The sequence below is a fragment of the Acinonyx jubatus genome, chromosome X, assembly GCF_027475565.1.
Source record: "Acinonyx jubatus isolate Ajub_Pintada_27869175 chromosome X, VMU_Ajub_asm_v1.0, whole genome shotgun sequence".
Classification (NCBI taxonomy): domain Eukaryota; kingdom Metazoa; phylum Chordata; class Mammalia; order Carnivora; family Felidae; genus Acinonyx; species Acinonyx jubatus.
Window position 1 is genome coordinate 84,584,023 of NC_069389.1, and position 123,379 is coordinate 84,707,401.

Below are 123,379 nucleotides of genomic sequence, written 5' to 3' on the forward strand. Positions count from 1 at the left end.
CTTTTAAAATTCTCTATCACTAGTTTTTGCCATTTTAATTACTATGTTACTCTCTGTGCCTCCTGGATCTGAATTTCTGTTTTCTTCCCCAGATTTAAGAAGTTTTCAGCTATAATCTCTTCAGATTTTCTGCCCCCTTATCTCTCTTCTTCTGGGATCCTTATAATGTGAATGTTATTATACTTTATACTGTGAGCTCCCTTGGTCTATTTTCATTTTTGTTATTGTATTTTCCTATCTCCTGTTCAGCTTGATTACTTTCCATTACTCTGTCCTCCAGGTCACTGATTTGCTCTTCTGCTTCCTCTGGTCTGCTATTTATTCCATGTACTGAAATTTTAATTCAGTTATTGAGTTCTTCATCTCCAATTGGTTCTTTTTTATGTTTACTATCTCTTTGTTGAGGGTCGCACTGAAGTCTCACTGTTTTCTCAAGTCCAGTGAGTATCATTATGACCATTACTTTAAATGTTGTATCAGTCATATTACTTATCTCCATTTTGCTTAGGTCTCTTGCTGTAGTTTTGTCCTATTCTTTCATTTGGAACATATTCTTCTGTCTCTTCATTTTGTATAATTATGTTTTAGGAAGGTTGACTACATATCCTGCTCTTTAAAGTAGTGGCCTTATGAAGAAGAGGTCTCATAGTACCCTGCAGTGCAATGTCCCCTGTTCGCCAGAACTTAGTGCTTTCAGGAGTGTCTCCTATGTGTGTTGCATGCACCCTACTGTTGTGGCTGAGCCACTTTTTCTTTCAGTCCAGTCATCTGCAATGACTCTCTTTGTTTGTTGTGGGCAGGATTTGGTATCTCTGTTGTTAGGGCATCAGTCTGGGGCCACCTTGGGCTGGTTGAGTCAGACTAGGTACTTGTCAGAGATGCAGTACCACTGAAATACAGAGAACTTTCTCTGTGTTGTCCCCTGAGAAGCTTTCATTGATGGATGGGACCTATAGTCAGACCCAATGTCTGCCCCCAGTCCACTGCTGGGGCCACAGTTGTACTGGTGTGTGCGTTATCTTCCCCTCTTTCTGGGGCAAGAGTCACTTTGGAGTGGTGCGGGCCCCTGCCAGGGTTGCTTGGTCACTGCCAGGCTTCTTGCACCACTTTGGATGGGATCCAGCCAAGGGTGTATTGGAGAAAGCAGGTCTGCAGGAGAAGCTGGAGGCAAGGTGTGTGGTGTCAGCAAGGTCTACATTGGTCCACTATGGGAAGGGATGTGCAGCTGCCTGGGAAACTTCTGCCAATGTGGGCCAAGTTGGAGGGGGCAGAGCCACAGAAATAGGCAGAGGTGGAGTGCACTGTTAGCAAGCTAGGTGGAGAGTGTTGAGTCGGGGGATGGAAACGTCACCCATCAGCTCTTTTGTTCCTGGAGAAGTCTTCCAAAGATCCCTCCTCCTTCAACACATGATCTGAGATCAGTAAATAAATCTCTGCCCCGTATACCCCAGGCATTTTTCAAACTGCTGCTTCTATGTTGTACCTTTGTGAGACTGTTTGTTGTGTTGTCTCTTTAAGGGTGGGGACATAGTTTTCTACCACATTCCAGGCTGTCCTAGGGCCCAGCCTGATGATTTTTTAAAGTTTCAGGTGTTAAGCCCCACTAATTATAAGAACTCACAAAGCCAGAACCCTCTGGTTTTCAAAGCCGAATGTTATGAAGATTTGTCTTCCCTGTGCAGGTCCTCCATGTCTGATGTGCCTGGTGTGGTGGTGTGTTCATTTCCCCTCTCTGTGCCTAACACATCCCTCCCTCCTGTGGACAGTCCCATGGGTACTTTTACCTCCCAATTGTTTCTTTGCCTTTCCTACATTCTTTAATGTGGCCTCTTCTCTACATTTATCTGTGGAGAGCCTGTTCTGCCAGTCTTTGGGTCATTTTCTGGGTTATTTACACTGATTTTGGTGTATATTTAGTTGTATCTATGGGGCAAACTGAACTTAGGATCCTCCTACTCCACTATCTTCTTCCTCACTGCAGAGTATGCACTCTAAATATCTACTTTTCAATCTTTCTAAATAGCTTCTTATGTGAGAAAATATTCCTGTAACTTTATCTTATGTTTATCACCTTGAGCACAGCCCACATCCCATTCACAGAGGGAGAACATTCTAGACTCAGAACTTCCTCCTCAATCTCACCATTCTCTCTTTAGATATTAGTAGGTCCTCTTAATTAAAATTCTGGATTTAAAATTGTGGAAAGAGTAAAAATGTCAATTGACTGATGAATGGATAAAGATGTGGTACACACACACACACACACACACACATACAATAGAATATTACTCAGCAATAAAAAAGAATGAAATCTTGCCATTTGCAATGGCATGGATGGAACAAAAAAATAGTATTATGTGAAGCAAAATAAGTCAGTCAGAGAAAGACAATCACCATGTGATTTCACTCATATGTAGAATTTAGGAAATAAAACAAATGATAATAGAGGAAAAAAGAGAGAGGCAAACCAAGAAACAGACTCTTAACTATAGAGAACAAACTGATGGTTACCAGAGGTGAGGTGGGGTGATAGGTTAAATAGGTGATGGGGATTAAGGAATGCATCTGTTGTGATGAGCACTAGGCTGGGTGTTGTATGGAAGTGTTGAATCATATACTAAATCATACACCTAAAACTAATATTACATTGTATGTTAACTAACTGGAGTTTAAATAAAAATTAAAAACCAAAAAAATAAAAATAATAAATAAAATTCTAGATTTAATTTAAAAGACCAGGGAGTATTCACCTCCAGGATAGAAACATGGTGTGGGGCAATGGGATAATGCCAGAAGAAGGTTGTGAAAACCATCACTATACTCAAGCCAAAATGGGAAAAGGTAATCTGCCCCCCATCAGTATAATAGCCAGTGGCATATAGGCTTTGTCAAGTCTACCACTACTGGCCATCTGGTTTATAAATTTGGTGTAACTGATAAAAGAGCCATTGATAATTTTGTGAAGGCAGTAGCTGAAATAGGAAAAATAAGTGTAGGTCCTGGATAACCCGAAGGCTAAAGCATGAAAGTGGTGGCATCACTAATATCCTTCTGTGGAAATTTGAGATAATAAAACCCTATGTGATCTTCATTGATATTTCAGAACAAAAATGTGTTTTTTTAAATACACACACACACACACACACACACACCCCTCAGCCTGATGGAACTGCCCAGTATGAAACAACTGGTTGTTAGTTTTAATAAAATGTATCTTACTAAGTCACTCTACAACCAAGAAATAGTTGAGGAAATTGTCAAAGGATCTAGCCTTTACTTTTCAAAAATTGGATACAACTTAGACACTGTAGCATTTGTTCTAATTTCTGGTTAAAATGGGGGAAATGTGTTGGAGTCGAGCTCTATCTAACATGATTTCATCAAATGGATGCACATTCATATATAAGGATAACATTCTGGTGGAAATACACTGCTTGAAGTTTTATACTGCATTTTAAAAAAGGAAATACCTCAAACTGTCTAATTTAGCCTACCATTGGAAGTTTCAGTATAAGACTTAGTGATAACAGTACATTATAAAAGCTTCAGATGGAAAGAAATGTTTTGTGGATCATTTGTTTTCTGCAAGTTTGTGTCAGACTATGTCAGCTTCCTATTCAACAACTACTACTTCCATCCTTTGGTGGCAGAAGTATCATCAACTATATGTAACTGTATATGTATAAGTGGTGTATATGTAAAACTCCAGATACCCATTTTTCTAGCTTCCTTTGCAGATAGGTAATGAGCATGTGATTCAGTTTTGATGAGGTTTTTAGTAAATATTCACTCCTATAAAAATTGGTGCTTTGGGGAAAACACTTTTCTTCTTTTTTGAAAGTGGTTATGTCTGCATATGATGGGTAGAACTGCTGTAACATTCTTGCAATCATGAAGGAAGATATCACTGATAAACTTGAGGATGGCAAAGCTTAAAGATGGAGAGAAACTGAATCCTTGATGAATCCATTGAAACAGTGCACCACCCCAGGGACCATCATATATCTGTACTTTCTGTTATGTGAGATAATAAATGCACTTATTGTTTATGACACTTTAGATGGGTCATTATGTTATTTCCTGTTATTGGATGAATTGTGTCTCCCCCACCTGAAATTTGTATATTGAATTCCTAACCCCCACTACCTCAGACTGAGACTGAATTTGGAGATAGGGTCTTTAAAGAGGTAATTAAGTGAAAATTAGATCTTTCACGTGGGCCCTAATCCAATATGATTCATGTCATTATAAGAAGAGGAAATTTTGACACACACATATACAGAGGGAAGACTACATGAAAACACAGGGAGAAGTTGGCTATCTACCAGCCAAGGAAAGAGGCCTCAGAAGAAACCAACCCTACCAACACCTTGGTCTTGGACTTCTAGCCTCCTAGACTGTGAGAAAACAAATTTTCATTGTTTAAGTCACCTAGTTTGTGGTACATTGATATGACAGCCCTAGGAAACTAATATATTGCCCTCTAAAGCACTCTAACTGATAAATAGTTCTTAATTAATAAGATTGACATTTTAAAAATGATGTTAATGATGTCAACACTGATGTTAAGATATTAACTTAACGTCACATGAAAAAATAACACTGGTAAAGGCAACTACTCAGGTAAATAGAAAAGCTATTATTACTGCATTTATAGTTTGTATCTCTTCTATTTTTTCCTGTGTCATTAAAAGACAAATGCATAAATCAATATTTAGAAATTTACATTAATAGGCACAGTGTATGAATATATGATTTGTGGCAACAATAATATAAAGGGATAAGGTAGAGACATATAGGAGTGGAGTGTTTTTATACTATTGAAACTAAATTTGTATTATTAAAACTGGGTTGTTATAACTTTAGGATGTTTACTGGAATCCCCAAGATAACTACTAAGAACATAACTAAAAAGTATACAGCAAAGCAAACAAGGGAATAAAAATGGTGCACTAGAAAACATTAACTAAATATGAAAAAAGGGCAGTGAAAGAATTAGAGAACAAAGAACATATAAGATATACAGAAAACAAATAGCTAGATAACAGAAGTTCTTCCTTATCAGTAATTACTTTAAATGTAAATAGATTAAATTCTTCAATTAGAAAGAAAATATTTTAAGATTGGGAAGAAATACATGATCCATCTAAATGCTGTTTAAAAGAGACTCACTTGAGATACAGAGACACAAAAATGATGTAAAAAGATATACAGATAGTAACCATAAGAGAGCCAGGATACCTATATCATCATCAGACAAAATAGCATTTAGGTAATAAAAGGTAATAAGACACAAAGAAGGAAATTATATATTGATAGAAGTTTTTATAATTCAAGAAAACACAATAATTATAAGCATATATGTACCTAAAAGCAGAGCCCCCCAAATATGAAGCATTGATAGACTGAAGAAAGAAATAGACAATCTACAATAATAGTTGGAAGCTTTAATACCCTACTTTCAATAGTGGATAGAACAATCAGACAGAATAAGAAAATAGAAGACTTGTACAACACTGTTAACCAATTAAACCTAACAAACATATACAGAACACTTTACTAATATAAAGACAGAATTTGCATTCTTCTCAACTGCAAATGAAACATTCTCCATAATAGACCATATATCAGGCCACAGAAAGTGTCTCAATAAATTTAAAAAATTGAGATCACAGAAAGTATATTTTCTAATTATAATGGAATAAAGCCAGAAAATTAGAAAACTCATAAATATGCATAAATTTAAAAACACACTCTTACAAACAATGAGTCAAAGGATAAATCACAAGGGAAATTAGGGAACAGCTTGAGGTGAGTAAACATGAAAACACAACATAATAAACTTGTGGGATGCAGTGAAAGTAGTACTTAGAAGAAAATTTATAACTGTAAACATCTACATCAAAAATTGAAGACAGACCTCAAATTAATAACCTAATTACACACCTTAAGTAACTAGAAAAAGAAGAGTAAACTAAATCCAAAACTAGCAGAAGGAAGGAAATAATAAATATTGGAGCAGAGATAAATGAAATTGAAATTAGAAAAACAATAGAGAAAATATGTACAGAAGCTATACGCTGAAAACTATAACACCTTTATTCACCTTATACAAAATATATCTCAAAATGTGTCATAGATCTTAATGTAAACTGTAAAAATATGAGACTTCTAGAAGAAAGTATGGTTGGATTTCATAACCTGGGTTGGGCAAAGAGTTCTTAGACATAACAAAAGTAAGATCCATATGAGAAAATACTGATATATTCAAGTTCATCAAAACTGAAAATTTTTCTGATAAAAGACAATGTAAAGAAAATCAAAAGGCAAGCTAAAGTTTGGAAGAAAATATTTGCAAATCACACATGTGGCAAAGGACTCATATAGAGTTGTTAAAACTCAATAGAAAGTGATCAAGACTAGCATCAACATTGATAAGCCCTGCTTATATTATGTACCCTTGATGTGATGTGATGAAATGGCACTTTACCTCTTTGGTCTTCCTCCCCAGATTCCATTCTAATTGTAAGAAGAATTAAAAAAAAATAAGTTGAAGGTTAATCTACAAAATACCTGACCAGTACACCTCAAAACTACTAAGGTCATTGAAAACAAGGAATGTGTAAGAAATTGTCACAGCCAAGAGGAATCTAAGGAGACATGATGATTAAATGTAAAGTGTATCCTGAATGGGATCCTGGAACAGGAAAAAGACATTAGGTAAAAACTAAAGGCATCTGAATGAAGTGTGAATTTAATATATCAACATCGTTCATTAATTGTAGCAAATGTAACAAACCAATCTAAGATGTTAATAATAGGGAAAATTAGGTGGGGTATTTGAAACCTTCCTATACTATATTTCCTTTTTTTTCTATATATATAAATGCAGTCTAAAAAAACACAACCGGAAGAAAATCAACAATCCAATTTTATAAATAAGCAAAAAACTTGAACTTCACCAAAGAGGATATATATGGAGGACAATCAAGTACATGAAAAGATGCTAAACACCGTTAGTTTACCTCTGGAAAATTTAAACAAATTATTTACTTTTTACATTTATTATTTAACGTTTCCTTCCTTCCCTCCTTGCTTCCATATCTTTATTTCCTGTCTTTATTCTTTCATTTCGTTTTTTTCTTTCCACCACAATTATGTATGACATTTTTAAAATAAGTCTTTTTAGGTCTGTGTTCTTCAGGCAATGCACTTGCTGGCAGCATCCCGAGATCGCATGGAATTCCTGAGTTTTTCAGAAAAATTTTCCCTGTGAGGGAAGATGGTGGCATAGGAGGACGCTGGGGTCACCGCGTCCTGCTGATCGCTCAGATTCCACCTACACCTGCCTAAATAACCCAGAAAACTGCCAGAAGCCTAGCAGAACAGATGCTCTGGAGCCAAGCACAGATGAGAGGCCCACGGAAGAGGGTAGGAAGGGCGGAGAGGGGGTGCACGCTACACAGGCTGGCGGGAGGGAGCCAGGGCGCAGGGGCGGCCGGTGGCCAAGCAGAGCCCCCGAGTCTGGCTTGCAAAAGCGGAGGGGCCAGCCAAGCAGAGCCCCCGAGTCTGGCTTGCAAAAGCGGAGGGGCCAGATGGAGTGTGTTCCGACAGAAAGTGGGACTTAACATCTGGAAAGTTATAAGTTAACAGCTCTGCTCAGAGAGCGGGAGGGCTGGAGAACAATGGGAGGGAGAGTTGTTGAGCCCCAGACGACAGAGCTCAGCTTGGCAGGGAACAAAGGCGCTCCCCAGCGCTATCTCCCTCGCCCATCCCCCAGCCAAAATCCCAAAGGGAACCAGTTCCCATCACCGAACTTGCTTGCACCACGCAAATACCCAATGCTGTGCTTCTGCGGATCCATCCCTCCAGCGGGTCTGACTCACTCCCGGTGCCACAGGGCCCCTCCCGAAGCGGGTCTCCAAAGGAAAAGCAAGCTGAGCCTGCCCCTCCCACCCCTGTGCACCTTGCTGATCCACCGAAGCTAATATGCCAGATCCTCAGCACCACAAGCCTGGCAGTGTGCAAGTAGCCCAGATGGGCCACACCACCCCACAGTGAATCCCACCCCTAGGAGAGGGGAAGAGAAGGTACACACCAATCTGACTGTGGCCCCAGTGGTGGGCTGGGGGCAGACATCAGGTCTGACTGCGGCCCCGCCCACCAACACAAGTTACTCAAGACAGCACAGGGGAAGTGCCCCGCTGTTCCGCACCACTCCGGGGACTATCCAAAATGACAAAACGGAAGAATTCCCCTCAAAAAACCCTCCAGGAAATAACGCAGCTAACGAATTGGTCAAAAACGATTTAAACAATATAACAGAAAGTGAATTTAGATTAATAGTCATAAAATTAATCACTGGGCTTGAAAACAGTATACAGGACAGCAGAGAATCTATTGCTACAGAGATCAAGGGACTAAGGAACAGCCAGGAGGAGCTAAAAAATGCTATTAATGAGCTGCAAAATAAAATGGAGACGACCACAGCTTGCATTGAAGAGGCAGAGGAGAGAACAGGTGAACTAGAAGATAAAATTATGGAAAAAGAAGAAGGTGAGAAAAAGAGAGATAAAAAAATCCAGGAGTATGAGAGGAAAATTAGAGAACTAAGGATGCACGAAAGAGAAATAATCTATGCACAATTGGTATTCCAGAGGAGGAAGAGAGAGGGAAAGGTGCTGAAGGTATACTTGAAGATATAATAGCTGAGAACTTCCCTGATCTGGGGAGGGAAAAAGGCATTGAAATCCAAGAGGCACAGAGAACTCCCTTCAGACGTAACTTGAAACGATCTTCTGCATGACATATCATAATGAAACTGGCAAAATACAAGGATAAAGAGAAAATTCTGAAAGCAGCGAGGGATAAACGTGCTCTAACATATAAAGGGAGACAGATAAGACTCGTGACGGATCTCTCTACTGAAACTTGGCAGTCCAGAAAGGAATAGCAGGAAATCTTCAATGTGATGAACAGAAAAAATATGCAGCCGAGAATCCTCTATCCAGCAAATCTGTCATTTAGAATAGAAGGAGAGATAAAGGTCTTCCCAAACAAACAAAAACTGAAGGAAGTCATCACCACTAAACCAGCCCTACAAGAGATCGTAAGGGGGACTCTGTGAGACAATGTACCAGAGACATCGCGACAAGCATGAAACCTACAAGCATCACAATGACTCTAAACCCATATCTTTCTATAATAACACTGAACGTAAATGGACTAAACGCGCCAACCAAAGGCATAGGGTATCAGAATGGATAAAAAAACAAGACCCATCTATTTGCTGTCTACAAGAGACTCATTTTAGACCTGAGGACACTTTCAGTTTGAAAGTGAGGGGGATGGAGAACTATTTATCATGCTACTGGAAGTCAAAAGAGAGCTGGAGTAGCCATACTTATATCAGACAAACTAAACTTTAAATTAAAGGCTGTAACAAGAGATAAAGAAGGGCATTATATAATAATTACAGGGTCTATCCATCAAGAAGAACTAACAATTATAAATGTCTATGCACCGAATATGGTAGCTCCCAAATATATAAAACAATTACCCATGAACATAAGCAACCTTTTTGACAAGAATGTGGTAATTTCAGGGGGCTTTAATACCCCACTTACAACAATGGATAGATCATCTAGACACATGGTCAATAAAGAAACAAGGGCCCTGAATGATACATTGGATCAGATGGACATGAAAAATATATTTAGAACTCTGCATCCCAAAGCAACAGAATATACTTTCTTCTCGAGTGCACATGGAACATTCTCCAAGATAGATCACATACTGGGTCACAAAACAGCCCTTCATAAGTATACAAGAATTGAGATCATACCATGCATACTTTCGGACCAAAATGCAATGAAGCTTGAAATCAACCACTGGAAAAAGTCTGGAAAACCTCCAAAAGCATGGAGGTTAAAGAACACCCTACCAAACAATGAAAGGGTCAACCAGGAAATTACAGAAGAAATTTAAAAATATATGGAAACAAATGAAAATGAAAATACAACAATCCAAACGCTTTGGGATGCAGTGAAGGCAGTCCTGAGAGGAAAATACATTGCAATCCAGGCCTATCTCAAGAAAGAAGAAAAATCCCAAATACAAAATCTAACAGCACACCTAAAGGAAATAGAAGCAGAAGAGCAAAGGCAGCCTAAACCCAGCAGAAGAAGAGAAATAATAAAGATCAGAGCAGAAATAAACAGTATAGAATCTAAAAAAAACTGGAGAGCAGATCGATGAAACCAAGAGTTGGTTTTTTGAAAAAATAAACAAAATTGACAAACCTCTAGCCAGGCTTCTCAAAAAGAAAAGGGAGATGACCCAAATAGATAAAATTGTGAATGAAAATGGAATTATTACAACCAATCTCTCAGAAATACAAGCAATGATCAGGGAATACTATGAAAAATTATATGCCAACAAACTGCACAACCTGGAAGAAATGGACAAATTCCTAAACACCCACACACTTCCAAAACTCAAACTGGAGGAAATAGAAAGCTTCAACAGACCCATAACCAGTGAAGAAATTGAATCAGTTATCAAAAATCTCCCAACAAATAAGAGTCCAGGACCAGATGGCTTCCCAGGGGAATTCTACCAGACATTTAAAGCAGAGATAATACGTATCCTTCTCAATCTATTCCAAAAAATAGAAAGGGAAGGAAAACTTCCAGACTCATTCTATGAAGCCAGTATTACTTTGGTTCCTAAACCAGACAGAGACCCAGCATAAAAAGAGAACTACAGGCCAATATCACTGATGAATATGGATGCAAAAATTCTCAATAAGATACTAGAAAATCGAATTCAACAGCATATAAAAAGAATTATTCACCATGATCAAGTGGGATTCATTCCTGGGATGCAGGGCTGGTTCAACATTCGCAAATCAATCAACGTGATACATCACATTAATAAAAGAAAAGATAAGAACCATATAATCCTGTCAATCGATGCAGAAAAGGCCTTTGACAAAATTCAGCACCCTTTTGTAATAAAAACCTTTGAGAAAGTTGGGATAGAAGGAACATACTTAAACATCATAAAAGCCATTTATGAAAAGCCCACAACTAATATCATCCTCAATGGGGAAAAACTGAGAGCTTTCCCCCTGAGATCAGGAACACGACAGGGATGTCCACTCTCACCTCTGTTGTCCAATATAGTGTTGGAATACTAGCATCAGCAATCAGACAACAAAAGGAAATCCAAGGCATCAAAATTGGCAAAGATGAAGTCAAGCTTTCACTTTTTGCAGATGACATGATACTATACATGGAAAATCCGACAGACTCCACCAAAAGTCTGCTAGAACTGATACATGAATTCAGTAAAGTCGCAGGATACAAAATCAATGTACAGAAATCAGTTGCATTCTTATCCACTAATAATGAAGCAACAGAAAGACAAATAAAGAAACTGATCCCATTCACAATTGCACCAAGAAGCATAAAATACCTAGGAATAAATCTAACCAAAGATGTAAAAGATCTGTATGCTGAAAACTATAGAAAACTTATGAAGGTAATTGAAGAAGATATAAAGAAATGGAAAAACATTCTGTGCTCATGGGTTGGAAGAATAAATATTGTTAAAATGTCAATACTACCCAAAGCTATCTACACATTCAATGCAATCCCAATCAAAATTGCACCAGCATTCTTCTCGAAGCTAGAACAAGCAATCCTAAAATTCATATGGAACCACAAAAGGCCCCAAATAGCCAAAGTCATTTTGAAGAAGAAGACCAAAGCAGGAGGCATCACAATCCCAGACTTTAGCCTCTACTACAAAGCTGTCATCATCAAGACAGCATGGTATTGGCACAAAAACAGATACAGAGACCAATGGAATAGAATAGAAACCCCAGAACTAGACCCACAAAAGTATGGCTAAATAATCTTTGACAAAGCAGGAAAGAACATCCAATGGAAAAAAGACAGTCTCTTTAACAAATGGTGCTGGGAGAACTGGACAGCAACATGCAGAAGAATGAAACTAGACCACTTTCTTACACCATTCACAAAAATAAACTCAAAATGGATAAAGGACCTGAATGTGAGACAGGAATCCATCAAAACACTAGAGAAGAAAGCAGGAAAAGACCTCTCTGACCTCAGCCGCAGCAATTTCTTAATTGACACATCCCCGAGGGCAAGGGAATTAAAAGCAAAAATGAACTACTGGGACCTCATGAAGATAAAAAGCTTCTGCACAGCAAAGGAAACAACCAACAAAACTAAAAGGCAACCAACGGAATGGGAAAAGGTATTTGCAAATGACATATCGGACAAAGGGCTAGTATCCAAAATCTATAAGGAGCTTACCAAACTCCACACCCAAAAAACAAATAATCCAGTGAAGGAATGGACAGAAAACATGAATAGACACTTCTCTAAAGAAGACATCCAGATGGCCAACAGGCACGTGAAAAGATGCTCAACGTCGCTCCTCATCAGGGAAATACAAATCAAAACCACACTCAGATATCACCTCATGCCAGTCAGAGTGGCCAAAATGAACAAATCAGGAGACTATTGATGCTGGCGAGGATGTGGAAAAACGGGAACCTTCTTGCACTTTTGGTGGGAATGCAAACTGGTACAGCCGCTCTGGAAAACAGTGTGGAGGTTCCTCAAACTATTAAAAATAGACCTACCCTATGACCCAGCAATAGCACGGCTAGGAATTTATCCAAGGGATACAGGAGTACTGATGCATAGGGGCACTTGTACCCCAATGTTTATAGCAGCACTCTCAACAATAGCCAAATCATGGAAAGAACCTAAATGTCCATCAACTGATGAACGGGTAAAGAAATTGTTTATATACACAATGGAGTACTACGTGGCAATGAGAAAGAATGAAATATGGCCCTTTGTAGCAACGTGGATGGAACTGGAGAGTGTGATGCTAAGTGAAATAAGCCATACAGAGAAAGACAGATACCATATGTTTTCACTCTTATGTGGATCCTGAGAAACTTAACAGAAACCCATGGGGGAGGGGAAGGAAAAAAAAAAGAGGTTAGAGTGGGAGAGAGCCAAAGCATAAGAGACTCTTAAAAACTGAGAACAAACTGAGGGTTGATGGGGGGTGGGAGGGAGGGAAGGGTAGGTGATGGGCATTAAAGAGGGCATATTTTGGGATGAGCACTGGGTGTTGTATGGAAACCAATTTGACAATAAATTTCATATATTAAAAACAATTAAAATGTTTAAAATGTTAAAAAAATAAAATTCAAAAATAAAATAAAATAAAATAAGTCTTTTTATTTTGGAATAGTTTTAGATTTATAGAAAAGTTGCAAAAATAGTCATAGCTTCAGTTTCTCTCAATGCTCTCATCTTACATTACTGTGGCATATTTGTCAAAACTAAGAAACCAACATTGGTAAAATATTAACTAAGTTGCAGACTTTAATCATGTTTTGCCACTTTCCCCCCATTCATTCAATTTTCATTTGCAGGGTCCAAGCCAGTACACCACACTGCATTTAGTTGTCATGTCTTCTTAGTCTCCTCTCGTCTGTGACAGTTTCTTTCCTTGTTTTTCATGACCTTGACAGTTTTGAGGAGTACTGGTCAGGTATTTTGTAGAATGTCCCTCAATTTGTATTTATCTGATATTTTACTCATGATTGCATTTAGGATTATGAGTTTTTGGGAAAAATACTAGAGAAGTGATGTGTTCTTTTTGCATCATATCAGGAGTACATAAATCAACATGACTTACCATTGCTGATGATAACCTTGATCACTTGGTTAAGGATGTGTTTCCCAAGGTTCTCCACATTAAAATTTACCATTTTTCCCTTTCCAGTATGTATTAGTTTTATAATAAGATAACTAATGACATATTTTTTAAAGTAGAAAAATTATGTCAAAGATCAAATGGCTCCTTGCAGACTAGTGGGATTACGGACCTGTCCAGAGCCGTTTTCAGGAGAATCAGACACTGAAAATGTTATTTCCCAGAGAATAGAGGAATATGACTTACTGGAAATTTTCTTTTTTATTTACTTTACTGACAAAATTAAATTTTACTCATATCCTTTCTATGCTTCCCCCAGGAATATAAGACTTGCTTTGTTGAAGCAGTTGAAGCAGTAATGGAAAAAGAAAATTTCCACTTTGTTTTATAGCAATCTAAAAAGAGGTGATTTGACTTGATTCTTGGAAGTAGCTTGAAATATTCTATGAGGATGCTATACCACAGCTGTGCTGAACGAAAGTTTACACTTAGGGTATGGTATCATAGAATGATTTTCTGTTACCTTCACGACTGAAAGGACATGAAAAGGCCTCATTCTAGTTGAAGATTACATTTAAATAATTAATGCTTTTGTGGAGAAATTGCCCTGCTTCCCTGAAGAAATATAGAAAAGGGTCATTGTTCCTTGTGTACTACAATCATTTAATTTCAATCATGAAGAGAAATGGTCTTTTTTCCCAAAGAATACTGTATAGTATTTAGAAGCATAAACTTGTTCTGGATCCATTATTTACTACTTGTGTAAGTCACATAATGTTACTGTGACTTGATTTCCTCATCTGTAACAATTGGAATTAAAAAATAGTATCTACCTCATAGTATAAGGACTATTGCTTTCCTTTTGAATTGACCTTTTTGTCATTATGAAATGTGCTTTACCTCCAGTAATACTTCTTGCCTTAAAGACTACTTAATCTGAGGACACCTGGGTGAGTCAGTTGGTTGAGCCTCCAACTCTTGATTTTGGCTCAGGTCATTATCCCAGGGTTGTGGGATTGTGCCCCACATTGAGCTCTGTGCTGAGTGTGGACCTTGCTTAAGAATCTTTCTCTCGTTCCCTCTGCCCCTCTCCCCCTCTCCCTCACCTCTGTGTGATCTCTTTCTCTCTCTCTCTCTGAAATAAAAAACAGACTACTTAATCTAATGTTAGTATAACCATGACAGCTTTGTTGTTGTTGTTAGTGTTTCCATGATATATTTTCCATTCTTTTACTCTTTTTTTTTATGATTCTTTGGCTCTATTTTTTTTAAGATTTTATTTTTTTAATTTTATTTTTTAAAATTTATATCCAAATTAGCATATAGTGCAACAATGATTTCACGAGTAGATTCCTTAGTACCCCTTACCTATTTAGCCCAACCCCACTCCCACAACCCGTCCAGTAACCCTTAGTTTGTTCTCCATATTTATGAGTCTCTTCTGTTTTGTCCCCCTCCCTGTTTTTATATTATTTTTGTTTCCTTTCCCTTATGTTTATCTGTTTTGTATCTTAAAGTCTTCATATGCGTGAAGTCATATGATTTTTGTCTTTCTCTGACTGACTAATTTCACTTAGCATAATACCCTCCAGTTCCATCCACGTAGTTGCAAATGGCAAGATTTCATTCTTTTTGATTGACGAGTAATACTCCATTGTGTGTGTGTGTGTGTGTGTGTGTGTGTGTGTGTGTGTGTGTGTGTATGCCACATCTTCTTTATCCATTCATCCATCAATGGACATTTGGGCTCTTTCCATACTTTGGCTATTGTTGATAGTGCTGTTATAAACATGGGGATGCATGTGTCCCTTTGAAACAGCACACCTGTATCCCTTGGATAAATGCCTAGTAGTGCAATTGCTGGGTCCTAGGGTAGTTTTATTTTTAGTTTTTTAAGAAACCTCCATACTTTTTTCTAGAGTGGCTGCACCAGCTTGCATTCCCACCAACAATGCAAAAGAGATCCTCTGTCTCTGCATCCTCGCCAACATCTGTTGTTGCCTGAGTTGTTAACGTTAGCCATTCTGACAGGTGTAAGGTGGTATCTCATTGCAGTTTTGATTTGTATTTCCCTGATGATCAGTGATGTTGAGCATTTTTTCATGTGTCAGTTGGCCATCTGGTTGTCTTCTTTGAAGAAGTGTCTATTCATGTCTTTTGCACATTTCTTCACTGGATTATTTGTTTTTTGGGTGTTGAGTTTGATAAGTTCTTTTTTTTTAATATGAAATTTATTGTCAAATTGGTTTCCATACAACACCCAGTGCTCATCCCAAAAGGTGCCCTCCTCAATACCCATCACCCACCCTCCCCTCTCTCTCACCCCCCATCAACCCTCAGTTTGTTCTCAGTTTTTAAGAGTCTCTTATGTTTTGGCTCCCTCCCTCTCTAACCATTTTTTTCCTTCCCCTTCCCCATGGTCTTCTGTTAAGTTTCTCAGGATCGACATAGGAGTGAAAACATATGGTATCTGTCTTTCTCTGTATGACTTATTTCACTTAGCATAACACTCTCCAGTTCCATCCACATTGCTCCAAAATGCCATATTTCATTCTTTCTCACTGAGTAATTTTGAAGAAGACCAAAGCGGGAGGCATCACAATCCCAGACTTTAGCCTCTACTACAAAGCTGTAATCATCAAGACAGTATGGTATTGGCGCAAAAACAGACACACAGACCAGTGAAATAGAATACAAACTGCAGAATTAGACCCACAAAAGTATGGCCAACTAATCTTTGACAAAGCAGGAAAGAATATCCAATGGAAAAAAAACCAGTCTCTTTAACAAATATTTGGTGCTGGGAGAGCTGGACAGCAACATGCAGAAGATTAAGTTCTTTACAGATTTTGAATACTAACCCTTTATCTGATATGTCATTTGCAAATATCTTCTCCCATTCTATGGGTTGCCTTTTAGTTTTGCTGATTGTTTCCTTTGCTGTGCAGAAGCTTTTTATTTTGATGAGGTCCCAGTAGTTCATTTACCATCCTTTTACTCTTGATCTATCTGTATCTTTAGATGTAAAATGTCTCTTGTAAATACCATTTAGTTCATTTATATTAATGTAATTAATGAAATATTTAAGCTGACCACCTTGCTATTGTTTTCTGTTTGTCTTATTTGTCCATTACTTCTTTGTTCCTCTTATTCTTCCTTACTTTGGATTAATCAAGCTTCTCATTATTATTATTTCATTTGAGTCCTCTATTAGCATTTTGTTTATATCATTTTCTATTATTTTTTGTCATTATTCTAGAGCAGTATTTCTCAACTAGGAGTGATTTTGCTACCCAGGGGACATTTGGCAATGTCTGGGGATATTTTTGGTTGTCACACAGGCAGGGAGAATGCTAGTGGCATCTAGGGAGTGAGTGAGCCCAGGGATACTGTTAAACATCTTGCAATACACAAGAGAATCCCCCACAACAAAGAGTTATCAAATGTAAAAAGTCAGCAGTGAAAAGGTTGAGAAAGAGCACTTCAGATAGCTAGAGATTACATCATGTATATTTAATTTATTACAGTCTACCTTATATTAGTACTTTACCACTTCATGATAAATGTAAAATTTATGTATCAGTAAAGGTCCATTTATCTGCTCCCATACTTTTAGCTATTATCATGTTTCACTTCTACTTACAACATAACTTTGCAAGGCACTGATATTATCATTAAATAATAAACAATATTTTATATTTACCCACATATATATCCCTTCTGGTGTTCTTCATTCATTCCTGCAGTTCTGTTATTCAAGGTAGTATCATTTTCTTCAGCCTGAAGGAATTAGTATTTCATACAGTTCATTTCTGATGCAATGAATTCTTACAACTTTTATTTGTCCAAAAACATCTTTATTTTGCCTTCGTTTTTGAAGTATATTTCCCTGAGCAGAGTGGCACTTTTCTCTTACAGTATTTTAAATATGTGACTATATTATATCTTGGCATAAAATATGTGACTATACTGTATCTTGGCATCCATGGATTGTGTTGTGTTGAAGGGTACGTTGTTATTTTCACTTCTTTGAAGGCAATTTGTCTTCTTCATTCTATGTCTGCTTTTAGGTTTTGCCCTATAGCCTTTGTTCAGAAGTTGGACTATGACATGCCTAGGTATGATTTTGTTGTTTATCCTGCTTGGGCTTTACTGGGATTCTTGGATCTATGGTTGTCTTTAACATTTTTGGGAAATCATCAGTCTCACGTAATATTTTTTTCTGGCTTATTCTTTTGCCCTTCTCATTCTGGGATTCTAATTACACATATATGAGACTGACCAACAATTTCCCACGTATTTCTTATGCTTTTTTCTCTTCATTCAATAATTTGCTCTATGTTTCAGTTGGATAGTTTCTATTGAACTGTCTTTGAATTCACTATTCCTCTCTTCTGCTGTGTTCAGCCTGCTAGTAAACCCATTCAAGGAATTACTTTCTAAATGGAGGTGAAATACACACACATAAAATTAATAATTTTGAAGTATCCAGTTCAGTAGCATTTAGTACACTTACAGTGTTGAGCAACCACCACTTCTAGTTTCAAAACATTTTCATCACCCCAAAATTAAACCCCATGCCCATTAATCAGTTACCCTCTATTCTTCCCTCCTCCTAGACTCTGGAAATCACCAGCTTGCTTTCTGTCTTTATGGATGTATCTATTCTGGTATTTCATACAATTTACTCAAACAATATGTGATATTTTGTGTTAGGCTTCTTTCACTTAGCATAATGTTTTGAGGTACAGCCACATGGATCACCAGTGGGTCTACTTCTACTGACTGTTTTCCTATTGATTAAGAGTCACATTTTCCTGTTTCTTCATGTCTCATCATTTTGTATGCTGAACATAGTGCATAAAGTGACCATAAATTCTAATGTCAATGTTTTTTCTTTTCTCCAAGAGAGGGTATGGTTATTGTCAGGAAAATGAGTAAGGAGCTAATCATCTCAAACCAAATAAGAATTGAGCTAAGTAACACTGGGTTGTGGCTTTAGTTCCACTCAGTTTTAACTAAAAGTCTCAAGGGCCAAATTTAAAAGCAGATCCTTCCCCTTTAATAGAGAACTTTTTAGTTACCTAAACTCTTGTCTCCTATAAATCATGAAACTGCAATGGATCTATCTCTGAATTCCCAGTCTAGTCTCTTAGCCTCCAATGTCATTCCAGCACTGAGCAAAAGTATATAGCAAGATGAGATCTGACTGTGGGTTTGAGGCTCCTCCAAATTCTGACCTGTCATGCCAACCCATTAGGCTGTAAAAGTTCTGCTGCTATTTTCCCCCTCAGCAGAGTGTCTCTGTCTACAACAAAAACAATCCTTACTTCATATCCAGACTTTCCTGATGTCCATAGAAGGAAATAGGTTGCTAAATTCCACACATATACAAAGGACTCTTCTCTTGTTAGGATATACAGATATGGATAGATATATAGATATCTCCTTTTTTCCTAGCTGTTACAGTGAAAAGGAGGTCTGTTCCTATATTCTATACTCTGCAGGGTTAAGCTCCATTACATCAGGTGAAAAAGAGTTTATAGGATTATATTAGTTAATTTTATTAATTTATTCAGCTAATATGTTTTGCTCCCCTTCTATGTGCTATGTATTATTCTATACTCTAGATGTATTTTAATGTACTTAGCTTTAGCAGTTGTGTAAGTGTTTATACCATTTAGGGGATAAACCGTTGGTAATGGAACCAGTTTTTAGATATGAAGTGTATCAAGAGCTCTATTTTGTATAAGCTTAGTTTGAGACTCCTATTAATCATCCAAGTGGAGATATCATGTAAACAGATGTATATACAAGTATAAAATTTGGGGCACCTGGGTAGCTCAGTTGGTTAAGCAACCGACTTTGGCTCAGGTCATGATCTCGCAGTTTGTGAGTTCGAGCCCTGGGTTGTGCTCTGTGCTGACAACTCAGAGCCTGGAGCCTACTTCAGATTCTGTGTCTCCCCCTCTCTCTACCCCTCCCTTGCTCCCACTCTGTGTCTCTCTGTCTCTCCATAATAAATAAATGTTTAAAAAAAATTTTAATTCAAGAGAGAGAGCCAACCTAGAGTTATACATTTGGGGGCCATCAGCATATAGGTGGGATTCAAAGCCATGGGTCCGAATGAGATCATCTAAGAATGAGTGCCTATTAAGAAGAGTTTTGTAGTACTTATACCTGGGGAAATCCAATATTTAGAGATGTTAGAAGAGGAATAAAAGTCAGTCAGCAAAGGAAACAGTGAAGGTGTAGCCAGTGAGGAAAGAAGGAAAGTAAGAGTATCACAGAAGGCAAGTGAAAATAATGTTTTAAGTGGAGAGAGTGATCAATTGTGTTGAATGATTTTGAGAAGTAAAGAACATGGGGGCCAAAATATAACTATAGCATTTGGCAACTGATGATCTTAAGATCTATTTCACTAGAGTGGTAGGGCCAAAGGCCTTGTTAAAATAGATTAAGGAGAACATTTGGAAATAAAAGTATAAATAACTTTGTGTGACTTTTATTGTTAAGGGGAGCATAGAAATGGGATCATAGCTGGGAGGGCATCAAGAGGTCTTTATTTTTAATGGATGGTTTATTTTTAAAGATGACATTATATAATTTATTTATATAAGATATTTAGCATGGTAATGGCAAGTAAATTGTTATATTTATGATGATGATAATGATGGTGATGATGATGTCAGCATGAGAATCCCTTGAATTTTTTTCTATACTAGTCTAGATAATTTTAGGACTTTTAGTATTCATGTTATGATCCTTTAAGTTTGGAACAAAAAGGCAAGTCAAATCCTCAAAATAAGAAACTCAGAATCTTGAGCGCATACTTGTCGTGACAGACCACCTTACTCACCATAGTTGCCCAGGTATTATAGGAGACATAGTTTTTGGTGTGTGAGTTTCTCACTAGAATCACTGTGATGAAGAGAAAAACTCTGAGAATTAGCTAATGTGTCAAGTATATCTTTTTATTCAATAATTATTTATTAAACAACTATGCACCAGACACTATTCTAGATTCTTGGAGTACTGCAATTTAAAAAGAAAACACATAAAATTTCTACTCTTTTGAAAGTTATATTGTAATGGGGGCAAATAAGTAAACAAGTATGCAAATAATTGGTAAGATAATTTCATATAATGTGTGATATGATGAATATACACAGGGTAAAGAGATAGGAAGTGACTAGGAGTAAAGTGGGTGAAATTCTATTTAAATAAGGTAACCAAAGAAACCTACTCTCAGGATGTGACATTTGGTCTGGTAAAGGAAGCAGTCATGTGTAAATATAGGGAGGGAGCAATTTTCTAGGCAAAGGAACAAAGATCCCAAGATAAGGAGAAGCCTCAATTGTTTGTAGAACAGAAAGAAGGCTGGTGTGTCTGATGTATAATGAGTAAGAGCAGAATGGTATGAAAAGAGTTTAGAGATGTGTTCAATAACCAGATATGGTATAGGGCTTTGTAGATAATGGTAAGGGAGTTTGCTTTTTCAAAAATTATGGAAAATACACATAACATAAAATTTGCCATTTTAAGAATTTTAAAGTGCACAATACAGTAGCATTTAGTACATTCACAATGTTATGCAATAATTACCTCTATGTAGTTCCAAAATATTTTAAATATGCCAAAAAGAAACTCTGTAACCATTAAGCAGGAACTCTGTATTCCATCTCCCTCCCAATTTCTGGAAACCACTAATCTTTTTATCACTATAGATTTGTCTATTCTGAATATTTCATATAAATGGAATCATGCAATTTGTGGCTTTTTGTATCTAGTTCATTTCACTTAGCATACTGTTTTCAAGGTTCATTTTATAGCATGTATCAGGATCTGGTTCCTTTTCATGGCTGGATAATATTCTATTGTATGGATATAGCATGTTTGTTTCTTTATTCACCAGCTGATGGATATGTGGGTTGTTCTCATCACTTGTTTATTATAATAGACTAATAGAAACAGCATAGTACAAATTTTGTTTGAACAAATCTTTTCATTTGGTGGAGCACATGGTAATTCTATGTTTGAACAATGGCCAAACTGTTTTTTTTACAGTAGCTGCACTATTTTATATTTCTTCTAGCCATGTATGAGGATTTCAATTCTCACACATTCTTGTTTTCTTTTAATTATTTCCCTTGGCTTATTTATTAATTACACTTACTTTCCTTTAATAATAACTATTATTACTTTTATATCCATCCTAATGGGTGTGATTTAGCATCTCATTGTATTTTTTTAATTATTTAAGTGTAATTGACATACATTATATTTGTTTTAGGTGTACAACATACTTATTTGACAATTCTATACATTACTCAGTGCTCACCACAATAAGTGTAATCATGGGGCACCTCGGTGGCTTAGTCATTTAAGTGTCTGACTCTTGAGTTCAGCTCAGGGTCGTGGGATTGAGCCACTCATCAGGCTGAGCATGATGAGCATGGAGCCTGCTTAAGATTCTCTCTCCCTCTCTAGAATTCTGCCCCTCTCCCCCACTCACATTCTCTTTCAAAATAAATAAACATTTTAAAAAAGTGTAGTCATTATCTGTCATCATACAACGTTATTATATTATTGACTATATTCCCTATGCTGTACTTTTCATCTCTGTGACTTATTTGTAACCGGATATTTGAACCTCTTAATCACTCTTATCCATCTCATCCATCCTCCAACACACTTCTCCTCTGACAACCACCAGTTTGTTCTCTGTTTTTAAGAGTCTGTTTGGTTTTTTGTTTGTCCATTCGTCTTGTTTTTTAGATTACACATATAAGTAAAATCATATGGTATTTGTCTTTGTCTGACTTATTTCACTTAGCACAATACCTTCTAGGTCCATTCATGTTGCAACACTCATGCACTGTTGCTGAGGGTGTGAATTAGTGCAACTGTTATGGAAAACAGTATGAAGTTTCCTCCACAAATTAAAAATAAAAATATCATATGATCCAGTAATTCCACTACTGGGCATTTACCCCCCCCAAAAAAAACCACTAATTTTTTTTAATGTTTATTTATTTTTGAGAGAGACAGAGATAGAATGCGAGTGGGTTGGGGCAGAGAGAGAGGGAGGCACAGAATCCGAAGCAGGCTCCAGGCTCCAAGCTGTCAGCACAGAGCCTGACGTGGGGCTCGAACTCACGGACTGTGAGGTCATGACCTGAGCCGAAGTCAGCCGCTCAACCGACTGAGCCACGCAGTCACCCCCAAAACTACTAATTTAAAAAGATATATACACCCCTGTGTTCATTGCAGCACTATTTATAATAGTCACGATATGGAAGCAACCCCAGTTTCCATCGATAAGTATATGTGTGTGTGTATATATATATATATATATATATATACACACACACACACCACATCTTTGTCCATATACATATATACATAAATATGTGTCATATATATTCATATATATCAAGATATATGTGTATCTTATCTTATATCATATACATGCATATATAAGTATGTATATGTATATGATGTAAGAGTTCAAATTTATTACTTTGCATGTAGATATTGAGTTGTCTCAGCACAATTTGTTGAAAATCATACCATACTGAATGGTCTTGGCACCCTTGTAAAAAAACTAGTTGACTATAGATGTATGCATTAATTTCTGGGGTCTCAATTCTAATCTATTTATCTATATTTCTATCCTTATGCCAGTGCAACACAGCTTTGATTATTGTAGCTGTTGGAAATTTTGAAATTGGAAAATAGGAGTCCTCCAAATTTATTACTCTTTTACAAGATTGTTTTGGTTATTCTGGGTGCCTTACAGTTCCATATAAATTTGAGCATCAGCTTTTACATTACTTCAGAAATGGCTGTTTGCATTTTGACATGGATTGCATTAAATCTGTAGATTGCTTTGGGGAGCATTGCTACCTTAATGATATTATGTCTTCCACTCCATAAACACAGAATCTCTTTCTATTTATTTAGGTCCTTTATTTATTTCAGCAATGTTTTATATTTTCAATTGTACAAGACTTACACCTTTTTGGGTAAATTTATTTCTAAGTATTTTATTCTTTTTTGTGCTATAATAAATGGAATTGTTTTTTTTTTAATTTCCTTGTTGGATTGTTTATTCCTAATATATGGAAATACAATGGATTTTTCTATGCATTGATTTCGTATTCAGCAAATTTGCTAAATTCATTTGATAGTTCTAACAGTTATTTTGTGTGTGGATTCTTTAGGGTTTTCTATATATAATTATCATACCCCATCTATGAATAGTGATAGTTTTACTTCTGTTTCACTTGAGAAGCCTTTTTGTTTCTTGTCCAATTGATTTAGCTAGAACCTCCAGTGCATTGTTAAATAGAAGTGGCAGAAACAGGCATCGTTGTCTTGTTCCTGATCTTAGAGAAAAAGCTTTCAGTCTTTCATCATTGAGCATGATGGCAGCTATGGGTTTTTCATAATGCCTTCTATTATGTTGAGGAAGTTCCCTTCCATTCCTATTTGTTGAATGTTTTCATCATGAAAGTGTATTGGACTTTGTCAAATGACTTTGTTATGTCAATTGAAACAATCATTCAGTCATTCCTTTATTCTATTATACTGGTGTATTACATTGATTTTCATATGTTGAATAAGCTTTTGCATTCCTGGGATTAATACCAGTTGGTTGTAGTGTATAATCCACTTAGTATGCTACTGGATTTAGTTTGCTAGCATTTTGTTGAAGACTTTAACATCTACATTAATAAGAGTTATTGGTCTATAGTTTTCATTTCTTGTGATGTATTTTTCTGGTTTTGGTGGCAGGATAATACTGGCTTAAAAGAATTAGTTAGGAAGTCTTATCCTCTTCCACTTTTTGGGTGTTTGAGAAGGATTGATTGGTGTTAATTTTCCTTAAATGTTTGGTAGCATACATCAGTGAAACCTGTTCCTGGGCTCTCTTTGTTGGGAGGATTTTATGTACTGATTCAGTCTCTTGGTATTAGTTCAAAGTTTCTATTTCTTTTAAAATCAATTCTGATAGTTTGTGTGTTCCTAGGAATTTGTTCATCTAGGTTTTCTGATTTGTGGTTTACAATTATTCATTGTATTCTCTTTTAATCCTTTCCATTTCTGTAAGGTCAGTGGTAATGATTCCACTTTAATTTCTGAATTTATGGGGCACCTGAGTGGCTCATACAGTTTAGCATCTGACTCTTGATTTCTGTTCAGGTCATGATCTCATGGTTCGTGGGTTCAAACCCTGTGTTGGGCTCTGCACTCACAGTATGGAGCCTACTTAAGATTTTCTCTCTCTCCCTCTCTCTGCCCCTCCCCAGCTTGCTCTCTCTCAAAATAAATAAATAAACTTAAATTTTTTTCTGATTTTTGCAATTTGAACCTTTTTTTTCCTTAGTCTAGGTAATGGCATGTCAGTGTTGTTTATCTTTTCAAAGAACCATCTTTTACTTTTGTTGATTCTATTGTTTTTCTGTTTCCTATTTTACCTTAACTCTAATATTTATATTTCCTTCCTTATGCTACACTTGGGTTTAGTTTTCTATTTCCAGTTCCTTAATTTCTAGTTCCTATTTCTAAGTTCTTCTAGTGTAAAGTTGGATTATTGATTTTAGATCACTTTTTTAAATGTAAGTGTCCATAGCTTATAAATATTCCTCTGAGCACTGCTTTTGATACATATTTAAAAATTTGGTATGTTGTGTGTTTGTTTTCATTTGTCTGCATGTATTTCTAAGATTTTTTTGACCCATTGGTTGTTTAAGAGTCTGTTTCATTTTCACATATTTGTGGATTTTCTAGTTTTACATCTGTGATTGATTTCTAGTTTCATTCCCTTGTAGTTGGAAAACATACTTGATATTATTTTAATAACTCTAAATTTATTGAGACTAGTTTGTGGCCCAATGTATGGTTTATCTTTGAAAATTTTCATGTGCAGTTGAGAAGAATGTGTATTCTGCTGTTGTTGGATGGTGTGTTCTATAAATATCTGTTAGGTTTGTTCAAGTCTTCTATTTTTTTTAACGATCTTGGTCTAGTTGCTATATACATATTGAAGGTGGGATATTGAAATATCCAACTATTATTGTAGAACTGTCTATATTTCCCTTTAATTCTGTCAATGTTTGCTTCATATATTTTGGAGCTCTGTTGTTAGATGTATATATGGTTATAATTTTTATATATTGATTAATTTATCTTTTAATCGATATATAATGTCCTTCTTCATATCTTTTAACAATGTTTTGACTTAAAGTCTATTTTGTCTGATATTAGTATAGCCATTCTAGTTCTCTTTTGTATATTATTAGCATGTAATTTCTTTTTCCATCTTTTACACTTAACGTATTAGATAGAGTCCTGGAGTCTAAAATGAGTCTCTTTTAGAATATAGTTGAATCATGTTTTATTATCCATTCTTCAAATCTCTGCCTTTTAATTGGAGAATGAAATCTATTTACATTTAATTTCTAATAAGTAAGGACTTATTGTTGCCATTTTGGTATTTGTTTTCTATATGTCATACCTTGTTTGTTTCTCAACCCTCCATTACTACTTTCTTTTGTGATTAACTGATTTTTTTATAGTGTACCATTTGATTCCTTTCTCAATAATTTTTTCTGTATATTTTTTAGTTATATCCTTAGTGGTTACTTTGGTAATATAATTAACACCTTAACTTTATAACAACCTAGTTTGAATTAATACCAACTTTGTTTCAATAGTATCCAAAACTCTGCTTCTATACATCTTCATCCCTCCACAAAGCAAATTTATAAGTACTGTTTAAGCATTTGTATTTTTAATAATATAGGAGAAAGGAGGAGCTACAAAACAAAAATACAACAGTACTAGATTTACATTTACCTATGTAATTATTTTTACCAGTGTGATTTATTTCTTCATATAACTTTGTGTTGCTGTCTAGTGTCTTTTCATTTCAGTCTGCAAAACTTCCTTTACACATTTTATAGAACAAGTCTATTAGCAAAAAAATCCCTCAGTGTTTGTTTATCTGGAAATGTCTACATTTCACCACCATTTTTGAAGGATTGTTTTGGTAGGTCTAGAATTCTTGACTGACAGTTTCCCTTTCAGTACTTTGAATAAGTCAACCCATAACTTTTGATCTACATGGTTTCTGATAAGTAATCAGCCATTGGTATTATTGAAAAAAATTGTACTTGATGAGTTGCTTCCCATGATGTTTATAAGATTCTCTGTTTTTGAAAAGTTCGATTATAATATGTCTCATTGTGGATCTCTTTGAGTTCATTCTACCTGATGTCTGTTGAGATTTCTGGATGTGTAGATTCATATTGTTTACCAAATGTGAGAAGTTCTCAGACGGAATTGATCTTCAAATATTCTTTCTGCCCCTTTCTCTCTTTACCTTGTAGGACCTCCATAATGCATATGTTATCCACTTTGTGGTATCCCACAGGTCATTTAGGCTGTGTGCATTTTTCTCCATTGTGTCTTTCTGCCCTCAGACTGTATAATTTCAAACATTTCGTTGTGAATTTCACTGACTCTTCTGCCTATTCATACATGCTGTTTAATCCTTCTAGTGATTGGACTTTCAGTTCCTGAATTTCTATTTAATTCCCGTTTATAATTTCTATTTATTGATATTCTCTATTTGACGATATTCTATTCTACCATACTTGTTTTCTTTGGTTCTTTTGGCTTGGTTTCCCTTAGCTCTTTGAGTATATTTAAGACACTTATTTTAAAGTCTTTGTCATAATTTTAATGCCTGGGTTTTCTCAGGGGCAGTTTGTATTATTTTTTTCCACACTTTCTTCTTTCTTTGAATATCTTATAATAAAAACTGGGTATTTTTAAAGTATAACATGACAACCTTGTAGAGGAGATTCCCCACCACCACAAGTTTGTTGATGATATTTGTTGTGTCTTCTTTATTTAGTGATTTTTTAAACTATTTTTATAATGAGTGTGTTATTTGTAATGTGTGATCACTGGAGTTTCTCTTCTGTTACCTTGGTGATTTCTTTAAATGTCCAGAGCCCCAAAAAAGCAAATAACAGAGTGTTTGTGAGGGTCAGAGTTAAGATGATGGAGAAGTAAGAGGATCCTGTGAGGGTCAGAGTTAAGATGATGGAGCAGTAAGAGGACCCTATGCTTGCCTTGCCCCCTTGAACACAGCTAGATAAATATCAAATCATTCTAAACACACAATAAATTGATCTGAATGCTGAGAGAACAAATTGCAGAATGAGAGAAAAGAGAGAAAAAAGCCACATTGTGGAAGATAGGAGGTATGGAGATGTGATTCTGGAGGAAAAGAATCACGGGTGCTGTGGAGGGGATGGAGCCTTGATCTCAGAAAAAGGAGAGGGAAACAGAAAGAAAGCAGCATGCAGCAGATTGCACAAGAGATATACTTCCCCAAAACCATTGACTGAGAAAACTAGAGTGACTGATTATCACAAGTTTTCTAAGCAGCAGAGCTCGAAGTCTGAAGTTTTAGAAGTCTGTGCCATCACTGGGTGAAGCCTGGTGGGCATAGAAGTGCTCCTGTGGTAAGGGAGGCAGAGGCCCAGGAGTGGATAGTGTGGTCTGAGGATTCCCTGGGTCACACTTGGAGAGACAGTTCCCCTTTTTGGAATGCATTTGGGAGAGATCACATGGCCTCTCAGGGGACAAAAGAGCTGGCAGGAGCAAGCATGGTGCCCCATTCATAAGTACAAAAACAAAGACACCTACTGAAAACAACAAACCAGCTTTTGGTGCCAGCTTTTTTCTGTACTTTGCCATAAACTCCAAGCCACTACAAAATCATGTGACTGCTTTTTTGGAATAAAATGGCACCAGCTGCAGAATGGTAAGACCCTCCACCAAAAGATCAGTGTAGGTCCACCCTGTGCTGGATCCCTAAAATTTAGAGTTTTGAAACCCAGCCATGTGCCTGAGATAAAATACAGGAGTAGTTTGCTGCCTAGTAGGCAAATAACTTGGACACAGACACGGTAAAGGTAGGGATCTGATGGAAGCCAGGGACACAAGGGGGGAGATTGTTCACTTTTCTCTGAGGGTTTCCTGAACAGCAGCGAGTACAAACGTCCAGCTCCAGGAATGAGTGAGCAGGGCAATGCCATTTCCCCCCATCCTTCCCCACCGGGAGCACTGATTAAATTCAGTGAGCAACACAGCATTCCCAGTGGGGGCTGGAGCCACTTACACCAAGCCCCGCCCCCCTGTGCCCTGCAGGTACATGTTTACTAGGGCAAGTTGTCCTGAGAACCAGCACATTAGGCCCCTCCCCCAGAAGACCAGCACAAACCACTTGCATGTACCATGTCTACTGATCATAGAGAGATGCAAAGCTTCAGGTCTAGTGGAAATAGGATCAGGCTTATTGTAACAAGCAGACAAAACCATATCTAGTGAAAATCGAACACACTGGACAAGGTCCAAACACTCCTTACTACAGGCAAGGAGAAACTCTACAGAGGAATGACCTGAGGGAAAGAGCAGCCAAAACATAATAGCAGAGTGCACATTCTGAAACACTTTTGAACCTCCAAGGCCTGGACAGTATAGGACCTCTTCTTAAAGTAGCCATAACTCTCAGGAGCAGGAAGCATAACAGGCTTTCTTAACAAAGAGAAAAACAGTGACCTAGACAAAATGCAAAGATGGAGGAATTCATCCCAAAAGAAAGAATAAGAAGAGGTCACAGCCAGGAATCTAATTAAAACAGATATAAGTAGGGGAGCCCTGGTGACTCAGTTGGTTAAGTGTCTGACTCTTGCTCTCAGCTCAGATCATGATCTCACAGTTCATGAGAATTCCCTCTCTCCTTCTCTCTATCTGCTCCTCCATTTCTTGCCCTCTGTAGTGTTCTCTTACAAAATAAATTTTTAAAAAACAGATATAAGTAATATGCCTAAACCAGAATTAAAAACAACAATCATAAGGATACCAGCTGGGTTTGAGAAAAGCAGTGAAGACACCAGAGAATCCCTGACTGCAGAGATAAAAGAACTAAAATCTATTCAGGCCAAAATATAAAATGCTATAGCCAAGGTGCAAAACTGAATAGATTCAATGACAACAAGGATGGTAGAAGCAGAAATGGGTCAGTGATACAGAAGATAAAATTATGGAAAATAATGAAGGTGAAAAAAAGAGGGAAAGAAAGAAAAGTATTGGATCATGAATGTAAACATAGGAAACTCAGCAACTCCATAAAGCATAATAACATTTGTATCATAGGAGTCCCAGAAGAAGAAGAGAGGGAAAAAGGGGCAGAAGGTTTATTTGAGCAAATTATAGCTGAAACATTTCCCTAACCTGGGGGAGGAAACAGACATCCAAATTGAAGAGGCACAGAGAATTCCCATCAAATTCAACAAAAGCCAGCCAACACCAAGACATACTGTAGTAAAATTTGCAAAATATAGAGATAAGAAAAGAATCCTGACAGCTGCAAGGGAAAAAAATCCTTAAACTATAAGAAAAGGCAAATCAGGTTAGCATCAGATCTCTCCACAGAAACCTGGAAATTCAGAAGGGAGTGGCATAATACATTGAATGTGCTAAATGGGAAAAATATGGGGGCACCTGAGTGGCTCAGTCAGTTAAGCATCTGACTTCAGCTCAGATCATGATCCCGCAGCTCATGAGTTTGAGCCCTGTGTTGGGTTCTGTGCTGACAGCTCAGAGCCTGGAATCTGCTTCAGATTCTGTGTCTCTGTCTCTCCCCCACTCATACTCTATCTCTTTCTTGTTCTCTCTCTCTCTCAAAAATAAACATTAAAAAAATGGAAAATATGCAGCCAAGAATACATTATCCAGCAAGTCTGTCATTCAGAATAGGAGAGAAAAAGAGTTTCCCAAACAAAAACTAAGGAAATTCATGACCAATAAACCAGCCCTGCAAGAACTATTAAAGGGGACCCTTTGAGTAGGAAATAAACACCAAACCAACAAAGACTACAAAAGAACAATCTCCAGAAATGGCTACTTTACAAATAATGCAATGGCACTAAATTCTTATCTATCAATAATTACTCTGAATATAAATGGACTAAATACTCCAATCAAAAAGAACAGGGTATCAGAATGGATAAAATAATCAAGACCCATATATATATGCTAAGCAACAAGAGACTCGTTTTAAACCCAAAGACACCTCCTGATTAAAAGTGAGGGGGTGGAGAACCAACTACCATACTAATGGATGCCAAAAGAAAACTGGAGTAGCCATAGTTATAATCAAACAATCTAGATTTTAAACCAAAGACTATGCTAAGAGATGAAGAAGGGCACTATATCATATTTAAGGGGTCTATCCAACACGAAGACCTAACAACTGTAAATATTTATGCCCCCAACTTGAAACACCCAAATATATAAAATAATTAATAACAAACTTAAAGAAACACATTGATAATAATACAATAATAGTAGGGGTTTTTAACACTCCACTTACAGCAAAGGACAGATCATCTAAGCACAAAATCAACACGGAAACAATGACTTTGAAAGACACACTGGACCAGATGGTCTTAACAGATATATTCAGAACATTCCATCCTAAACTGCAGAATACACATTCTCCTCAAGTGCACATGAAACATTCTCCAGAATAGATCACATGCAGGGTCACAAATGAGGCCTCAACCAGTACAAAAAGATTGAGATCATACCATGCATATTTTCAGACCACAATGCTATGAAACTTGAAATCAACCACAAGAAAAAAAATTGGAAAGACCATAAATACATGGAGGTTAAAGAACATCCTGCTAAAGAATGAATGGGTTAACCAAGAAACTAAAGAAGAAATTTAAAAAATACATGGAAGCAAATGAAAATGAAAACATGACAGTTTAAAACCTTTGGGATGCAGCAAAGGCAGTCCTAAGAGGGAAGTATATTGAAATTAAGACCTATCACAAGAAACAAAAAAGGTCCCAAATACACACCCTAATTTTACACTTAAAGGAGCTAGAAAAGGAACAGAAAACAAAGCCTAAAGCTAGCAGAAGGGAAATAATAAATATTAGAGCAGAAAGAAATGATATAAAAACAAACAAACAAACAAACAAAAAACAAAAAGTAGAACACATCAACAAAACTAAGAGCTGGTTCTTTGAAAGAATTAACCAAATTGATAACCCCTAGCCAGACTTATCAAAAAGGAAAGAGAAAGGACACAAATAAATAAAATCACAAATGAAAGAGGAGAAATCACAACCAACACCACAGAAATACAATTATAAGAGAGTATTATGAGGAATTATATGCTAACAATTTGGGCAATCTGAAAGAAATGGATAAATTCCTAGAAACATACAAACTGCCAAAACTGGAACAGGAAGAAAGAAAATTTGAACAGATCCATAAGCAGGAAGGAAATTGAATCAGTAATCAAAAATGTCCTGGGGCGAGGGGCCAACATGGCAGAGCAGCATGGAAATCTGTCTTCTGCTTCTCTCATCCCTGAAATGCAGCTAGATCAACACCAAACCATCTGCACACTTATATGATTGATCTGAGGATTAACACAACAATCTGCATAACTTGAGCCACAGAACTCTGCAGGTACACAGCGCAGAGAGGTGAACTGGGGGACAGAGAAGCCACGGAGTGTAGGGAGCTGTTTTTGTTTGCGGAGAGAGGACAGAGACAGAGGGGATAGCATAAGAAAAGCACACCCTGAAAGCAGTGGGAGGGAAAGTGAAAGAGTGGAAACACTCATTAGGGTCTGAACAAGAAAGGGAGAAAGGAGAAAGGACAGGGTTTAAATACCATTAGGACTCTATAAACAGAGGAGTGCAGAGTCTGAAACTCCACAGCTCCACACCTGGCAGAACTCTGGTGGGAAGGGAGAATCCCCAGGAGCAGACAGCAAGGTCAGAGGGGTCCTCGGGCCACATGGGGAGAGGCGGTTCCCCTGCTGAGAGGACATTTGGTAGAGGCTTGTGTGGCCTCCCCACAGGCAAAGGTTCCAGCAGACCCCAGAGAGTAGCCACGTTTGCTGGTGTTGGAATAAGGACGTTAGGGGGCTGTGAAGCCTGGCACCAGATGTGTGTTGTGATTTACCATAGTCCCCAAAACACTGCTGCTACGCAATCCCGCAAAATTTTTCTGGGGTGGGCTGGCACCCTGCCACAGTCTCTGGGCATCTGCAGCAGCAATGTTGTGTGAATGTTCCTGGGGGTGGGCTGGCACCTGGTCATTGCTCTGTGAGACCCTACCCCAGAGGTTTGGAGTGGGTCAAAGCCACAGGGCCCTCAGAAATGAGGGGTTTGGAAACATAGCCCCATCTGAGATAAAATTTGGGAGGGAGGTGCAACCTGGAAGACTGATGGCTTGGTCACGGACACCACAGAAATGGGGAGTAGATGGAAGCTGGAGACAAAGAAGGGTGCTTGATTGCCAGTTGGTGAGAGCACAGAGTTCTGATGTTAGACACTGGGTAGCCATTTTCACCTCTCCCCCACATGTGCATACATGTGTACATGTGCCACACTGATCTATCCCAGTAAGCTAAGCAGCATCATCTAGTGGAGAACAGAGTCATTACACCAAGCCCTGTCCAACTGCGCCAACTGCGCCAACTGTGCTCTAGAGGAACACTACAAGTCTCTCTGCCTGCTTCATTTATAGACTATAAGTTGTTTGACTTCTAGGGGAAACTGAATGTAATTTCAATCATATTTCGTTCTGTTCACTGGTCCATCTATTCAATTTTTTTCTTTTTCTTTTCTTATTTTTGAATACAGAGAGAGAAAAATTTATTTTTATTTTCTGTTTTCACAAAAAAGATTTTTCTTAAATTTTTTTCTACTATATTTTTTATTTTTGTAAATTATTTTTATTCTATTTTACTTTAATCATTCATTTTATTCTATTTAATTGTATTCATTTTTTTTAATTTCAAACGTTTTCCTCATTTTTTTTCCTTTCCTTTTCTTTTCTTTCCCTTTTTTAATCTATTCTACCAGGCTTCTTTAAACAACCAGACCAAAACACACCTAGCATCTGGAATCCTTTATTTGATTTTTTGTGTTGTTTTTAATTTTTTAATTTTTACTTTTTATTTTTTTAAATTCTTTTTCTTCCTCCAAAATGACAAAATAAAGAAATTCACCCCAAAAGGAAGAACAGGAAGAAATGACATCCAGGGACTTAATCAACACAGATACAAGCAAGATGTCTGAACCAGAATTTAGAATCATGATAATAAGAATACTAGCTGGGGTTGAAAAAAGCATTGAATCCCTTTCTGTAGAGATAAAAGAAGTAAAATCTAGTCAGGATACAATTAAAAATGCTATAATTGAGATGCAATCTCAAATGGATGCCACAGTGGCAAGTATGGATGAAGCAAAGACGTGAATCAGCTATATAGAGGACAAACTTATGGAGAATAATGAAGCAGAAAAAAAGAGTGAAACTAGGTCAAAAGAGGACGATATAAGAAGTAGAAAACTCAGTGACTCATTAAAAAGGAATTACATCCAAATCATAGGGGTCCAAGAAGATGAAGAGAGAGGAAAAGGGATAGAAGGTTTATGTGAGCAAATCACAGCAGAAAACTTTCCTAACCTGGGGAAAAACAGAGACATCAAAATCCAAGAAGCACAGAGAACTCCCATTAGATTAAACAAAAACCGACCATCAATAAGGCATTCATAGTCAAATTCACAAAGTACACAGACAAGAATCATGAAAGCAGCAAGGGAGAAAAAAGTCCTTAACCTACAAGGAAAGACAGATAAGGTTTGCAGCAGACCTGTAAACAGAAACTTGGCAGGCCAGGAAAGAATGGCAGAATATACTCACCATGCTGAATCAGAAAAATATGCAGCCAAGAATTATTTATCCAGCAAGGCTGTCATTCAAGATAAAGGATAAATAAAGTGTTTTCCAGACAAACAAAAACTAAAGGAGTCTGTGACCACTAAACCAGCCTTGCAAGAAATGTTAAGGTGGACTCTCTGAGGGGAGAAAAGATGAAACAGAACAAAAAAGACCAAAAGCAACAAAGACTAGAAAGGACCAGAGAACACCACCAGAAACTTCAACTCTACAGGCAACACAATGGCAATAAATTCATATCTTTCAGTACTCACTCTAAATGTCAATGGACAAATGCTCCCATCAAAAGACAAGGCAACAGAATGGAAACAAAAACAAGATCCATCTATATGCTGTTTACAAGAGACCCATTTTAGACCTATAGATACCTTCAGATAGAAAGTAAGGGGGATGGAACCACCTATCATGCTAATGGTCACCAAAAGAAAGCCAGAATAGCCATACTCACACCAGACAATCTAGATTTTAAAATAAATACTTTAACAAGAGATGAAGAAGGGCATTATAGCATAATTAAGGTGTCTATCCACCAAAAGACCTAACAATTGTAAACATTTATGCCTCCAAAGTGAAAGCACCCAAATATACAAATCAATTAATCACAAACATAAAGAAACTTATTGACAATAATACCATAATAGTAGGGGACTTCAACACCCCACATACAGTAATGGGTAGATCATCTTGGCAGAAAATCACCAAGGAAACAATGGCTTTGAATGACACAATGTATTGGATGGACTTAACAGATATATTCAGAACATTTAATCCTAAAGCAACAGAATACACATTCTTCTCGAGTGCACATGGAACATTTTCCAGAATAGGTCACATACTGGGACACAAATCAACCCTCACCAAGTATGATCAAGATCATACCGTGCATATTTTCAGACCACAATGCTATCAAACTTGAAATCAACCACAAGAAAAAAATTGGAAAGACAACAAATATGTGGAGACTAAAGAACAGCCTACTAAAGAATGAATGGGCTAATGAAGAAGTTAAAGAGGAAATTAAAAAGTATGTGGAAGCCAATGAAAATGATAACACCACAGCCCAAAACCTCTGGGTTGCAGCAAAGACGGTCATGAGAGTGAAGTATGTAGCAATCCAGGCCTTCCTAAAGAAGGAAGGAAGGTCTCAGATACACAACCTAAGTTTACACCTTAAAGAGCTGGGAAAAGAATAGCAATAAAACAAAACCCAAAACCAGCAGAAGACAGGAAAATATAAAGATTAGAGCAGAAATCAATGCTATCAAAATAATAATTAAAAAAACAGAACAGATCAATGAAACCAGGAGCTGGTTCCTTGAAATAGTTAACAAAATTGATAAACACTAAGCAAGTTTGATAACAAAGAAAAAGGAAAGGACCCAAATAAATAAAATTAAGAATGAAAGAGGAGAGATCACAACCAACACTACAGAAATACAAACAATAACAAGAGAATATTATGAGCAACTACATGCCAATAAATCGGGCAATCTGGAAGAAATGGACAAATTCCTAGAAACATATAAACTACCAAAACTGAAACAAGAAGAAATAGAACATTTGAATAGACCCATAACAAGTAAAGAAATCAAATTAGTAATAAAAAATCTCCCCCAAACCGAGAGTCCAGGACCGGATGGTTTTCCAGGGGAATTCTACCAAACATTTAAAGATCTAACACCTATACTTTTGAAGCTGTTCCAAAAAAAAAAAAAAAAAAAAAAAAAGAAATGGAAAGAAAACTTCCAAACTCTACGAAGCCAGCATTACCTTGATTCCAAAATCAAAGACCACACTAAAAAGGAGAATACAGACCAATTTCCCTGATGAATATGGATGCAAAAGTCCTCAACAAGATACTAGGCAACCGAATCCAACAGTACATTAAAAGAATTATTCACCACAACCAGGTGGGATTTATACCTGGGATGCAGGCCTGGTTCAATATCCACAAAACAATCAATGTGATACATCACATCAATAAAAGAAAGGACAAGAACCACATGATCCTCTCAATAGATGCAGAGAAAGCATTTGACAAAATACAGCATCCTTTCTTGATAAAAACCCTCAAGAAAGTAGGGGCAGAAGGAACGTATCTCAATATCATAAACCCATATATGAAAGACCCACTGCTAATATCATCCTCAATGGGGAAAAACTGAGAGCTTACCCCTCTGAGGTCAGGAACATGACAGGGATTTCTACTCTCACAACTGTTATTCAACATAGTATTGGAAATCCTAGCCTCATCAATAAGACAACACAAAGGAATAAAAGGCATCCAAATCAGCAAGGAGGAAGTCAAACTTTCACTCTTCGCAGACAACATGATACTCTATGTGAAAAACCCAAAAGATTTCATCAAAATACTGCTAGAACTGATCCATGAATTCAGCAAAGTTGCAGGATATAAAATCAATGCACAGATCAGTTACATTTTTATACACCAATAATGAAGCAACAGAAAGAGAAATCAAGGCCATTTACAATTGCACCAAAAACCATAAAATACCTAGGAATAAACTTAACCAAAGAGGTGAAAAATCTATACATTGAAAACTATAGAAAGCTTATGAAGGAAATTAAAGAGACACAAAAAAATGGAAAAATATTCCATGCTCATGGATTGGAAGAACAAATATTGTTAAAATGTTGCTACTACCCAAAGCAATCTACATATTCATTGCAATCTCTATCAAAATAACACCAATATTCTTCACAGAGCTAGAACAAACAATCCTAAAATTTGTATGGAAGCAGAAAAGACCCTGAATAGCCAAAGCAATTCTGAAAAAGAAAACCAAAGCAGGAGGCATCACAATCCGGGCTTCAAGATGTATTACAAAGCTGTAATCATCAAGACAGTATGTTACTGGCACAAAAACAGACACTCAGATCAATGGAACAGAATAGAGAACCGAGAAATGAACCTACAAACGTATGGCCAACTAATCTTTGACAAAGCAGGAAAGAATATCCAATGGAATAAAGACAGTCTCTTCAGCAGATGTTGTTGGGAAAACTGGACAGCGACATGTGAAAAAATCAACCTGGACCACTTTCTTACACCATACATAAAAATAAACTTAAAATGGATGAAAGACCTAAACATAATAAAGGAAGTCATCAAAATCCTAGAGGAGAAAGCAGGCAAAAACTCCTTTGACCTCAGCCGCAACAACTTCTTACTCAACACATCTCCAGAGGCAAGGAAAATAAAAGCAAAAATGAACTATTGGTACCTCATGAAGATAAAAAGCTTCTGCACAGCAAAGGAAACAATCAGCAAAACTAAAAGACAACCAATGGAATGGGAGAAGATATTTGCAAATGACATATCAGATAAAGGGTTAATATCCAAAATCCATGAAGAACTTATCAAATTCAACACCCAAAAAACAAATAATCCAGTGAAGAAATGGGCAAAAGACATGAATAGACACTTCTTCAAAGAAGACATCCAGATGGCTAACAGACACATGAAAAGATGCTCAACATCATTCCTCATCAGGGAAATACAAATCAAAACCTCAATGAGATACCACCTCACCTCTGTCAGAATGGCTAAAATTAACAACTCAGGCAACAACAACAGATGTTGGCGAGGATGTGGAGAAAGAGGATCTCTTTTGCACTGCTGGTGGGAATGCAAACTGGTGCAGGTACTGTAGAAAACAGTAGGGAGTCTCCTCAAAACGTTAAAAATAGAAGTACCCTACAACCCAGCAATTGCACTACTAGGTATTTATCCAAGGGATACAGATGTGCCTTTTTGAAGGGGCACATGCACCCCAATGTTTATAGCAGTGCTATCAACAATAGCCAAAGTATGGAAAGAGCCCAAATGTCCATCAACAGATGAATGGATAAACAAGATGTGGTATATATATACAATGGAATATTATTCAGCAATCAAAAAAAAAAAAGAAATCTTGCCAATTGCAACAACAGGAATGGAACTAGAGGGTATTATGCTAAGCAAAATTAGTGAAAGAAAGACAAATATCATATGACTTCACTCATATGAGGAGTGTAAGATACAAAACGATGAACATAAGGCAAGGGAAGCAAAAATAATATAAAAGCAGAGAGAGGGACGAAACATAAGAGACTTTTTTTAATGTTTATTTATTTTTGAGAGAAAGAAAGAGAGACCAAGTTGTGAGTGGGGGAGGGGCAGAGAGAGGGAGACACAGAATCTGAAGCAGGCTCCAGGCTCCAAGCTGTCAGCACAGAGCCCAACATGGGGCTCTAACTCAGAGATCATGACCTGAGCTAAAGTCGGACACTTAACCGACTGAGCCACCCAGGCACCCCAAAACATAAGAGACTCTTAAATATAGAGAACAAACTGAGGGTTGCTGGAGGGGTTGTGGGTGGGGGGAATGGCCTAAATGGGCAAAGGGCATTAAGAAAGACACTTGTTGGGATGAGCACTGGGTGTTATACATAGGGGAAGAATCACTGGAATCTACTCCTGAAATCATTATTGCACTATATGCTAACTAACTTGGATGCAAAATAAAAAAAATTATTCCTAAAAAAATGTCCCAACAAACAGGAGTCCAGGGCCAGATGACTTCCCAGGGGAATTCAATCAAACATTTATTTTTTAATTTTTATGTTATTTATTTGAGGAGGGGCATGAGCATGGAGAGGGGCAGGGGGGAAGTGAGAATGGGGCAGAAGGTGCCCAATATGGGACTCCATTCCACAATCCTTGGATCATGACCTGCACCAAAATCAAGAGTTGAACGCTGAAACAAGCCATCCCTCTACCAAATATTTAAAGAATTAATACCTATTCTTCTGAAACTGTTCCAAAAAAATAGAAATGAAGGAAAACTTCCAAACTCATTCTATGACGCCAGCATTACCTTGATTTCAAAACCAGACAAAGACCCCACTAAAAAGGAGAACTACACACCAATATCCCTGATGAACATGGATGCAAAAATTCTCAACAAGATACTAACAATTTGAATCCAACCGTACCTTAAAAGAATTATTCATCACAATCAAGTGGGATTTATTCCTGGGCTGCAGAGGTAGTTCGATATCCACAAATCAATCAATTGGATACACCACATTAATAAAAGAGGGTATATGAATCATATGATTCTCTCAATAGATTCAGAAAAAGTATTTGACAGAATACAGCATCCTTTCTTCAAAAAAACCCTCAAGAAAGTAGGGATAGAAGGAACATACCTCAACATCATAAAGGCCATATATGAAAGACCCACAGCTAATATCATCCTCAATGGGGACAAAACTGAGAGATTTTCCCGTAACAATAGGAACATGACAGAGATGTCTACTCTCATCACTGTTGCTCAGCATATTACTGGAAGTCAGAGTCTCAGCAATCAGACAAGAAAAAGAAATAAAATTTACCCAAATCAGCAAGGAAGAAATAAAACGTTCACTTTTTGCACACAACATGATACTCTAGCTGGAAAACCCAAAAGACTTCACCAAAAAATTTCTAGAACTGATACATGAATTCAGCAGTCACAGGATAAAAAATCAATGTACAGAAATCTGTTGCATTTCTGTACATGAATAATGAAGCAGCAGAAAGAGAAATCAAGGAATCAATCCCATTTACAACTGCACCAAAAAACATAAGATACCTAGGAATAAACCTAACCAAAGAGGTAAAAAGTCTATACTCTGAAAACTATAAAACACATAAGAAAGAAAGTGAAGAAGACACAAATAAATGGAATAAACATTCCATGCTCATGGACTGGAAGAACAAATATTGTTAAAATGTCTATACTACCCATAACAACCTACACATTCAGTGCAATCAGTATCAAAATAACACCAGCATTTTTCACAGAGCTCAAACAAATAATTCCAAAATTTGTAAGGAACCAGAAAAGACCCTGAATAGCCAAAGCAATGTTCAAAAAGAAAAGAAAAACTGGAGGCATCATGACTCTGGACTTCAAGCTACATTACACAGCTGCAGTCATCAAGACAGTATGGTACTGGCACAAAAACAGACACATAGAACAGTGGAACAGAACAGAGAACCCAGAAATGGACCCATAACTATATGGTGAACTCATCTTTGACAAAGCAGGAAGAATTATCAGTGAAAAACAGACAGTCTTTTCAGGAAATGGTGTTGGGAAAACCAGACAGCAACATGCAGAAGAATGGAACTGGACCACTTTCTTACACCATACACAAAAATAAATTCAAAATGGATGGTAGACCTAAATGTGAGACAGGAAACCACGAAAATCCTAGAGGAAAACACAGGCAGCAACCTCTTTGACCTCAGACACAGCAACTTTCTACTGGACATGACTCCAGAGGCAACGGAAATGAAAGAAAAAATGAACTACTGGGACTTCATCAAGGTAACGAATTTCTGCAGAATGAAAGAAACAATCAACAATACCAAAAGGCAACTGAGGAATGGGAGATGATATTTGCAAATGACATATAGGATAAAGTGTTAGTATCCAAAATCTATAAAGAACTTATCAAACTCAACACCCAAAACACAAATAATCCAGTTAAGAAAAGTGCAGAAGATATGACTAGGCATTTCTCCAAAGAAGACATACAGATGGCCAACAGACACATGAAAAGAAGCTCATCATCACCATAGGGAAATGCAAATCAAAACTACAATGAGATATCACCTCATCCCAGTCAGAATGGCTAAATTCAACATGAGAAACAACAGGTGTTGATGAGGATGTGAAGAAAGGGGAACCCTCTTCCACTGTTGGTGGGAATGCAAACTGGTGCTGTCACTCTGGAAAATAGTATGGAAGTTCCTAAAACGTTTAAAACAGAAGTACCCTATGATTCATGAATTGCACTACTGGATATTTACCCAAAGACCACAAAAACACTAATTCAAAGGGATACATGCACCCCTATGTTTAGAGCAGCATTATCTATAATAGCTCAAATTATGGAAGAAGCTCAAATGTCCATTGGCTGCTGAATGGATAAAGAAAATATGTGTATAGTCCATTTACATTCAGTGTTATTATTGAAAGATACGGGTTTAGAGTCATTGCGATATCTGTAGGTTTCATGCTTGTAGTGATGTCTCTGGTACTTTGTGATCCTTGCAACATTTCACTCACAGAGTCCCCCTTAGGATCTCTTGTAGGGCTGGTTTAGTGGTGATGAATTCCTTCAGTTGTTGTTTGTTTGGGAAGACCTTTATCTCTCCTTCTATTCTGAATGACAGACTTGCTGGATAAAGGATTCTCAGCTGCATATTTTTTCTGTTCATCACATTGAAGATTTCCTGCCTTTCCTTTCTGGCCTGCCAAGTTTCAGTAGATAGGTCTGCTACTACCCTTATGTGTCTACCTTTGTATGTTCGGGCCCGTTTAACCCTAGCTGCTTTCAGAATTTTCTCTTTATCCTTGTATTTTGCCAGTTTCACTATGATATGTCATGCAGAAGATCGATTCAAGTTACGTCTGAAGGGAGTTCTCTGTAACTCTTGGATTTCAATGCCTAGTTCCTTCCCCAGATCAGGGAGCTCTCAGCTATGATTTGTTAAAGTATACCTTCAGCCCCTTTCTCTCTCTCTTCTTCTGGAATTCCTATGATACAGATATTGTTCCGTTTGATTACATCAGTTAGTTCTCTAATTCTCCTCTCATACTCCTGGGTTTTTTATTTCTCCTTTTCTCAGCTTCCTCTTTTTCCAAAATTGTATCCATTCACCTATTCTCTCCTCTGCCTCTTCAATCCATGCTTTGGCCACCTCCATTTTATTTTGCACCTCATTTATAGCATTTATTAATTCCTCATGACTACTTTTTAGTCCCTTGATCCCTGTAGCAATACATTCTCTGCTGTCTTCTATGGCTTTTTCAAGCCAAGGGATTAATTTTATAACTATTATTCTAAATTCTTCTTCCATTATATTGCTTAAATCGGTTTTGATCAATTCGTTAGCTGTCGCTAATTCCTGGAGTTGCTTTTGAGGAGAATTCTTCCGTTTTGTCATTTTGGGTAGTCCCTGAGGTGGCTCCAAACTACAGGCACTTCCCCTGTGCTGTCCTGAGTAACTTGTGTTGGTGGGCGGGGCCACAGTCAAACCCAATGTCTGCCCCCAGCCCACCACTGGGGCCACAGTCAGACTGCTGTGTACCTTATGTTCCCCTCTCCCAGGGGAAGGAGGAGTGGTGTGGCCCCTGTCTGGGCTGCTTGCACACTACCAGGCTTGTGGTGCTGCTTCGATGGAATCTGGCCAAGGGCATATTAGACGGGGTGGATCTACAAGGTGCACAGGGGTGGGAGGGGCAGGCTTACCTAGCTTTGCCATCGGTGGTCCCCAAAAGACATAGGGTATCATAATGGATAAAAAAACAAGACCCATCAATTTGCTGTCTACAGGAGACTCATTTTAGACCTGAGGACACCTTCAGATTGAAAGTGAGGGGATGGAGAACTATCTATCATGCTACTGGAAGCCAAAAGAAAGCTGGAGTAGCCATACTTATATCAGACAAACTAGACTTTAAATTAAAGGCTGTAACAAGAGATAAAGAAGGGCATTATATAATAATTACAGGGTCTATCCTATCAGGAAGCGATAACAATTATAAATATCTATGTGCCGAATATGGGAGCCCCCAAATATATAAAAAAAATTAATCACAAACATAAGCAACCTTATTGATAAGAATGTGGTAATTGCAGGGGACTTTAATACTCCACTTTCAACATGGATAGATCACCTAAACACAGAATAAATCAACAAGGGCCCTGAATGATACATTGGATCAGATGGACTTGACAGATATATTTAGAACTCTGCATCCCAAAGCAACAGAATACACTTTCTTCTCAAGTGCACATGGAACGTTCTCCAAGATAGATCATATACGGGTCACAAAACAGCCCTTCATAAATATACAAGAATTGAGATCATACCATGCACACGTTCAGACCACAATGCTATGAAACTTGAAATCAACCACAGGAAAAAGTCTGGAAAACCTCCAAAAGCATGGAGGTTAAAGAACACCCTACTAAAGAATGAATAGGTCAACCAAGCAATTCGAGAAGAAATTAAGAAATATATGGAAACAAATGAAAATGAAGAGATAAAATCCTAATGCTTTGGGATGCAGTGAAGGCAGTCCTGAGAGGAAAATACATTGTAATCAAGGCCTATCTCAAGAAACAAGAAAAATCCCAAATACAAAAACTAAGAGCACACCTAAAGGAACTAGAGGCAGAATAGCAAAGACACCCCAAAGCCAGGAGAAGAAGAGAAATAATAAAGATCAGAGCAGAAATAAATAATATAGAATCTAAAAAGACAGTTTATGCAGATCAATGAAATCAAGAGTTGGTTTTTTGAAAAAATAAACAAAATTGTTAACCCTCTAGCCACGCTTCTCAAAAAGAAAAGGGACAGGACTCAAATAGATAAAATCATGAATGAAAATGGAATTATTACAACCAATCCCTCAGAAATACAAGCAATTATCAGGGAATACTATGAAAAATTATATGCCAACAAACTGCACAACCTGGAAGAAATGGACAAATTCCTAAACACCCACACACTTCCAAAACTCAAACTGGAGGAAATAGAAAGCTTGAACAGACCCATAACCAGTGAAGAAATTGAATCAGTTATCAAAAATCTCCCAACAAATAAGAGTCCAGGACCAATGGCTTCCCTGGGGAATTCTACCAGACATTTAAAGTAGAGATAATACCTATCCTTCTCAAGCTATTCCAAAAAATAGAAACAGATGGAAAACTTCAAGATTCATTCTATGAAGCCAGCATTACTTTGATTCCCAAACCAGACAGAGACCCAGCAAAAAAAGAGAACTACAGGCCAATATCCCTGATGAATATGGATGTAAAACTTCTCAACAAGATACGAGAAAATCGAATTCAACAGCATGTAAAAAGAATTATACACCATAATCAAGTGGGATTCATTCCTGGGATGCAGGGCTGGTTCAACATTCGCAAATCAATCAACGTGATACATCACATTAATAAAAGAAAAGAACCATATGATCCTGTCAATCAATGCAGAAAAAGCATTTGACAAAACTCAGCATCCTTCCTTAATAAAAATCCTCAGGAAAGTTGGGATAGAAGGAACATACTTAAACATCATAAAAGCCATTTATGAAAAGCCCACAACTAATATCATCCTCAATGGGGAAAAACTGAGAGCTTTCCCCCTGAGATCAGGAACACGACAGGGATGTCCATTCTCACCGCTGTTGTTTAACATAGTGTTGGAAGTGCTAGCATCAGCAATCAGACAAAAAAAGGAAATCAAAGGCATCAAAATTGGCAAAGATGAAGTCAAGCTTTCACTTTTTGCAGAAGACATGAAACTATACATGGAAAACCCGAGAGACTCCACCAAAAGTCTGCTAGAACTGATACATGCATTCAGCAAAGTCACAGAATATGAAATTAATGCACAGAAATAAGTTGCATTCTTATCCACTAATAATGAAGCAACAGAAAGACAAATAAAGAAACTGATCCCGTTCACAATTACACCAAGAAGCAAAAAATACCTAGGAATAAATCTAACCAAAGATGTACAAGATCTGTATGCTGAAAACTATAGAAAGCTTATGAAGGAAATTGAAGAAGATAAAAAGAAATGGAAAAACATTCCGTGTTGATGGATTGGAAGAATAAATATTGTTAAAATGTCAATACTACCGAAAGCTATCTACACATTCGATGCATTCCCAGTCAAAATTGCACCAGCATTCTTCTCGAAGCTAGAACAAGCAATCCTAAAATTCGCATGGAACCACAAAAGATCCTGAATAGCCCAAGTAATATTGAAGAAGACCAAAGCAGGAGGCATCACAATCCCAGACTTTAGCCTCTACTACAAAGCTGCAATCATCAAGACAGCATGGTATTGGCACAAAAACAGACATATAGACCAATGGAATAGAATAGAGACTCCAGAATTGGACCCACAAAAGTATGGCCAACTAATCTTTGACAAAGCAGGAAAGAATATCCAATGGAAAAAAGTCTCTTTAACAAATAGTGCTGGGAGAACTGGACAGCAACATGCAGAAGAATGAAACTAGACCACTTTCTTACACTATTCACAAGAATAAACTCAAAATGGATAAAGGACCTGAATGTGAGACAGGAAACCATCACAACGCTAGAGGAGAAAGCAGGAAAAGACCTCTCTGACCTCAGCCACAGCAATGTCTCACTTGGCACATCTCCAAAGGCAAGGGAATTAAAAGCAAAAATGAACTATTGGGACCTCATGAAGATAAAAAGGTTCTGCACTGCCAAGGAAACAATCAACAAAACTAAAAGGCAACCAACGGAATGGGAAAAGATATTTGCAAATGACATATTGGACAAAGGGCTAGTATCCAAAATCTTTAAAGAACTCACCAAACTCCACACCTGAAAAACAAATAATCCAGTGAAGAAATGGGCAGAAGACATGAACAGACACTTCTCTAAAGAAGACATCCAGATGGCCAACAGGCACATGAAAAGATGCTCAATGTCACTCCTCATCAGGGAAATAAAAATCAAAACCACACTCAGATACCACCTCACGCCAGTCAGAGTGGCTAAAATGAACAAATCAGGAGACTAGATGCTGGCGAGGATGTGCAGAAATGGGAACCCTCTTGCACTGTTGGTGGGAATGCAAATGGGTGCAGGCACTCTGGAAAACAGTGTGGAAGTTCCTCAAAAAATTAAAAATAGATCTACCCTATGACTCAGCAATAGCACTACTAGGAATTTACCCAAGGGATACAGGAGTGCTGATACATAGGGGCATTGTACCCCAATGTTTATAGCAGCACTTTCAGCAATAGCCAAATCACGGAAAGAGCCTAATTGTCCATCAGCTGATGAATGGATAAAGAAGTTATAGTTTATATATACAATGGAATACTACTTGGAAATGAGAAAGAATGAAATATGGCCTTTTGTGGCAACGTGGATGGAACTGGAGAGTGTTATGCTAAGTGAAATAAGTCATAGAAAGATACTATATGTTTTCACTCTTATGTGGATCCTGAGAAACTTAACAGAAGACCGTTGGGGAGGGGGGAGAAAGTTACAAAGAGGGAAGGAGGCAAACCATAAGAGTCCTAAAAACTGAGAATAAACTGAGGGATGATGGGGGGTGGGAGGGAGGGGAAAGTGGGTGATGGGCATTGAGGAAGGGACCTGTTGGGATGAGCACTCGGTGTTGTATGGAAACAAATTTGCCAATAAATTTCATATAAAAAATGTGTACAACATCTTTTTTGAGTGTTGAGTTGTTATGTTCTTTATAGATTTTGGATACTAACCCTTTATCTGATGTGTCATACACACACACACACACACACACACACACACATATGTGTGACATATATAAAATGGAATATTACTCAGCCATCGAAAAGAATGAAATCTTGCCATTTGCAGCAACATGCGTGGAGCTAGAGCATACTATGTTAAGTGAAATAAGTCTGTCAGAGAAGGACAAATACCATATGATTTCACTCATATGTGGAATTTAAGAAATAAAACAGATGAACATAGGGAAAGGGGAAAAAAAGGAGAGAGAAGAAAGCAAACCATAGGAGACTCTTAACTATAGAGAACAAACTGAGGGTTGATGAGGGAGGTGGGTGGGGGATGGGCTTAATGGGTGATGGGTATTAAGGAGGGCACATGTGATGATCACTAGGTTAACACTTAATTTTACCACATATATCAACATACTAGAATTTAAATAAAAAACTAAAATTAAAAAAACCCACAAGTAACAAAAATACTGTTTTGGTTCTTTGTAGATTGGCTCTAAATTGGAGTATTCCTTCAATGTTTAGCCAGCCAGTTTACAACTCTGCCTTAGCCTTATTTCCCATTTGCACAGAGGCTAAAGATTAGTCATAGGTGAAAACTTAGAGTCTCTGAAGTGTTTCTGAGCATGAGTTTATGTCTGAGGATTCACATCATCTTCTAGATCCCTCAGTATATGTAGGAACTTTTCAACGTTCTTATTCCCTGCTTGTACCTCATTCCCAAGCCTCTTCCTAGTCTTTTCAGTCCGTCTGCTAATTTTAATGTCCATTCACTCTTGCCTCAAACAAAGCAGCTTTTTACTACTTAAAAAAATGCCATCCAACATAAAAACAACGAGATACCACCTCCCATCTATTAATTTGGCTACCATTTTTAAAAACAGAAGTAAAAAAGAAAAAAATTGGCAAGAAAGTGGAATAACTGAAACCCTATGTATATTTTTGGTAGGAATGTAAAATGGTATACCCACTGTGGAAAACAGTTTTTCTGGTTCCTCAAAAAATTAAAAATGAATTATCATATGATCCAGCAATTACCCTTCTTGTTATATACCCCCCCCAAATTTAAAGTGTTACCTTTAGAGATATTTGTACATGAATGTTCACAACAGCATTATTTGCAATATCTAAAAAGTGGAGGCAATGCAAGTGTCCATTGACAAATGAATGGATAAGCATAATGTAGTATATACATACAATGGAATATTATTCAGCCTTTTAAAATGGAAGGGGATTGTGATGTATGCCAGAACATGGATGAAGTTTTAGGACATTACACTAAGTAAAATGAGTCAATAACAAAAAGGCAATATTGTATGATTCCACTTATATGATGTACTTAGAATTGTCAAATTCAGAGATAGAAAGTAGAACAGTGGTTGTCAGGGGTTGGGTAGAGGGAGGAATGGGGAATTATTGTTTATAGACTTTCAATTTTGCAAGATAAGAAGACTTCTGGATATGGGTGGGTAGTGATGGCCCCACAACAATATGAATGTATTTAATACCACTGAACTGTATGCTTAAAAATGGTTAAGATGGCAAATTTTATGTGTATTTTACCACAATAAAAAAAACTGGGGAAAAAATGCTGCCCAGGAGGCCACTCCAGTCCTGAGATCATTTGGGTGAGGTGGGAAAAACAAAACTAATTCTTGAGCTGGTCCCTTAGGGGGCCACCAGGAAGGTCAAAATGCAAAACTACAATTCTTTGAGAAGGTCTGCATTGCCTCCTTTGGCAAACTATAAGCTGGCCATGCCTTGGCTGTCACTGAGCTGTTAATTGGGGGGGTGGTAGGCAGGTAAGTAAAAATGTCATAACACTCTCTTACTGAAACTCAGGAGCTTCTTCATAAGCACTACCCTGGTTGTTGGAAGCTTTATATCAGATTTCAGAGTTCCAAAAAAAGTTGCTTCTAAAGTTTTTTTCTAGCTTAAGCATTGCATTAGTGGAAGGATTGATCCCTGGCTTTTCCTGCTCTTCCATTTTCACTTTCAAGAGTTTGCTTTTCTCTCTTACTAATATGGAAAGTTATTAAAGGGTTTTAAGTCAATTAGTTACAGAATTACAATGTATATTTTTAAAAGATTCCTTTCTATGCTCTTTGGAGAATGACTGTAAAGAGGCAAGTGTGGAAGAAAGGACACCAGTTAGAAGGCTTAGGTAGTAGTCCATCCAATTATGGGTTGGTCTAGGATGGATTGGATTAGTAGTAAAGTTTTTTAAAAAATGGGCGATTCTTCGTATATTTTGGGACACCACCTCTAGGTAATATCCAGGATTGATTATGGATATATGTGGAAAGTGAGAGGAAAAAAGGAATGAAGCACATACTTAGAACTTGGGTAGTAGTGTCATTTACCAATGAGAGAAAGTCTAGAAGAATGATGTGTTGGGAAGGTAAATATTCAAGTCTTCTGTTTTGGACATGTTACATTTGAGATGGCCTCAGACATTCAACTGGCCTTGTCAGGGAGTCATCTGGGTACGAGAATCTGGAGCTTAATACAAAGATCTGAGCTGGAAACAGATTTGGTAGTCATAAGACTGTAGGTAGTAATATAAAGTCGTGAAACTAGACGATAACTGTTAAGGAGAGAGTAAAGTAAAAAAGGAGCAAGCTAGGGAAGGAGCCCTGGGACACTATAACATTTAGACAAGCAGAGAAGGAACCATAAGGAGACTGAGAATTTATCAGTGAAGCAGGAAGAAAACTAGCATCGTGGTGCTATAGAATCCAAGAGAATAATGTTTCAAGGAAGAGAAAGTCGTAAACTTCATTGAAGGCAACTGAGAAGTTGAGATATAAGAGGACAGAGAAATTACCATTGATTTGGCAAGATGGGGTGGGGGATGTTACCAAAGACCTTGTCAAGAGAAGTGCCTTATTGAAGGAGATTTAGGAGAAAATGGAAATAGTGGATACAATGACTATAGGAAACGCCAAGAAATTCTGCTGTAAGGAATAGAGAAATGGAACAATAGCTTGATGAGAATGTGAAGTCATGGAAGGTTGTTTTTTTTTTTAAATAAGTGGGATGTACTGGAATATCCTGATAGAAATGATAGATTGGTGATGCAGAAAGAGTATGATTATATGTGTTAGGTGCTTGAGAAATCAGGGGACTGGAATCCAAAGCAGAAATGAAGGGGATGGCCTTTTATAGAGGCTAGGATACTTCATCCATTGCAATGATAATCTAATATTTATTGAGCTCTTACTGTGTACCAGGTACTATTCAAAACACCTTACACATATTCATTTAATAAAACACTGTGAGGTACTTTTTTTGCCCTCATTTATTTTAAAAATAAAAAAAAAATGATGGCAAAGTCTAAATAACTTACTCAAGTTCACACAGCTAGTAAGTGGTAGAGTTGGGATCTGAACACTGGGAGTATGACATTAGATCCCACACCCTTAATCACTATTCTATTTAGTACACAGAGAAAGCTAGAGTGTACTGTAGACACAAATCAGGAGTGTAGACACAAATTAAGTAGATGGTAGATTTGGTTATAAGAAGATGAGGAAGTTCTCATCTAATTGCTTTTATTTTCTCAATGAACTATGAAGCGAGGTCCATATCAATATCTATAGATATGTCTCATTCCTTTTAATGCCAACATACTTCATCATATAGTTGTACCACAATGTGGTTATTTAACTAATCAGTTCCCTCTTGATGAACTTTTGTTTCCAGGTTTTTGCTATTACAATGCTGCAATGAATATTCCTGTGCATTAGTCCCTGAGCATATATAAAAATATTTCTGTATAACGGATTTCTAGAAGATTTTCTAGATCTTCACAATTAATATTTATTTTTGAGAGAGTGAGTGCATGCGCACACAACACACACACAAGCAGGGAAGGGGCAAAGAGAGGAGACAGAGAATCCCAAAGAGGCTCCATGCTGTTAGCATTATCAGTGCAGAGCCGGACGTGTGGATTGAACTCACCAACCGTGAAATCAAGACCTGGGCCAAAACAAAGAGTCAGCACTTAACAGAGTGAGCCACCTAGGAGGCCCTCACAACTATTTTCAATAGACATGGCCAAATTGTCCTCCCAAAAGGTTACACTTATTTATACTCTCACCCAAAGTGTATGAAAGTGTCTATTTTCTATACCCTTGGAAACATTTGATGTTATCAATCTTTATAATATTTGACATAGGTCTTGGTTTCAAATACTATTTTTCCAGTCAAGTGAACTAGGGCTTCATGTAGAAATGGTTGATTCCAGCACTCAGATAGGGGAAAAAAACCAAGATGAGTCTGGAACAACTTGTAGTGCCAGAAAGAAGGAAGTAGTCAAAAAATAGAGACATGTCAAAATGACAAAGAAGCTCTGATGGCCAAAGTTGAAACAATTTGAGAGGCTTCCAGGAAGATGGCGGCGTAGGAGGACGCTGGGCTGACCACATCCTGCGGATCACTTAGATTCCACCCACACCTTCCTAGATAACCCAGAAAATCGCCAGAAGACTAGTAGAACGGTTCTCTGGAGCCAAGCATAGACAAGAGGTCCACGGAAGAGGGTAGGAAGGGCACAGAGGTGGTGTGCATACACGGACTGGTGGGAGGGAGCCGGGGCGGAGGGGCAGCCCGCCAGCAAAGCAGAGCCCCTGAGTCTGGCTTGCAAAAGCAGAAGGGCCGGATAGAGTGTGTTCTGACAGCAAGCGGGACTTAACATCTGGAAGGTTATAAGTTAACAGATCTGCTCGGAGAACGGGAGGGCTGGAGAACAACGGGAGGGAGAGTTGCTGAGCCCCAGACAACAGAGCGCAACTTGGTGGGGAACAAAGCCACTCGCCAGCGCCATCTCCCTCGCCCATCCCCCAGCCAAAATCCCAAAGGGAACCAGTTCCCATCACTGAACTTGCTTGCACCGCGCAAACACCCAACGCTGTGCTTCTGCGGATCCATCCCTCCAGCGGGTCTGACTCATTCCTGGTGCCACAGGGACTCTCCCGAAGCAGATCAATGAAGGATAAGCGAGCTGAGCCTGACCCTTCCGCCCCCGTGCACCTTGCCTATCCACCCCAGCTAATACGCCAGATCCCCAGCACCACAAGCCTGGCAATGTGCAAGTAGCCCAAATGGGCCATGCCACCCCACAGTGAATCCCGCCCCTAGGAGAGGGGAAGAGAAGGTACACACCAATCTGACTGTGGCCCCAGCAGTGGGCTGGGGGCAGACATCAGGTCTGACTGTGGCCCTGCCCACCAATGCAAATTATTCAAGACAGCACAGGGGAAGTGCCCTGCAGTTCCCCACCACTCCAGGAACTATCCAAAATGACGAAACGGAAGAATTCCCCTCAAAAAAACCTCCAGGAAATAACAACAGCTAACAAACTGGTCAAAAACGATTTAACAATATAACAGAAAGTGAATTAGAATAATAGTCATAAAAATAATCACTGGGCTTGAAAACAGTATACAGGACAGCAGAGAATCTATTGCTACAGAGATCAAGGGACTAAGGAACAGCCAGGAGGAGCTAAAAAATGCTATTAATGAGCTGCAAAACAAAATGGAGATGACCACAGCTCGCATTGAAGAGGCAGAGGAGAGAATAGGTGAACTAGAAGATAAAATTATAGAAAAAGAAGAAGCTGAGAAAAAGAGAGATAAAAAAATCCAGGAGTATGAGGGGAAAATTAGAGAACTAAGTGATGCACTAAAGGAAATAATCTACGCACAAATGGTATTCCAGAGGAGGAAGAGAGAGGGAAAGGTGCTGAAGGTGCACTTGAAGAAATACAGCTGAGAACTTCCCTGATCTGGGGAAGGAAAAAGGCATTGAAATCCAAGAGGCACAGAGAACTCCCTTCAGACGTAACTTGAATCGATCTTCTGCACAACATATCATCGTGAAACTGGCAAAATACAAGGATAAAGAGAAAATTCTGAAAGCAGCAAGGAGTAAACGTGCCCTCACATATAAAGGGAGACTTATAAGACTCGTGACTGATCTCTCTTTTGAAACTTGGCAGGCCAGAAAAGAATTGGTACGAGATTTTCAGTGTGCTAGACAGAAAAAATATGCAGCTGAGAATCCTCTATCCAGTAAATGTGTCATTTAGAATAGAAGGAGAGATAAAGGTCTTCCCAAACAAACAAAAACTGAAGGAAGTCATCACCACTAAACCAGCGCTACAAGAGATCGTAAGGGGGATCCTGTGACACAAAGTACCAGAGACCTCGCTACAAAATATGAAACCTACAGACATCACAATGACTCTAAACCCATATCTTTCTATAATAACATTGAATGTAAATGGACTAAATGCGCCAACCAAAGGTATAGGGTATCAGAATGGATAAAAAAAACAAGACCCATCTATTTGCTGTCTACAAGAGACTCATTTTAGACCGGAGGACACTTTCAGTTTGAAAGTGAGGGGATGGAGAACTATTTATCATGCTACTGGAAGTCAAAAGAGAGCTGGAGTAGCCATACTTATATCAGACAAACTAGACTTTAAATTAAAGGCTGTAACAAGAGATAGAGAAGGGCATTATACAATAATTACAAGGTCTATCCATCAAGAAGAACTAACAATTATAAATGTCTATACGCCAAATACGGGAGCCCCCAAATATATAAAACAATTACAAACATAAGCAACTTTATTGACAAGAATGTGGTAATTGCAGGGGACTTTAATACCCTACTTACAACAATGGATAGATTATCTAGACACATGGTCAATAAAGAAACAAGGGCCCTGAATGATACATTGGATCAGATGGACTTGACAGATATATTTAGAACTCTGCATCCCAAAGCAACAGAATATACTTTCTTCTCGAGTGCACATGGAACATTCTCCAAGATAGATCATATACTGGGTCACAAAACAGCCCTTCATAAGTTCACAAGAATTGAAATTATACCATGCATACTTTCAGACCACAATGCTATGAAGCTTGAAATCAACCACTGGAAAAAGTCTGGAAAACCTCCAAAAGCATGGAGGTTAAAGAACACCCTACTAAAGAATGAGTGGGTCAACCAGGCAATTAGAGAAGAAATTAAAAAATATATGGAAACAAACGAAAATGAAAATACAACAATCCAAACGCTTTGGGACGCAGCGAAGGCAGTCCTGAGAGGAAAATACATTGCAATCCAGGCCTATCTCAAGAAACAAGAAAAATCCCAAATACAAAATCTAACAGCACACCTAAAGGAAATAGAAGCAGAAGAGCAAAGGCAGCCTAAACCCAGCAGAAGAAGAGAAATAATAAAGATCAGAGCAGAAATAAACAATATAGAATCTAAAAAAACTGTAGAGCAGATCAATGAAACCAAGAGCTGGTTTTTTGAAAATATACACAAAATTGATAAACCTCTAGCCAGGCTTCTCAAAAAGAAAAGGGAGATGACCCAAACAGATAAAATCATGAATGAAAATGGAATTATTACAACCAATCCCTCAGAGATACAAACAATTATCAGGGAATACTATGAAAAATTATATGCCAACAAACTGGACAACCTGGAAGAAATGGACAAATTCCTAAACACCCATACACTTCCAAAACTCAAACTGGAGGAAATAGAAAGCTTGAACAGACCCATAACCAGTGAAGAAATTGAATCAGTTATCAAAAATCTCCCAACAAATAAGAGTCCAGGACCAGATGGCTTCCCGGGGGAATTCTACCAGACATTTAAAGCAGAGAAAATACGTATCCTTCTCAAGCTATTCCAAAAAATAGAAAGGGAAGGAAAACTTCCAGACTCATTCTATGAAGCCAGTATTACTTTGGTTCCTAAACCAGACAGAGACCCAGCAAAAAAAGAGAACTACAGGCCAATATCCCTGATGAATATGAATGCAAAAATTCTCAATAAGATACTAGAAAATCGAATTCAACAGCTTATAAAAAGAATTATTCACCATGATCAAGTGGGATTCATCCCTGGGAAGCAGGGCTGGTTCAACATTTGCAAATCAATCAACGTGATACATCACATTAATAAAAGAAAAGATAAGAACCATATGATCCTGTCAATCGATGCAGAAAAGGCCTTTGACAAAATTCAGCACCCTTTTGTAATAAAAACCTTTGAGAAAGTTGGGATAGAAGGAACATACTTAAAGATCATAAAAGCCATTTATGAAAAGCCCACAGCTAATATCATCCTCAATGGGGAAAAACTTGAGAGCTTTCCCCCTGAGATCAGGAACACGACAGGGATGTCCACTCTCACCGCTGTTGTTTAACACAGTGTTGGAAGTGCTAGCATCAGCAATCAGACAACAAAAGGAATTCCAAGGCATCAAAATTGGCAAAGATGAAGTCAAGCTTTCACTTTTTGCAGATGACATGATATTATACATGGAAAATCCGACAGATTCCACCAGAAGTCTGCTAGAACTGATACATGAATTCAGTAAAGTCGCAGGATACAAAATCAATGTACAGAAATCAGTTGCATTCTTATCCACTAATAATGAAGCAACAGAAAGACAAATCAAGAAGCTGATCCCATTCACAATTGCACCAAGAAGCATAAAATACCTAGGAATAAATCTAACCAAAGATGTACAAGATCTGTATGCTGAAAACTATAGAAAGCTTATGAAGGAAATTGAAGAAGATATAAAGAAATGGAAAAAATTTCTGTGCTCATGGGTTGGAAGAATAAATAGTTAAAATGTCAATACTACCCAAAGCTATCTACACATTCAATGCAATCCCAATCAAAATTGCACCAGCATTCTTCTCAAAGCTAGAACAAGCAGTCCTAAAATTCATATGGAACCACAAAAGGCCCTGAATAGCCAAAGTAATTCTGAAGAAGAAGACCAAAGCAGGAGGCATCACAATCCCAGACTTTAGCCTCTACTACAAAGCTGTCATCATCAAGACAGCATGGTATTGGCACAAAAACAGACACAGAGACCAATGGAATAGAATAGAAACCCCAGAACTAGACCCACAAAAGTATGGCTAAATAATCTTTGACAAAGCAGGAAAGAATATCCGATGGAAAAAAGACAGTCTCTTTAACAAATGGTGCTGGGAGAACTGGACAGCAACATGCAGAAGAATGAAACTAGACCACGTTCTTACACCATTCCAAGAAGAAACTCAAAATGGATAAAGGACCTGAATGTGAGACAGGAATCCATCAAAACACTAGAGAAGAAAGCAGGAAAAGACCTCTCTGACCTCAGCCGCAGCAATTTCTTAATTGACACATCCCCGAGGGCAAGGGAATTAAAAGCAAAAATGAACTATTGGGACTTCATGAAGATAAAAAGCCTCTGCACAGCAAAGGAAACAATCAACAAAACTAAAAGGCAACCAACAGAATGGGAAAAGATATTTGCAAATGATATATCGGACAAAGGGCTAGTATCCAAAATCTATAAAGAGCTCACCAAACTCCACACCCAAAAAACAAATAATCCAGTGAAGGAATGGGCAGAAAACATGAACAGACACTTCTCTAAAGAAGACATCCGGATGGCCAACAGGCCCATGAAAAGACAACGTCGCTCCTCATCAGGGAAATACAAATCAAAACCACACTCAGATATCACCTCACGCCAGTCAGAGTGGCTAAAATGAACAAATCAGGAGACTATAGATGCTGGAGAGCATGTGGAGAAACGGGAACCCTCTTGCACTGTTGGTGGGAGTGCAAACTGGTACAGCCACTCTGGAAAACAGTGTGGAGGTTCCTCAAAAAAGTAAAAATAGACCTACCCTATGACCCAGCAATAGCACTGCTAGGAATTTACCCAAGGGATACAGGAGTACTGGTGCATAGGGGCACTTGTACCCCAATGTTTATAGCAGCACTCTCAACAATAGCCAAAATGTGGAAAAAGCCTAAATGTCCATCAACTGATGAACGGATAAAGAAATTGTGGTTTATATACACAATGGAGTACTATGTGGCAATGAGAAAGAACGAAATATGGCCCTTTGTAGCAACGTGGATGGAACTGGAGAGTGTGATACTAAGTGAAATAAGCCATACAGAGAAAGACAGATACCATATGTTTTCACTCTTATGTGGATCCTGAGAAACTTAACAGAAACCCATGGGGGATGGAAAGGAAAAAAAAAAGTGGTTAGAGTGGGAGAGAGCCAAAGCATAAGAGACTCTTAAAAACTGAGAACAAACTGAGGGTTGATGGGGGGTGGGAGGGAGGGAAGGGTAGGTGATGGGCATTGAAGAGGGCATCTTTTGGGATGAGCACTGGGTGTTGTGTGGAAACCAATTTGACAATAAATTTCATACATTAAAAAAAAGTTGAAACAATTTGAAGAAAATAATGATGGTATTAAGTTATTAAGTCAGAATAAAATAAACATCCATTAGTCCATGGTGATATAAAGAAATCAGTAAATAAATAGGGGAGATGGTTATTTTTCCTTATAGAATTTCAATTAATACATATAGAAGCAATGAAAGAAATAAAAATCACTATTAGTAAACCCCATAGTAATAACTGTCACCATCAAGAACAACTGATAAATACTAAAATTAGTGGACACAAGTATGATGAGAAACAGGATATTTGAATGGTCTCAATGTATCTTCCTACAAGATATTTATTAATTATAAAGAAGAAAATAGTAATTGTACAGTGAAGCATAGCAAACACCTTAAACCAAGTGATTGAGGTCAATAACACCAGTATTAAGACATAACAGCATTAGCTATCTTCTGATATGATGCACTAAAAAGGGTACATCACTTCTGTCGTATTCTTACCAAAAACACATAACCTGAGTCTAATCACAGGAAATTATCCAACAAACCCCAATTAGGGACATTTTACAAAATAACTGCAATAAATAATAAATGCAATGTAGGATACTGGATTTGAACCTGGATCATAAAAACACATTAGTGGGACAAATGGAAAAAATCAAATAAGGTTGAAATTAGTCAATAGTACTGTGTCAATATTATTTTCTTGGTTTTTGAGAATTGTACTCTGATTATAATAAAGTGTTAACACTATGGGAGGCTGGGTGAAGGATATATGGTAACTCATGCTATTTTTGTGACTTTTCTGTAAATCTAAAATGTTTTATTTAAAAAAAAAGCTCATTGTCCAAATTTTTATTACTACTCTGAAGACTTTTCTTAGTTTATTACTCATTTATATTTCAGTTTCTATAAATTTTCTGGTTCACTCACATTTTTATTGAGTTATTGACTTTTGTACATTAAGAAAATTATATACATTGTATTAAGGAAATTAGCTCTTTGTGCATGACAAATTATTTTCTAGTTTGTCTTTTGATTTTTTTTTATGGTAGGCTTGTGTGTGTATGTATAGATGTTTTTAGTTGGTGATTTCTGCTGACCTGTGTGCAGAAAATAAATAGCAGCTAAGTGGCTTTAAGTCTTCTATGTAATCAAAAGACCACAGAATAGGAACAATACTTTATAAAAATGACTTTAAGAAACTGTTTCTTCTCTCCATTAAAAATTACATTTATTTAAAAATTTACATATGGTAAAATTTATCCTTTCCGGTATATAATTCGAGTTTTGACAAATGCATACACTTAAGTAACTTATAATCAAGATACAGAAACCTTCCATTACTAAAGCAAATTCTTTGTGTTACCATTTTGTAATCAGTCTGCCAGTTTTAACCCCTGACATCCACTGATTTGTTTTCTTTCCTTATAGTTTTGCCTTTTCCAGAATATTATATAAATGGAATCAAACAGTAAGTAGCCTTTGGAGTTTGGCTTCTTTTACTTAGCAAAATACATTTGAGATTCATCCAAGTTGTTGCATGTATGACAGTTCATCATAGTTTTTATTGCTGAGTAGGATTCCATTGTATGGATATACCACAGTTTGTATATGCACCAGTTGAGGGACATCCTCTATTTTTATTTTCCTCTATTGTTAATGATCTGTAGGTCTAGTAAAGGGCAGAGGTGAGATTTTCCACTCAACATGAATAAGTTTCTTCTGAAAAGTCCAGCTTAGAATTATGTCCCTGGGTAATATGTGCAAGAGGTTATACCAGGATAACTTACTTCTTCCCCTTAAACTATATTTAAAATTGAAGAGTTAATCCTAAGTGAGCAGTATATAAAAGGAATAGGAGTTTGTCCTGAGTACAGTTAGATGATATTCTCGGAGCAGGCCTGACAAATATTCTGGAAGCCAAGACATTTGTAGAGTACTAAAAACTTTTTTAATTAAAAAAAATAACTGAAAAAAAGTAAAAATCACCCCAAATCACACCACTTTAAAAATTTTGTAAAGCAAAAGTCCCCTTTCAGCCTTAATCTAATCCCACTTCCAAAAGGTTTACAGTTTGGTATGTATATTTCCCAGCTTTTTCCTAAATTTATTCAGAAATACCTGTATATACATATATTATACATATACAAATGCTTTTGTTTATAAAAATGCATTCACATTATACCATTTCTTGCTTTTTAAATTAGTACAAAATTCTGGACACCAAACAGATCAGAATGTATTCATACATATACCCCATTATTTTAATGGATGTACAGTATTCCACTAAATGAATGTATCATTATTTATTTATTCATTTTCCTATTGATGGACTGTTGGGTTTTATCCAATTTCTTTTTTTTGGTGACTTTGAGATATAATTCACATACATACAATTCATTACTTATAGTATATTCATAGAGTTGTACAATTATTATGACAATCAATTTTAGGACATTTAACCAACTTCTAAAGAAACCTCATACAATTCAGCTATCACCCTTAACCCTGAGCAACCATTAATCCACTTTCTGTCTCTATATATTTACAAATTCTGGACACTTCATATAAATGGAATCATATAATTATACAGTCTTTTGTGACTGGCTTCTTTCATTTAGCATGTTTTCAGGGTTATTCCATGTTTATAGCATATATTAGAAATGTTCCTCTTATACTTTTTGAAAGAGTATGTAGGAATTTGTATTAATTCTTCAGTGTTTGCTAGAATTTATCTGAGAAGCCATTTGAGCCTGGGGTTTTCCTTGTATTTTTTTAAGTTATTAATTAACCTCTTTACTTGTTACAGACATTTTCAGATTTTGTTTCTGATTGGTTTCAGTAGTTTGTGTTTCTAGGAATTTTTCCATTCCATCTAAGTTATCTAATTTATTGGTATATGATTGTTCATAGTGTTCCTTCATAATACTTTTTATTTCTAGAAGATTGATAGTAATGTTCTCTCCTTCACTTCTGATTCTAGTAATTTGAGTCTTCTTTTTTCCCTGGTCAATCTAGCAAAAATTTTGTCACTTTTGCTGATCTTTTTCTGGAACTAACCATTAGTTTCATTGACTTTCTCTAATGTTTTTCTATTCTCTGTCACTTATTTATCTAATCTTTTTTATTCGTTCCTTTTGCTTGCTCTAAGTTTAGTTTGCTCCTCTTTTCGCAGTGTCTCAAGGTATAAAATGATATGTTATTGATATGTGATATTTTTTCTTGTTAAATATAGGCATTTGTGTTTATAAATTTCTCTCCAATCATTGTTTTTGGTGCATCCCACATTTTGGTATGTTGTGTCTTCATTTTCATTCATCTCAAAGGATTTCTTAATTTCTCTTGTGATTTTTTACTTGACCCATTGGTCATTTAAAAGTGTGTCTACTTCATATTTCCAAGTTCCCCAACTTTCTGTTATTGGTTTCTAACTCAATTCCATGTAGTCAGAAGACATACTTTGCATTATTTCAGTCTGCTTAACTTTACTGAGGTTTGTTTTATGGTCTACGATATGATCTATCCTGAAGATATTTCATAAGCCCTTGAGAAGAATGTGCATTCTGTTCTTGCTGGGTAGTGTTTTATAGATCTCTTTAAGGTCTAGTTCATTATGGCATTGTTCGAGTCTTCTATTTCCTTGCTTATTATCTAATTGTTCTATTTTTCAAAATGGGGTACTAAATACCCCAATTCTTACTGTACACTTGTGTATTTCTCCCTTCATTTAGTTCAGTTTTTGATTCATGTATTTTGGTGCTCCATTATTAGGTGCATATATAATTTTGCTCTTCCTGATGGGTCTACTCTTTTATCACTACAAGATGTCACTCTTTGTGTCTAATGACATTTTTTGTTTTAAAGTCTATTTTATCTGGTATTAGTATAGCCACTCCAGCTTTCTTATAGTTGCATTTGCCTGATAATTCTGTTTAACCTTCAATCTATTTGTATCTCCAAAGTGTAACCCCAACAAATAGCATAGAGGTGAATCTTGTGTGTTTTTCCCAGTCTGACAATCTCTGCCTTTAATTGGATTGTTTAATCCATTCATATTTATTGCTATTATTAATATAGGTGGACTTAAGATTGCCATTTTACTGTTTGCTTTTTATACGTCTCTGAGGTTTGTCTTTGTTTCTCTATTTATCCTTTGGCATTGAATATTTTCTAATTTAAGTTTCTTTAATAGTATTTTCAGTTATTTACATAGTGGTTGCTCTAGGGCTTACCATACAAATCTTAACTCAGTTGGCTTCAGATATATACAAACTAAATTCCAATGAGATATAAACACCTTATTCCTACATGAATCTATTCCTTTCCCCACTTTATGGTATTATTGTTATACATATTACTTCTATATGTTATAAATCCAACAATACACTGTTATAATTATTATTTGATGAAATTTTATGTCTTTTAAAGAAGCTCAGAGAAGGAAGAAGAGAAAATATATATTTGTCATTTTTTTATATTAACTTTCTTATTTCCTATTTCTTTTCTTCACTTGTTCCTGTAGACTGGTGTTACCATCTGGAGTCATTTCTATAGTCCAATACAGCTTTGCTTCTACCCTATGTTCTGTTATTGGCAAATATATTGCATTTTTATGTGTTATAAACCCAATAATGCAACTATATACATATTGCTTTACACAACTGTTTTAAAAATCAATTAAGAGAAGGAAAAATGCATTGACTGTCCTTCCTAATTATGTAATTACCTTTACCCATGCTATTTTTCTATATGTACAGATTTAAATTATTATCCAAAGTCACTGCTTTCTGCCTGAAGAACTTCCTTTACTATTTCCTATAAGTCAGGTCTGCCAGCAACAACAGTTTTTGATGATGTGGGAAGGCTTATATTTTATCTTCATTTTCAAAAACAGCTTTATTGGATATAGGATTCTATATTGGCAGGTGTTTTCTTTGAGCACTTTGAATATGTTATCCCGTTGCCATCTCCATTGTTTTTGATGAGAAGTTAGCAGTTAATCTGATTGGGGTTCTCTTGTAAGTGATGCTTCATTTTTCTCATGTTACTTTCAAGAGTTTCTCTTTGTCTTTGAGTTTTAGCACTTTTGTTATGATGGGTCTGTGGATTTCTTCTTTATCCTACTTGGGGTTTGTTGAAATTCTTGGATGTATAGGTGATGCTTCATCAAATTTGAGACATTTACAGCCATTATTTATTGGAATATGTTTTCTGCTTCTTTCTTCCTCTTCTCTTTTTCTTGTCCTCTCATTAAAAGTATGTTGGGGTGCTTAATGGTCTTACTCTCTGTTAAATTTTCTTCAGTTTTTTTCTTCCTGTTCTTCAGCTAAAATAATATCATCTCATTTAATCCTTACAACCCAGTGAGGTAAGTAGTATTATTATCCTCATTTTATAGATGAGAAAACTGAGGCTCAGATTAAGTGACTTGCCAAGGTCATGAAATGGTAAGTGTGGCTGTGAAGTTCAAACACAAGTCCAATTCCAAAGTTTGTACTACTTCCTCTATATCATATATTCTTTCTATTCTCCAGCAACTACAAATAACTGAGGGATTTAGGAATGACTGACTCTCTTCTGGAGAACACTTTCTTCCCACCCTTCTTTAGTACTGTTTGCTAGTATGTTCCTCTTCTAAAATTCATACACCTAATACATAACATACATTAGATATTGATTCAATGTTTATTGCTTTGAATTCAATGATTGCTCAATGGTAGCTAGCTTAATGACTATGAGAACATTAATATTTTGATCTAAATGCTTTCACTAGAAAAATATATAGCTTTTTGAAGACACTGATAACTTCATGGGGAAGCATTCGTTAAATGTATGGACTAACTTATGAAACAACCTATTGTCACTGCTGACAGTTCTTACTCAACAGCATTTGTTGATGTTTATGCTTGGGGTCTTGGTCATTTATTTACTGGTGGATATAAAGAAGGATAAATGAGCTCTAGTAAATAAATATTTCAACATGTAATTAGTTTTTTAGTTCTTCATATAGGAGGCAACCTTGGAAAGAATGTTATATTTAGGGACAAATATTTAAGACCCCAGATGAATTATAAAGATTTTTTAAATCCTTGGAAATAATCTTTTGTAATTTATCCTGAGAAAATGATACTCTTTGTACCCTACACTTCATACTTGCCATATGTCTGTCCTATATAGTCTTTGATTATAAAAAATGTTTCCTACCAATTTGTTCTGAAACAGAGGGGGATTATCTTAGATTTTTCTCTCCCTCAGTTAGTTTCTCTTCTTCAAATCCAAGCAAATTGCTATCTATACACAAATCCCAGATCCAAGATTCTGATGCAAGAAAGACCTCCTGGGACTCACCATCTATATATCTTTTAGCTACCACTGATTTCTGTAGTGTTATCTGTAGCAGATGATATGAGAGAAGCAGCCTGGAGATCTGACCGTTGTTTTTTGTTCTTTCCAAATTCTATCACCAATATTTTCCCACGTAGTTTATATCCATTTACTAGATGCAATGCTTGCTGTGCTAGCTCCTTATCTAAAAGAGAAAGAAAAAAGCATCAATTTACATAGGGCTTAGTAATTCAATTCTATTCCAAGTCTAGTTTATGTTGTTTTGCCTTGGAGTTAAATATAGGCTACAAGCCTATATAGTTCTTAATTTTATTATCTTTTCCATAATCTCAAATTTGTATAACTCAGCAAGATTAAACTAATGGCTAAGAATGACAATAAAAACTTAAAATGATGTTTGAATGTCTCCTAACACAAAGATAAAGGTAAAGAAACAAGAATATAGACAGTGTGACAAAGCTATAACCAATAATCTATAAACCTCTTAGATAACAGATTATAGGTATTATGACAATGAAACCATTTTCAAAATGGACGACACAAATAAAAGATGTTATCATGGTACTGAGGACATTTTGCTTTTTTCTTTTGATGGGAGAGTGGGAGCCCTCATTGGAATAAATAAGTTTAAGAAATCTTATAGGCATATGGATAGTTGAGGTGTGAGTATACAGTGTATAGCAAGGATAGCAGGAGTTTTCAACTTTCAACTGTTTTTAACAGTCTCAGAGCCTGTATGTAGAAAATTTAGAAGTGTAATTATTGCCCAGAGTCTGTGAAATCATAAGTAGACAAGCAATGTCTTTAGACTAAACCAATTTATGTCTCACATATGTATATACTACAAATTTTCAAATGTTATACTGCTGTTATAAAACAGCTATACACCTTAAAGTACTGACTTTATAAAATATTTTTATTATATATTTTTCAATTAATGGATCATATTAGCTTGGGGTCAATGAAAAACATTTTAAGTTTAAAAGGGGTCCTCCCACAAAAGGACTGAAAACCACTAGTGTAGAGGATCCACAAACCTTAACAAGATAGGAAAAATAGTTTAATCTAAAGAAGTTAATTCTAAAGAAGCAGAGGGGAGTTTGGTATGGCTTATGTGTAAAAGCACTTGCCTATACATAGATTACTAGGTTGTTTATAAGTAATGGTAGTTAGGGATAATGAAAGGTAGAGCTCCTACCCAGCTTCCACCAGAAAAGACAGTCTGGTCTGCTATAGAAAATGAAATTCCTGTATTATTGTTCTCTTTTAATTATGATACTGAGATCAAGTAGTAAGATGGAAACAATAAAGGAATTTATCATCACCCCCTAGTAAATTATGAATTACTAGTGAATTAGCATGTTAACATATAATCTCTTAGTCCTAAAGGAATAGGGCATACTAGGGTATTCTACCAGAATACCAATATATTAATAAGTAATATAATCTGAACTAGAAATACCATCATCAGCAAAGGGAAGGTCCATTTTGATAGAGTGAGAAGGGAAGTGCTATGACTGGAGAAACCTGAGGACAATGGGATAAGGCGGTCATGCACTGTCAGTGGAGGAGAGGAAGCATAGGAGGGAGGGTGGAAGAACACTGAAAACATATTTTCCTTACTTCTCTTTCCTTCTTCCCATGTGCTTGTTCAAGCATATGCTTCTCATGTGATATGAAGAAATCAGAGGGCTATATCTAAATTAGAGAGGGTATAAATAGTCTCTAATGAACTGATGCTACAATTAATTATCCAGATAAAGCTACTTACTGGGAAAGGTGATAAAAGCTTGCCCCCTCATTCGTCCAGTCATCATTCGGAATTGAATTGGTGGTCCTTTTTTCTTCTGGAACCGAGCGAACAATGAGACAAGGTCTCTTTCGGTCACCCGAGGGCTAAGGTTCTTCAGGTATAACACCTAATGTAAACCGAGGATCAACAGAAATAGCACATGAGGGAGGTAAGGCAACTATTTCACTTTAGTAAGAATTAGTTTCAGATAAAGATGGCAGATTGAATACATGCATCTAATTTTACTCCCTCCAGAAAACTCTCTAAAACTATAGGGCCTTTTTTTTTTTTTTTAAAAACACAAACCCACGAGGTCAGAAAGAACGAGGAAAGGAGGCAATAGCAGCAGTACTCTGGAAGCTGGAAAATAATTAGATAAGTGTACTCAAGAAAGCTGAATCTTAAACCAGAAGTGGGGAAATCCAGGAACTAACCCAAACTACACCTAAGAATCCACAAACAGTTTAGGAACTGAAAGCTTCAGGTACCTCTGAAAATGAGGTAAAGGGATGAGATTAAGATAAGGTGGGAAGGTTGAAAGTTGCTTAAAAAACAACTAGATCTTGAAAGATCCTCCCCTAGCTACTGGAGAAAGGCCAACCCCAATCATGGTGAATACTGGTAGCTCATTTTCTAAATATGGGGAATGTCAGGCACAGATGAGGGTGTAAATACTATATCTGAACACAAGAAGATTAAGAGAAATAATGCACACTAAATATGATTAGCCCCAAGAGAAAAGATTAAAAAAAATACTGATTTGGGATGGGGAATTTCTCTAACAAATGGACCAGCCAGATGACTTTAAAGTGAAGCTAAAAGTCAGCAAGGGCCACTCAGGTGCTTAGAGCTTCCAATCTGCTTTTTGGCACCTACTCATATATATAGGCACAGATTACCCGGATCTGGTATCTACTGTATCTGTGGGAAGCCTCTAATGTGAAAGAGAGAACAGAACAAACAAACAGAAATGAAAGCAAATGAAAAAGAAAACAGACCATGCAAGGAAGAAAACTTCAAAAAAACATCACTAGTACCCTCAGAGAAAGGAGACAATATTCTGTTAGGAATGGGATGCTATAAAACACACACACACACACACACACACACACACACACACACATTCAAGAAAACAAAAAAGAGCCCTCGAAAGCAAATAAATTTAAGTTCTTATCGGCTTAAAATAGATTGTTATGTTTTAAGGAAACCCCATTGTAACCCCAAAGAAAAGACCTATAAAAGATAAACAAAAGGAAAAAAAGGAAAAATACATTAGTACAAAAAATCAATGAAACAAAAAGGAAGACATCAAGAGAGGAAAAGAGGGACAAAAGAACTACAAGACAGAAAACAAATAATAAATGATGATAGTAAGTCCTTACCAATAATTACTTTACATGTAAGTATTTTAAACTCCCTAATCAAAGACACAAGAGTGGTTGAATGATTAAAAAAACAAGACCCAAGTATAATCTGTCTACAAGAAACTCACTTTATATTTAAGGGCACATATAAACTAAAAATGAAAGGATAGAGAAAGATATTCTATAAAAATGATAACCAAAGAAAGCAGGGTTGGCCATGTGTATATCAGATGAAATAGACTTTAAGTCAAAATTGTCACAAGAGACAAAAATGGGCATTATATAATGACAAAAGGGTTAATTTACCTAGAAGATATAACTATAAATAAATATGCACCCAACATCAGAGCACCTAAATATATGAAGCAAACAGTGAGAAGTGAAAGGAGAAATACACAGCAATACAATACTAGGAGATTTCAATACCTTACTTCCAACAGCAGAAGGAAAACTAGAAATTTCACAAATATGTGGAAGGAAACTAAATGTCATACTTTTAAGCAACCAATGGGTCAAAGAAGAAATCAGAAGGGAAATTATAAAATATCTTGAGACAAATGAAATCAGAAGATAACAATATTTATGGGATACAGCAAGAGCAGAACTAAGAGGGAATTTCATAGTGATAAATGCCTACATTAAAAAAGAAGATCTCATGGGGCACCTGGGTGGCTCAGTCAGTTAAGTGTCAGACTCTTGATTCTGGCTCAGGTCATGATCTCATGGTCGTGAGATTTAGCCCTAGCTCGGGTTCTGTCCTAGCCCTAGCTCGGGTCCTTCTCCCTCTGTCCCTCCCTTGCTCATGCTCACGTGTTCTCTCTCTCTCTCTCTCCTTCTCTCAAAAACAAAAACAAAAAGTCTTAGAGATGCCTGGCTTAGTTGGTGGAATGTGTGACTCTTGATCTCAGGGTCTTGAGTTCAAGCCCCACCTTGGGCAGTTGAGCCCACTTAAAAAATAAAATAAAGGGGTACCTGGGTGGCTCAGTCGGTTAAGTATCTGGCTCTTGATTTCACCTCAGGTCATGATCTCACGGTTGGTGAGTTTGAGCCCCACATCATGCTCTGTGCTGACAGTGTGGAGCCTGCTTGGGGATTCTCTTTCTCCCTCTCTTTCTGCCCCTCCCCTTGCTCGTGTGCTCTCTCTCAAAATAAACAAATAAACTTTTAAAAATATATATATATATATTAATAAAATAAGATTTCAAATAAACAACTTAACTCTACAATTAAGCAACTAGGAAAAGAATCAAACTAAGTCCAAAGTTAGTAGAAGGAAAGATATAAAAACTAAAGCAGAAATAAACAAAGGAGATTAGAAAAACTAGAAAAAAATCAACTAAACTAATAGCTGGCTTTTTAAAAAGAGCAACAAAATTGACTGCCTTTGGCTAGGTAGAGGAAAAAGGAGGGAAGACTCAAATAAAATCAGAAAAAAAAAGAAGAGATGTTATAACTGATGCCACAGAAAAAGAAAGGATTACAAGAGACTACTATGAACAACTGTATGCCAACAAATTGGATAACGTAGGATAAAAAGGATAAATTCTTAGAAATGTACAACCTACCAAGACTAAATCATGAATAAATAGAAAATCTAATGAGATTTATAACTAGTAATGAGATTGAATCAGTCTTCAAAAACCTCACAGCACAGAAAAGCCCAGGACCAGATGGCTTCATGGGTGAATTCTACCAAACACTTAAAGAAGAATTAATATCAATCCTTCTAAATGTTTTGTTTACACTAACAATGAAAGTATCAATCCTTCTAAATGTTTACACCCTAACAATGAACTGCATGAAAAGGAAGTAAGAAAAAAGCCAATCCCATTTACAATAGTATCAAAAAGAATAAAAAGCTCAGAAATAAACTTAACCATGGAGCTTAAAGACTTGTACACAGAAAACTACATAACATTGATGAAAGAAATTGAAAAAGACACAAATAAATGGAAAGCTATCCCATATTCATTGACTGCAAGTACTATCAAAATGTTCATACTACCCAAAGTGATTTACTGATTCAATATAATCCTTATCAAAATCCCAATGTCAATTTTTATGGAAATAAAAAAATCCTCAAATGCATATGGAATCATAAGAGATCCCAAGTAGACAAAATAATCTTGAGGAAGAAGAACAAAGCAGGAGGCATCATATTTCCTAATTTCAAGCTACAGTAATCAAAACAGCATGGTACTGGCATAAGAAACAAACATATTGACCAATAAAACAGAATAGGGAGCCCAGAAATAAACCACATATTTATGGTACACTGATCTTTGACAAGGGGGCCAAGAATACACAATGGTAAAAAGATAGTCTCATAATAAATGGTGTTGAGAAAACTGGATACCCACAGCAAAAGAATTAAAGTAGATGCTTAACTCACACCACACATAAAAATCAACCCAAAATGGATTCAATATTTTAAAATAAGACCTGAAACTCCAAAAACTCCTAGAAGAAAAATTAGAGAAAAAATCTTCTGGACAATGATGTTGGCAATGACTTCCTGGATATGACATCAAAGCACAAGCAACAACAAAAGCAAAAATGAACAAGTATGATTAGAACTAAAAACCTGTACAGCCAAAAAAAATCAGCAAAATGAAAAAGCAAGGCACAGAATAGGAGAAAATATTTGCAGATCATATATCTGATATCTGATAAAGGATTAATATCTAAAACATATAAGGGACTCCTGAAATGCAATAGCAAAACAAAACAAAACAATAAACCCCAAATAACCCAATTTTAAAAACGGGCAAAAGACCTGAATAGTAATTTCTTCAAAAATGACATACAAATGGCCAACAGGTATATAAAAAGATGCTCAATATTACTAACTATCAGGAAAATGCAAATCAAAACCTCAATGAAATACCACTTCACATCTGTTAGGATGGCTATTAATAACAATAACAACAAAAAGTAAGTGTTGGTGAGGATATGGAGAAATTCTAAGCCTTATATGCTATTGGTGGGAATGTAAATCAGTATAACCACTATGGAAAACAGTATGGAGGTTCCTCAAAAAATTAAAAGTAGAACTAACATACAATCCTGCAATCCCACCCCTGGGTATATACCCAAAATAACTGGAATTGGGATCTGGAAGAACTATCTGCATTCCCTTGTGCAGTGCAGCATTATTTACAATAGCAAAGACATGGAAACAACCTAAATGTCCACTGACAGATGAATGGATAAAGAAAATGTGTATAAATACAATGGAATATTATTTGGCCTTTTAAAAAAAGAAAATCTTTTCATTTGCTACAACATAAACTTGGAAGACACTATTCCAAGGGAAATAAACAAAACACAGAAGAAATACTACATGATCCCATTTATATCAGGCATCCAACACAGCCAAACTCATAAAAGCAGAGTAGAATCATGTTTACTGTGAGGCTGGGAGGAGGGCTAACTGGGGAGATGTTCATCAAAGATGTTCATGCAAGATGAATAAATCCTATAGATCTGTACAGCATGGTGCATATAGTTATCAATACTGTATCAGATACTTAAATTTTATTAAGAGGGTAGATCTTATGTTAAATGTTGTGATAAAACAAAGGAGGAGGAAGGAAATTTCTAGAGGTGATGGTTAAGTTTAGGCAATGTATATGGTGATAGTTTCATGGTGTACATTTATTTTCAAACTCATGAAGATTCATACATTAAATATGTACAGCTTTACTGGATGTTGTAAGTGATGAATCACTAAATTTTACTCCTGAAAACAGTATTACACTATATTTTAACTAGAAAGTAAATAAAAAATTGACAAAAAAATGCAAAATAAATATGTACAGCTTTTTCAAATGTCAATCATTCTTCAATTAAAAAAAGACAGCCAAGGAAATGAAGGACTAGTACACTGAAGACCACAAAACATTGCTAAAAAAAATTAAAGAAGACACAAATGCAAAAATGTCCCATGTTCATGGACTGGAAAACAATATTGTTAAAATTTACACACTACCTAAAGTGATCTACAGATTTAATGCAATTCCTATCAAAATCCCAAAAGTTTTTATAGGAATAGAAAAAAACAATCCTAAAATTCATATGGAACCACAAGAGACCCCAAATAGCCAAAGCAATTGTGAAAAATAAGAAACAAACTGGAGGCCTCTCACTTAATTTTGAAACATATTACAAATCTACAGTAATCAAAAGAGCAAACTAGCATAAAGACAGTTATATAGACGAATGGAAGAGAATAGAACCCAGAAATAAACTCACACATATACAGTCAACTGATCAACAGAGGGGCAAGAATACATAATTTGGAAAAGATAGTTCCTTCAACAAATGGTGCTGGGAAAAGTTGGTATCCACATGCAAAATAACAAAACTGGACTCTTATTTTATACCACACACAAAAGTCAACTCAACTGAATTCAGTCAAAATCCAGTCAACTGAATATTACATGAGAAGCACAGGCAGCAAAAGCAAAAATAAAGTGGGACTACCTCGACTGAAATACTTCTGTACAGCAAAGGAAACAATCAGCAAAGTGAAAAGGTAACCAACAGAATGGAAGAATATATTTATAAACCAAATATCTTATTAGAAGTTAATATCTAAAATATATAAGGAACTCTTACAACTCAACAGCAAAAAGACAGATAACCCAATTAAAAAAAAAAAACAAACACGCAAGGGACACCTGGGTGGCTCAGTCAGTTGAGCAACCGCCTCCTGCTTTCAGGTCAGGTCATGATCTCACGGGTTCATGAGATTGAGCCCCACATTGCAATCTGGGCTGACAGCATGAAGCCTGCTTGGGATTCTCTTTCTCCCTCTCCCTCTGCCCCTCTGCTGCTCACTCTATCGCTCTCAAAAATAAACATTAAAGAATAAAAAATTTTAAAAATGGGCAAAAGACCTAAATAGACATTTCTTCAAAGAACACATACAGGAAATAATTTGGCAAGGATGTACACAAATTGGAATTCCTGTACACTATTGGCAGAATGTAAAATGGTGCAGCCACTATGAACAGTATGGAGGTGCTACAAAAAATTAAAAATAGAACTACCATATGGTCCAGCAATCCCACTTCCAGATACTTATCCAAAAGAATTAAAATCAGAATATCAAAGAGATATCTGAACACATATGAAAAACACTGTTCACAATAGCCAAGAGGTGGCAATATCCATCATGGATGAGTGGATAAAGAAGATGTGGTATACACATACAATGGAATACCATTCATCCAGAAAAAGGAAGAAAATCTGGTCATATGCTACAACATGGATGAATCTTGAGTGCATTATGCTAAATGCAATAAGCCAGTCACAGAAGGACAAATACTACATGATTTCACTTATATGTGGTTATCTATAGTAGTCAAACTCATTGAAGCAAAAGTAGAATGGTGGTTGTCAGGGGCTGAAGGGAGAGGGAAATGGGGAGTTGCTATTCAATACTTATGAAGTTCAGTCATGCAGGATGAAAAGTTCTAGAGATGTGCTGGACAACATTGTGCCTATAGTTAACAACACTGTAACGTATACTTAAAATATTGTTAAGAGGGTAGATCTCAAGTTACATTATTGTTAACAGGGTAGATCTCAAGTTACATGTGTTTTACTACAATAAGAAAAGATGGAAGAAAAAAATCTCTATATGTTAGCTAGTATAAACTATAACCTTTACAGTTTAATGGAACTTGAGAAGAATTCAGAGAAAAGCGGCATAAGCAAAGAGCTAGAAAATAGAGCCCACTTAAATGAGTTAACCACTAAAACACAAATAAATATATTAAACGTTATATAATGAGTCTCTTTGTGTCTCAAAGACTTTAGAAGCTGGATATTGCATATTTAGATTTAACTACACTTGTATCATAAAGGCAAAGGCACAGATTGACTGACTTGTGATTCACTTAAGCAATTTCAGGTGATCTAGAGTTTTGGCTCTGAAATACTTATCATAAAAGCATCATCAAATTAAATAACCATAGAAAGGAGTATGTGAAACATACTGCAAGTTTCTCACCAAGTAGGAAAGATCCATACTAAGATGGCTCCCTTTGATATGAACATTTTTTAAAAATCAAGATGACTTCTGGTAGACGTGGCTTGGTCACTTCTTGCTTGGATGCATCTTCTCTGCTCCAAACACACACACACACACACACACACACACACACACACACACGCACAGATATGTATGTACGTATCACCAACATACATATATATTCACACACACACACAAACGCGTGCGCACACACACACACACACACACAAAGAAAGATACAGCTAGGCTCAAAAACAAGATTACCATTTCTGTGAAACAGAAAAACAGATACTCCAAGTGATAGTACAGGATGAAACTTCCTGGCATCCCTCTGCAATATACAATTCTGTTTTGCATGTTTTGAACTTTACATAAATAGTATAAAACTGTATGCATTTTTATGCAGGTATCTGTTTTAAATTTTTAAAAAGTAGATTATTTTTTAGAACAGTTTTAGATTTACACAAAAACTGAGATGGTAGTACAAAGAGTTCCCACATACCCACACCCAGTCTCCCCTATAATTAACATCTTACATTGCTATGGTGCATTTGTTAAAATGAATGAATGAATATTGATACCTTATTATTAACCAAAGGCCATAGTTTATTTAGATTTCCTTAGTTTTTCCCTAATATCCTTTTCTTGTTTCAGGATTCCATCCAGGTTACCACAGTACATTTAGTTTTCATGTGTCTTTAGGCTCCTCTTGGTTGTGGCAGTTTCTCAGACTTCTTGTTTTTAATGATCTTGACAGTTTTGAGGAATCCTGGTCAGGTATTTTGTAAGATGGCCCACTACTATATATATATATATTTTTTTTTTGGTGTTTTTCTCATGTTAGATTGGGGTTATGGATTATGAGAAGGAAGACCAGAGAGGAAAGTTCAATTTTGAACATATCACATCAAGTATGCATACTATCATCGTGATTAATGACTGTTGATGTTGGCCTTGAACAACTGGCCGAGGCAGTGTTTGTTAGGCTTCTACGCTGCAATATTAGTCTTTTTTTCTTGCCTTTCCATAGTGTACTCTTTGGAAATAAGTCACTCAATACCTCAAAACTAAGAAGTGGAAAGTTATGCTCCCCCAGTTTGAGATGGAGCATCTATGTAAATTATTTAAAATTCTTCTGTGTGGGATATTTATCTTATCTCCCCCAGTTATTTGATTTACTCAATCATTTTATTATCAGTATGCAGTCATAGCTATTTATCCTATACTTTAGGTTATAATCCAATATTAATTCACCTAGTTTGTTGCACAAGTTGTTCCAGCTTTGGTCACTGGAAACTCTTTCAGTTGGCTCTTGTGCTCCTTTGGCATATTCCCAACAATGTTTTTATGTTGTTGTTTTCAGCACTTTCTTACTTTCTGTCACTACAAAATGTTCAAGGCTCATCTTGTACATTTCCTGCCCCACTACTAGAATCAGTCATATCTCTAAGGAGTCCTGGTTCCTTTTACAAGAGAATGGTATTACAAACTAAGATTTGGGCACTGAACATGCTTGTTGCCAATGGAGTATCACTTCATTTAGACCCTCTCAGATGACAGAGAAAAAATTATGCTTATACTAACCTGTGTATATATACATATCTATAAATATTTTATCTATAATCATCTATATCTATACTAAGCTAAACATGATTTCATGCTGCTGTCTCCAACTCTAAACCATTATATGGATCATTCTAGCTTCTTTTCTTTGCTTGTCTGTGAATTCTACCAGTGAGAAACCTGGCTCCCACCACCTGCCATCCATTTACTTAATTGCTCCATTTCATTATACATGTGTATCAGTATCAGGATTGTTAACCAGTACCCTCATGAGACACAACCTTATTAACTAGGGTACAGTGATTATGTGCAACCTTATTAACTAGGGTACAGTGACTTCTGTTTTTAGTCTTCTAGACTCCACATATTTCCAAAGATACTTAAGTCAGCATCTTTCACCCACATACCTTCATTGAGGTTGCTTCATATATCTGTAAGATTGTCTTGTCATAGTCTTCATTCTTTCCCGGGGTTCCCCAATCTCTCAAATGATTTTTTAATATTTGTATACATTAAGGGTCACTCTTCATGCTGTACAGTTTTATGGGCTTTGACAAATGCATATCTTGCATCCACCATTACATTATCTTATAAAATAACTTTACTGCCTTAAAAATGCTGTGCTTCCCCTATTTCTCTCTTCTCCAACCCCCTGAACTCCTGGCAACCATTGGTCATTTACTATCTCTACATTTTTGTGTTTTCTGTAATGTCACATAATTGGAATCATACAGTATATAGTCTTTTAATACTGGCTTTCACTTATTAATATATTTATAGTTCCTCTGTGCCTTTCTGTGGCTTGTCAGCTCTCTTTATTGACAAATTATATCCCACTGTATAGATGCAGCACAGGTGAATGTATCCATTCATCTACTGAAGGACATTCTAATTGCTTCCAGTTTTTGGAAATTATGAGTAAAACTGATAAACATTCACATGCTGGTTTTTGTATAAGTATAGGTTTTCAAATCAATTGGGTAAATAGCAGCGTAATTACTGGATTATATGGTAAAACAATGTTTAGCTTTGTGAGACTGCTGAACTGACTTCAAAGAAGTCGTAACATTTTCTATTCTCACCAGCAATGAGTAGGAGTTCCTGTTGCTCATCATCCTCAATAGCATTTAGTATTGTGAATTTTAGCCATTCTAATAGGTGTGTAATGGCATCTCACTGTTTTATTTTGCAATTCCCTGATGACAGCGATGATGAGCTGCTTTTCATATGCTAATTTGACATGTATATAACTTCTTTGGTGAGGTGACTGTTCTTACATTTTGCCCATGTTTTAATTGGGTTGTTTGTTTCACTACCATTGACTTCCATGTCTTTGTGAAAAAGACAAAGTGTCTCAAAGACATGTCTTTGTATTTTGGATGAAAGTCCTTTATTAGAAATGTTTTACAAATATTTTCTTCTAGTCTGTGGCTTGGCTTTTGACTTTCTTAAAAGTGTCTTTCACAAAACAGAAGTTTATAAATTTAATAAAGTCTGATTTATCAATTTTTTTCTTTCACAAATTATGCTTTTGGTGTTGTGTCTATAGATGCATCACCAAACACAAGGTCATTTAGATTTTCTATTTTCTTCTATAAGTGTTATAGTACTGTGCTTTACATTAGGTCTATGACCTATTTTGAGGTCATTTTTTGAGACCTCATTTTTGAGATCTCATTTTGAGATCTGTGTTTAGATTCCTATTTTGCATGTAGATAACCAGTTTGTTGTTTTAGCATAATTTGTTGAAAAGACTACCCTTTCTTCATTGAACTGCCTTTGCTCCCTTGTCAAAGATTAGTTCATTATATTTGTGTGAGTCTATTTCTGGAGTCTCTATTCTGCTCAGTTGATCTATGTCTTTTTTTCACCAACACCACCCTTTTTGATTATAGTAAATCTCAAACATGGAGTATTAGTCCTCCAACTTTGCTCTTCTTCAGTATTATGTTGGATATTCTGGGTCTTTTGTCTTTCCACATAAACTTATAATCAGTTGGTCTATATCTACAAAATAGCTTGCCAGGATTTTGTTGGGATTGTGTGGAATCTACATATCAATTTGGGTACAACTGACTTCTTAACAGTGTTAAGTCTTGCAATCCATGAACATAAATATCTCTGCATTTATCATCTTCTTTAATTTTTCATCAGAGTTTTATAGTTTTCTGTACATAGATCCTGTACATATTCTGTTAGATTTATACGTAAGTATTTTACTTTTTGTGGTGCTTTTGTAAACAGCATTGAGTTTTAAATTTAAATTTCAATTGTTCATTTCTCGGTGTACAGAAAAGCAATTGGCTTTTGCATATAAACCTTGTATCCTCCAACCTTGCTATATTGCATTTATTAGTTCCCATAGTTCTTTCACATTGTTGTTATTGATTCTTCGGAATTTTCTACATAGACATACATGTCATCTGTGAAAAAAGACAATTTTTTTTTCTTCTCAATCTGTGTGCTGTTTCTTTTCTTATTGCACTAGTTAGCATTTCTAGTACAATACTGAAAAGAAGCAGGGAGAGGGTACATCTTTGTCTTATTCCTGATCAAAGGGGAAAGCACCCAGTTCCCCACCATTAAGTATGTTAGCTGTAGGGTTTTGTAGATATTCTTAAGGAGGTTGAGGGTGTTTCTTTCTATTCCTAGTTTGCTGAGAGTTTTTGTCATGAATGAGTTTTCATTTTGTCAAATGCCTTTTCTACATCAATTGAAATAATTATATAATTTTTCTTTAGTTTGTTGATGTGGTAGATTATATTAATTGATTTTCAAATGTTGAATCAGCCATAGACACCTCGAATAAATCTTGCTTGATCATGAAATATAATTATTTTTATACCTGTTGGATTTCATTTCCAAATATTTTAATTTTTCAATCAAACTATTTTTATTTTCCTAAAATTTAAGATTTTTCTCTGTGCTCTGAGAGATATTGATCTGTAGTTTTGCTTTATTTAATGATTTTATCTGGTTTGGGTATTAAGCTAAGGCTGGTTTCATAAAATGAGTTAGAAAGTTTCTATTTTGTGGAAAAGATTATAGAGAATGGGTATCATTTTATATGATTCCATTTTCACCCCTTTTGGCATATCAATTATATTTCATTTTATAATTTTTTAGTGGTTGCCTAAGAGTTTACAATACTCATTTATGACTAATCTAAGCCCACTCTCAAATAACATCATACCACTTCACAGGTAGTGCAGGTAACTTATAATAGTTATATACTCCAAATACTAATTCTTCCCTCCTATTCCTTATAACATTCCTGCCTTATAACATTCATTTATCAATATGCTATAATTACCTAACACATTACTTTGAATAGTTATCTTTTAGATCACTTAAAAATAAGAAAATAAAAGATTTCATTTTACCTTCACGTATTCCTTCTCCTATGCTCTTCTTTTCTTTATAGAGATCTGATTTTCTGGCCTATATCATTTTCCTTCTCTCTGGAAAAACTTAAAAAAAAAATTTTTTTTTCTCACAAGACAGATTTACTGCTGACAAATTCCCTCAGTTTTTGTTTGTCTGAGAAAGTATTTTTTGGTTAACTTTAGAAGGATTGTTTTGCTGTATACAGATTTCTAGATGGTGTTTTTTTCCTTCAATACTTTAAATATTTCACTTTTCTCTTCTTGTGTGTCTGATTTCTGATGAGAGATCCAATGTAATTCTTATTGTTCCTCTATAGGTAAAGTGTTTCCTCTGGGTGTTTTCAAGATTTTCTCTTTGGATCAGTATTCTGTGTTTGAACATGATACACTTAGTCTGGGGTTATTTATCCTGATTGATATTGTCTTCCCAGATCCTGAATCTGTGGTCCCGTGTCTACCATTAATTTTGGAAACTTCTCAGCCATTCCTACTTCAGCTATCTCTTCTGCTCCTTTTCTTTATTCTCCTTCTGGTATTCCAATCACATGTATGTTATACCTTTTGAAATTGTCCATAGCTCTTGGATATTATTTTCAATTTTTTTACAGTTCTTTTTCTCTTTGCATTTCAGTTTGGAAGGTTTTTATTGACATGTCTTCAAGCATATGGATTCTTTCCTTGGCCACTTCCAGTCCACTGATGAATCTATCAAAAGCATTTCTTTTTAGTGTTTCTGATTTCTTGCATCTCCTTCTGATTCTGAGTTTCTATCTGCTTACACTACCCATCTGTTCTTGCATATTGTTTATTTTCTCTAATAGATTCTTTAGCATATTAATCATAGTTATTTTAAATTTAAGTTAAATTTAAATATTATCATATAATTCTAAAACTTGCATATCTGAGTTTGGTTCTGATGTTTGCTTGGTCTCTTCAGACTGGCTTTTCTTTTAGCATGCCTTGCCATTTTTTTTGTTGAAAACTGGACATGATGTCTAAGTTAAGAGGAGTTAAGGTAAACAGACCATTAGTACAGGTTTTATGTTAATCTGGCAAGGAGTTGATGGTGTTTAGTGTTTACTCTAGCTGTAGGTGTCAGAGGTTTCAATTTCCCCTAATGTTCTTGCTTTTTCTCCCCTATTTCTTTCAGATTCCCTAATACCTCCTTAAATGGAGTCTGAATCTTGCAAGTCTTTCACCTGTAGTCCATAGTTATTATATTGAAGCCCCATTGATCTGTGGGGCAGGGAGAAACATTCTGTAATCACATAATTAAGTCTCAAGTCTTTTAGCATGTCTGTGTCCCCAGCCTGTAACCTTCACAAGTGTCTTCTAGTCCCCACCCCCCCCCCCCCCCGCCTTAGATGAGACAGGAAGGTTAGAGGCCTCGGGAGTTGGATAATTTCCCTTCTCCCAGGCTGGAGAAGGCTTTGGTAAAGATGTTTCACTTGCTGGGTATCCCTTTGTTAGGTAGAAGCTCTGGGTAGATTTCAAAATGATTACTTTTCCCTTCCTCATGCCAGGAACAGGAGATTGTTTCTTGGCCCTTCCCCTTGAGAACTTAATGGAGTTCCTGGAGGTAAAAATCATGAAAATATGAGGGCCTTCATAGACTGAGGCCCCTAGAGTTTGTCACTCAAACAATCTACACCCTGCTTCCAGCAGTTTGTCAAAGTTACTGCGTAAGTGTCCATACCAGTTTATGGCTACAGTGCTTTCTGCTCCTGAAAAGCAGATCTGGGCTATGATTCTCTGTAATTGCCTGTCTTCCCAGACTTGGGGGTTGCAATTTGCTCTGTGACTTCAATTCTCTGATGGGTCCAAGGAAAGTCATTGCTGTTTTATTTGTTCAGCTGTTTTTCTTGTTATAAGACATGAATGATAACTTCCAAGCACTTTACACATTGGAGCTAAAACCAGAAGTCTGCAAGTAGCTTTTTTCATTCAACATTATGTTTGTGAGTTTCATGTATATTGATACCTGTAATTCTATTTTATTCATTTTCTATACTGTACAATATTCTATTTTATGAATATACCATGCTTTATCCATTCTCCTGCTGATGAACAAGTGTGCTGTTTATAAACTGTGCTACAATGAATATCTTTATAACATCTAATGTTCACATGTAAGAGTTCCTCTAAGATAGATACCTAGGAGTGGAATTGCTGACTTATAGTGTATGAGCATCTTCCATTTTACTAGATATTGCTACAGAGTTCATAAAAGCGATTGCCCTCATTTATATTCACCTCATTTATATTCATTCATTGGCACTGTCAGGCCTTTAAATGTATACCAACTTCCTGGGTGTTAAATGGTTTCTCACTGTAGTTTTATTTTACATTTCTTTGATTACTTATTAATAAGATTTTGTAATTAATTGGTTATTCATGTTTTCTCTTCTGTGAGTTTCTTGTTCATATCTTTTGGCCATTTTCATTGGGTTGTTTGTGTACTTTTTGTTGGTTTTGTATGGAAGGATTTCCTTGAAATGACTCAAAAAGTACAAACCATCAAATAAAATACTGATGATCTGATTACATTAAAATGAAAGATTTCTGGTTAACAAAAGATATCAGAAATAACGTTTAAAAGATAAGCCCCCCCACTGGAAGAATATATTTGCTAAATAAGCAACATGTGTTTATATCCAGAATTTAAAAATAATTTCTGTAAATAATATGAAAAACTAGGCAATCAAATAGTGGGGAAAGAAATGGAACAGGCAATGCACAGAAGGTTGCTGAAAAGCTAATAAATGTATGATTACAAGCATAACTTCATCGGAAATCAGAAACCTGCAAATGAAGTCAATGAGATACCTTCAAACATTTTAGACTGGCAAAAATGAAAAGTCCAACACTAAAGAGTCTTGGCAAGGATATGAAAGAGATTTTGAAACCCTGCTCATGGAGTTGAATATATACATACCCTATATCACAGTAATTCCACTCCTAGGAATGTAATACAGAACAGTGATTCTTAAAATGTCACTCTCAGACCAGTAGCATCAGCACCTCATGGGAGCTTGTTGGAAATGCAAACTCTCAGGCCCTTCCAGGTGATTCTGGTCCATACTAACATTTAAGAATCACTGCAATAGAGCAATATTTTTCCAACTTTTTTGACTAGATCCATAGGAAGAAATGCATTTTACATTCTGGCACACATATATACCACACACACACACACACACACACACACACACACACACACACACACACCCAAACCAAAAGCTTCCAGAAACAGTCAACACCCTTACTCTACAGAATGTACTTTGATATTTTCTATTCTATTCTTTTTTGTTTCATTAGAAAAATTGCTTGTTGTGACCTACAATTGTAACCACAAGTTTGAAAAACTGTTCTAGAGAAACTCTTGTACATATGCAACAGGAGATACATACAATGTTTGTTGCAGAATGGTCTGTAATAGCAAAAAGAAAAAGAAAATATCTTCAGGAGAATGGATAAATGAATTATAGTGTATTTCTACAATGTAATACTCCATAGTTCCTTATATTATTAAAATAAGTTTCAAAAACATTATGTATATTGAATCAAAAAAGCAAGTTGTAGAAGAATATGTCGAGTATGACATCATCTATATAGTTTTAAAATATGTAAAGTTATATTTTGTTTATGAATATATAAATATGTAGCAAAAATATAAAAACATGCATCAGGATGATAAATAGCAAATTCAGGATAGTAGTTACCTCTGGAGTGGAGACAGGGAAATGGGATTGGTGAGGGATACCTGGAAGTCTTCAGGTGTGTCTGTAAGGCTCTATTTTTCTAACCAAGCAAATAGGGAAACTATGAAGAACTGGTTAAGATGGCTGGCTAGGTATGAGGGTTTTTGTTATATTATTCTTTAAATTTTTGTATATTAGTAATATTTTATAATAAAAAACACAAATCAAGCTGTCCTTGAACAGCAAGAATATATTAGAAATGCAGTCATTCAGAAAAAACTGCTTTAATATCCCTCATCTACAATGTCTTTTTTTAAAATTCAGGGACAGCCAGAAGCTAACATTATTTTTTTTGGTTTTGTTTTTTAAATTAAACACGGCCAAGTATATGCTCCAGGGGCTTGTGTTGCCTCTTTGGGCGACATAACAAAGTTTTCCATTCTGGATGTTAACATATACCAATAATGTGAAATAATGATGTGATCAATAAAACAAGGTTTACAATTCTTATATATTTGTCAATTTCTCAAGCCTTAGAGGCCTTGCACTTTCACTTTGCTGCTTAGCTATTAGCAGTTTCAAGTCATATGTCACATGAAAGCCAGATGGAGCATTCTAAAGAAAAAAAACTCATGCAATAACACTAAACCCTACTCACAACCAGGTGGCCAATTATTTATTGACTAATTTCAGAGGCACCATGGTTACCTGATATGGTGGTCTTAGGAATACTACTTGATTTATTACTAGCCTAGGAAACTGGAGGTTACTTTCCCTTCAATTCAGGGCCTCTAGTGGGTATGGACTAGAGTCTCATCAAGATTTCTTTAAAATTCTAAGGATAGCTTAGGACCTCAGGAAACCACAAAGAACATCAGAGGAAATATGCTATTTATATAGTATGAAGAGAATTAATAGTCAAAGTCAAGGAAAAACACAATCACTATGCCTATGTCACGATTCCTTGGTATAATCAAAGCTAATTTAAAAGTATTAATTTAGGTAGAGGTAAAGAAAAATTAAAACAACCCATGTTTTTTTTCTTGGTTTGGCCTATACCTTGTTTGGCTCCCCTGGATTATATGAAGAAAACATAGGAATTTTTCGGATCTCTTCCTCTGACAAACGATTTCTCTGGATCTCATCTTCTGGGACAAATTCTATTGGCTGCGTCAGCTTCTTAGGCCCAGTCCAACACTGCTCAGGTGAATTATCAAAAACTTTTGCCACATGGAGACTGGGACCTTTACCCTGTGCTGCCTGTTTTCCCTTGTCCTGGAGTAATGACGGGTTCTCAGCTGTGCCACTATCTCCCACTGATGTAGCTGAGACCAGTGAGTGGGAAGCAAAGGGTTCACCTCTCATAAGTTGGAACTCTTCAAGACGTTTTTTCATTATCATCTCTTGGTAAAAACTTTCCAGGTTGTTCATGGGATCACCTTTGTTCTTCTTTTGGGGTTCATCTAGATCAAGACAAAGAGATAGGGAAGTTCTACAAAGCCTACCAATAAAACTTTTGACAAATAAATAAAAATTAAATCTTGGATTTCAGATATAGAAACTCTGTTGGGGTAAGTGATTACAACCTTTGACAAATGACAGTAGTATATAGTTGGTTTAATGCAATGTATCTCAAGCAAGGGTGGAACTATGGTGAGGCAAGTGAGGTCCCTCGGGTGCAAAATCTAAGGAGGTGCTCACTCTGAGTCATGCAAGTACACGCACCTAACTGATAAGGACATTAAAAATGTAACCGGTGTGGCATTATCCCACTCCACAGAATAATTCCTTAGTATCATCTACAATGGAGTTCATATTCAAGTGGCTCTGATTCTCTCAAAGTTATCTTTTTACACTTGGCCGTTCAATGCAGAATCTAAACCAGGCTTTGGCTGTTATAGCTCTTAAGTCTGTTCTATTTTAAAACAGTGCCCCTTCATTTACACCCCTCCAACTCATTTTTTCCACATCCCATTGAATTATTGGAGGAACCACATCATTTGTCCAGAGAAAAAATGAAATTTGACTTATTGTTCCTCATGTTATTGTTTCACTTGTTCCTTAATCCCCTCTATTTCTTACAAACTGGCAGTTAAATCTAGAGCTACGCTAAGACAATAGTCATTGGCCACACAAATCTATTTAAATTAATGTTTTAAATGTCAGCTCCCCAGTTAACTAGTCACATTTCAAATGCTTGAGAGACATATGTAGCTAGTGGATACCATGAAGGGCAGAATAGATAGAAACCATTTACATCATTGTGGAACACTGCATTAAGATAGTGCTGACCTAGAGATGTGATTAGATTTACGCTCAATATTTTAGGCAACGATCCTCCACAGATAGATGTATACTTCCTATTATGTCATGTCATAGGGCACATGTTTGGTGGTCCCACTTTAATGTTGCTAAAGTTGATCAGCAGATTCAGACAGTGTTAGTCTGATCCCTCCACTGTGAAGTCTTCCCATTCACCTAATGGGATTTGCATCTATGGATGACCATTGCCTAGATCTATTAATTTATTAAGAGTTGCAAAATGGAACTCCCCTAATTATATTATTTATTTTGTGTTTATTAATTCTATTATTTCTGTTGTATTTATTATCTGGAATCCTATAATGAACTTACCGTCAATTATTTGGTTTTCCCATATACAGTTTATACAGGAAAGGCAGGACAAATGCTTGATTTTTTTCCCAGTATTTACCAACTATGAGAGTAATGAGTTGGTACCTTAGAAATGTCCAATGGTAACCAATGATTATTTTTAGTATAATCGTGAGACCATTTTCGTATGTTTGATTGTGTTTCAATTAAATGTAGTCTTTATTCTTTTTGGTGGTCAAATTATCTCACTTGGGACCAGTAAGTCCCTTCAAATCGGCTCCTGTGTTGCTTTCCATTTTTTTGGCACAGCAAGGTGTTACAAATTCATTTTGAATATTCCCTGACTCAAACCTAGATTATCTCTCCAAGGACCCTGGGTCCTTTTAATGGGGAATAGTATTTAGAAACCACAATGTGTTGTCAGGTGTGTTCACAGATGTTGAGTTGTTGCTTCTAGGCCTTTTCGCTGGACAACGCTAGGAAATTCTTTTAAAAGAAAAATAAATCACGAGCTCATACTGGTACGTCCACTTTAAATGTAATATTCAAGGTTTTTACTCAAACTTCTTGGTTTTTATAGAATTTTAAAATGTCAATAACAATACTAATACAACTATCAATAATAAAACCACTGAATACAGTTTTAGGAATGAATACATGTACAAATGTTGTGTTAAAGTCACTTTACATAACTGCTTTCTCTGTATGGTTATGCTACCAACTTTATTTATAGTTAGGTTCATTTGCTTCAAGTTATTTATGAACTTTCAGAATTGATTTTTTCTCTTTTTTATTAGTTTTTTAAATTATGCAGAACACTATATGAGTCTAAAGTGAAAACTGTGTAATACATACAGTACCTTCACAGAAGTCTCAACTCTATCTCTGTTCCCTTCATCCCATTCCTTTCGTTTTCCATAAATAATAATTTTTATTAGGTTTGGACATTATGATTCCATTGTTTCTTTTTTAAATGTTTATTTATTTATATTTTTGAGAGAGAGAGTGAGAGAACACGCATGCGACTTGGGGAGGGGCAGAGAGAGAGGGAGAGAGAGAATCCCAAGCGGGCTCTGTAGTGTCAGCACAGAGCCCTATGTGGGGCTTGGTCTCCTGAACCATGAGATCATGACCCAAGCCAAAATCAAGAGTCGGACACTCAGATGCTCAACCAACTGAGTCTCCAGGAGCTAGGTTTCTTTTTTGTTTTTGTTTTGGAAAATATAAGCAAATAGGTGCACACACACAACACATATATATGTGTATAATTCATTAGTTACACCCCTCTTCTACATACAAGGTAACTTACTATAAACGTTGTTCTACAACTTTCTTTTTTGCACTTAGCAATATATCCTGGAAATAACTATATTAATGTGTAGAGCTCTTCTCCTTCCTCTTGATAACTGCACAGTACTCTGTGTGGATGTACTAGTTTATTCAACTACTCCTCTACTGATGCACATTAGTGTTGTATCCAGGCTTTTTTGCTTATATGAATAATGTCCTGACAAACAGCCTTGTGCATACAGGATTTCGTATTTTTCCAGTATATCTTTGAAATAGATTATAAGAGGTGGCATTGCTGAGACAAAGGGTAAATGTGTATGTACTTTTTCCATATATTGCTAAATTCCACTCTGTAGGAGTTGTACTATTCTGCCTTTCCACCAGCAGGGTATAAGAATATTTAGAAAAGGATTTCTTAAGATGCCAAAAGCACTAACCATTAAAGAAAATATTAGCAAACTCAACTATATTACAATTTAAAACTTTTGTTCATTAAAAAAATCATAAAGAGAGAAAAGTCATAGAATGGGACGAGATGTTTGCTGCACAAATAACTGGTAAATAACCATTAAGGAAAGGGGCAGGTGATTGAAAAAAAATGCCTCACAAAAGAGGAGACATACATGACTGACAAATATATGCAAAAATGCTCAACGATATTAGAATTCAGAGAAATGTTAATTAAGAAGGTAATGGGATACTAATAGAAAACTGCCATGTTGGCAAAAAATTAGAAAGAATACCAATATCACAGGTCAGTGAAATTGTAGAGCAAATAGAAACCTCCTACATTGCTGGTAGGAATGTGCACCCATAGGGCAAATCGCTATAACATTATCTACCAATGTTAAATATATGCTCATAATATGACAATTTCCATGCTTACATATATACCCTAGAAAAATTTAGATATATGTGTACCAGGATACAATAGTAATAATGTTTAGATCAGTGCTATTTATAATAGCTTTAAACTGGCAAAAATGTAAATGTCCATCTAAGAATCAATTATAAAATTGTAGTCAGTTTATATTATGAAATAATACATCCTAATGAAAGTGAAGAAATTTCAGCTACATATGACCAAGTGGATAAATATTCTAATGTATACATTCAGAAATATATATTTAGTGACTATTATGATTCAGGTAGGTTCTTGGGGTATATCTATATAAAATAAAGATCCCTATCTTTATGGAGCTCAGTGAATTATATAGAATGTTAGAAGGTTATGAGTGCTGTGAAAAAAATACAGCAGCATAATGGGTGACTGGAAGTGCTAGGGGGTGGTAGTAGTGGTAGTTGCAATTTTAATGTTGGTCTTGGTAAGTCTCATTGAAAAAGTGACATTTGAGAGATATGATTTAAAGAAAGTATGGGAAACTATCATGCTGATATTAGAATAAGGGCTCCAAAGTGAGGAACATGTCTCAAAAAAATGATAAAGTCTGAAATCATACAAACTATTTATCTGACCACAATGGAATCAGATTAGACATCCACTGCTGGAAGAAATCTGAGAAAACAAATATTTAGAAATTAAACAGCACAATTCTAAATACCTCATAGGTCAAAGAACTTACAAAGGAAATTTTAAAAATATTTTGAACTAAATGAAAACACCATAATCTAAATTTATCGATGCAGCTAAAACAATGCTGAGAGAGAAATCTGTAGCTTTAAACACCTATATCAGAAAAGAAGAATGTTTTCAAACCTATAATCTGAGCTTCCAAACTTAGGAAACTAGAAAAAGAGCAAACTAAACACAAAGCAAGGAAAAAGAAGAAAATAATAAAGATCAGGGTATAAATTAGTGTTAATAGAAAACAACAACAACAACAACAAAAAGAAAATCAATGAAACCAAAAGCTGATTCTTTGAAAAGTTTAACAAAATGGCAAACCCTTAGCTAGACCAACCAAGAAAATAAAAGACAGAAATTACTAACATCAAGAATTAAAGATGAGGCATAATTACTGACCCTATAGAAATGGAAACGAGTATAAGGGAATATTATAAATAACTTTAGGCCAACAAATTAGAAAGCTTAAATGAATGGACAAACTCATAGAAAGATGCAAATTAACAAGCAGACACAAAAATAAAGAGAATAGCTGAATAAACTCATAATAAGTAAATTGGTTGAATTAGTAATCAACAATCTGCTCACAAAGAAAAGTCCACGTCAAGATGTCTTCATTTAATGTCTACCAAATATTTAAAGAAATAATACCAATCACACACAAACACTCTCAGAAAACAGAGCAGGGAATCTTTTCCAACTTATTCTATGATGTCAGTACTATACTGAAACCAAAGCTAAACAAAAACTTCACAAGCAAAGAAAACCACAGATAAATATCCCTCACAGACACAAAAATCCATAACAAAATATTAGCAAGCCTAATCCAGCAACATATAGAAATGATTATATACACATAAGTAGAATTTGTCCCAGAAATGAAAGATAGGTTTAGCATCTAAAAAAAAGCAATGAATACATCCTATTAATAGATATAAACATTGGGGCGCCTTGGGTGGCTCAGTCGGTTAAGCGGCTGATGTTGGCTCAGGTCATGATTTCGCGGTCTGTGAGTTTGAGCCCCACGTTGGGCTCTGTGCTGACAGCTCAGAGCCTGGAGCCTGTTTCGGATTCTGTGTCTCCCTCTCTCTGACCCTCCCCCGTTCATGCTCTGTCTCTCTCTGTCTCAAAAATAAATAAACGTTAAAAAAAATAGATATAAACATTAAATCACATGATCACTATAGTAGGTGCAGAAAAAGCATTAAACAATCCATTCGTGATTTAAAAAAAAACCCTCAATTATGTATGAATAACAAGGGTACATCCTCAGCCTGCATATGATAGGCTGAATGACACCTCAAAAAAGTCCACATCCTAATTCCTGGATTCTATGAAAACGTTACATGGCAAAGGAGATTCTACGGATGTGAATAAGTTACAGATCTTGAGTTAGGAGAGTAGCCTGGATTACGCAGGTGGGCCCAATATAATCACAAGGGTCCTTATAAAGAATGAGGCAGGAGGGTCACAGACAGAGGAGTAGATGTAGTAATGGAAGTAGAATTTGAAGTAATGTGAGAAAAGAGCCATGAGCCAAGGAATTACACGTAGGTCTAAAAGCTGGAAAAGGCTCCCCTAGAGAACTCCAGAAGGAAGGCAGCCCTATGGACAACTTGATTTTACAACTTCTGACCTCTAGAACTGTATATAAGAAGTAGTTGCTTTAAGCCACTAAGTTTACATAGTTATAGCACCCACAAGAAAGTAATGTATTACAATGCTACAGATCATGTACAAAGATCATGTACAAAGAACCTAAAGATAAAATTATAGTTAATGGTTAAAAACTAAATGTTTCCCTCCCAACACTGGGAGCAAGGCAAGGATGCTTGCTCTCACCACTTCCATTCAACACTGTACTGAAGGTTCTAGACAGTGTAAGGAGGCAAAAACAAAAACAAAAAGACATCTAGATTGGAAAGAAAGAAGTAAAACTGCCTTATGCATAGGTAACATAATTGTCCATGCAGAAAATTCCAAGGTATCCACAATAAAACTACTAGAATTAATAAAAGAATATCACAAGATCAAGAATGCAAGATAGATACTCAATAATCAACTGTTTTTCTATTAGATACATGTATGTAACAATCAGAAAATGAAATAATTTTCAGAATTGTTTTCTGTTCACAAGAACATAAAAATGAAAAAAATATCTATGAACTAATAGACTTGACAGATATATTTAGAACTCTGCATCCCAAAGCAACGGAATATACTTTCTTCTTGAGTGCACATGGAACATTCTCCAAGATAGATCACATACTGGGTCACAAAACAGCCCTTCATAAGTATACAAGAATTGAGATCATACCATGCATACTTTAGGAACACAATGCTATGAAGCTTGAAATCAACCACAGGAAAAAGTCTGGAAAACCTCCAAAAGCATGGAGGTTAAAGAACACCTTACTAAAGAATGAACGGGTCAACCAGGCAATTACAGAAGAAATTTAAAAATATATGGAAACAAATGAAAATGAAAAGAACATTCCAAACACTTTGGGATGCAGCAAAGGCAGTCCTGAGAGGAAAATACATTGCAATCCAGGCCTATCCCCTGAAACAAGAAAAATCCCAAATACAAAATCTAACAGCACACTTAAAGGAACTAGAAGCAGAACAGCAAAGACACCCCAAACCCAGGAGAAGAAGAGAAATAATAAAGATCAGAGCAGAAATAAACAGTATAGAATCTAAAAAAACTGGAGAGCAGATTGATGAAACCAAGAGTTGGTTTTTTGAAAAAATAAACAAAATTGATAAACCTCTAGCCAGGCTTCTCAAAAAGAAAAGGGAAATGACCCAAATAGATAAAATCATGAATGAAAATGGAATTATTACAACCAATCTCTCAGAAATACAAGCAATTATCAGGGAATACTATGAAAAATTATATGCCAACAAACTGGACAACCTGGAAGAAATGGACAAATTCCTAAACATCCACATACTCCCAAAACTCAAACAGGAAGAAATAGAAAGCATGAACAGACCCATAACCAGTGAAGAAATTGAATCAGTTATCAAAAATCTCCCAACAAATAAGAGTCCAGGACTAGGTGGCTTCCCAGGGGAATTCTACCAGACATTTAAAGCAGCAATAATACCTATCCTTCTCAAGCTATTCCAAAAAATAGAAAGGGAAGGAAAACTTCCAGACTCATTCTATGAAGCCAGCATTACTTTGATTCCTAAACCAGACAGAGACCCAGTAAAAAAAGAGACTACAGGCCAATATCCCTGATGAATATGAATGCAAAAATTCTCAATAAGACACTAGCAAATCGAATTCAACAGCTTATAAAAAGAATTATTTACCATGATCAAGTGGGATTCATTCCTGGGATGCAGGGCTGGTTCAACATTTGCAAATCAATCAATGTGATACATCACATTAATAAAAGAAAAGAACCATATGATCCTGTCAATCGATGCAGAAAAAGCATTTGACAAAATTCAGCATCCTTCTTTAATAAAAACCCTCGAGAAAGTACTTAAACATCATAAAAGCCATTTATGAAATGCCCACAGCTAATATCATCCTCAATGGGGAAAAACTGAGAGCTTTCCCCCTGAGATCAGGAACACGACAGGGATGTCCACTCTCACCTCTGTTGTTTAACATAGTGTTGGAAGTGCTAGCATCAGCAATCAGACAAAAAAAGGAAATCCAAGGCATCAAAATGGGCAAAGATGAAGTTAAGCTTTCACTTTTTGCAGATGACATGATATTATACATGGAAAATCCGACAGACTCCACCAAAAGTCTGCTAGAACTGATACATGAATTCAGCAAAGTCGCAGGATACAAAATCAATGTACAGAAATCAGTTGCATTCTTATTCACTAATAATGAAGCAACAGAAAGACAAATAAAGAAGCTGATCCCATTCACAATTGCACCAAGAAGCATAAAATACCTAAGAATAAATCTAACCGAAGATGTAAAAGATCCATATGCTGAAAATGATAGAAAACTCACGGAGGAAATTGAAGAAGATATAAAGAAATGGAAAAACATTCTGTGCTCATGGGTTGGAAGAATAAATATTGTTAAAATGTCAATACTACCCAAAGCTATCTACACATTCAATGCAATCCCAATCAAAATTGCACCAGCGTTCTTCTCAAAGCTAGAACAAGTAATCCTAAAATTTGTATGGAACCACAAAAGGCCCTGAATAGCCAAAGTAATTTTGAAGAAGACCAAAGCAGGAAGCATCACAATCCCAGACTTTAGCCTCTACTACAAAGCTGTCATCATCAAGACAGCATGGTATTGGCACAAAAACAGACACAAAGACCAATGGAATAGAATAGAAACCCCAGAATTAGACCCACAAACGTATGGGCAACTAATCTTTGACAAAGCAGGAAAGAATATCCAATGGAAAAAAGTCTCTTTAACAAATAGTGCTGGGAGAACTGGACAGCAACATGCAGAAGGATGAAACTAGACCATTTTCTTACACCATTCACAAGAATAAACTCAAAATGGATAAAGGACCTGAATGTGAGACAGGAAACCATCAAAACCCTAGAGGAGAAAGCAGGAAAAGACCTCTCTGACCTCAGCTGCAGCAATTTCTTAATTGACACATTCCCAAGGGCAAGGGAATTAAAAGCAAAAATGAACTATTGGGACCTCATGAAGATAAAAAGCTTCTGCACAGCACAGGAAACAATCAACAAAACTAAAAGGCAACCAACGGAATGGGAAAAGATATTTGCAAATGACATATTGGACAAAGGGCTAGTATCCAAAATCTATAAAGAGCTTACCAAACTCCACACCCAAAAAACAAATAATCCAGTGAAGAAATGGGCAGAAAACATGAATAGACACTTCTCTAAAGAAGACATCCAGATGGCCAACAGACACATGAAAAGATGCTCAACGTTGCTCCTCATCAGGGAAATACAAATCAAAACCACACTCAGATATCACCTCACGCCAGTCAGAGTGGCTAAAATGAACAAATCAGGAGACTATAGATGCTGGAGAGGATGTGGAGAAACGGGAACCCTCTTGCACTGTTGGTGGGAATGCAAACTGGTGCAGCCGCTCTGGAAAACAGTGTGGAGGTTCCTCAAAAAAGTAAAAATAGACCTACCCTATGACCCAGCAATAGCACTGCTAGGAATTTACCCAAGGGATACAGGAGTGCTGATGCATAGGGCACTTGTACCCCAATGTTTATAGCAGCACTCTCAACAATAGTCAAATTATGGAAAGAGCCTAAATGTCCATCAACTGACGAATGGATAAAGAAATTGTGGTTTATATACACAATGCAGTACTACGTGGCAATGAGAAAGAATGAAATATGTCCTTTTGTAGCAACGTGGATGGAACTGGAGAGTGTTATGTTAAGTGAAATAAGTCATAGAGAGAAAGACAGATACCATATGTTTTCACTCTTATGTGGATCCTGAGAAAATTAACAGAAGTCTATGGGGGAGGGGAAGAAAAAAAAAGAAGTTAGAGAGGGAGAGAGTCAAGGCATAAGAGACTCTTAAAAACTGAGAACAAACTGAGGGTGGATGGGGGGTGGGAAGGAGGGGAGGGTGGGTGATGGGTATTGAGGAGGGCACCTTTTGGGATGAGCACTGGGTGTTGTATGGAAACCAATTTGACAATACATTTCATATTAAAAAAATTTAAAAAAAGAACTAATACAAATATTTGTAAACTTAAAACTGTAAAACATTGCTGAAATAAATTATAGAAGAGCTAAACAAAGGAAGAGACATTACATGCTGATGGATTAGATTAATATTATTAAAATGGCCACTTTTCCCAAAACTGAATTACAGACTTGACACAATCCTTATCAAATATCAGCAGCTTTTTTTTATAGAAAACTTGACAAGCTGCTTCTAAAATTTACATGGAAATACAAAGGACCTAAAATAACCAAAGCAATTTTGAAAAACAGGAACAAAGTTGGAGGAGTTACACTAACTGATTTCAAAACTTACTATAAAGGTAAAGATATTCAGAGTATAAGGATAGGCATATACATCAATGGAACCAAAACAAGTGCCCTAAATAAACTCTTACATTTATAGCCAACTGATTTTCCACAAAGGTGCTAAGACAATTCAATGGGAGAAATAATAGTCTTTACAATAAATAGTGCTGGGACAATTGGATATGCATATGTAAAAATAGGAACATAGAACATTTATCTCACATATAAAAATTAACTCAAACTGGATAATGGTTCTAATTTTAAGAGCTAAAACAATATATATTCTAGAAGAAAACATAGAATAATATCTCTCTGACCTTGGGTTAAGCGAAGATTTCTTAGATATGATACCAAAAAGTCCAAATCATAAAGGAACAAATTGATACACCTCATTAAAATTAAACCTCATTAAAATTAAAAACTTTGGTGCTTCAAAAGACACCATTAAGAAAATAAAAAGACAAGCTACCGACTGGAAGAAAATATTTGCAAATCATATAACTTATAAAGTTACTTGTATTCAGAATACATAACGAACGCTTACCACTCAATAGTACAAAAAAAACAAAGGCACCCCATCAAAAAATGGGTAAAAGACTTGAACAGACACTTCACCAAAGACATAGGAATGGCTAATAAACACATGAAAAATATTCATGATTATTTATTACAGAAATTCAAAGTAAAACCACATGGAGATATTAGTATTAGTACATACTCGCTAGTATGGCTGTGAAAAAATAAAAGGAAAAACAAGTAAGAACATCACTGATGAGAAAGTAAAATGATGCAACCATATTGGAAAACAGTTTGGCAGTTCCTCAAACAGTTATACACAGAGTTATCATATGACCTAGAAATTCCATTCACTCAAGAGAAGTGAAAACATATCCACACAAAAACCTGGACATGAATGTTCATAGTATTAATCATAGTAGCCAAAAAGTGGAGCCACCCAAATGCTATCAAGTGGTGAAAGGATAAAAAAAATGTGGTATAACCACACAATGGAAGACTATTTAGTAATAAAAAGGAATGAATTCCTGATACAGGCTACAACATGAACAAACTTCGAAAACACGTTATCTGAAAGAAGCCAAATTCCAAAATCACATATTATTAAGATTCCATTTAAATGAAACACATAGATACAACAAATTTATAGAGACAGAAGGCTTGGGGTAGGCATGGGGGTGATTTACTGCAAATACACTCAAGGTAATTTTGCAGTGACAGAAATGTCTTAAAATTGGATTGTACTGATAATTGCATAATTCAATAAATTTGCTAAAAATCACCTGACTGAACACTTACAATAGGTGAATTTTATCACATGTAAATTACATACCTCCATAAAGTTGTTTAAAAATTAAGAAAAAACACTAGTCTCACAAAATGTTAAAAAATAGGTAAAATATATTAAAAGACATTAAAGAATAATTAAATGAATGGAAAAATATACCATATTCACACTTGAAGTTCTGAAGATTCATAGGGCAAGTATGTTAACTCTCCTCAATTCATTTAAATACTTGATAGCATCTCGGGGTGCCTGGGTGGCTCAGTCGGTTAAGCATCCGACTTCGGCTCAGGGCATGCTCTCATGGTTTGTGAGTTTGAGCCCCACATCAGGCTCTGTGCTGACAGCTCAGAGCCTGGAGCCTCCTTCGGATTCTGGGTCTCCCTCTCTCGCTGCCCCTCCCCCACTCGTGCTGTCTCTTGCTCTCTCTCTCTCTCATAAATAAGCTTTGAAAAAATTTAAGGGGCACCTGGGTGGCTCAGTCAGTTGAGTGTCCGACTTCGGCTCAGGTCATGATCTCATGGTTGGTGGGTTTGAGCCCCGCATGGGACTCTGTGCTGACAGCTTGCTCAGAGCCTGCAGCCTGCTTCGGATTCTGTGTCTGCTTCTCTCTGCCCTTCCCCCGCTCGTACTCTGTTTCTGCCTCTCAAAATAAGTAAATACTAAAAAAAATTTAAGTTAAATTTTTTTTAATAAAAATAAAAAAGATACTCAACGGAATCTCAATCAAAATCACGTAAGAATATGTGTGTATGTGCATCTGTGTGTGTGTGTGTGTGTGTGTGTGTGTAACTTGACAAGCTGATTCTAAAATTTCCATGGAAAGCAAAGTATCAAACACTTTTAAAGAAGAACAGGTGGAAGGAATTGTTCTATTGTACCATATAGCAAAACATTAAAAATCAAAACTGTGATACTGATTCTGATATACTGATAGCCAAAAAGACCAAAGGAACAAAAGAGAGAACCCATAAAAACATCCATGCATACATGACCACCTGATATATAACAGAGCTAGTAATACAACAACAGTGCAGGGACATTTTCAATATATAGTGTTGGGATAGAGGGTTATTTATATGGTAAAAGAAAAAAAATCCTGAAATCCTACTTCATATCATATACGGAAATGAATTCCAGCCAGATCAGACTTAAATGTGAAAGGCAAAAACATAAAGCTTTTAGAATAAAGAACAATATCTTCCTGAACTCATGTAGGGAAGGATTTATTAACCAAGCACAAAAATCAGCAGGTACAAAGAAAAATTAGTAGAGTTTATTACATAAAAATGAAGAACTTTTATTCATCAAAAGACACCATAAAGGCAGCAAAATGATAAGCCACAAAATGGGAACAGGCATTTTCAACATATAAATGACAAAAAGCAACTATCCACAATAGTAAAGAACTTGTACAAATTTATAAGAAATGCATGTAAGATTACAGATGAAGTTTGGAGACAGAATATTCAGGACATATAACCACAACACTTTCCAAGCTCCCTCTTCTCTGTAGTAGTACTGAAGGTAAGTAGTGATCACTGAGATTTGTCCTATCTCAGGGCTTTGGGGCTGAGCTATTGCTTTGATACATGCCTAAAATGACCTCTGAACCAAGACTGCATCTGGACACAGATATAAACAGATGATATTCAGGTAGGAAATAGACAATTCCACATTTGCTAAATGGGCAAAGGAACTGAATAGCCATTTCACAAAGGAGGCTATCCAAATGGTCAACAATGTGTGAGAGGGTTTCCAACCTCATTAGACATCAAGAGAAGGAAGTTAAAACCACAATGAAACAAACAAAATAATATGGACCTGGACTCCTGAAAAATATCAATGCCTGAAAAACAGACACACACACACACACACACACACACACACACACACACACGAACTGTTCTAAAGCAAATTAAATGCAATGTGTGATCCATGATTATATCCTGGATTTAAAATTAAGAACTCTAATTGAAAACTGTAAATTAGATAATATCAGGGTAACAATGCTAAATATCTTAAGAGTGATCATAATACTGTGATTATATAGGAGAATGTCTATATTCTTACAAGATACATAATGAAGTATTTAAGAGTATAACCTCTTGGGGTGCCAGGGTGGCTGAGTTGGTTAAGCTGCCAACTTCGGCTCAGGTCATGGTTAACGGTTCATGAGTTTGAGCCTAGCATCAGGCTCTATACTGACAGTTCAGAGCCTGGAGCCTGCTTTGGATTCTGTGTCTCCCTTGCTCTCTGCCTGCCCCTGCTCATGCCCTCTCTCTCAAAAATAATAAATAAACATTAAAAAAAAGAGTAAAACCGCTTAATGTTTGAAATTTACTTTCAAATTGTTTAGCAATATACAAACCACACACACATATTCTCATGTAGAAGAAGACAGAGGTATAGCAAATGTGGAAAAATGCCATAGTTGGTAAATGTACATGAAGGGTATGGGTGTACTATTCTTTTGATTTTTCTCCATGTTTGAAATTTTTCAAAATAAAAGGTTGAGAAAAATAAGACCGTACTAAACACTATAAAAAAGAAGTAATATAAATGAATGTAAATTATTAAGAAAGGGCAAAAACAATATAATGAAATACAAGTAAATGCCCATCAGATTGGAGTCTGACAATACACAGTGTGGACAAAGATATGAAACAACCTGAACCTTCTTCACACGTGTTTGGTGGCCTTTTGTCTTGGGACAATCCCTTCACAAAGAGTTAACATCTATAAAGTTGAACATGTATGAATTCTTCACCCCTCAATTCCACTCCTAGGTATATATCCTGAGAAACCCCTGCACATGTGTCCCAGGACACCTGTACCAAAAGGGTCACAATAGCAGAACTGATACTTATAGCCCCCAGATGGACACAACCCACATGACCAACTATAGTAAAATGGATAAACAAAGTTTGGTATGTCCACATAAAGGAATACTATACTGCAATGAAAGTGAATGAACTATGGTTATGCATTGTAATATGGATGAATCTCACAAATATAGCATTAGGTAGAAAAGGAAGACCCAACAGAATACATACAATTCATTGATATAATGCCTAAAAACAAGCAAAGCTAACCACTGTCTAGTGATATATGTATGGGTGGTAAAATATATAAAGCAAAGAAATTATTATCACAAGTCAGGACAGTAATTATATCTGGTAGGCAGGGGGATGTGATTTCTGAAGAGCATACAAAGACTTCTGGAGTACTGGCAACCTTTTATTTCTTGACTTGACTGAATGTACGTGTTAAGTACTCTTTGGCATGACCCATTTCATTATTAAAAATATATTTTTAAGAAACGTGAGTGAGGGGCGCCTGGATGGCTCAGTCAGTTGAGTGACGACTTCGGCTCAGGTCATGACCTTGTAGTCTGTGAGTTCGAACCCCGCGTCGGGCTCTGTGCTGAAGGCTCAGAGCCTGGAGCCTGCCTTGGATTCTGTGTCTCCCTCTCTCTGCCCCTTCCCCACTCATGCTCTGTCTCTCTGTCTCTCAAAAAGGAATAAACGTTAAAAAAAAATTTTTTTTTTAAAAGAAACGTGAGTGAGAGGTAAAGAAGCAAAAATAACTGAGTGTACTAGACTGAACAGTATCCCTCCTCCCCACCCTCTGTCAAATTCATGTCCACCCAGAACCTCAAAATGTAACCTTATTTGGAAATAGAGTATTTGCAGACACAATTAGTTAAGATGAGGTCATACTGGATTAGAGTGGACCCTAAATCCAATGACTGGTGTCTTTTTAAGAAGGTCATGTAGAGACACAGAGACACAGACACACATGTCATGTAATGATAGAAACAGGGATTGGAGTGATGTCTCTACAAGCCAAGGATTGCCAGCACCCACTAGAAGCAAGGAGACAGGCATGGAAAAGATTCTTCCTCAGAGTCTCCAGAGGAAACAACCTTGTCAACATCTTGATTTGAACTAGCCTCCAGAACTGTGAGAGAGGAATTTCTGTTGTTTTAAGTCAACCAGTGACTTAATAGTTAATACAGATTTTGTACTGGAAAATAGGGTGCTGCTGTAACAAATACCTAAAAATGTGGAATTAGCTTTGCAATTGGGTAATGGGTAGAGGCTGGAAGAATTTTTGAGTTGCTTGACAGTAAAAGGTTGGTTACCTTGAAGAGACTGGGGGTAGAAATATGGGTATAAAGAGCAGTTCGGGTGAGTGCTCAGAAGTAAAGATGAAGTAAAGCTTCTATCATCTTAGAGAACACATATATCATCATGAATAGAATGTTGCTAGAGAGATATGAACATCAGGAAATGTGCTTCTGGTGAGGCATTAGAAGGAAATGATGAACATGTTATCGGATGCTGGAAGGAAGGTGATCTTTGTGATAAAGTGGCAGAAACTTGGCTGAATTGAGTTCTTCTGTTGGGTGGGAAATATAACTTATAAGTGATGAACTTGGATATTTAGCTGAGGAGATTTCCAAGCAAAGTGTGGAAGATGCAGCCTGATTTCTCTTTGATGTTTACAATGAGAAAAAAGAGACAGATTAAGGAAGGATCTGTTAAAAAAGAAACCAGCACTTCATGATTTAGAGAATTCTCAGTCTATCTAAACAGTGTGCTCTGGAAACAGGGCCAATGGTGTGACTGGACAAACTTTCACTGAAGAGATTAGGTGTCAGCAGAAGCCAGGGGTGGAGGAAGGGCTATCCAGAAAGGATCTGTGGAAAACCCTTATAACTGATGGTGTGCATCTCTTGACATACATGAGACCAACATGGTTTTGGAGAATTTTATACCAGCAGAAACAGTAACAGCCTCGTGTGAATGTGACAAAGACAGGACAAAATGAAGAATGACTACAAAGGCAAAGCCAAAGAGGCAAAAGCCAGTGAGGGTGGGCCTGCAGCTACCCTGGTAGGCTGAGAAGGTGGGGCTATCCCAGAGGACCCAGAGAATAAGACCCTCCCTGGGGCCAGAGGACAGAGTGTTAAGTCCAGAGCATTACTCTCGGTTCTGAGACGTAACAGAATTTGCCCTTCTGGGCTGTTAACTTGCTTTAGACCAGTAACCCCTTTATTTCTTCCTTTCTGACCTTTCAGAATGGGGATGCCTATCCGACGCCTGTTTCCCAATAGTATTTTGGAAGCAGATAATCTGTCCAGCTTCACAGAGAATTTTGCCTCAGGGTGGAACATACGCAGAGCCTTAATGACACCTGATTTTCATTATTTAGATAGTGACACTTGAGACTTTTTGAGTTGATATTTAGATGAGATTTGGGACTTAGACTTGCTGGTTGAACAGGTGAAGACTTTTGTGGATGTTATAATGGGGTGCATGTATTTTGCATGTGAGACACATATGAATTTTTAAGTTTATTTATTCCTTGAGAGAGACAGTGAGCACGGGGGAGGGGCAGAGAGAGGAGGTGAGAGAGAATCCCAAACAAGCTCTGCCCTGGTAGTGTGGAGTCTGATGTGGGGCTCGAACCCATGAACTGTGAGATCATGACCTGAGCCGAAACCAAGAGTTGGATGCTTAACTGACTGAGCCACCCAAGCACCCTGAGACGGATATGAATTTTTGGAGGTCAGATGGCCGAATGTACTAGATTGAATAGCGTACTCTCAAAATTCATGTCCATCCAGATCTGGCCTCAGACACGACTTTATTTGGAAATAGGGTCCTTGCAGATGTCAGTAGTTAAGATGACATTACACTGAATTTAGGTGAGCCCTAAATCAAATGACCAATGTGCTTATAAGGCCATGTGAAAGCACAGAGACAGAGACACACACAAGACTGTCATGTGATGATGGAGGCACAGATTGAAATGATGCATCTATAACACCAAGGAATGCTGGCAACTGCCAGCACCTAGAGGATACAAGGAAGGATCCTCTTCTAGGGCCTTCAGAAAGAGCATGGCCTGCCAACATCTTGATTTCAGACTTCTCGCTGCTATGAAAAGATAAATTTCTGTTGTTCTAAACCACTAGCATTGTGGTAATGGGTTACAGCAGTCCTAGAAAAATAATACAGTGATTGTAGAAAATTCTTCCAGGAAATCATGTTGTAGAGAGGAAGAAAAACTATTGGCATACACAATATGAATGAATCTCAAAAACATATGCTGAGTTGAGGAAGCCTTACACAAAAAATACATAGTATATCGTTTCAGATATCTGCAGTTCTACAACAGGAAAAACTAATCAATAGTGGAAACAACCAAGACACTAGTTGCCTCTGGGGAATTACTGAGAAGTACAACAGAACTTTCTGGAGTGGTGGTGATCTTCTATGTATTAGGCTACACACATGCAGTGGTATGCTAGAGATGGTCCAATGATTATACGCCTGTCTTCCAGACTCCATGTTCAGCAAGAACACTTTGGTAACGTGAAATTTGCCATGGTGCGAGTATATAAACCATGGAAACTGGCAAATGATACAAATCAGCATCCTTTAATTTTCTGGAGAGCTGGCTGTTAAACATTTACCAACACATCACTACAAAGAAATGTAGACACTGGTGAAAAGTTAGCAAATGAACACTTAAAATTTGTACATTTCACTGCATGCAAATTTTACATCAAAATAAAACATTTAAATATTTAATTCTAGCTAACAGTATGCATACTGAAGTATTTATGGGGATATATATTTACACTGGCAATTTATTTTATTTAATTTTTTTAATGTTTATTTATTTTTGAGAGAGAGAGAGACAGAGCACGAGCAGGGGAGGAGCAGAGAGAGGGAGACACAAAATCTGAAACAGGCTCCAGGTTCTGAGCTCGACACAGGGCTCGAACTCACAAACCATGAGATCATGACCTGAGCCGAAGACGGACACTCAACTGACTGAGCCACCCAGGCGCCCTGGCAACTTATTTTAAATACATCAACAAAGTAAGATAGATTGATAGATGAATAGAGGGAGAGGTATGTGATAAAATACTAATGGCAGAGTCTAGTTGGTGATATAATGGGTGTTTGTGATAAAATTCTTTCAACATTTCTGTGTGTTTGAAAATTTTCATTAAAGACTGGAAAACATCATTTCATTTCCTCTATGGATATCAAAAAATGTTAACATATGTACTTAAGTCTATAATTTTTATTCAATTTTGCTATTTCACTTTTTAAACCAATTACTACTTTTTTTTGAGAGACAGTGTAAGCGCATGTGCGCATGAACAGGAAGGGGCAGTGGGAGAGAGAATCTTTTTTTAATGTTTATTTTTGAGAGAGAGAGAGAAACAGAGCATGAGTAGGGGAGGGGCAGAGAGAGAGGGAGACACAGAATCTGAAGTAGTCTCCAGGCTCTAAGCTCTCAGCACAGAGCCCAATGCAGGGCTCGACCTCTCAAGCCATGAAATCATGACCTGAGCCGAAGTAGGACACTTAATCGTCTGAGCCACCCAGGCTCCCCCAAGAAAGAGAATCTTAAGCACACTCTATGCCCAGTGCAGAGTCTGAAATGGGGCTCAACACGGGGCTCGATATCACAAGTGTGAGATCATGACCGGAGCCGAAATCAAGAGTCCCACACTTAACCAACTGAACCGCCCAGGTGCCCCCAAACCAATTGCTACTTATTATGTTTATAGCAAAGGGAGAGAATCTAAACATACTATTTGCTCAAATAGCTAAACAAATGAAAGGTATTTTTTGTTTTTATCATGTTTTTAAAGGTAGTTCATGGTAGGAGAAGGTACACTGTGGAAACTGGCAAACAGTACAAAGCACGTTCAAACCCTGAAAGGAAAGAAGCAATACTGGGGAAACTGACTGAGGTCCTTGGAGAGATAAGAGGGCTAGGATCAAGCACAAAGGTGTAAAGATTAACTTCAGGCAGGAAAAACGTACCTACCACTGAGTTGAGATGGAAGAAAATAAGGGTCAGGATGCAGATGTTAACAGAGTCAGGCAGAAAGTAGATGAAGGCTCTTGTCGATGACAATGTTTCCTTTGAAATGGAAAGACTATCTGCTAAAAATAATGAAACACGGGGACGGAAAAGAGTAATGAAGATCTAAAATAGTATATATAAGGAATGAAATGGAGAGCTGACCAGGGACTAGGAGACACATTGCTGAACAAGGAAGAAGGCTCTAGACAAGACCAGACATGAGGAAACCGTAGAGGCATTAATCAGCAAAACTGTATGTCTGTTCTCTAGTAGTGCTCAAAAACTATCATGCAGAAATAAAGAAAGCTATTAGTTGGATTGATTCAGGGGTGATGTTTGGCTGGATGGGTATAACACACAGACCAGGAAACAAAAAGAATGTTTCATTGGCAAGAACATGAGTAAATAATGGATGATGGAGTCTAAGTAAGATGTGCAAGGAAGAGGATACAGGAAGGGGATGACAGACTGTGAGAAAATTAAAAGGTCAAGGAACTAGAGATTTCAACAGGGTTGAAGAAATGGTATAATGGGTGTTAAGAGAGTTGCAAGGGCCAAAATATGAGAAAAAGGTTGTGGTCAGAGTGATATAGTAGGATTTAAGATTTCAGAGGAAGAGTGATATAGTAGGATTTAAGATTTCAGAGGAAGGTTATTTCTAGAGATAATAAATGTTGTTCTCCCACTGATTTAAGGTTAGAAAATAGGATATGCATTACTCCCCCCAAAATGGTTATCTCATAATATAGCAAAATCACACTTAATAAACAAAAAATCTTTTCAAATCACATATACAGAAGCTATGATCAAGAGCACAGACAGTCATGTAAGAACAGACCTAGATTTAAGTCCTAGCATGGCCACATAATGATTGACCTTGAGAAAGTCACTTATCTCTTCAGAAGCTCAATTTCATTATCTGTAAAATGGGTATAATACTGTCACTATCTTGTAGGGCTACTGTAAAGGTTAAATGAGTTAACATACAAAATGCTTAGCACAAAAACTGGCACAAATAAGCCCTCAAAAATTATCAGCTATTAGGAATCCTGTTTCCATGTAAGAAGAAGTAAGCACATTTCACCCTGCCTCTCCCACTAAACACAGTTATAAAAACTGGAGAGAATGCATGGAGCATTTGAAGACTGCAAAAAGCACACAGTCACAGGTGGAACAGGTGAGAATTTGAAATAACAAAGAACCCATGCCCAGACACAGCATAATCAGATTTCTGAAAAGTAAACAGAAAGAGTAAAAAAAGAGTAGAATAATAAAGAAAGAGAGTTTTAAAACCCGTGTATTTATAGTCCATTGATTTTCTACAAAACTACAAAGATAATTTAATTGGGAAAGCATAGTCTTTTCAACTAAAGGTGCAGGATAATTGGATATCCATACACAAATAAATTAATGTAACCCTAACCTTACATCATATGTGTAATTCAGGAATTGATTCAAAATGGTTCATAGACCTAAATGTATGAGCTAAAACTATAAGTCCTCCAGAAGAATACACTTGAGAAAATCTTTGCAACTTTGGATTAGAAAGAAATCTTAGTTATAGGCCAAAAGTGCAAGTCATGAAAAAAAAATAAGTTGGACTTTGCCAAAATCACAAACTTTCAAGCTTCAGAAGATACTATTAAGAGAGGGGTCATCAGTGGAAATGGTAGAGTCAGGAAGTCTTGAAATTCTCTCTTCCATAAAAACAATGAGAACACTGGCAAAAACTGTCAGAATCAACTTCTCCAGGACTCTGGAAATTAACCAAAGGCCTGCAGCAATCTGGGGAATATTTATTCAATAAAAATAGCTAAATCTCAGTAAGAATAATACATTTTGTAACATTTTAACTTGCCCTTTTCTCATCCGTTTCTCCCAGGCCTGTGGTAACCTTGAAAACCAACAACCTGAAATCACAGTGAAAACCAGCAGCCTGACAGCTACTGGAGAGGGAAGAATGGGGCTGGGGCTCCTTCAAAGCACCATTGTCAGAGAACTGTTATTACATGGCCTTTCTAGTGGCTCCCTGGAAGATTCCCCAAGCAAAGCTCTCCTTGATGTGACTCAAAGTTCACCACCCAGTACTAAGAGCCTTTTCTCCCAGAACTTTTGTCAAAAATAATCAGAGGCAGGGGCGCCTGGGTGGCTCAGTTAAGCATCTGACTCTTGATTTCAGCTTAGGTCATGACCTCATGGTTCATGAGACTGAGCCCTGCATTAGGCTCTGTGTTGTCAGCTTTTAGAGCCTGCTTGGGATTCCCTCTCTCCCTCTCTCTCTGCCCCTTCCCTCCCTCACACACTCTCTCTCAAAAGAAAATAAACTTAAAAAAAAATAATAGTCCGAGGCAGTTGGTGAATTTTTCCCCTGCCTGAGGTGGTGGAGCTGGGATAAATAATAGGTTGACAAACAGCTCAGAAGCAAATCTTGGGAGATGAAATGTCCTTAGAGGGCACTGAAAAGCTCCAACATTCTTCTAGGAATCTAAAAGGCCACACGTGTGCACAGGCCTGTCCACATGGCCAGAGCTGTGTGCATGCTCAGGAAAGACTGAAAAAAAACAACCCTAAGCTCTTACCTCTGACTAATCTCAACTCTGCACAAATAGGAAGTGAGGGCTAAGATGGAACTGTAAACTGCTTGGCTGACTGTGGAAGATGTTCTCAGCTTGTATACAAATCCCTCAGTACTAGGAAATCCCTCAGTACTAGGAAAAGTACTCATTCTAGGCATAATTAAAAACACTGTGTTAAGTTAAAGAAGGTTACATATTATATGGTTCCATTTATATGAAATGAGAGAATAGGCAAATCCACAGAGAGACAATAGATTAGTTGCTATCTGGGCTGGGAGAGGAAAAAGGTATTGAGAACAATTTGTGGGGTGATGGAAATGTTCTAAAACTACATTGTGATGATGGTTGACCAACTCTGTAAACTCACTACAAATCACTGAATTGTACATTTAAAATGAGTGAGCTTAATGCTATGTAAATGATAACACAATAAAAAAGTGGAAAAAAACAACAACCCAACTACATCCTATAGGAAACTCTTTGTTTAAAAATTATGATGGGGCGCCTGGGTGGCTCAGTTGGTTAAGTATCTGACTTTGGCTCAGGACATGATCTCACAGTTTGTGAGTTTGAGCCCCGCATTGGGGCTCTGTGCTGACAGCTTGGAGCCTGGAGTCTGCTTCGGATCCTGTGTCCCTCTCTCTCTTCCCCCATTCTGCTCACACTCTGTCTCTCTCTTTCAAAAATAAATAAATATTAAAAAATTAAAAAAAACTATGAAACACACTTTCAAATATAGTAATATAGATAGGATAAAAGTAAAATGGAGAGAAAGTAATTCTAGAATGTTGGAGTAAGGACCTTGAAAAATCTGCTCTTCCATAAAAGCAAAATTTGTCAAAAAATTAAACTTTTAGTAAGTCTGGAAATTAAATACAAGACAGACATATAGGGTCACGTGGGTGGCTCAGTCAGTTAAGTGTCTGACTCTTGACTTCAGCTCAGGTCATGATCTCATGGTTCGTGGGTTTCAAGCCCTGCATCAGGCTCTACGCTGACAGTGTGGAGCCTGCTTAGGAATCTCTCTCTGCCCCTCCCCCACTTGCGCGCACGCTCACGCTCTCTCTTGTGCGTGCGCACTCTCTCTCTCTCTCAAAATAAATAAATAAACTTAAAACAAAAACAACAGACATATAGACCAGTGGAACAGAATAGAAAGCCCAGAAATAAACCCTCACGTATATGGTCAACTGATCTTTGGCTAGAGTGGCAGAAATACACGATGGGGAAAGGATTGTCTCCTTAACAAATGATGCTAGAAAACTGAATCTCCAGAATGAAATGGAAAAAGAATGAAATAGAACTCTTATTTTATATCATTCACAAAAATCAGTTAAAAATGGATTAAAGACTTAAAAGTAAGACCCGAAACTCTAAAACTCCTAGAAGAAAACAGAGAAAAATCCTCTTAACACTGGTATTAGCAATGAGTTCTTAAATATAATTCCAAAAGTGTAGGCAACAAAAGCAAAAACAGGTAAGTGGAGCTATAAAACTAAAAAGCTTCTACATAGCAAAAGACACAAGAGAGTGAAAAGGCAACCTACAGAATGGCAGAAAATATTTCTAAACCATATATCTAATAAGGGGTTAATATCCAAAACATATAGGGAACTCCTACAACTCAATGGCATAAAAACAAAACCTATGAAACTAATATAACACTGTATATACTGGAATTCAAATTTTAGAAAATAATTTAAGGGTCGCCTGGGTGGTTCAGTCTGTTAAACATCTGACTCTTGGCTTTGGCTCACCTCAGGTCATGATCTCATGGTTCATGAGCTCAAGCCCCATTTTGGTCTCTGTCCTGTCAGTGCAGAGCCTGCTTGGGATTCTCTCTCTCCCTCTCTCTCTGCCCCTCCCCTGCTCTGTCTCTCTCAAAAATAAATAAAACTTAAAAAACACTTTTAAAAATAATTTAAAAATTAAAAAAAAAACTGATAAAAAATGTGCAAAGTATTTGAATAGGCATTTCTCCAAAGAAGATATATAGATAACCAACAGGTATATGTAAAGGTGTTCAATAGCACTAATCATCAGGGAAATGTAAATCAAATCCACAATGAGATATCACCTCACAACTGTTAGGATGTCTAGTGTCAAAAAAACCAAAATATAACAAGTGTTGGTGAGGATCTGGAAAAACTGGAACCTTTGTACACTTTTGGTGGGAATGTAAAATGATGTAAGTGCTACAGAGAACAGAATGGAGTTTCTGCAAAAGATCAAAACAGAAATGCCGTATTATAAAGCAAGCCTACTTCTGAGTATTTATTCAAAAGAACTGAAATCAGAATCTGCAAGAGATATCTGCACTTACATATTCATTGCAGCACCATTCATGATAGCCAAGATGTGGAAACAACCTAAATGTCCATCAATTTATGAATAAAGAAAATGTGGCATATATATACAATGGAATATTATTCAGCCTTAAAAAAGAAGAAAATCCTGCCATGTGACAACATAGATGAACCTCAAAGACATTATGTTAAGTGAAATAAGCCAGTCACAAAGGACAAATATTGCATGAAACAACTTACATAAGGTATATAAGATAATCAAACACATAGAAGCAGAGAGTATAATGGTGGTTCCCAGGGGCTAGGAGAGGGGGAAAATGAGGAGCTATTATTTAAAGGTTATAAAGTTGTAGCCATGCAAAATGACTAAGTTCCAGAGACCTTTTGCACAACACTGTGCCTATAGTTAACAACACTGCATTGTACACTCAAAAATTCGTTTAAGTGGGTAGATTTAATGTTAAGTGTTCTTATCATAAATAAGAAAGAAAAACAGGGAATGAGATGTCCATAAGTTGCTTTGAAAAGTTAAGACATACCCCTGGGACTCTAGAAGGTAACAAACATGTGCTGGGTTATGTCTATGCCCAGGAAAGTTAGAGCCTAAGAAGTCACTAATCTCTCACCTCTGGCTGACCTTAAGGCTCTGTATCAGCAGGAACTAAAGTCTAAGGCAGAGTTGCAAACTGCCTCCCTGAGCACTGAAGGAGTAACCCAACACACACACACACACACACACCCTCAACAAAAGCTGGTAGAACTTTTTGGCTAAAGGTATTTAAGGAAAATTCTCTCCAATCATTAGTAGACCTCTATGCTAACTGAACAGACTTCAATGCTGCACATGACAGAGAATTCAAATTTACAGAATTAGTCTAGGCAAGTCACTAAACAAATAGCAACAACAACAAACCCTAGGCATGTGGGGGATACTGATTTTCAGAGTTGACACATTATGTTATTTTAAATGTCTAATTTGTAACCAAAAAAAATTGTAAGACTGCTATGGACTGAATATTTGTGTCCCCTCCCCCAATTCTTATGTTGAAACCCTACCAGTGATGTGATGGTCAGAGGAAGTGAGGACCTTTGGGAGGTAACTGGGATTAGATGAGGCCATGAGGGTGGAGCCCTCATGAATGGGATCAGTGCCCTTATAGAAGTCATGAGAGAGCTTGCTTCCTCTCCCTGTTCTCTGACATGCGAGGTTGCAACAAGAAGTTAGCAGCCCGTAACCCAAAAGCGGACTATCACCAGAACCTGATCATACTGGAACCCTGATCTCAGACTTCTAGCCTCTAGAACTGTGAGAAATAAATCTCTATTGTTAATAAGCTACCCAGTCGATGGTACTTTGTTACAGCAGCCTAAGCTAAGGTGGAGACATTACAATGGAATACTACTCAGTGATCAAGTGAGGTCTTGCCATTTGCAATAATGTGGACAGAACTACAGTGTATTATGCTAAGTGAAATAAGTCAGTCAGAGAAAGATTTCACTAATATGTAAAATTTAAGAGACACAACAGATGAACATAGGGGAAGGGAAGGAAAAATAAGATAAAAACAGAAAAGGAGGCAAACCATAAGAGACTCTTAAATACAGAGAACAAACTGAGGGTTGCTGGAGGACAGGTGGGTGGGGGGATGAGCTAAATGGGTGATGGGCATTAAGGAGGGCACTTTCAGAGATGAGCACTGGGTGTCATATGTAAGAGATGAATCACTGGGTTCTATTCCTGAAACCAAGACTACACTGTATAACTAACTTGAATTTAAATTTAAAAAAAAGAAAAAAAGGAGAGTATGGCCCATACACAGGAAATAAGAAACAGTCAATAGAAACTTTCCTGAGAAAGCATATTGCGTTTCTCAGACAAACCTTTAATCAGTTACAAGTCCCTCAAACAATTAAAGGAAACCATATATAAAGAACTAAAAGAATGTTTCAGAATGGCTTACCAAATAGGGAATAAAAATAAAGAGATAGAAATTATAATAAAGAACCAAAAAGAAATTCTGGAGTTGAAAAGTATAATAACTGAAATGAAAAATATACTAGAGGGGCTCAGCAAAAGATCTGGGCTGAGAGAAGAATCAGCAAACTTGAAGATATGTTGACTACTCATCTAAGGAAGACTACTCAATCTAAGGAGCAAAAAGAAGAAAAAATAAAGAAAAAATAACAGACCCTCAGAGACCTGTGGGCAAACATCAAGCATACCAACATACACATAATGGAAATCTCAGAAGAAGGAGGGGCACAAAGAACATTTGAAGAATGAATGCCTAAAAACGTTTTCAAATTGATGAAGAACATTAATCTATACATTATAGAACCTTGATAGACTCCAAGCAGGACAAACTCAAAGGGGCCTACTTGTAGTCTAAGAGACATTTAGACCTGTAGCCAAATTGTCAAAAGCAAAAGATGAAGAATGAATCTTGACTGCAGCAAGAGAGAAGAGACTTACCATGGACAAGGAGTCCCAAATAACATCAACAGTTGAATTCTCAACCGAAACTACAGGGGCCAGAAGGCAGTAAGATGACGTATCTGATGTGCTAAAAGAAAAAGATCACCAACCAAAAACTTCACTGTCTGGCAAAAAACTATACATGAAAACTGAAGGAGAAATTAAGACATGCCAAGATAAACATAGACTGAAAGAATTCATCACTGCAAGACCTACCTACAAGGAAAACTTCAGGCTGAAATAAATGGAATGAAATATAAGTACTTCAGGCTGAAAAACACTCAAAGATAACTCAAAGAAAGAACACTAGTAAAGTCGACTATATAGGTAAATATAAAAAAAGACAGTATAAATGTATTTGTAACTCTTTTTCTTGTCCTTTCTGACCTAAAAGATATCTACATAATGCAATAATTATAAAACTGTGTTAATGAGATTAAAATCTATAAAGATGTAATTTGTGTGACAATGATAGTACAAAATAGGAAGGAAAGAACAGAGATAAACAGGACAAAGTTTTTGAATATTTTTGAAATTACGCTGTATTAATACAAAATAATTTGTTTAAGCTGTTAATTATAATTCCCTGGGCAACTATTAAGAAAGCAACTAAAAAAAAACAGTAAAAGAAGCAACAAGTTAATTAAAATTATATACTGCAAAAACCTATTTAATATGAAGGAATGGGGCATCTGGGTGGCTCAGTCAGATGAGCACCTGATTCTTGATTTATGAGCCCAGGGTTGTGGGATTGAGGTCCAGATCGGGCTCTGCACTGCTTAAGATTCTCTCTCTTTATACCTCTGCCGCTCTCCTTTGCTTGTACTCTCTCTCCCTCTAAAATAAAAAAAAAAAATAAAGGAATAAATGGAATAACAGAGGAACAAAAAAGATATGACATTCAGACAACAAATAGCAAAATGGAAAATGCAAATCTTATCACAGGACTCCAATTAAATATATCAAATATAAATGAACTAAATACTCAATTGGAAGAAGGAATTAAAAAAGGAACATGACCTAACTATTTGCTGTCTACAAGAGATACACTTTAGGTTTAAAAAAAAATAATTGAAAGTGAAAGGATGGAAAAGATATTTTTTTGCATGACAAAAAAGAATAAAAGTAGAGCAGAGTATAAGAAGTTTTTCTTTCTTCTTTTTTCCTTAGTAAGTCTAGCTACAGGATTATGAATTTTGTTGATCTTTCCAAAGGACCAACTTTTGGTTTTGTCGATTTTCTCTATTTTTTTGCTCTAGCCTTTATTGTTTTACTCCTTCAGCTTGATGCAAGTTTGTTCACTCTTTTTGTAGGTTCTTTTTTTTTTAAGGACTTGTTTAAAATTGTTTTTGGAGCAATTATAGGTTCACAGTAGAATTAACTGAGGGGAAGGTACACAGATTTCCCACATACCTTCCATCCCCACACATGCACAACCTATCCCATTATCAATATCCCCCATCAGAGTGATACATATGTTACAACTAATGAATCTACATTGACCCACCATGATTACCCAAAGTCTATAGTTTACATTACAGTTCACTCTTGGTATTACACATTCTAAGGATTTGAACAAATTTTTGTAGTTCTTTTTTTTAATTTTTGTAGTTTTCAAGGTGAAAGTTTTTGGTTATTAATTTAAGACCTTTCATCTTTATTAATATGGGCATTTATAACTATAAATATGCTCCCAAACACTGCTTTTACTGTATTATATAAGTTTTGGTATGTTAAGTTTTATTTTCATTTGTCTCAAAGTATTTTCTAATGTCCCCTGTGACTTCTTTTTGACCCATTTGTTATTTAGTAAAGTGTTGCTTAATTTCTGCATATTTGTACATTTTCTAAATGTCCTTGTATTATTGATTTCTAATTTCATTTAACTGTGAATAGAAGTGGCAAGAGTGCACATCTTTGCCTTCTTCCTGATACTTGGGGAAAGATTTCAATCTTTTACCATTTGTCATGAAGTTAATTGTTAACACAAACATATGGCCAATTTATTTCTGACAAAAATGCAAAAGAAAGTAAATGGAGAAAGAATATTCTCTTCAATGTATGGTGCTGAAACAACTGGAAATTCATAAGTAAAAAGTGAACCTTAACCTAAACCCCACACTTATAATATAAGCATCAAGTCAAAAAGATCATAGATCTAAATGTAAAATATACAACTCTAAAACTCTTTAAGGAAAACAAAGAAGAAATCTTACTCATAATCTGTTGTTAGACAAAGAGTTCTTAGACATGTAAAAAAAAAATGATCCATGAAAGAAAAACCGGATAATTGGATTTTATCAAAATTTAAACCATTTGTTCTCAGGCAAAAAAATTGTGTACTAAAAACTACAAATGCTGCTGAAAGAATTAAAGATACAAATAATGCAAAGATACCCCCATGTTCATGGACTGAAGACTTAATATACCATTAAGCTGTCAATACTACTCAAAGTGATCTATAGATTCAGTGTAATCTCTATCAAAATCCCAATGACATTTTTTCTAGAAATAGAAATATCCATCCTAATAGTCATATGGTATCTCAAGGGTTCCTAAGCGGTGAAAATCTTGGAAAAGAAGAACAAAGTTGGAGGTCTCACTTCCTGACTTCAAAACTTACTACAAATCTACAATAATTAAAACAGTGTAACACTGGCATAAAGACAGACATGTATACTAATGGAATAGAATGGACAGCCTAGGAACAGACTTTTGTATTTATGGTCAAATGAATTCTGGAGAGGGAGCTAAGAACATTCAATGGGTAAAGGACGATCTTGTCAACAAGTAGTATTGGGAAAACTGGATATCAACATGCAAAAAATGAAGTTGGATCCTTACCTTATAACTCATACAAAAAAATTAACTCAAAATAGACCAAAGACTCAAATGTAAGAGCTAAAACTATAAAATGCTCAGAAGATAACATAGGAAAAAACCTTTATGACATTATATTTGACAATGATTTATTGGCTTTGACACCAAAAAGCATAGGTAACAAAAGAAAAAACTGACAAATAAGACTATCAAAAATATAAATTTTTGCACATCAAAGGACACAATCAATAGAGTGAGAAGGCAACCCATGAAGGGAAATACTTGCAAATTATTTATCTGATAAGAGAATCAATATATAGGATATACAAAAAAATCCCACAACTCAACAATAAATAAATAAACAACCAGTTTAGATAATGGGCAAAGGACTTAAATAAACATTTCTCAAAAAAAGATACATAAATAGCCAAAAAGCACACGAAAAGATGCACATCACCAGTCTTTAGGGAAATGCAAATCAAAACCACAGTGAAATACCACTTCACACCCATTAGGATAGCTCTTACAAAAAAGAAAAAAAGAAATGAAGTGTTGGCAAGGGTGTGGGAAAATTGGAATCTTTGTTTACTGCTGGTGGGAATGTCAAATGATACAGCCTCTATGGAAAACAGTATGGTGGTTCCTCAAAAGATGAAATACAGAATTACCATATGATCCAGCAATTCCACTTCTGGGTATATGCTCAAAACATCTGAAAGCAGGGACTTGAACAGACACTTGTACATCCAGTTTCATAGCAGCATTATTCACAACAGCCAAACGGTAGAAGCAACACAAGTTACTACTGACAGATGAAGGGATAAACAAACTGTGGTAGATACATACAATGGAATACTATTTAGCCTTAAGAAGGGAGGAAATTCTGGCACAGATGACCTAGAAGACATTATACTAAGTGAAATAAGCCAGACACAGGACAAATATTGTAGGATTCCACGTATCTGAGGTACCTAAAGTAGTCGAATTCACAGAGACAGAAGGAATGGTGTTTGCCAGGGGCAAAAAGGGGGAGTATAAAAGGGAATGGTGTTTAATGGGTACGGAATTTCAGTTTGGGAAGATGAAAAAGTCAGGGAGATGGATAGTGATGATGGTTTCAGAGCAGTGTGAATATACTTAATGCCACAGAATTGTACACTGAAAAAATGGTTGAAACGGTCAATTTTATGTTAGGTGTATTTTACCATGATGAAAAAAAAAGTCTGTTCTGCGAAAGACACTGTCGAGAGAATGAAAATATAAGCTACAGACTGGGATAAAATTTTTGTAAATCATATATGCAACGGAGAATTGCATTTGGAATACATAAAGAGCTCTCAAAAGCCAGAAAGAAAAGAAACAACCCAATTAAAAAACAGCAAAAGATTTGAACAGACACTTCAGCAAACAGGATATAACGGTAGCAAATAAGCATATGAAAAGATGTTCAACATCATTAGCCATTAAGGAAATGCAAATTAAAACTACAATGAGATACCACTTCATAGCTATCGGAAGAACTAATAAATACCGATGATACCAAAGGTTGACAAAGATGCGGAGCAACTGGAACTCTCATACATTGCTGGTAGGAATGCAAAATGGTTCAGCCACTCTGGAAAATGGTTTGGCAGTTTCTTATAAAGTTAAACAGACACTTACCATAGGACCCAGTAATCCCACTCCTAGATATTTACCTTAGAGAAATAAAAATTTATGTTCACACAAAAACCTGTACAAAAATGTTCATATCAGTATTATTCATCATCACCATAAACTGGAAACAGCCCAAACGTACTTCAATGGGTGGATGAATAAACAAACTTTGGAATACCCATAGAATGGAATGCTATCCGGCAACATGAATGAGCTATCAATACACACGACTTGGATGACTCTCAGAGGCATTACACTAAATGAAAGAAGCCACTCTCAAAAGATGACATATTGTACGATTCTGTTTATGTGACATTCTTTAAAAGACAAAACTACAGTAATGGAGAACAGATCTGGGATTGCCAGAGATTATGGGTGGAGTTGGGGGTGACTATCAATGGATGGTATGAGGGATTTTTAGGGTGATGGAGCTGTTTTCTGTCCTGATTGTGGTGGTGGTGACATGAATCTACATGATTTACATGATTTACAATTCATAGAATTGTACACCAAGAAAAAAAAAGAAAAAACCAGGCAATTTTATTGTAAGTTCATTTTAAAAAGAAAATATTACTATATCATTATCAATAGTTATACTTTAGTGATTAATAAAAATATTCAGAATTAGTTGTGAAACAGGATCTAAAAATCATTAAGTTCACTTTACGTCTGATACAATAACTAACAGGTATAGAGAAAAAAATCAACAACACTAAATGTAAAATTTTACAACTTCTACTAACTCTTCATTTTAATATTCTACATCAGGATAATATGCTCCCTCTGGATCATTTCCTATAAACATTGTCATATACTGAATATGGAATTAAATAAGCACTCAACTTAGAAGTCTGGGACCCTATGTTACATTCCTAAAGCTAACACTGTAAGAAAACTCTCGACTTGCCTTTTGTGCCTAATTTTATCTTCCTCTTCATTGAGGTCATGTACTTGTCTGCACTTGTCTTTTTGTGGTATGCTGTGAAGGTTTAAAGCAAGGAGTTTCAAAGATAAGAAAAAGAACAGATTCATACACCACCCACCCACCCCAAATACCAGGTACTACTCTAAGTGATTTACATGTTATTACCTCACTTAAGCCTCCTAACAACCCTATAATATAGACACTACTTCTATTCTCATTTGACAAGATGAAGAAACTGAAGCATAGAGCGGTAACTTGCCCAACATCTTATAACAAGCTAGTAAGTGGGGGAGCCAGGATTGTTCCAGCAGTCTGCCACCAGAGCCCATGTTCTTAATCAGTAGGCTAGGTCTCTCCACAAAAGCCTGTTCACGTGTTCTTTCATTCCTTCCTTCACCGTTGCTCTTCCATGTCTATGTTCTCTCTGCCTGTAACAACGCATTCATTCGTTCTCAGGGCTTTACGTACCACCTAAGCGTACATGATTCCCAATTCTGTGTATCCAGCTCTGACCTCTCCCCTGAGCTTTACTCCTGCTTTTCCAACGGCTTCCTCAGTATGGGTATTTCATGATGCTGCCATTCTTACCAATTCAACATGTTTAAAATCAAACTCCTAGCCTTCCATCAGAATTTCCTCATAAAGACTTTCTTAATTTTGCCAGCTGTTAAAGGCACACAGACTAAAACAGCTGGGTTACCTTTGACCTCTCTTTTGACCCTCTTCCTTCACTCTCAGGCAATAAGTTTAACCAGTTCTTCCTTGGTGATGTCTCTTATAACCATACCTCCCTCTCTTTCCAATACCACTGCAATCATTCTAGTCTAGATCTTCATGCCTACATGACTATAAGACCTCCTAAATCATTCTCCCTGCTCCCAGTTCTTTCTCTCTCTCATCCTGTTTATGGGCAACCAGATTAATCATTTTCAAATACTGCTTTTATCACATTACTCCTGGCTCAAAATCCTGGAATCATATCCAGACTAAGTAACTGAATAACTAACTAACCAAATAAAGTTCAAAACATTTAGCTACTTTTCTAACCTTGTCTCTCACAACAGCCTTAGACACGCCGGTGTGCCCACACCACCAACTGCAAATAAAATGCCTTTCCTTCTCCTTACTAAGGAATAGGTAGTACTAAAGGAATGTTTAAATCTTACCTCCTCTGAGAGGCCTTCTTCAGTCATGCCAATGCACAGAGGCCTTTCTCTCCAATGAACTCCAACCGCACTTAACAACTGCATCTAGCATTGTTACTAAATGTTACATGGTTCTCGCTCCAACCAGAACTTTACTCACTAGAAGTCAGGAATGATTTCTTAAGCTTCCGTGCACCTGCCACAGTGCCTAGCAAAACTTATCTGTTAAACGAATACTCTCTGGTTAAGACACACACCATTTATCTATAGACTTTGTGCTAATTTATAGTTCAGACCAAAGACCCTTCACAATCTAGCCTCACCTACCTTTCCAGTATCACTCTCTCTCATCCCTTGCTGTGCCCTATGCCTCCTGCCACAATGAACTTTTCACTGTTCCCTAGATGCACCAGGCCCTTCCACAAACCTGCTCCTATTCACCCACTGTCTGTTATGCCCCCTGCCCCTTATTCACCTGACAGTTGACTGTTGAGCTGTCAAGACTTAGTACAAATGTCAACTCCTGACTCCCCCCTCAACTAGACTGAGATGTTCTGTGTTCTGCACTCCCGTAGCATTTTATTCACATCTCTGTAACAGTAATTTCCATGTTGCATCACAACTGACTGTGTACATATTTGTCTCTGTCATGGGGCTTTCTGCATTCCTCAAGGACAGTGATAGTTTCTCTCCCCTACTCCTTTCACTAACTTTTCACATTTAATGCCCTGCTGTTAAATCTTCCTCTCAGCGAAACAGCATGTCAAAGTCAGTGGCGATCACATACCTTGGTAATAAAGAGCCTTGAGGAAGGAGTGCCGATCAGCTCCCTGGAATAAAGAGTTTTCTATTTCCATTTCACGCCGGGTCAGTTGTTTGCTCTTGGCAAATCTCTGTGGCAGGCAAAGGATGCGCTGACGCTCCGAGATCCTTTCTTCAATATCTTGAAGACGGTTCTGTATTGCTTCAGGTGTTGCCCTCAGTCTTGTCTTCTGGAACCAGAGAAATGCGATGACATATATCATAGAGGATACACCCTAAAAGTGATGGTCTAATGTCTGAGATAAGAAAGAAGACAACGTAGGACACGGAATGATCATTCATAGACGTGTGAGCTAAAAAGTCAAGGAAGGGCTGCCCTTTAGCAAGGTTCCTCTCACAGAAACCAAAGAAGAATCCAACAGAAAGCTTAGTTTTGTAAGAACTAAACATGAAAAGGTTTTCAGGGCCAAAGGAAGAGATCTTGCTCTTTATTCTCCAGGAAAAAAAAAGGTCCCACTCACCTTTTCACCTGAAACGTGGCTCTTCCAGATCAAGATTTCTGTTTCATTGAGCCCTAGCTCCCGAAGAGAAGCAGTTTCCTGGTCCTTCTCATGCAGTGTCTGGAACTGGGACAAAGTCATGGTCCCAGCTGCTTCCTTCCCAAAGGGCTTGTACATAGTACCGGGAGCAAAGCTCTCTTTCTTAGACACACATCTGCAGAACAAGCAGGACGAAAGTAAGAATATCTTCAAGTTACCACAGTTTTCAGAAATGGGACTCACCATTAGAAGAGGCCCAATGAAACTCATCAACAATTTCTCTCTCATGTCCTATTTCTAGGTTGAAGCAACCATGCAATGATATAGAAGTCCATCAATATTCCCCCACACCCAGGACCAATAAACGACTGGATCAAATCTTTATTTATTGAGTACCTACTATACATCGCTGGGCTAGGTACTGAGGATTTAACAGTAAAAAAACCACAAGTGGTTTCTGCCTTTGTAGAAGAAAAGTGGAAGAGAAGCAAGTAAACAGGCAATGATCATATTGGGTTATAAATGCTAGGTATGTTAAGGGAAGACAGAGGAAAGGTACTTAACCCAGACTTAGTGGGATATGGGAGGCCTCCCAGAGGAAGAGACACAGAAGCAAAATGTTGCCTAATAAGTAGAAGTTGGCCAAGGAAAGTGGGGAGGGAGAGGAGTGTGCCATCCAGGCTTTAAGAGGGATCTGCTTCCTGGAGGTAAGGGTCTATGATACTCTACCTGTTTGCAAAATCAATACCTACTCCTCAATGGAGACAGAGGTATCAAGTTGATGCTGAAGGAGGCTTTTCAGCTGCCTCTCGCCTTCTGTTTCCAACTCCTCCAGGACATGCTCACCACTCTTCACACAGCTATTTATCCTGGAGTAGATATAAGAATATATGTAGAAAGTAGAAGCAACAGTGAGTCTCAAAGTATATTCTTTATATTATCTACTGGTAGTGAACCCATTTGTTTGAAGACACTTTTCTAACTATTTGATGCCCTTTATCATTCATCCCACAAACATTGACTAAATATCCACTTACACACAATGCACTGTGTTAGGTACTGATGGAGTCGACGATATTCAAGACATAGTCCCCATACTCAAGAAGCTTGCAATTTATTTAGGGAGAAACATCATGTGTGTACATGTTACGTGCATGTGCCTGTTGTGGGGTGGGGAGGAGAGAGGGAGGGAAGTAGAGAGAGAGAGAGAAGAGAAGAGCAATACAAAGAAGGATATGCCAAATTAGTAGGAGTTCATATAGAAGGAGATACTTGGGAGCTAGGGTGATAAAATGAAGACTCTGGAAAGGTAATTCTTAAATTGGCATTTGAAGGAATGGGCATGATGAAGGAAAGATCAGGGAGAATGAGTAAGAAGAGACAGAAATATGTTCTGGGGGAATAATACGAAGTTCAATTTAGCTGGCATTCACACATATGAGCACTGGGAGATGATCTTTGAGGGGGTAATTAGACTCAGATTGTAACTGGCCTTACATACACCAACTAAGGAGCCTGGACCTTCCTATATAGGTATTAGAAAGCAATTAGGCAGTTAAGTAACATGATACAAATGATGGTTTAGGAAAATGAATGTGGTTACAACATGCCTTGTGGATTCACAGGAAAGAAACCAGAAGGACTAGTTAGGAAACTCGTTAAATTTATCAAGCATAAGGCGATGAAAGTATACACTGGAGTGGTAACAGTGGAACAGAAAAGTGGGGAGTTAGAGGAGTGAAGCCTTTTGAAGGTAAGGGTAAGGGAGAAGTCAAAGATAACCCTGAAATTTCAAGCTGTATAACTTAAGAGAACATGGTACCAATAAAGGAAAGAGGAAGATCCAAGAAGCAATAAGTAGTTTGGAAATGAGAAAGTCCATGTTGCCTTAGCCATGTGGAGTCAAACTACCCATTACAACTGAAACACCAGCATGAAGTATCAGGAATACTTCAAAGACATATTGACTCAGAGGTGCCAGTATAAGTGAGGTTGGCTAACAGGAAAGTGAGAGCTGGAAAAATTATATAGACGAGAGTCTGAGGCTGAAGATGGAAATCTCAAGTCATCTGTGTGGGCAGGATCTGGAGCTGTGAAAGAGGAGGCACTCTCCAAAGAAGAGAGTATAGAAACAAATGCAAAGAGGGTCATAACATTTTATAGCTTATGCACTACTGTGCAGAAATCTAGGCAATGCTAATATAAGCTAGTCAACCCTAAATAGCTGAAAACTCTTATTATAAAAGTAAAATGGGCGTCTTGGTGGCTCAGTCGGTAAGGTGTCCGACTTCGGCTCAGGTCATGATCTCGCGGTTTGTGAGTTCGAGCCCCATGTAGGGCTCTGTGCTGACAGCTTGGAGCCTGGAGCCTGCTTCGGAGTCTGTGTCTCTCTCTTTCTCTCTCTGCCCCTTCCCCGCTTGCACTCTGTCTCTCTCTCTCAAAAATAAATAAATGTTAAAAAAAAATTAAAAAAAGAGTGTGAAGAAATAGCTGGACCAGTGGAGTATACAACAACAGGTGACAAAAAACAAAAATGAGTTAATTCCAGGAGAAAAGCAAACATTAAATACCTTCTTTATGTAATAATCCTTTACTATTCGGGTTATGATGCAGCTCTCCTAATTATAAGCAAGATTCCCATGCTCTAGAAAGACTGAGACCTATTTTAGAAAATTTTAGAATATCCTCAGGCCCAGGTTTTTTAAAAACTTCCTTTTAAGTATCTAAATTTGTATTTGTTATTTAAAATTCTGAAAGTTCTTGCTAAGTTTAAAGTGGCTTTGAAAGGAATTAACCATAGCTAACTACATCAGTGCCCATGAATCACACAGAGTGGAAAAAAAAAAAAAAAGCAAGTCACAGAAATATTCACACAATATGTGTCCATTCACATACAGTTGAAAAATGGATGAAAGTAGCACATAAATTCATATGTGGCAAACCTAGTTTTTTAAAAAAGCAAGGGAAGGATTAACGCCGAATTCGGGATAGTGGTTCCCTCAGGGAGAGGAGAGGGAGGAGAAACAATCAGGGAAGGGACTTCTAAGATACTGCTAATTAATGTTCTATTTCTAAAGCCTGTGGTGGGTGCCAGTCTATTACTATTCTTTAAACTGAATATATATATATATATATATATATGTATAATTTTTCATATACGAAATATATCATAATAAGCATTCTTTAAAAATTATTTTGAGGCAGGGAAAATCAGAAACGGTTTTTTAAAAGATGCAGAAACTGACAGTACAGGAGAGCATAATATCAGAAGAACTTTAAATGAACCGTCCTATTCCCGAGTGATCTTTCTACTTTGCAGTGAATCCAAAACCAATTTAAGGAGGATCTTTTTCAAAAAGCATTGTGTGCTGTCAAACAATTGTGAAGCTCAGGCTTTCAACAATGACGAGCCAAGCTAAAGGTGCCATTCCCTACAGAACCAGTAGGGGGAGCTGCTTACAGCGGTGCTTTTCCTATGATTCGTGGAGCCGGTTTTGTACTTTCCGTCTAAATTTTTAGACACAAAGTGTATTAGTAGCTTACGTTAAGATCTGAAAGCGCTACATGCCCTTCGAGGCCCAAAGAAGTCTTCTTTAGTACACAAACACTGAAAAAAAAAAAAAAAGAAAGAAAGAAAGAAAAGAAAAAAGGCGCCCACCCCGAGCCCCTTTCGGAGGATAAGGTGGAGGTAGGGCTGGACAGGGAGGAGCTGGCCTGGGTTTCTCCGGCGCTGGGCATCAGTCGGCCAACACTCTTTTTTTATTTTTATTTTTTACCTGGGTGGGTCCTTCTGAAGCTGTAAGAAGCCACGGCATCCGTGCAGCTCCTGGGGCCGGCGCCGTGGCCTAGATGCCCGTGCGGGCAAGGCATTCCTACGGGAAGCGGCGGCGGCGGCGGCCCTTCCTGAACTTCTCCCTGCAGGCCTATCTAGCCCGTTTCCCCTCCTCCCTCCTCCTTTGTCTTCCAGCTCACACGTAACCGCATCCCGAGAACGTGACATACCCCAAACACAAAGTCATAAAATCTATTTTCAATGTTAAAAGGTAGAAGAGAGCTCCCTTTGCCGCCTGCTCTCAGACAAGCCCTTACCTCTTCATGTTTCCACAGGCCCCTATCTCTAACTTGGCTGAACAGGCCCCGGACTTCAAGTCCCAGAACTCCGTGCGGCCGACTCTAAGGGGATTGTGGTGGAGTGCGGGGCTCTGGGAATTGTAGTCACGCAGAGCTAAAGAAACCGAAACACAAGAGTACCTACTGAATAACCGGTGTATTGTAAGTTCAAATATTTCTCCTACGGGTTAAGGACAACACCCAAAATATCCAGCTCATAAAGCTTTGACTTCTTGACTGACTCAATCAATATCACCAAATCCTGGCTTCTCTACTTTTCCTTCAATGTGTCCCTATCAACCCTGCTTCTGCTTTCAAGGACTTGTTATCTGGCCTACCATCTGTGTCCAGTGGGGCCCTTAGTCCATCCTCTGCAGGGTAGCCAGTTATCATACACAAGTTTGACACATAATTTGCACTAACGGTACTCCTCTATCTGTTACAGAGGCTTATGAGACATTGTACTGCCTATCTTGAGAATTTGAAGTTTATGTGAATTCAGGCCTGTGAATGTTTTATTGGTAATTGTGTTGAATCAAGAGAGAGGTATAACATAGTGGTCAAGAACATGCGCTCTGAGTTCCCAGAAATGGAAATACAAATGTCCCTAAGTATTGGAAAATAAAGATGTCTAATCTCACTTATAAGTGAGATGTAAATTTCAAAGTACACTGACTATAAAATACATGATCTGGACTCTTTGAAACTGACAAGGTCATCAAAAACATGGTTAAGTCTGAGAATCTGCCAACTAAAGAAACCAAAGGAAACATGAAGACTAAATGTAATGTGGTATCCTGGATGGGGCTCTGGAACAGAAAAAGGGCTCTAGGTAAAAACTAAAAAAATATGAATAAACTATGCACTTTAGTTAATAAGATTTGTTACATGTGACAAATATGCCAGTTATATAAGGTGTTAACACCAAGGGTTAACTGAGTGGCGGTATACAGAACTCTGTACTATGCAACTTTTCTGTAAATCTAAAACTGTTCTAAAAAAGTTTCTTTTTTTAAAGTTTCAGATCACATTACTTTTGTTGAGATCATGGGAAAATAATCACTCATTACACTGCTGGTGAGAACATAAATTGGTACATGTATGGAAGGCAGCATGAGGATACAATTGAAACCATAAATGCCCACTCCCTTTAGAGCAGAAATTCAACCTCTATGAATAGTATTCTCAATACTATGCATCCTCAAGTATGTGTGTTATATGTTTATATATGTGTAAATATATATGTATGTGTATAAATTTCATACATGTATATATAAAATACATATGTATATATATAATTATTTGCTGCAACATCATATCTAATAACAAAATGTTGCAAACAACTTAATTACCCACAAATGTAATAAATCCATTAAATGGAAAACTATGCAGCAGTCCCAAGCATGACAGCATTCTCTAAGGACTGCTAGTGAGCAATCTAAAATATATCTAGTGCAATAGCAAGGTGCAGAACAATATCTATAGTATGCTTCCATTTGAGTAAAAAAAAAAAAGGGGGGATTATAGGTATGCATTTGCTTGTGAATGAAACAAATACCTCTGGGAAAACATATATACAAGTGATAAGTGAATGTTTCCAGGTAGGGGAGCTGGATGGTTAGGGACAAGAGTGGGGGGAAAAAAACCCTTCACTTTTTGTACCCTTTGAATTTTGAACCACATGATTATATTGCCTAGTCAGTAATATTTTTATTATTAAAGGGAACCCTTCTTATACCACAGAACCAAAAAAGAAAAAGATCATGGGTTTGGGGGTCATACTGTTTGGATTTCTCAGTTCCCACAGTTATCAACAATATAACATAGTAGGCAGTCTGAACTTGAATTTTTGCTTTGGCAAGTTACAAGACTATGTGAGTTTCAGTAAGTTTCTTTAACTGGTCTAGGCCAGTTTTCTCATCTGTAAAATTGGGATATTACCTCTGAACAGGGTGATGTAAAGTGCTATATA

General features: G+C 36.8%; 1 protein-coding gene across 6 annotated transcripts; it reads right to left on the reverse strand.

Moving 5' to 3' along the window:
* Window positions 1–58,143: 58,143 nt before the first annotated feature.
* Window positions 58,144–121,459, reverse strand: RBM41 (RNA binding motif protein 41). 6 transcript variants are annotated; one of them, XM_053201510.1, is made up of 9 exons: window positions 121,074–121,380; window positions 118,050–118,166; window positions 117,280–117,472; window positions 116,784–116,988; window positions 114,834–114,905; window positions 82,481–82,884; window positions 65,347–65,494; window positions 63,579–63,759; window positions 58,144–62,556 (listed from the first exon to the last, which is right to left on the reverse strand). In XM_053201510.1, exons 1-8 carry the CDS (start codon window positions 121,295–121,297, stop codon window positions 63,593–63,595), a joined length of 1,530 nt encoding a protein of 509 aa, XP_053057485.1. In that variant the 5' UTR covers window positions 121,298–121,380; the 3' UTR covers window positions 58,144–62,556; window positions 63,579–63,592. The 6 variants fall into 6 exon arrangements, with proteins under 6 accessions (XP_053057485.1, XP_053057487.1, XP_053057486.1 ...); XM_053201512.1 differs by lacking the exon at window positions 121,074–121,380 and adding an exon at window positions 121,387–121,459 and having other exon boundaries at window positions 58,144–63,759; XM_053201511.1 differs by having other exon boundaries at window positions 58,144–63,759; window positions 116,784–116,985.
* Window positions 121,460–123,379: the final 1,920 nt, after the last annotated feature.

Coding starts and splice junctions, on each gene's coding strand:
- RBM41 (XM_053201510.1), bottom strand. CDS start 121,297: ATGTCACGTTCTCGGGATGCGGTTACGTGTGAGCTGGAAGACAAAGGA. Junction 116,989..117,279: donor GCCACGTTTCAGGTGAAAAG/GTGAGTGGGACC, acceptor CTCTGGTTCCAG/AAGACAAGACTGAGGGCAAC. Junction 82,885..114,833: donor GATAAAATTAGGCACAAAAG/GCAAGTCGAGAG, acceptor GTCTTGATCTAG/ATGAACCCCAAAAGAAGAAC.